Raw genomic sequence first — 143,528 nt, 5'->3', positions numbered from 1 at the left:
GTAGGGCCCACAGCTCGGGGTATGGGTGGCAAACTGTGCCCTCGGCCTGAGACAACAGGTCCTTCCTCAGCGGAATCGGCCACGGAGCTGTGCTCCCCAGTTCCATCAACTCTGGGAACCAAACTTGATTCTCCCAGAGCGGGGCTACCAGGATTATCGAGCATTTGCACTCCCTGACTCGCTTGATTACCTGTGGTAACAATGCAACCGGGGGAAATGCATAGAGAGGGCGTCTGGGCCATTCTAGGGCCAGCGCGTCCCTTTCTTTTGAAAAGAATATTGTAGCGTTTATACGCCCACGTATAAATCTAATTAATTATTATTCATAACGAATTATGATCAATAATTAATAATTGAATTATTTTCAGAATTTACTGTAGCAGAATCAATAGTATGATCAGTCTATCAGTTCATCCAATGAACAGAAAGCATAAACCGTTATTAACTCTAGGAAATATAATATCTTCCTGGCCAAGAAAGAAGAATCCCCCCCAACAGTAAATTAAGAACTAAATCCAGGGTAAGCATAGGTACTTAGATCGAAGTTCAAGACAATAAATTTGTAAGCAGATAACACAAGTAATCTCTTTGTTCAAATACAAACAATACTTTATTGATTATTTACTAACACATAAAACTAATATCTAACACAAACACACACACACATTCATACGAGTTGCAGAAGGAAAAAGAGTAAGGAAAGATTAAGTTTTAAGAGTGAGTTTAAGAGTGAGATGATGAAATCCCAAGTTTCTGCACTTATAAGACATGACCTGGAACGAACCATCAATCATTAATTTAACCCTTCTATCGTTTCTTAGACAGGTTATTCAATTTATATCAATACACCAGTTCAGCTTTTAGTCTGGAGATACTTGCTTGTCTTTGCTTTTGGGGATTCCCTTTTGTTGAGTGAAAGGGGTTTTCCCGGTCCGCTTGCTTGTCTTTGCTTTTGGGGATTCCCTTTTGTTGCGTGAAAGGGGTTTTCCCGGTCCGTTCATTGGCTGGTGTCCTTGTGCCTGGGTCTGCGGCGGCCAGTCACGTGGTGTGCTGGCGGAATGAAAGTCTTTGTTTGAAGCTGGCTTTGCAGAAGAAACATGGCTCGAAATCTTGTCGCAAAACTTAACTTAGAACCGAGACTCACTACGGAAAATAAAGGAAAACTTAGAAAAGAAAAGACAACTTAGACGAGAGTAGTAAGATGGCTTGAATAAAGCTGTTGAACCCGTTCTTCTGATCTTAATTTGGGTTCTTTGTCTCTTCGTGTCTACATGGTTACTTATCTGATTGAGATCTTCATCTTTTTCTGCCCATCTCTCTTGAGAGTGATAGCAGAGCGTTTCTTGAGGGTGAACCCAGAGAGCGAGAGCACAGAGATAGAGAGCAGAGAGAGCTTTGTTTGGGGTCTAAGATTTTAAACTCAAAGTTTGTCCAACCTCCAGGATGAGTTCTGGCCAATTAGACACTGGCTAAATTTAGGAGGTGGCATTCTTTTCAGTTCTGATTGTAAATTATCTTATCTGGGGGGTTGTCTGTTCTCTCGCTCTTAAGCAGAGAGAACAGAGGCCACAGTTTAGACATGATTTCTAATTAAAAGAAGATCAAAACATATTACACAGATTTCATTCCAGCCAACTTACTAGTGGTGTTCGTAAGATAGCATTGATATGAAACAGTACACACTTTCAGTCACACACCTATAATAATTATAACAATTACATGAATTATATGGGATCAAGGCATATTAAATGGACACATATATCGTAGAAACACATAGAATGATGTATGATGTTTATAAATCCATTGAAAATTGTTACTGAATGAGTTTTATGTATACTGTAGGAAGAATCTCAGTTTTCTGATTTAGAGAGAAAAGAATTCTGGTTTGTTCATTCAGAGGTCCTTAAGGAGGAGGGGGTCTGGAATGCTGTGGGGGTTCAGCAACATCTGCTGGTATCGATCCGTCTTGCAAACTATCAAAGTTGACCAATAAAAGTCGTTGGTCCGCAGACTTTCTGGAGACTGTGAATGATTCATGGCTCTGGGTTGGGTAATTTGAATCTGGAATGTGAGGATTCTTGTGTGAGACCTTGGTCTCTGTCTTTCTCTTAACCAATCAGTATTTGGCAACAAAGCTAGCATTGACCAACTATTTCGTTAGTGCTGGGGGCTCTTCTAAATAGTCAGACCGGTGATGCCGGATCCGATGGCAAGATTGATGATGATCATGAGATGTTCTGAACAAATCTTCCCCCTTCATTCGCGAGAAGCAGAGAGTTTGAATTAATCTTCTGGAAGAAGATTAGTCTGGGTTTGGTTCATACTCGCAGTCGTTACAATATTAGGCAATGAGCGTTGGCTTGTGACGCGAACAGGTCTACCTCCGCTCTGCCGAAGATATCCCAGATGTTTTGCACCACCAGGGGATGCAAGGACCATTCCCCTGGGGGAAGCTTGGCCCTGGACAACATGTCTGGGCCCACGTTCAGGACGCCCGGCACATGCGCTGCTCTCAGCGAGCACAGATTGTGCTGGGCCCATATAAGGAGGCGTTTTGCTCTTGCAAGAAGGCTCCGGGACCTGAGGCCGCCCTGGCGGTTTATGTAAGACGCCACTGACATGTTGTCTGTTCTGACTAGAACGTGGTGGTTCCTCAGCACAGGGAGGAAAAACTGTAGGGCATTCTCGACCGCTTTCATCTCTAGACAGTTTATGTGTAGACGCTTCTCTGCGTCTGACCACAGGCCCATTGATGGCCTCCCTTCGTAAAGGGCGCCCCAACCCGTGTTGGAGGCATCTGTCGAGACTACTTTGACTTTTGAGGCTATGCCCAGGTTCAGGCCGGACTGGTACCAGTCGGCCCTCGTCCATGGTTTCAGCACTGCTGTGCATGTCTAATTCACCGTGAGACGAAGCAACCCTGATGTCCATGCTCGCGTGGTCCAATCGAGGTCCAGTCCGGGGCGGATCCCCACCATTCCTCGCTCCCGGACGCGAGGAGAGAACAGCCCTCGTCCTCCACGACACCCCCGTCCATGAAGGAGATGGGGGACTCCGAAAGAGAGGCTCGCGGGGAAGCCGCCGGCGAGGGCTCTCTTACTGAAGTTTCCGTTGGCCTCTGTGAGCCGCGCTTTTTACGGCGCGGCCCAACAGGAAGCATCGGAGAGGCGGACTTGGTAGTAAACAAAGCATGTCGACGTCAGAGAGCGCGTGGTCCGCGTGGTCCCGGCCCAGGCAGGAAGCGCACAGCACGTGGCGGTCCCCGTCGCTGAGCGTGGCTCGACACAAGCCGCAGGACATGTTGGGCATTAGAAATGCCGGCTCTTTTAGAGGAAAAACGTGTGTCGCAGCGGCGAACACACACGGAAGTGATTAGAAGGATATGGGCGCCGGATAGCGCAGCAGGCACGGCGAGTGAAGACGGCGATAATCCAGCCAGCGTCCTCTTAGCTCAAGCTCGTCCCGCTGAGTGCTGTTCGACGGCGCAGCTTCTCTTCTCAGAAGATCCAGCGAAGTGAGTCACTCGCTGAAAGGAGACGAAATCATAGTGCAACCTGGGCGATGGGTATTTATAGGCCTAGGCCACACCCATATTGGCGGGCCATGACGTAGCGCGGGGAAAGCTTCCCATTGGTGCTGAAGTCATGGCAGACGCACTGATAGGTTGCAGCAGTTTCCGCAGAGCAGCCTCGCCTAGGTCTGCTTGCTGCAGCAAATGCGTTTTAAATTATAAAAAATTAAGGATCATTTTTTGCTTCAATATTCTCGAGAAAAGGAGTTTTCCCATAGCGTAAGCTAAACTTACGCAACACAAGAGTACTCTTTGTAAGAGAACAGTTTTTTACTTCAGAACAATGGTAGGCCTTTTTATATTTCTATATCCATTGTGATATGAAGGCCATTTAAATTGAGCAAGTACAATGTTTACCCTATAATATAAAACTACATCACTATAACATTTTATGCATGTATTCAAGACTCAAGTATAAATGTTTTTTTGTTTGAGGCAGTTGTTGTTTAATTCCAGCTAACAGCACTTTGAAAATTCCCTAAGCAAATGCAGAAAAGAGGCTATTCGTGTTAGTTTATGCTATTAATGTACATGCTATTAGTTCATGCTTTACATATACTATTTACATATTAAATAGTAATGTTTACATGTGTTAAATTATGTATGTGTGTATATATATATATATATATATATATATACATACATACACACACCTCCTAATGATGTTGCATATGAGGCTAGATGCCTCTCAAGAGACAGGGGTAAGCATGTACAAAACAAAAGTTGGCAAAAAATCTGTCATCATTTACTCTCCCTCATGTCATTTCAAACCTGTATGCAGTTCTTTCTTCTGTGGAACCCCAAAATATTTTGAAGAATGATGGAAACCAAATAGTATTGATGCCCAACTGCCCATTAACTTCCATTACATAGACAAAAAATTGATATATATAAATGTTCAAAATATCTTCTTTTATTTTCTAGTATTTCATTTTTTGGGGGTAAACCGTCTGCACGTTATCCGTGATTAATGCAGTCAGAAGAAAGATTTTATCAAACGAAATTTTATTCGTGGGAACTGTACGCTTTGTGATTTAAGTGTGATCGACTCGTTGCTTAACAATATATAGAGGATAAGCCAAGATGATTTGGAGAAATACAATGATCTCCTTGACAGTCTAAGGGTATTACAAACAGCCATCGCATCGAGGCATCAGCAAGTCCTTTCCACCACTGCCCCGCTCATACAAACAGGTATGTCTACATCGGTCTACATACACAAACAATATATATATATATATATATATATATATATATATATATATATATATGTATATGTAAGGGATAATGTAGTGCGAGGCAGTTGTTATAGCGAAAACAACCCCGACAGGCTGATCAGGATCCCGATGCGAAGCGGAGGGGTCTTGAATCAGCCTGAAGGGGTTGTATTGGCTATATAACAACCGCCTCGCTCTACATTATCCTGCTTATTACATGGCTACCTACCAAATAAATCAATTATTTGACACAAAATATTGATTTAAAAAGGAGTTTATTGATTTAAAAACGCTAAAGAAAACAGTCCGTTCCGTCTCTACGGTTAGAATCCTGCATCCATAGCAATGCTCTGTTTTTCATGGCAACGGTGTTATACTTAGCAGCGGTCTGTTATGATCATTTAAATTGTGACAGAGCTCACAAAATCGCTAGCCCGACATCCCAGGGCTATTGTAGCTTTCAGTCGGGCTACCAAATGTATCAACACCCAGCCCAACGGGCTATTTTAAATAGTGAAATAAGATGCCTTCCATGATTTGCGTCATTCAGTCTCTTTACTCGTTATCTAAAGGAAAAATAAGATCACAGATGTTTTAGAAACTGGGTAGAAACCAGCCCATACCAGCCCATACCAGCTTGAGATATAAGATGTCTTTAAGGAAATTTACAGAAACTGGGAAAGGAGGAGTCAAGAATGTCAGAAACCTGTATAAAATGTCTATGTTCATTGAGTCCACTAGGTTATTTCTGTTTCACATCTGGGTGGCTGCGGTTGTGAAAAGAATCCTCAAAGAATAAACCTTTTCTCTTTAAAACAGCTTTGCCTCTTGAAAGTTTCTTACACCTTTGATGCTGTTTTTATTAATCTCTGAAAATTGCTTTTACACTAATGTACTTGGTGTGCGTGTGTGTTTGTGATGAGCGGAATGAGGTAATATCCGCGGGTCAGGCAGACCAAATAATAAAATATAATATGGTGGATGAGAGATCAATCATTTGTCTTGATTTTATTAGACACACTGAACTCTAATTTCACAGATACAATTTAGCAAACATGTGTAATTACGTTTTCAAAAACCACGTTTATCTCTTCTGGGAAAACAAAATCAAAGATAACATATGCCTAGAGCACCTCCTAGCAGACAGTATATAAAACACAAATAAATAAATAAAAACCCTACATGAGATATTGCTTAACTTAAAAGTAATAGTTTCATCCCTAGTGCTGAGGCCCCTAACAGTACTTGCATAAAAGTCAGCATACTTGATGTTAGAGGGTATTCACTTACTGTGCCAATGAAGCACGAGTACGTCCATCGGTGTAGAAACCCAAGGCCGACTGGACCAAGAGATCTCTTTCTTGCAACGATCTGACATTTCGAAGTACTCCCATTATGCTCAGGCTGTCCTCTGCCTCACTTATGGCATTGTTTGCCACTTCTACGGTCTCTGCCTCCTTTATCTAAAACAAGCAGTTACTAAAACAGCTGACTTTTTGGATGTTTTAAAATAGATGTTGTCTGTGAGATTATGGTCTTCAAAGATTACCTTGAGTAGTTTTTCTTTGAAGGAGTGGTCTCCAACTTCATCAAAGACACCAGGTTCTGTTTTTTCCCCACAAAGCTGCAGGAACAGTCGTTTAGAAAAAAAAGGGTGTGCCAACACCACCATGAATGACACACACTGAAATCATCATGCCAATTAATGCATAGAGCCTGGTGTCAAGAGCTGAAAACAAAACACAGACGAGCATATTTTTAGATAAAAAGTTAATCAATTAAAAGCTCCCTTTCTGTCAGTAATGTTTCACGTCATGTTGATACTGACATATTGGGGTCTCACTTGGAAGCCCAATCACCTCTGAGTAGTAAAGAAATGACCAATAGAATTTGCATGGCAAGCTACTTCCCCAGACATATGGGGGTATACAAGATGGCGGCCTGCATCCACTCAGATCTTTACTGCGGAGCAGAGTGGTTGCACACAAGGGGGTAATCCAGCACCCGGAAAGCGTACCTTCCCTGGGGGCCGCCATTGGCTAACAAGCCATCACCTGCTGTTAGCAATCCATTGACTCCCATTCATTTTTGTGTCACTTAAGACAGCGAATAACTTTACATCTGAGGCGTTTAAAGATTCCATTTGTCCATTGTTTATTTCTAAAGAAACACAACAATGTATAAAAGGCTCCATTACCTTGTATCTTACGTTATGGACCCGTAGAAGCAGTTTTTGTAAAAATAGGCTAACGACTGCGTCATAACCACGCGACTCTCTGTCGCACAGTAGAGATGTAAGTGGGCTCCTCTATGGGCGGGTTGAAAACATGTGGGACAGTAAAGAAATTACTCCTCCTACTGGCTGTAGTCTTTCGCCTCTGGCCAAAAAATCCTCAGATGACCCAAAATGACGATTTTTGCGTTATCAGAGGATTTTTTTCAGACAAAAAATACATAAATCTCTCGTCTCAGGGGGATATGAGGGTGGAAAGCACGGTAATTCGAAAATACTACAGGTTTTCTACTAATACAAAGCTTAATGCTAAATCCTGAAGTATCCCTTTAAAGGGTAACTCAACCCCTGGTCAGAGCCCGTGCTCCTGAGACTCGTTTCAATAGCTCGCGCTCTCTGTAGGCGCAGATGAGTTGCCATATGAGAACGACTGACATAGCGCTGATCGTTTTCTGTCTGATATTGCCTGTGAATAGAAGCAACGCTGGCGAGAGTGTGCACAGCTATTAGTCATCCACACCGTTAAACTTTATTGGTACGGTGCATATAGCTCTAATTCATCTAGGCTGGTTTCAAAAACGTAAGTTCATTTAACCCTTTTTTAAATTATTTTTTTATCTTTCAATCAGAGATCTAATATTGATTTAGACTGTCACGATGCTATCAAACATAGTTGTAGGTGCAAAGTCCTATGTTAACTTCACTGGAACAGGAAAAAACGTTCTTACTCGTCACAGAAGTCAGTCAAAAAAAGTGCGAGTTTAATCAAAACACAAAATTACAAAAATATACAAAATCCTGATGGCTCCTGTAGCCTTTCCTATGGTTTCACTTGTTAAACCTTTAACTGCTGTTACCTTGAGCGTTTAAACACGAGTTATTTATGATGACAGACGAAACGGTAAGAAAACTGTTTCTCCCTTTTTTCCTATACACGAACTACTTCAAGTTCAATCTTCCGCCCCCAAGTGGGCGTAACCATTAAAGAAACAGAACAGAAATTAGCCTATACATCAGAAACATAGGAAATAGTACTGATATATATAGATATATATAAAATAAACACAGGAAATATCAGAATTACCTCTGAAAGAAAGATACAAATATGACATCTTCAGTTTGTGCTTGAAATCAACACTCCAAGCAAACAATACTATATACAAATTATTGACATATTAAATTGGCTCTTACACACCAGCCCCTAATTGTCTTTGTGTTCAACGAAACAATTAACAACCTATTTATACTAAAGAGCCAAACAAATTACATAAATGAAAGATACCAAATAGTCTCAACTGAATCTCAGAATTTTTTTCAATAGGATGTTAACCTGAATTTAGGTGATAAACCCATAACAGATAAGAGACTATAAGTCTGCCTCTAAAAGTAAACAAAGCTTAGTAACAGGACGTAAAAGAATGTTTGTGTTGGTTTTCACTTGGGCCTGCCGCACAAGACCTTTGTTGTCTGTGAATGTTTGTAGCACACGTCCCATTACCCAAGAGTTTCGTGGTGCGGAATCATCAGCAACCAATACAACGTCCCCAGGCTTGAGATTTTTTATTAGGCTTTGCCACTTTTGTCTTTCTTGCAGGTCTGGTAAGTACTCTTTGATCCAGCGCTTCCAAAATATGTCAGCCATATACTGAACTTGGCGCCACCTACGTCTGGAATACAGGTCTGCTTTGTCAAAAACCCCAGGAGACATGGACGGCTTTATTTTCAACAGCAGCAAATGATTTGGAGTGAGGGCCTCCAAGTCGTTTGGGTCATCGGACACCTTAGTGATGGGACGACTATTGATTATTGCTTCCACCTCACATAAGAGCGTTTGAAGACTTTCTTCATCAAGAGACTGCTGTTTTACAATGGAGTTGAGAATTTTTCTGACAGTCCGTATTTGACGTTCCCAAACTCCTCCATGGTGGGATGCAGTTGGGGGATTGAAAATCCACTGTACACCTTTTGCAAGCATTGTGGTTTGAATCCTGTCATTATTTAAACTTTGTAAGGCCTTCCGCAACTCCCTTTCTGCCCCAATGAAATTTGTCCCATTGTCAGACCTGATTGTTTTAACCTGACCCCTTCTAGAAACAAATCTCCTTAGTGCATGAATGCACGAGTCAGTATCCAAAGAGCTAGCAACCTCAATGTGAACAGCTCTTAACGTCAGGCAAGTAAATATTACCCCATATCTTTTAATCAATGTCCTTCCTCTTTTGATTTCAAATGGGCCAAAATAATCAATGCCTACATTTGTGAATGGGGGTTCATCTGGCAAAAGCCTGTCACGGGGAAGGTCAGCCATGAATTGTTTGCCTGTAGTGCCGCACTGGCGTTTACAAACTGTGCATTGAGATAGGATTTTTCTGATGGCCGTTTGTGCTTTTGGAATCCAGTATTTTTCTCGTAACTTTGACAACATGTGATTACGGCCGCTATGACCTACATCTGCATGAATTGATCTTAAGATCAGATGTGAAACAGGATGGTCCTTTGCTAAAATAGCAGGATGCTTGGACTCCTCAGGCATAGATGACCTGCTTAGTCTGCCACCTACTCTTAGAATTTTGTCTTGCAAAACTGGTGACAACTTGTAGAGAGCGCTGCTGTGTTTTACAGTTTTACCTTGCTGGAGGGCTTTGATTTCCTCTGGAAACATGATTGTTTGGCTGTAGCGAATGATCTCTTCCTCAGCTTTTTCAATGTCACTTACAGTCAATGTAACCCCTGACAGTGAAGATTTGAAGTTTTGAAGTTCAGAATTCACTGCTAGATTGTCTCTTAGACTGTGGCACAGCTCATTTCTTTTTTCCATTAGTGCCTTCAGAGTGCTTTTGAACTTGAGGAACCATGCAATGGCTCTTTTCAAACGGTACCAATCTGAGTAGTGTGAAAAGAACTGAGAAGTATAGTCAGAATTATCTGCACACACTGCATTTACGCAGACTTCCTTAACTTCCAAATCATTGACAGATAACTTAAGAGTGTGACTTGGCATTTTTGCCCACTCTGATTCTGGCTTTGTCAGAAAGGATGGACCTGTGAGCCATGAATTTGCTTTAAGGAAAGCATCTACAGTAAGTCCTCTTGAGGCAATGTCGGCTGGGTTGGAAGAAGAATTCACATACCTCCATTGCGACACCTTTGAGAGCTCTCTGATCGCAGCTACCCTGTTGGCCACAAATGTACGGAACCGTGTGCTTTCATTGTTTAGATATTTCAGGACTGAAGTACTGTCTGTCCAAAATACAGACTCCTGAAGAATCAAGTCCAATTCAGATTTCAGCATATTGTCCATTCTAGCAGCCATTGTAGCTGCAGTGAGCTCAAGACGTGGCACGGTAACTGATTTTACTGGAGCAACCCTTGCTTTACCCATAACAAATGCACAATGTTGGTTACCTCTGTGGTTCTCCATGAGCAAGTATGACACTGTGCCAAAACCCAGCTCACTGGCATCTGCAAAATGATGCAGCTGCGCTGAGGTGATTTCACCAAAGTTAAGTGGCTTCATGCATCTTTCAACCTGAAAGTCATTTAAGTTCTGAAGACTAGTCAGCCACAGATTCCACTGATGTCTGAGAGTTTCTGGAATCTTGTCATCCCAGTCATGTTTTGTTCTACAAAGCTCCTGCAGTATTTGCTTTGCAGGAAGAATAACTGGAGAAAGTATTCCAAGGGGATCATAAATGGAGCTGACCATGGACAAGATACCTCTCCTTGTAAGAGGCTTTTCCTGTAGGGTTACTTTGAACTGCAAAGTGTCTGTCTCAACACACCACTGAACCCCTAGAGCTCTTTCCAATGGTAACTTGTCCTTCTCCAGGTCCAAGTCCTTCACTGTCTTAGCTTTGCTCTCCTCACTTATGGATGCAAGTACAGTGCGACTGTTGGACATCCACTTGGTCAAATTAAATCCTCCTGATGCACACATCTCCCTTAAGTCATGCATTAGAGCAATACCCTGCTGTTCAGTAGCCACAGACGTCAAACAGTCATCCACATAGAAATTCCTAAGGACTGTCTGAATTACCTCTGATCTATGCTGTGCACTGTTGTCCTTTGCACACCTTTGCAAAGCGTAGATTGCACAACTTGGGGAGGATGTAGCACCAAATAAGTGGACACTCATTCTGTATTCCTCCACTTCCTGTGCAGTGTCCCCTTTAGGCCACCAAAGGAATCTTAACAGATCTTTAACAGGAACTCTGACCTGATGAAACATCCCTTCTACATCTGCTGCAAGGGCAATCGGCTTATGTCTGAATCTCGTCAGAACACCAATAAGAGAATTATTCAAGTTGGGTCCTTGCAACAGTTGTGAGTTGAGTGATTTTCCTTGGTAGGTAGCTGCGCAGTCAAACACCACTCGAAGTTTGTGTTTTTGTGGGTGATACACCCCGTGGTGTGGGATGTACCATATTCTGCCAAGGTTTCCTTCAATTTCACTTGCAGGGATTTTCTCAGCATGACCTTTGAGTAACATGTCCTCCATGAAACTACAATAGTCCATGTAGAAAGCTGAATTTCTTTTGAATTTTCTTTTCAGAAATTGAGAACGTAGAGAAGCGACAACATAATTGTTGGGAAACATTACATCCTTTTTTTTCAAAGGAAGGTCAATGCAGTAATGCCCATCAACAAGCTCTATGGACTGTGATACAGACTTCATAAACTGTCTATCCTCAATGGACATTTCCAAATTTTCAGCTTGTTCACATTCAGGAAAATCATACCTCATTTGCTGTTGGATTAGGTTCTCCAAATTTACCACTGAAATCCTGTTTGCCATCACCTGTGTCCATCCTGTTTTTCTGTTAGTTTGGATGTTCTCTCTCTCCAAAGGTCCATTTACAATCCAGCCCAGGATGGTCTTGACAGCATAAGGCCCATCTCCTCTACTGTTGATGACCTTCCATGGCTCAAGAATCTTAGGTACATTTGTTCCGATTAGTAAGCCAATACCCGCATCGATGCACCTCTTCAAGATATTTCCATTTCTTAACATCCTTCTGTTGCGGAATGTTTTCTCCTTTAACTGGAATCTCTTTTTGAGAGAACACCTGAGGGAGATCCACAAAATTATTCTCATTCAGTCCGCTTATTTCCAGTTCGGGGAAAACATGTGTACTAACAGACCTTTCCTGTCCCATAGTACGCAGCAGGATGTTTGTTTTCCTGCCAGTTAGTTTTAATTCCTTCATTAGCTGTTCTGTACAAAATGTCGCAGAACTTCCTGGGTCCAAGAAGGCGTAAGTCAAAACTTCCTGATTGCTTTTTTTGGACTTAACTCTAACTGGTACTATGGCTAAAGAGCACACCAAATGACCAGCCCCAGTGCAGCCACAAGTTTCGCTGGTGACAGTGTCGGTGACAGTTGAGGAGCTGTCTCCATCTTGAGATTCTGGAAGCACTGGCTTCTTTTCTGGGAGATGAAGAATGGTTGGATGCTTTAATGAGCATTTTTGACAAGTTAGTCTTTGCACACAACCTTTACTCATGTGACCTGGTAATAAGCAACCATAGCACAAGCCTTTAGATTTCAGAAAGTCAAGTTTTTCTTTGTGTGGCTTATGCTTCAGAATGCTGCAAACGTCCAATCCATGGTCTTTATTACAGCATAAGCAGAGGGTTCCATGGCTTGCTTTTGCTACATCTTTTTCCTTTGTTTTTTGGGTTCTGGAACAGGTGTCACACTTGTTGCAAATGTGGTTTTCCTTTCTTTCACTTGTAAGTTACTTGATCTATTTGTTTTGAATTTGAGATTGTCTTTTGCCATCTTGTTATCCTGAATATTGCCAAACAGTGGATGCGAAACAATCTTTGCCTGCTTGTCTACAAAACTAACCAAGTCACAGAATCTTGCTCTCAAGCCAGTCCTTTCTTGAAGCTCACAGGCAACTGCTCTCCATTTTTCTCTCAGTTTGAAAGGAAGCTTTGATACAATTGCACGCATGTTGCTTGGACTGTCCATTTCCTCAACATATTCCACACTGTCAATAGTGTTGCAACAACCAGTAAGGAAAAGAGCAAACTCATTTAAGGCTTTATTATCCTCAGGCTTTAAAGCTGGCCAGTTCAGTGCCTTTTCTGTATAGGCAGTGGCGATTGTGTACTCATTGCCAAAATGTTGGTAGAGTAGTCTTTTAGCCTCTTTGTAGCCCCTTTCAGAAGGCATGTGTTGACAGCTGCGTACCAGAACCTTTGGTTGCCCCTTGGTAAACTGCTCTAAGAAGTACAATCTGTCTTTGTTATTTGTTGTCTTATTCTCTACTCCATGTTCAAAGGCTCGAATAAAGAATGTGAAATCAAGCGGGTCTCCACTAAAGACTGGAATATCCATAGGCGGAAGAGTAGATAAAGACTGCTGTTTTATGAAAATCTCAGCAATGTCATTTTGACGTTGCATTATGTTGAACAAGCTTCCTGTATCAATATGTGAAGGAATCCTCACATCTGACCTTGTTGGTTGTGATTTAGCAAAATCATGTTGCACATCACTGACTCTTGGAACTGCATCAGTATCAGGTGCTAGCTCACGAGAAAATGTTTTTGGCCGTACTACTTGATTAGGTGTAGCTTTAAGGGTTTCTGCAACAGTGGCAGCCCTAGCTGCATTACCAGATGCATCAGAAACACTACGAGCTGGTTCATACATGGACAAAACCTGAAGTTTGGCTTCAGCCGCAGCAATAGCAGTTTGGAGCTCTAAATTTTCCCTCTTTGCTTTGAGCTCAGTTTCCTCTCTCTCAAGCTCTTGTTTCTGTTTCAACGCATTAGCTCGTGCCAACAGCTCTGCCCTTTCAGTTTCAATTTTCAGTCTAGAAGAAGCTGTAGATGAAACACCTGAAGCAACCTGACTACCAGATTTTTTCGGAAAGAGGGGCAGTTGTGAAGAAGAGATAACCATTGAGGCACTGTCATTACATTCAACCTCTGCATCACATTGCTCTGCCTCTTGGATTGGAGTTTTACTCTTTCAATCCAGTCTTTAACCTTGTCTACAAAGTGCTTAACTGCTTGAGACTTCGGTTCGAACCAATGTAACTGATCTAAATATGCCTCATCATCTGACATAAGTTCTCTGGTTACATTATTAATGTCTTGGAATGCAGCAAAGGACTGTGCAAACTCACCATTTATGCAATCATACACAGTGTCAACATTACCAGAGTCCTCAAGCAAAGTTTCAATTTCTCTCATTTGCCTTGTTAAATGTCCCAGCTTGGCTCTTCTAGTTCCCAACAACTGATGAAGCCGTTCCTCTTGTGCTTTAACAGTCATCTTCGGCACTCTTTTAGATGCCGCGTTCAACTCCTCTGTTTCCATAGTAATCAATGTTCGTGTTCAAAGCGCGCATTGCGTTCATCACGAAAGCAGATGAGATCGCCCTCTTGCGATGCTGTGTGGAGACGCAAACATGGCGGGACCATGACGCAGCAAAGTTCAATAATATCCAAAGTCCAATAATATCCCCAAAACGACCGAAAAAGTTGTGAAAGCTCTCTAAAGTCCGATCAATCCGTAGTGTATATCCAAATACCATCGGAGAATCTCAGCCGCGAATCCCGCGATAGTCCGTTAAAATCCAAGTAACGTTATGGTCTTTGATGTTGCGTGAATCACTCGATAATCTTCTCGTTAAAAAACAAAAATATTGCTCGCTTCAGACGAAAAAGAGAAGTTTTCTTACTTTACTGTAGGTGCAAAGTCCTATGTTAACTTCACTGGAACAGGAAAAAACGTTCTTACTCGTCACAGAAGTCAGTCAAAAAAAGTGCGAGTTTAATCAAAACACAAAATTACAAAAATATACAAAATCCTGATGGCTCCTGTAGCCTTTCCTATGGTTTCACTTGTTAAACCTTTAACTGCTGTTACCTTGAGCGTTTAAACACGAGTTATTTATGATGACAGACGAAACGGTAAGAAAACTGTTTCTCCCTTTTTTCCTATACACGAACTACTTCAAGTTCAATCTTCCGCCCCCAAGTGGGCGTAACCATTAAAGAAACAGAACAGAAATTAGCCTATACATCAGAAACATAGGAAATAGTACTGATATATATAGATATATATAAAATAAACACAGGAAATATCAGAATTACCTCTGAAAGAAAGATACAAATATGATATCTTCAGTTTGTGCTTGAAATCAACACTCCAAGCAAACAATATGTTGCATGTCGAAATGAATGGATTCCAAGACGTGCATAATTTGATGGGTTCGTTTAATCTTGTTCACTGCTTACATTCACTCAGCATTTATTCACAGTCCACCGAAACTCTGCGCGCGTTCACAACACTACTAAAAACTCTCTTCCTCTGTTTCTAGTTCACGCCCGCACCTCTCTTCCGTGGGCGCCCCCTCTCCTGTAGGATCGCCATAACATGCCTGCTTGAGCATCACTCAATATAAACCAAGCAGAGATTATGCGTCTGCACAAACATTGACTTAAACATATTTCCAGTATTAACCCCATCAAGAATTTAGAATACATATGAACTAAGTGAACAATAAAAATTAAATAAAGACATATAGGGGGGTACTCTCTCTCTCTAAACATTAACAGTAGCATTACAGGGAATGTTATTATGAGCCCCACACTCTCCCCTCCAAAAATGAATGCTGTCTCAGCATTCCATAGTTCCCAGAGTCTCTGTTTTCAACACAAGAGCAAAGAAGTACATAAGGGAGTCAGTCTCTATACTTGATGCTAAGTAGTCTTGAAACTGTCTTTGCGTGACATCTATCTCCCATTTCATGTCATCTGCTGACATAGACACCACTGGCCACATGATATCTGAAACATTGCTCCGTCATACGACGGGCCACGCATCAAGTGCTGAAAGGTCGCAACCATTAACATATTCCATGCTCTATACACAGACCCACATATGCTATTTTGACTGTATCATCATATTTTAGCAAACTATGTGCCAATGTCTGTTTACTGGTACTTTATGTGTATTAACTAAAACATAATCCCATTAACTTCTTCTTAATTATGAACTTATGAACTGTGTTTTTACTAACTTGTATAGTAACTATGAAATCAAATTACTCTGTGTGTAATAGAAGGCGTGCCTAATGTATCATATGTCAGTGTTTTTGGTGGATGTATTTGTCTGAAAGGATACTTTCTTTGTGGCAGGTGAGTTGCAGCTGGGCTGACGTCATCTGCCTCATCGGATGATGTCTCCTGTCGCCCTTCTACCATCTCATTTTCATCTTCCAATTCATCTGCAGACTTCTCTGAGTTTCTGTCCTCTTCCTCACACATTTCCATGGGCAGTACATGCTCGCATTCTGGCTCTTGGTCCACTTCTCCTTCTGTTGCCCTTAATTGGAACTCATCCTCCTCAATTCTTGGTCGGCGTTTCCTCTCTGCATGTTGTTTTGTCGGCACTGCCGTCAAGCCTCTCCAATCATCCTCGTCCTCAGAATCCTCTTCCGTCTCAGCGTCCATGTGATGTGTGTCCTTTTTCCCCTTTGCCACTGTCACTTTCCCCCTTGATTGCGTTATATTCCTGTTCTGCTGGACATAGTCAACAGGTAGGAAGTCGCAAGGCAGCAAAAAGTTTCGGTGTAGGACCCTCGCTTCCCCTGGGCCACGTTCTGGCTTAACCACGTAGACTGGGCCGTCTGCATACTTCCTTTCCGTCACAACATGCACTCGATCCTCCCAGTACGACCGGAGTTTCCCCGGACCACCTCTTTCTCCCCGATTTCTCACCAAAACTCTGTTTCCTGGCTGGAGATCTGCTCCATATATCTTCTTGTCGTAGCCTTGTTTTGCTCTCCTCTGTTCTTTCTGAACTGTCCTTGATGCCAATTCATATGCCTCTTTCATGCGATTTCTCCACTTGGCAGCATAATCACTATGCGACACTCCACTCTCCCTTGGCTTCAGGCCAAACATTACATCGATGGGCAGCCTCGGGTGTCTGCCATACAGAAGGTAGTATGGGGCATAACCTGTCACTTCACTTCGCGTACAGTTATACGCATGGACAACCTTGTTTAGAGAGCTCTTCCAATCGGCCTTGGCTTGACTCGGCAGAGATCTTAGCATTGACAGCAACGTTCTGTTAAATCTTTCCACCTGTCCGTTTCCAGCCGGGTGGTATGGAGTCGTGCGGGAGTGTTGGATATCACAGATTTCCTCCATGTGCTCAAACAACTTGTTTTCAAATTCCCTCCCTTGATCGTGGTGGAGTTTAGTAGGGAATCCATATCTGAGAACAAAGTCGCCATAGATCTTTTCTGCTGCTGTCTTTGCAGACTTATTTTTACAAGCATACGCTTGGGCGAAGCGTGTAAAATGGTCCATTATCACCAGGATGTATTCGTAGCCACCCTTGCAGCCCTCCAGATGCAGGAAATCGACTGATACCAGTTCGAAAGGGTACGTTGTCACTATATTGACCAATGGTGCTCTTGTCACTTTGTTTGGACGCTTGCGTTTCAGACAGCTACACACCTTGGTGACATAATGTTCCACATCGGCCTGCATGTGAGGCCAATAGAACCTGTCCCGGATGAGGCTGAGTGTGCGCTCAACTCCCTGGTGACCCATATCCTCATGAAGCTCCTTAAACACCAACTGGCGGTATTTTCTGGGCAGTACTGTCTGGGTGCGTCCCGCTGATTGTCGACACAGTACTCCTTCCTCATCCACAACTAACCTGTTTCTCTGCCTATACAGGACAGTCAACTCATCACGACGGTCTCGTCCCACCAACTTTGGCCAACGTTCTGCCAGCAAGTACTCCCGCACCTTTCCAAGCACTGTATCTTTTTCTTGGGCTCCTCTTAGTTCCTCAGGGGTCACTTTGTTCTCTTGTGTTGCTCCTTGATCCTGCTCTGCCTCAGAGCAAATTGTAGCTAAGGTGATTGGACACATCCAGGGCTCCTCTTCCTCCAGCTTTAGGAGAAGTGAATCTGTGACAGCAGCTATGACTCTTGGACTGGCCTCCTGCGAACAGGTCTGCATGTATCTCTCCATGTCCAAAGGCATCCTCGACAGTCCATCAGCATCCCGGTGTACGCGGCCTGGTCTATACTTGATGGTAAAATTGTAGTCGGCCAACTCTGCTATCCATCGGTGGGTGGTGGCATTAAGCTTGGCCGTGGACAGAACATACGTCAGCGGGTTGTTGTCCGTGTAGACCACAAAGGAGGTTGCGTGATATAGGTATTCACGGAATCGTTCACAAATGGCCCATTTCATCGCCAAGAATTCCAGTTTCCCAGAGTGCAGATGGTAATTCTTCTCTGGAGCTGTTAGAGTCCGTGACCCAAAGCCAATGACCACCAGTTTACCTTTTTGCCTCTGATATAGTATGGCCCCCAGTCCATCTTGTGATGCATCACAATGTAAGATGAAGGGCTGTTCAAAATCAGGGTAGCCTATGATTGGAGGATGAAGCAAGAACTCCAGTAGTTGGTTGAGGACATTCTGATGTTGTTCTGTCCAAGCTATAGGCCGACTGGAATGAAGTTGAGCTGGTTTTCCCCCTTTACCACGACCCTTCTTACCGTTGTCATCTTTACTGCTTGTCCCCTTTCCTGAAGGCGTCCCTGTTGACAATATCTCATAGAGGGGTCTGGCAATTTGGGAAAAACTGGGAATGTACGTGCGATAGTATGATAGGAACCCCAGCAGTTGTCTCAGGTCTCCGACCGTCTTAGGCTTACGGTCTCTTAGTGCTTGCACGGGTGCAATTTCCTTGGGGTCCATAGTGTATCCCCCTTTAGAGACTATTTTCCCCAGGAACTTTACCTCAGCCCTGAACAATTCGCACTTCTTGGCTGTAAGCTTCACTCCATGAGCTTGATAGCGGCGTAACACTTCCTTAACATCACGGAGATGCTCCTCAAATGTCTTACTATGTATGAGGTTATCATCTAAGTATGGAAGGCAGGTGTCATCCCTGAGTCCCACTAAACACTCCTCCATACTACGCTGGAACTCGGCAGGGGCAGAGGACAGCCCAAAGGGGATTCTGACCCATTCATAAAGGCCCCACGGTGTTATGAAAGCAGTGTATGGTCGACTTCCCTCCTCCACAAACCCCTGATGATATGCCTTCCCCTGGTCCAGGACTGAGAACCATGTACTTCCACATAAACTGTTTAGCATGTCCTGTACCCGTGGGATAGGGTGACGGTCTGGGATGGATTTGCGGTTGAGCTCCCGGTAATCTATACAAAGACGTAGACTACCATCTTTCTTTCGGACACAGACGATCGGAGATGCATAGGAGGAGCGAGACTTCTGAATCCATCCTTTATTCAAAAGGTCTTCCACATATTCTTTCACCTCCTTGTGTAGTGGTTTTGGTACGGAGACATACGTACGCTTTACTGGTGTCGTGTCACTCAATCTGATTCTCATTTGGAGTGACGGGATGCACCCCACATCGTTCTCATCCTTTGAAAATGCTGTACACTCCTCCCTCAGCAGCTGTTTAACTTTTCTCTGTTGCTCCGGGGTGAGATGGTCAATTGACACTGGTGGGTCCCACAGTTTTCCATTAGTATCCTGTCCTGTGTTGTCAATCTCATTCAGATCTTTCACCTCACGGATTATCATGTCCTTACTTTCAGCGACCATTACTCCCGCCGCCACCACATCCTCCCCAATGTCATTCCAGTCTGCCTTCACCGTAGCGGGTTTGGTGTCTGCTGGATAGATGGACCTGACTTGCTGAACTCGTCCTAGTACAGTGCGGGGAGCAAGCATGATGTCCACATTGCTGATGTTGGTAACTGGGATGTGAACTTTTGTCAAGTTTCCCCTCTGAAGACTGATTACCATCTTAGTTACATCAAGTCCCTCAGGCCACTGTGGAATAACTTCTGGTTCAAACAAGACTTCCTGCTTTGAAACCAGAGGACCAGCCCTCACTCTACATTTCACCGTTTTTGTCTGTCCGGCAGCAACAACTGTATTAATCCGTCCAACTTTCACTATTCCTTCTTTTCCAACTTGGTCCCCATTCTGCATCATTCTAATCAATATCACAGCTTTTTTGCAGTCACAAGAGAAAGCTTCCTTTACCACTTCTGGAATGATATCAGGGTACTGCTCCATTCCCTTTGTCACCAGCTGCTGAATAACATTATAGCCAATAATTGGAGGCTGCCCCACGCCTTGCTCACTGGAGAGAAGCACGGGTACCAGGAGTTCTGCCTGGGCCACTCTTTTCGGCCCAAGTTGAAATTTCAACTCCACCCATCCTGAGAAAGGCATATCAGTTTGGTTTGCTGCTCGTCCAATGAGTGTTTCACCTTCGTCCAGCAGCTCACTTAGGCTGCGTGTCGCAATGTGGGGAAAGCAAGTATTCTTCCATTCCTCATTGATGATGGTCACCTGCGACCCTGTGTCCCAGAGCGCCTGCACAGGCACGCATTCAAAGAAACAGTCAACCATACATCTAGGACCAATGAGGTTCTCCAATCTTGGGTGTCGTTGGAAAGGTATGTGGTTGGTATAGGTGGTAGCTCTAACATGCTCTGTTTTTCCTCTTTGTTCTAACTCCGCCTCCAGCTGTTTAATTCTTTGTCGCAGTAGCTCTTGAGTTTTCTCTTGTGGGTCACAATAACTCAGAATGGAGGTCGAGCTGTCTGGTCTCATGGAATGAACAGATATTTTTACATCGCTTCTGCCCTCTGCTGGATTCTTTGGTGCTCTACATCCCCGGGCGGCATGACCCACAACTCCACATCTGAAGCAGTGCTCGCATCGATCCTCTTCACCTTTCTCCTGACAAGCTCTGCATCCTTTTCTGTAGCTGGATCTTCCCTTGACTATACGCTCAGGAGGGTTGTTTTGTCCTTTTCGGAGTTCCGCAACTTCCTCTCTCAGGAGTTTCACCATCGCATATAACTCGGATTCTCTCCGCCCCTCCGCTGCTGGTGTTTCTCTGGATTTCCGCCTGACAACATCACTTGACTGTTCCTGAACCAACACTTTGGCGGTCATTTCATCCTGTCTGCATGGATGAGCCTGCATTTCTGGACACAATTGGTGTACTTTTGCCACTTTGCTTCCTGTGTTCTTCTTTTGTTTATTCAGTCTCTCGGTTTCATCACCGGCTGCCTCGTTCATTTTGTTGATCAACAGTTCATCTGAAATTTTTGAATCGTCCAGGTATGGCCTCATCTGAAATTTAATATGATCACTGATCAGACCGGTGCCAACCGAGCGTAGAAACTTCTTTTGTATGTGCTCTGTACTGAAATACTCGCCACCTTCTTCACACGTGCGTAACAGCTTTTCTTTTAACTCAATGGCTCTGAAAAGGAAGGCTTGTGGTGATTCATTGGCACTTTGAGTGATGTTCAACAATTTGTAGTACAGGTCGGTAGAACTGTCCTCCTTGAAATGTCCCTTTAATATTGTTTTCAGCTGTGACAGAGTGAGATCTCTTTTGATTTCCAGCATATTGCGTAAACTCAATCCTGGGCTGATGGCTTTTATTACTGCTTCAATAATTTCTGCTTCACTGTGGCCTCTTCTCAGCCCTTTGTCAACCTGATGCATCAAATTAGTGAATGACAGTTTATCCTTTTGCCCACTCTCCCCAATCTGACCGCAGACTTTGAAATCCCTCCTCACCGTGACTTCAGGGGCCATGCCAATGAATGCTGGCTGTTCTAGAGGCTGTTTTTTTTCTTTTTCACTCTCTTTTCCCTTTTTTCCCATTTGATCTCTCATATTCGTATTTCCAATCTGCAGTTCAGAGTGATTTTGCTGTGAATCCGCCTCGTTCACTACATCATGCTCAATCTGCGAGATTTCCGTCTCAATTTTATTTCTGCCGCCATTTTCGTCAATTTCGTTCTCTCCCTGCGCCTCCATGAGCGAAAACATTGAATACAAATAGTGCTTCGCTACTTCTTCTTCTTCCGTATCAATCGCGGCATCAATCGACTCTGTAATCTTCCTGATAAGTGCACGCTTAGTAGAGACATTTGCGGTAGGGATTTTGTTACAATCACATACCTCCTTCACTTGGTCGAGCCGCAACAGCCACAGTCTCTCCGTTACACGTTCGGCTAGTGCTTCCAGATCCATCTCGCGCTGACATGCACTCGCTTACTCGGCCGAGAATCTCCGCTCTCCCGCGTGCTCGCGGTGTTCCCTCCGGCTCGCACTTCGTCTCCCACTTCGGCTCGCACTTATTAGAAATCCCAGCGGTGCCTCCAAGTTTGTTGCATGTCGAAATGAATGGATTCCAAGACGTGCATAATTTGATGGGTTCGTTTAATCTTGTTCACTGCTTACATTCACTCAGCATTTATTCACAGTCCACCGAAACTCTGCGCGCGTTCACAACACTACTAAAAACTCTCTTCCTCTGTTTCTAGTTCACGCCCGCACCTCTCTTCCGTGGGCGCCCCCTCTCCTGTAGGATCGCCATAACATGCCTGCTTGAGCATCACTCAATATAAACCAAGCAGAGATTATGCGTCTGCACAAACATTGACTTAAACATATTTCCAGTATTAACCCCATCAAGAATTTAGAATACATATGAACTAAGTGAACAATAAAAATTAAATAAAGACATATAGGGGGGTACTCTCTCTCTCTAAACATTAACAGTAGCATTACAGGGAATGTTATTATGAGCCCCACAAATACTATATACAAATTATTGACATATTAAATTGGCTCTTACAATAGTATCATAAACCATTTATGCTTGTTTACCTTCGTCTGTCCAACTAGCCACTGTTTTTCCTGGGTTTAATCATTCTGTTTTATTTTATTTTTATTTCTTTGGATGTATGTATGTGTGTGCCTCGGAAATCTGCTACCACTGTTCTGTGCGGACCTGGAACTGGTTGGGCCTAGGGTGGAGGCCTGCCAGTGATAGCCTGCTCACTTAAATGTTTTGTCTGTTTGTTTGGCAATAGTCATATCACCTTATTCGGCCTATGGGCATTGTGCAATATCTCGTGTGAGGACAGTGCTTATTTTGAAGTGTTCACTAGTGTGAAGTGTGAAACGCCGTGTGTGTGAGGCCTATTTGGTGTGAAGTGTCTCTTGCAGCGTTGGAGTGTGCGTATGTGAACAGTATTTATTTATTCAACTTTATTCACTGCAGCCTGTGTATTATCAGACTGTATATACTGTAACTCATTTATTATGAGACTTTATTCACTGTGACTATTTTTTATTGTAGATTTTGTTTACTGTTACCTACGGGGAATATTTGCTTGCTCTGATTGCCAACTAATATATTATTGTGTCTAGTGTTTAATAAAGTTACATGTTTGATTACATCAGTCCCATTTCTGTTCCTTCATTGGACATAACCTGCCTAGAAAGTTTGAAGGGGAGCGCTGTTTGGGTTTTCTAGCTTAGGTAGTGCCCCCCTAGGGGTCACATTTATATGTGTTTCTCTTTTTTACAGAACACAGGCAGAGTCTGCCAGAATGAACTCCATTTTGAGTGTATAAAAACTAAACTGTATCTGACAGTTTTTTTATATAGGCTATTTAAAGTCCCCCTGTCAATAATTGGATCCCTTTAAACTCATCTTTGATCACCAAAATGATATAATTAAACGTTTTTTCCTTGAATTTTGTATGCCTTAATAGCTTGAATGTAACTCTACACCCTTGCCTTATTTAGTATACGCCGTTCTAGCTTTTATGAATATGCAAATTAGCCCCGCCCCCACTCACTCCAGCTCAGAGATCCACTCGTTGATGATCACACATTGACGTGATTGGTTACAAGGCAATTTGAGGTCAGACACACCAGCGATTTCAAACCGCGTTTTTGAGACTGTCTTTGGTTCACTGCAGTTTTAAGGAGAAAATACTCAACAAAGGTGTTGACTTATGAATTTGTAAATGGTTTGTCTTAAAGCGTATTAAAAACAACACAGACAGTATAAACAACATTAAAAACTTGATTTTGACCACATGGGGATTGTGAATTGATATCACACATAGAATTCTATCTAATGAAAACTCAACTTATTTAAAACTTGACTAAAGGTGATGATTTTGAAGTATTCAAGTTTTCCTTGAGTTATCTATTTATAATACATTTGATATAAACCACTTTTATTTTCCATCACAAGCATATCAACTATAGTTAGTTAGATATAAGGTTAGTGAATTTAAAGTAATCTTTTCCTTTAATGTATATTTACAAAATTATATATCAGACAAACAATAAATAAATAAAATCAACTGATAATTTTGATTGCAAAAGTTCTTTATTATCATTTTAAGGAAGAATTGTTTTTATTTTTATTTTTTAAAGTTTTTATGTTGATGCAGAGAAAATCATTTAATTCAGAAAGTTTTATGGGATGATACTCAGATAAAACTGCTCCATCTACTCCTGGTCTACTTTCAGCTTGTCATGTTGTTTGAAGGCGCAGATGTAGTTTTTCTTGACTCCACAAGAGTCGTCGTTCCACCTGCCAACCTCTGAAAATGTGAGGGAGAGGTGAAATGTACCTTCATCAATATCACTATAATAAATCCTTTAGCCAAACATGAAGTTTAAATTTAATGAGATTATCCTATAACCCATTATAGAATTCCTCTGTCTTTCCATACTTACCTTTCCAGTTCATCTCAACGCATTCCTCCGTGTTGGTGTACATGTGGTTGGGTTCACCTTGTGTCCAAATTTGATAATTCCAGTAGGACCCATCAATCCAAAAAAATTGACCAGACTGAGAAAGTGAGAAAGAAGTTGAAAAAAAAAGAAAAAAAAAAGAAAGAAAGTAAGTCAGAAGGTGTTTGTTTGGTAGTAAGAAACTAGTGGATGCATGTCAATAAAAAACAGAAAATAACAACTCAATCATTTCTCTTTGCTTTCCCCATTTGTGAACCTTTTACCTTGAAGAATTCAAAGCCTCCGAGCCAGATGCGCAGATTTTTTGGGTTAGATTTTTTCACAAGGCAGAGCAAGTAATCATTTTCCTTTTCTTTGTGCACTGATACCAGATGTGCACCAGGGGCTTTGGACCTACACTCGAACTGAGTATGAAACAAGAGCATTTAATGACTATACACAACATTTTTTCAACACAACGTTTTTTTTTTTTTTTTTTTTTTTTTTTTTATGGTGGAGGTAATAATGTGAAGGATAATAGAAACTAAATATCTTTAGTGTAACAATGCAACAATCTATTTAAAAAAAAAAGTGCTATAACCTACCTCGGCTTGAGTGAAGTTAGCATGGCTGTTGAAGTATTTGACACAGTGGTGGCCCACTTTGAACCAATCAGTGAAGCCATGCACATCACAGGCTTTAGGCATTCTGCACCATGGAGTGACATTAGTATGGTCAACATCAAAACCTAAATGACAGAGTCACACACATGACTATTTTAAGCTATATGGCACTTTAAAAATATAGGTGGATAGTTTTCTTTGTCTGTTTGAAGTGTAATAAGTCTGTTAATATCTGTTAATCTACTAATGCCGTCAATGTTTACTCAAAACAGGTAATATCTATATAAACAATATACACAATATATATTGTGGTCACGTGTTTTGTGTTAACAATATCTGCCTTGTAGTTTATTGTTATTGGGGTACATTAAGGAATGGGGCTAATTACACTCTTAGAAAAAAGGTTCAGTGGGGTTGATTTCTATATAAACACTTAAAGTATAAAATTTGGACATTTCAACATAAATATATTGTTGAATTAAACATTACCTTTCTCCATTGTTAAGAAGCTGCCACTCTCGAAGAGAAGAGTCATCAACAGAACAAATCTTATAGATCCTGATTTCCACTGTGAAAAAAAGCCCATATAAATAATATATAAAAATTTATACAAAGAGTGTTCATTCAAGAAAATGACTTACCATTGCAGTTCTTGCACTTTTGCCCTCTATCTGTGCTCACAGTGACTGTTTCACCTTATTTTATTCCATTCCACTCATTTTCACAACTCCTCCCATTCTCTCAATCTTAACATCTTTTTTTTTTTATTCTTCATCACACAGGAAAGTGTTTTTACACATCTATAGTGCCTGAATTACTAATCAATTTACAGTTGCATTGCTACTAAAGTAACATTAATACTATCTTAATGTTAATCTTGAACAATAATGGTACAGTGAGGAAAATAAGTATTTGAACACCCTGCTATTTTGCAAGTTCATGTCCACTGTGAGAGACATAATCAAAAAAATAAAAAATCCAGAAATCACAATGTATGATTTTTTAACTATTTATTTGTATGATACAGCTGCAAATAAGTATTTGAACACCTGAGAAAATCAATGTTAATATTTGGTACAGTAGCCTTTGTTTGCAATTACAGAGGTCAAACGTTTCCTGTAGTTTTTCACCAGGTTTGCACACACTGCAGGAGGGATTTTGGCCCACTCCTCCACACAGATCTTCTCTAGATCAGTCAGGTTTCTGGGCTGTCGCTGAGAAACACGGAGTTTGAGCTCCCTCCAAAGATTCTCTATTGGGTTTAGGTCTGGAGACTGGCTAGGCCACGCCAGAACCTTGATATGCTTCTTACAGAGCCACTCCTTGGTTATCCTGGCTGTGTGCTTCGGGTCATTGTCATGTTGGAAGACCCAGCCTCGACCCATCTTCAATGCTCTAACTGAGGGAAGGAGGTTGTTCCCCAAAATCTCGCAATACATGGCCCCCGTCATCCTCTCCTTAATACAGTGCAGTCGCCCTGTCCCATGTGCAGAAACACACCCCCAAAGCATGATGCTACTACCCCCATGCTTCACAGTAGGGATGGTGTTCTTGGGATGGTACTCCTCATTCTTCTTCCTCCAAACACGTTTAGTGGAATTATGACCAAAAAGTTCTATTTTGGTCTCATCTGACCACATGACTTTCTCCCATGACTCCTCTGGATCATCCAAATGGTCATTGGCAAACTTAAGACGGGCCTTGACATGTGCTGGTTTAAGCAGGGGAACCTTCCGTGCCATGCATGATTTCAAACCATGACGTCTTAGTGTATTACCAACAGTAACCTTGGAAACGGTGGTCCCAGCTCTTTTCAGGTCATTGACCAGCTCCTCCCGTGTAGTTCTGGGCTGATTTCTCACCTTTCTTAGGATCATTGAGACCCCACGAGGTGAGATCTTGCATGGAGCCCCAGTCCGAGGGAGATTGACAGTCATGTTTAACTTCTTCCATTTTCTAATGATTGCTCCAACAGTGGACCTTTTTTCACCAAGCTGCTTGGCAATTTCCCCGTAGCCCTTTCCAGCCTTGTGGAGGTGTACAATTTTGTCTCTAGTGTCTTTGGACAGCTCTTTGGTCTTGGCCATGTTAGTAGTTGGATTCTTACTGATTGTATGGGGTGGACAGGTGTCTTTATGCAGCTAACGACCTCAAACAGGTGCATATAATTTAGGATAATAAATGGAGTGGAGGTGGACATTTTAAAGGTAGACTAACAGGTCTTTGAGGGTCAGAATTCTAGCTGATAGACAGGTGTTCAAATACTTATTTGCAGCTGTATCATACAAATAAATAGTTAAAAAATCATATATTGTGATTTCTGGATTATTTTTTTTTTTTGATGTCTCTCACAGTGGACATGCACTTACGATGACAATTTCAGACCCCTCCATGATTTCTAAGTGGGAGAACTTGCAAAATAGCAGGGTGTTCAAATACTTATTTTCCTCACTGTACCATTATTGTTCAAGATTAACATTAAGATAGTATTAATGTTACTTTAGTAGCAATGCAACTGTAAATTGATTAGTAATTCAGGCACTATAGATGTGTAAAAACACTTTCCTGTGTGATGAAGAATAAAAAAAAAAAGATGTTAAGATTGAGAGATTGAGATGTTAGATTATGTCTCTCACAGTGGACATGCACCTACGATGACAATTTCAGACCCCTCCATGATTTCCAAGTGGGAGAATTTGCAAAATAGCAGGGTGTTCAAATACTTATTTTCCTCACTGTATGTAGGCTAAAATATAATCATTAATTTAAAACTAGCACAATCAAGAGATACAGAAGTCTGTAAAATAGAGCTCAATACTGTGTTAATGAGGGGATTTTCCATAATTTTCACAGGGTTTTTTGTACCTGTATTTTGAATTACGCATTGTGTTGTGTTTTAGGATTAAAATAAATGTCCGTAATGGATAATTACCAGTACCTGTTACATTTTTCTACAATTTTTTTTTTCTTACAGTGTGCAGAGATCAACAAATAAATTCTAATTTCAGTGGATAACCATAATACAATGAATGAGAAGATAGTTGGGAGGATTGTCCCAATGGACTAAACACGATTACGTGTATTATTATAAGACTTAATAAAGTCTTGCTAAATCATTCCCTCTGCACTCTTTTTATTGTATTCTGGGTCATAATGCACTTTTGACTAATGTTTTTTGCACTAATGGTAAAAAAAGAAAAGATTTCTGTTCATTTCCATGACCCTTCTCCTATTTCGGCATTGTGCTTGCTCGCCAAGTGAAAACTGTTTTTGTAGACAGTTCATTTGTCAGAGAGACGCATCTGATAAACAAGCATCTGAAAGGCTAGTGGTTTACCACACTAGACAATAAAAACGTGAGATCTTGTGGTTACTGACAGAGTCTCCACTTGACACTGCCACCCTAAGTTGCTGCAACACATTCAGAACGGCTTTGTCACTTAATCTGATCATAAAAATGTAATTCATCAAGTTGCATGATAAACTTGCAAGATCTCCTGTAGAAACATTCATTATTTGTAATTACTTAAACTTTAATGTAAACATTTGGGTGTTGCCATCAAATTCACTGCATTAGACATACTCTGACTCAAGACTCTTTTTTTTTTTTTTTACTGTCAAATTTTTTTTCTCAACTTCACCTTTAGCATTTACATTTGTCACTTTGTATTGCTTTTATTTTCACAACCCCTCATGATAAAGTGTTGCTTGATTCTGCAAGAAGCAATAGTTCTTCTCATTTCATTAATCAGGCCAAAAAAAATAATTTTGATTGCAAAAAATATCATGTTTGAATTTGAAGAATTGTTTCTATATTTGAAAATGTGAGGGACAGTGAAATTAATGGATTTTTGTAACTTCTGCATGTTATAAACATAAATAAAATAAAATGAAATGCATGTTAACTGAAGAAAGTTTTGGCACATCCAACTGTTGATTTCATCAATGCATTGGCACAGGGAGTCAATGGTGCTGTAATCGTTAGGCGATAGGGATAAGTAGAGCTGTGTGTCGTCTGCATAGCTGTGGTAAGCAATTTGGTTCTTTCTCATTATTTGGCTCATTGGGAGCATATACAGGTTGAACAGGGGTGGCGCAAGAATCGAGCCTTGAGGGACTCCGCATGTCATGGATGTCCACTCAGACTTATGGTCTCCTATACTCACATAATAACCTCTCCCATCTAAGTATGACCTGAACCATTTTAGGACTATCCCAGAAAGCCCCACCCAGTTTTCCAGCCTGTCAAGAAGTATGTTATGATCGACAGTGTCAAATGCAGCACTGAGGTCAAGTAGTACCAGCACTGATAATTTGCCTGAATCAGTATTTAAGCAAATATCGTTTATTATCTTTATGAGCGCTGTCTCTGTGGTGCGGTCGGAAACCAGATTGAAAATTATCAAAGTATCCATTCGAGCTTAAGAATTTGTTCAGCTGATTGAAGACAACTTTTTCAATGATCTTGCCTATGAAAGGAAGATTTGAGATCGTCTATAGTTGCTTAATATGGTCTCATCCAGATTGCTCTTTTTCAGGAGGGGCTTGACAACTGCAGTTTTCAGGGAGTTTGGAAAACTCCCATAGAGAAGTGAGGCATTTACCACTTCTAGAAGATCTGCTTCTAAACTGTTTAACACACTTTTGAAAAAAGATGTGGGAAGTGTGTCAAGGGCGCATGTTGATGTTTTAAGCTGTACGGTTTCAATTTTGCCATCAATTTCTTTGAAATCAGACATAGTAACTACTTTCTCAGGTGGTCTGATCTGTCTGACCCCAGCGCAACTCAAGAATGTGCTGATCACCTTTCTGATATTATTGATTTTCTCAGAGAAGAAAGAAGCAAACTCACTGCACTTGCTGTCTGAGAGCATTTCACTGGGAATCTGGCTTGGGGGGTTTGTCAGTCTCTACAGTAGCAAAAAGAGTGTGTGTGGTGTTTAAATTGCAGTTTATAATATTTGAGAAGAAAGTCTGTCTAGCTTTGCCTAGTTCCATATTGAAAGCATGAAGGCTGTCTTTGTAGATGTTATAATGGACAACAAGTTTTGTCTTCCGCCACATTAGAAATAAGTGTGAACATTTTTGAGTCGTTGTCTGGAAACGATAACAACTGTGTTGCAGTTGTGATTAACTTTTGCCACTTGTGTTTAGCATTTTGAAACCTAAGTGCATCACAGTGCAAAATGTGTTTTAGTGAGTGAGAATGCGTTAAGAGTTTTGCAAAAAGAGTGCATGAGATTTGCAAATTGCGTCTTGAACTTGTTTAATGTTTTACAGAAAGAGTGATTTATTCGACAAATTGGTTTAGGCTATTAAGAATTTGGTTCAGAGAATGGGCATTAGTGTTTCAGCAATTCGGAAAAACTGGATGCATTGTGAACATTTGTAGCCCAAACAACCTGCGCTTCTGGCTCTGAGGCTGACTTATAAGGTAAAACAGACAGAAGTATGAAGAGGTTCCTTCTGATTATCAAATTTGGGCAACTGGTGAACCCAACCACATCTTCAATAAGGAGGAATTTGTGGAGATGAACTGGAAATGTAAGGACAGAGGGAACTTGTGAAAAAAAACCCAGAATGGTTTAGGATTACACTGAGTTTTAACTGAATGTTTAGCTAAAGCTGTGAGCTAGTAAACAAGCTCTCGGCTCTTCCTGGAAGTCAAGGGAGTATCTAAGGACAATACTTTCAAGTATGAGGATATGAGTGTCACGGCTCGACCAGATCTCTACAGACTCCACACACTCGTTCACTCTCCCCTGATTACTAATCACCACACCTGTACCTCATCACCTGTTCACTATATACATTCACTTGCACCACTCTTCATTGTCTGATCTCGTCTTTCCATGGACACACAGACTCTACCTAGAGCCTACCTATTCCACTTATCTGCCATCATCATCATCATCATCATCATCATCATCATCATCATCATCATCATCTGATCCTGTTCCACGAACCTGCTATCATCGTCAGTGACTCTCATCCACGTCTGCCATCAGCCTCGTTCCATTCTCTACCTGTGAAGCATAATACTGTTATTCATCAGCTAAGTTCCATTCAACTATCTTCATTGTGTTCAACTCACCATTTACATCTGCTGGTTTCCGTGCTTCTGTTTATAATAAACTTCAGTTACATTATACTCACCTGTCTGCTTCATCACTCTCCGTGACAATGAGATGGTTAATTCAGACAGAATCTCCTCAGAAAAAAGGACAAATTTAAGTGTTAACAATCATTTAAACAAAGACAAAACTGAAGTCCTTGCGTTTGGAAACAAAGATGAAGTTCACAAGGTGAACGCATACCTTCACTCTAGGGGTCAAACAACTAAACATCAAGTCAGGAATCTTGGTGTGACACTAGAGTCAGACCTTAGTTTCAGTAGTCATGTCAAAGCAATAACTAAATTAGCATACTTTCATCTGAAAAATATTGCAAGAATTAGATGCTTTGTTTCCAGACAAGACTTAGAGAAACTTGTGCATGCTTTCATCACCAGCAGGGTGGATTATTGTAATGGACTCCTCACTGGCCTTCCCAAAAAGACCATAAGACAGTTGCAGCTCATACAGAACGCTGCCGCTAGGATTCTGAGCAGAACCAGGAAATATGAACATATCACACCAGTCCTCAGGTCTTTACACTGGCTCCCAGTTACATTTAGGATTGATTTTAAAGTATTATTACTGGTATAAAAATCAGGGTCATAAAAGGTCAGATGTGCTCCTACAGTGGTCACATTCAAATCCAGACTCAAAACACTTCTGTTTAGCTGTGCATTTACTGAATGAGCACTGTGCCGCTGTTCGTCCAACTGTTTGTACTGTACTGTATTTTTTTTTTAACTGTTTTAATTATTCTTATTTCTTTTTATTATTTTAATTTCTTCTATGTAAAGCACTTTGAATTGCCATTGTGTATGAAATGTGCTATATAAATAAACTTGCCTTGCCTTGCCTAATGATGTGACCAAACCAACTGTACCAATTCAGGGTCAGCCGTCAACATGCGTCAGTTCAGGGTGCCAAAATGTTGCACTGACTGGATGTTGATACCAACAATGGATGGAAACAAGAGGGAGAGGAGGAAGAGTATGTGTAAGAAAGGGTGTACAAGGAGGAAGAGAGCAATGTGTGGAGAGTGTTGTCAAGGCTGGATCTGGCCCTCTGGGTTTTTCCCTTTGCCTTACCTCTATATATAAGATATATTGGATACATACATTGGGTTACCTATTAGGGACACCATTATGCTGCAAGAAGATTTAGCACATCTAATTTCTCATTCAATATTACCTGCTAGAAATAGTGTTCACTATCAACTCTGTCTTGTGTATGCCCATTTTTAGATGCCTAATGTATGATAATGTATTCATGCAAAGCTAAATATAAAACAGAAAGTAACATTCTTGGTTCATGTTGTATACTTGGACACACAGGATGGTAAAAAAATAAAAATAAATCAGAAATGTCTTAGTTGGCCATTGAAAAGCCTGCTATGAAGTAAGAGTACTTTGGCCTATGTGGGCATTACGGGTGCGTCATACTGTGATGACAGTGCACTCAAAAATCCACCCTTACTCAAAAAGGACATAAACTCAAACAAAAACCTGATGACGCCCAAAAACCACCAGTTGATGCTTTCACACTTTCATTTACGGACCTTCGTCGAGGTTGATTACTTTTTTTATGTAAATGAAAATAAAAGGTGTGAGTTTATTTGACATAAAAAGTAGTAAGACAACATTGTAACAACTTCTTTTTCAAGGATAACACAATAAAGTTGCATTAACTTATTTCCATTGTGGTCCTTGATTTTCTTTTAACAAGACATTTTCATGACAAACCATACACACAGACACACACACACAGACACACACAAAATATCACAACAAATACACACACACACATATATATATATCTCCATATCTATTAAGCCATCCCATCTAAAACTAATCTCTTATACTAAAACCAACATTGTCCAATGGCAACTTATTCCTGTATATTATACCTAGATTCACATCAACACTTTGTCTAGAATAATGTCCATGTCTTACATTAACCTGAGAGAAATATGAGTTAAAATACACTGGTGCCCAATTATTAATTATTTTATGAACCATTTTTAGTTTAGACCGTCTTTCAATAGGTAACCATCCAAGCTGCTGAAAGTGTCCATTATCCACATGAGTAAAAGAATGATATCCTAAAACTAATCTCAATAATTTTGGTTTTTGACTTTATGTTATGTTAACAATGGCTTCATACTGTTGTACCTTGGTGAATAATGATAGAAATGCAATAATGTACATTGAAATTGTTTCATGGATTATTTGGATTTTTCCAGGCTAGTAATCTATACACAAGCCAATAGAGACAGAGCGCAACGCGTCATAATCTGAAGACCACGCCCACCAAGGGGGAAAACAAAGCAACTGTCTCCATTGACTTTGCATTGCGAGAGGCTGCCTCCTTGTCATTTCTTGCTTCTAAGAAAAGACAGAATAATGCCTAAAAGCTGCTATGTGACAAGGTGTACAGCAAACAAGCTAAGAAACCCAGAAATAAGTTTTCATAAGCTGTCGACCCCAAAAAACGAGCGTTTGAGGACATAAAAGTGGATACAGGCTGGAACGAATGGGTCAAAATAATAATAATAATAATAATAATGGGTCAATTGTGGGATCTGACACTCAGTATGCACTAAAAATACACCACGTGTGCAGTAAGTTAAACATTTGGTCACTGGTGAGCCAAATATCCAAATGTCAGTTTTATATATTATATTTCTGTAAGATAAACTATCCTGTGTTGCCGATTACGGTCTCCTCCAGCGGACGTACGTTAGTTCTCAGAGTAATGAGACACGTGACGCTCTGTCTCAACTGCCTGTATCCACTTTTAATTTATGTCCTAAACACTCGTTTTTTGGGGTCGAGAGCTAATAAAAACTTATTTCTGGTTTTTTTAGCTTCTTTGCTGTACACCTTGTCACACAGCAGTTTTTAGGCATTTTTCTGTCTTTTGTTAGAAGCAAGAAATGACAAGGAGGCAGCCTCTCGCAATGCAAAGTCAATGGAGACAGTTGCTTTGTTTTCCCCCTGGGTGTGGGCGTGGCCTAAATACGCTCTGTCTCTAAAAATACTATTTTATAATATTATAAATATCATATATTTTACATTATACATTATAATATCAAATATGATATATTACTTTACTAAATTGTATTGAACTTGTAAAATATAAGGATTGTTACATTATTGCGTTGGTTGACATTTTTCCAAATCTATTCATTTCAAACATTTCCGTTGTGCATCCCAGTAGGCTATCTCATGCAGAAACATAAATAAACATTAAGCGATTGTTTATTTGTTATCAGATCATCATCTAAACGTCCTTATTTCCATCATTATTTAGCTTCTCATTGGGTTTTAGAGGTAAAATGTTGCGTGCATGTGCTCTTGGCTTGTGCGCTGTTACTGTAGCAGTTCTAATTCATTGGCTGAATCACATGGCAATGACTAGAGCTGGAGTAATGAGCGGCCACGAGCTCAAAGATCCGCTGTTTAGCCTACATCGCAGAGCCTCACAATACAACCGACCATGAGATCGAATTGTGGATAATTAATTTTCCCAACATCGATCGCCTTGGATTTATCGATCCTTGTCTCTCATACGGTAAGATATCGGCCGTTTTAATGCGCATTTGAATTGAACTAATGTGTAAAACAGAGCTCCTCATTGAAACCATGAAGTGTAAATACCGCCTATTATTTAAACATATTCAAAGGAAAATGAATCGCGTTTGTTTAGTTCACTGTGATGATGTCCCATTTCTGTCGTCGGGTTTTGTTTATGTTGTTACGCCATATGCTGCAGTAACGGGACACTGCCACCAGACTGCAATACGCCTGCTTTTCGACAGACTCGAATAATTCCAATAATTCTCACAAAACCACACCATATTTGGATTAAATGTGTAAAATGGTCACTACAAATACTTATACCACTGCTTACACTGTCCTAGAAAACAATTAAGGGGTCTCTTTTTACAGCTTTACTTGTCTGGTAAAAGCGAGGAAATGCCTGTAATACCGTTGTGTAACGTTACTTGTTTATAAAGCGCGTGTAACTGTTTAAATAAATGATCATTCAATGCTAACCAAATCTTTATGAGCATTCATATTTCCATAGCATTTAGTATAGTTTTATATTTTAATTGCTGAAACAATCAAAAGACTATCAATACGATCCATTTAATTCTGCTATTTCTCTTATAATGTGTAATAAAGCACAAGTTACTGATCACAGGGGCCTCATCTCAGATGAGTTTCAGATGACTCTAATTGAGGTTCTGTTTCTCTTTCATGAGGGTAATCATCACATGGGTACGGGTGAATCCCCTATGAAATCTCAATTAGATTACCATCTAACCACTGTCACATGCAAAGCTTCAGTGTACAATCCTTTTTTTGGATCAAAATTATGAAAAGCACAAGCTACCCTATTAAATAAGTAGCTACTATGCCCAATAATGGCCTTTATTTTCATTGTCACACTGTATATAAGCACACTCATCATTTGTTCTTAAATGTGCAAGATATGGAAATGCTTATCTCTCAGTTACTTACATTTTTGTACTGTTAACATTGTATTGTTTATTGTTGAGATTTGTATGCATTATTTCAGGCTACCATGGGAAGCCTCTTCCGAAGTGAAGAGATGTGTCTGGTCCAGCTTTTCCTCCAGGCTGGTTCGGCTTACAACTGCGTCAGTGAGCTTGGGGAGTTGGGCTTAGTCGAATTCAGAGATGTGAGTTTAATGGATACATTATAGCATTCAAAAGTTTGAGGTCAGTAAGATATCTTTTTAATTAATACTTGTAATCAGCTAGGATGCGTTAAATTGATCAAAAGTAAATTTACATTGTTACAAAAGATTTCTATTTGAAATAAATGCTGTTCTTTTTAACTTTATTTTCATCAAAGAATCCTGAAAAAAAGTTCAAGTTTTCCACAAAAATATTAAGCAGTACAAATGTTTTCAACTTTGTGATATAATTTCACAATATTACAATAAACTCTTTATCCCTCTTGTTCTGTCTCTCTTTAACCCAATTTTCTCAGTTGAACCCAAATATGAATGCCTTCCAGAGGAAGTTTGTTTCCGAAGTGAGAAGATGCGAGGAGCTGGAGAAAACTTTCAGTACGTAACCAGTAAATATTTACCTTTCAGTGACCAGCTACCCTTACAGCAAGTATTATATAGTTATTTCAGTCACTTTTTTTTTTTAAGGCACTCTCATTATCTATCAAAGAGTTGTAGCATAATCTTTGTAGCCTGATTGTGCTCATTCTCAACACGTTTCCCCTACCCTTATTCCTTAGAATATCTGGAGCAAGAGATCAGTCGTTCTCTCTATCCTCCTCTGAAAGGGCTTCTACCCACGGTCACGCCAATCCCATCAGCCCCACAGCCAAGAGAGCTGCTCTCCATTGAGGAGGAGAGCGAGAGACTTGCCAGAGAACTCAAAGAGGTGAGAGAAGGAAAGAGAAATAGGCTTAGAACTCATGAATATCTTGTGTTCCATGATAAACATTTAGTGCAAGTGGTGATCTTGACCCAGTTTGCATTTAGGTGTCAAGGAACAGGGATAGTCTACATAACCAGCTGATCCAGCTCAGCCAGTACAGAGGGGTCCTGAAGCAGAGCATATTACTACCAACCTCACTGGTATAAAAAAATCCAGCTTTTAGCATGCTTACCTCCAAGAGATCTCTCTCAGATATTCACCAAACCCTCTCATCATAATGTCTTTAAAGGTTCCACCTCAAACTCTTGAGACCACAGCGCTATTGGACAGCAGACAAGATATGCGCTTGAGGTGAGGACAATATCCATCTAAAGGTGCAGTCACATTTACTGTTGCTCTGTATCATTTCTTGAGCGAAATCCAGTCATTTCAATAGGAATCCGCATGTTTAGGAATTTCACGCAAGGGTGATTAATTTCCCCATGCAGATTTCACTCACGTTTAAGTTGGTCTCGTGAACTCAAAGCTGTTTGGTTTAAAAGTGAGCTGTGCTTTATACATCTCTACACTATTGACTGAAGACACTGGACCATTTTTTGGGAATATCACTAATGTGACCACATCTTAACATATAGAGGGCAGCTATCATTATTATAGTGATGCCTGCCTTAGCAATCTAGTCAGAGATGAAAATGTAAAATGTTAAGGCAGTGTTTCCCAATATTCTTGGAGGCACACTAACATTTTGGATGTCTCCCTAATCTGACTAATATATTTCTGGTCTTGGAGTCTGTACCAATGAGCTGATGAGTTGAATCAGGTGTGTTTGATTAGGAAGAGTTCGAAAATGTGGAGTGTTGGTGTGCCTCCAGGAACAAGGTTGGGAAACACTGTGTTAAGGCGCGGTCTTATTAGCAAAATTTTGCACACAAAAAAGGTCCACTGTCTATTGTAAATATCCTAGAGATTTATGAAGCACTGCTCGTACAGAAGTCACTTTCAAACAAGTAGCTTTCTGTTGGTCAGCACGGCAAAGTTGGGTGACCAACTTAAACATGAGTGAAATCTGTGTGGGGACCTTTTTCGTCCTCACAAGAAACACCCAAATACATGGATTGCTACTAGAATTACTGCATTTATCCCAGTGGAATTTTATCAAATGACAGTAGATGTGACTGGAGTAAAGTGACATGGCATTAGTGAAATTATGTGGGCAAAAAAGGTCCATTGTCCATTGTCAGTAACGTATGAAGCACAGCTCACACAGAAGTTGCTTTCAAAACAAGTAGCTTTCTGCTGGTCAGTGCGGCAAATTTGCGTGAACATGAACGAAATCTGCACAGGGAAATCTAGTGTATTCAAATTAAAATGACTAGAATTTGCCTGCAAAACTTCACAGACCAACGTTAATGTGAGCGCATCTTTTGGGAATAAGTTGTAATATTCCACATTTCAAATGTGAACACATATGTAACAAGACATTAAAGTAATAAAGTTATTCACATTTTTCCTACAAAGCTTTGTCGCTGGTGTGGTTCATCCATGGAAGGTTCCGTCGTTTGAGAGACTGCTATGGCGGGCCTGTCGTGGTTATATCATTGTAGACTTCTGGGAGATGGAGGAGAGGCTGGAAGTGCCAGATACTGTAAGAGAGTGTTACATTAAAATAAAACAGATAACTCATTTTGATGAAAATGTCAATTGGCCATAAACATGATATGTTTTTCCTGCTCACAGGGAGAGATGGTTCAGTGGACTGTCTTTGTGATCTCTTTTTGGGGAGAGCAGATTGGACAGAAAGTAAAGAAGATCTGTGATTGGTACATTCATAGCTTATATCAATTTAATTATAGCTTACTATAGCACACTTTCATGATATCACATTATTCTTATTTCAGTAACCCCCATCCCCATCTTTTCCATTTATACATGAGTAATAAATATTCTGGATCTCTCTATTCATAGTTTCCACACTCACACCTTTGTGTATCCAGAGGACTTGGAGGAGAGAGAAGGAATACTTCAGGGGCTGGAAAGCAGGATAGTAGATATCAAAACGGTGACTGAAATGTTCCTTTTATCCTTTTATTTTGTATAATTACATTCTTTTTGAAATAAGAGAATACAGTGTAAAGTATTTAGAATGTTCATACTTAAAATGTATGAACTTCATTACATTAAATAACAAAATATCAAGTGGTACTAATTTGAAAGAAAATGGTACAAGCATTAGGGTTAGGGTTAGGGTTAGGGCTATTTTTCTTGATAGAAAAAATTATTATACACTACCATTTAAATGTTTGGGGTGAGTAAGATTTTAAAAAAGGAAAGAAAGTAATACTTTTATTTTTCATAGATGCATTTAATTTATCCATTATTACAAAAAAAGTATATATTTCAAATAAATGCTGTTCTTTTGTACTTTCGATTAAGAATTCTGAAAAAATGTATCATGGTTTCCATAAAAATATTAAGCAGCACAGCTGTGTGTCCAACATTGCTAATGATAAGAAATGTTTCTTGAGCAGCAAATCAGCATATATGAATGATTTCTGAAAGATCATGTGACACTAAAGAGTTGAATAATGGCTGCTGAAAATTAAGCTTTGCATCACAGGAATAAATAGTATTTAAAAATGTATTAAAATAGAAAACAGTTTTCAATTATTGTAATATTATTTCACAATATTACTGTATTTTTTATCAAATAAATACAGCCTTATAAGAGACTTACACAAACATTAAAAAAACTGACGAATCGAGCACCGTACGTTCTTAAAAAAAGTAAAGAAATAATGGTTACACTTTAGTTTAGGGTCCAATTCTAACTATTAACTAGTTGCTTATTAGCATCCATATTACTAGGATATTGGCTCTTTATTAAGTGTTATAAAGCACATATTAATGCCTTATTCTGCATGACCATATTCTACATCGCTTGATCCTACCAAATATCTAAACTTAACAACTACCTTACTAACTATTAATAAGCATTATATAGGAGTTTATTGAGGCAAAAGTTGAGAAAATAGTGAGAAATGGACCCTAATCTAAAGTGTGACCGAAATAATAATAAAATGTTATTAAAATAGTTTCAGGTCCACTCTCTAACTTCACCTTTGTCTGTCTGCAGGTGCTGTCTCAGACGGAGCAGTATATGCAGCAGCTGCTGTCTCGCTGCGTGTGTCAGATGCCACAGTGGAAGATACGAGTGCAGAAGTGTAAAGCTGTGCAGACGGTCCTTAACCTCTGCAGCCCTTCAGTCACGGACAAGTGTCTCATCGCAGAAGCCTGGTGCCCTGTGGCCAAACTGCTTCTGCTCCAGAGCGCTCTGATAGAAGGAACGGTGAGAAATGTAGTAAATTGTTTCACATGAAATACATTACACAGATGTCAAATGTTGATTTTTAGGTATTAAAGAAGTATTGTGGTGCACACAGTTGTCATACTTTTTTAGATGGCTAAGTAATATAATAGTGGACCGAAGGTCGCTCATTCAAAGCAGTGAATCTCACAATAGCGTATTGTCTTTTTTATTTCTTAGAGAAAAAGCGGTAGCAGTGTAGACTCCTTCTACAATCGTTTACCTGCACCCACATCTCCTCCAACACTCTTTAACACCAACGCATTCACGTCCAGCTTCCAGAACATTGTGGATGCTTATGGTGTGGCCAGTTACAGAGAGGTTAATCCAGGTAACACACGCACACCGTCACATGGACATTGTTACCTAAAGTTACCTAAAGTATTATTGTTGTTGGTAGAAAGGTCCATCTGAGAGAGGTTGTTGCTTGAGATAAACAACCTGTAAAAATACATAAACTTCTCACGGTTAATGTCGTGTGTGTGTGTGTGTTCCCTTCTCAGCTGTGTACACCATCATTACTTTTCCCTTCCTGTTTGCGGTGATGTTTGGAGATGTTGGTCATGGTTTACTCATGACAATGGCTGCCCTGTGGATGGTTCTGGAGGAGAGAGACCCTAAGATGAGGAATAGCACTAATGAGGTTTCTTTCATTTTACAGTACATATCATAATCTTTACAGCTGCCATCGAGACTGAAAAGGGCATTTAAATACTATATGAATCTCTTTATTTCAAAGAACTTTCTAGGTTCAATACAAATATCAACACAAGTTACTTTTCTTCAGCTTTGAGATTTTACACTACTGTTCAAAAGTTAGTAATCTTGTGCTCAAACTACAGTAAAAACAGTAATATTCTGAAATATTATTACAATTTAAGATAATGTTCACAAATCATTCTAATACGTAGATTTGGTGCTTATGAAACTTCTCTTGTTATCATTATTACAGTTGTGCTTTTTGTTGTTGTTGATGAATAGAAATTTCAAAAGAAGAGCATTAAATTAAACATAAAAAAAATGTTTTGTAACATTATAAATGTCTTTACTGTCACTTTTAATCATTTTAATGCATCTTTGCTGTACAAAAGTCTTAAATTTAAACAAAATAATTCTTAAATTTAAACAGTAGTGTATCTGTATGCCTTATTTTTCTTCTTCATTTTCTGTAATGTACTTTAGGTTTGTACAGAACTAGTTTGTTATTTTTTTCTGTGCGTCTCTTTTAGATTTGGCGTATGATGTTTGGTGGGAGGTATCTGATCCTTCTGATGGGGTTGTTCTCCATCTATACTGGTGCTGTTTATAATGAGTGCTTCAGTAAGGGACTCAGTCCTCTTTCCTCTGGCTGGCACCTCAAACCCATGATTCAGCACTATAACTGGAGGTACACACACACTATTACATCCTAGGCAAAGGTTAAATATAAGGTAGATTTTAACTAAAAGATTTAACTGTCCCTTTAAATGCAAATGAGCTGCTGCTCCCCGGCTCTGTTCAGAAGAGGGCCGATCCTTTACACGAGCTTCGGATACAATAACAAAACACGCGAATCTCACTCATCCAAATCTCAGAAATAATCAGTATTCAGTATCAGCGAACTCATTGGCTACTGATACAGCAGGAACCAATCAGCTGTGCCCTATAGAGAGTGATGTGATTGCAAGCAGATTGAGTTAAGGACCTATCAGCCTGCGCCATCTAGAGTTTCATGACAGAACTTGGTATGGATTTTAAATTTCACAGGAGGGTGAAAGATTACCCCACACAGATTTCGCAAACAGTTCAAGTTAGACACAGATTCGCCACGTTAACAAACAGAAAGCTGATTGGTTTGAAAAACTTCTGTGTGAGCTGTGCTGTACAGCTCTACACATTTGACAGTAGACTATGAACCTTTTTGTCCGTGAACTTTGCACTTTGACTCTGTGAACCTGATCAATTATCCATCATTTCAGCTTGCGTATGTGCTCTCATTTTACACTCACTTTTGTCTTCTTTCTTCTGGGCTGGTTCAGTGATGAAACTCTGAGGAGCAACCAGTACCTCACTTTGGATCCAAACGTAACTGGAGTATTCCAGGGACCATATCCGTTCGGCATTGACCCGGTAATCAGGCCTTTAATCAAATCCCGCTTGTGTCTAGCTTACTGTGAGGTTTGGGTTTGACTGGATCTCGTTTCCTGGTTCTTAGATCTGGAGCCTTGCCAGTAACCACCTCACCTTCCTCAACTCCTATAAGATGAAGATGTCCGTCATCATCGGGGTCATCCATATGACTTTTGGAATCTGCTTATCCTTCTTCAACTACATGTGAGTCATAAAGTATGATTAATTTTGGTCTACCATTACTTGCTTTATACTTCTGATCTATTCTGGTTTTATGTGGATTCCTTTATGTTTTCTTATCCTTTTAATGTGACACTTTCTCCTCAGGTACACAGGGGATGTGAGCAGCATGTTTCTGGTGTTGATTCCAGAGCTAGTGTTCATGCTGTGTCTTTTTGGGTACCTTGTCTTCATGGTGGTGTTTAAATGGATTGCGTTTGGACCTCAGGATTCAGACCGCGCTCCCAGCATCCTGATCCACTTCATTGACATGTTCGTGTTTGGTGAGAACCCAGACAACCCACCACTTTATCCAGGACAGGTGAGAGATTCATTCAGTATACATTGATTCTTGTAACATACTACTATCGTACTACAGTTTTACTGCTGTGACAAATACATACACATCCTGTCCCTCTCTTTAGGTGACAGTGCAGAGAGTATTATTGTGTTTGGCGCTGCTAGCAGTTCCGGTGCTGTTACTTGGAAAACCGCTTTACCTGTACTTCAAGCACAGGAATAACAGGAGAACGGTAAGCAGAGGTGGAATTAGGCTGTTCTGGCATCTATGATGTAAGAAAATTTTTATTTGAAAGAATTTAATACTTTGGCTTTACATAGTAACTTATTTGACAGGTAACTTTGTTGACAACTTCACCATTTTGACTCTTTATTTTAATGCCAGGCTTTGTCTGACCAACCACGCTCTTTTCTTGATCAGGTTAACCTCAAATTTGAATATATATTTGAATTGAAATTAAAAAAAATATAGCAAACTATAATAACATACCACACAATGTAACAGAATTGACGGTCCATTAATATACTCTTTGGCAAATGGTTATTGTAGATATAATACTGAAAAAATGTAAAGGGGTTTTACAATGTTGTGTTCAAAATGTCCACCTAAAAATGTCCACCTGGTGTTGTGGTAAACCATTTTTAGTGGCAGGGGGTTACAGACACTGCAAAAACTATAATCAAGGCAAATTCAAACAAACTGAAACATAGGGTGCAAACATTTTGTGTGAGATTATGCTTTCCTTTAATGGATAAAATATGATTTTTGTAAAGAAAATTGTTATTATCAGTGGATGTGAAATGTACCCTAAACTGTATCATATTAGAATGTCTGAAGAATCATGTGACTCTGAAGGATCATGTGGGAATTAGTAGCTGCTGAAAATTCATGAATAAATTACCTTTTAAAATATATTTATAGATAACATTTATCATAAATTGTAATAATATTTTAATGTATTTTTGGAAAAAAAATTGATCAAATGCAGCCTGAGTGAGCATAAGAGACTTCTTAAAAAAAAAAAAAATCTTACCAATTCCGAACTTTTAACGGTAGTGTAAAAAAGAAAAGAAAAAATCAGGTTGGTCTAGCCTCTAGCTGATGCATGAGCATATTCTGGAGCAAAAAAGACCAGGTGATGTACTTACTAATGAGGCATGTGGCTCTTTCAGCTGAAGTGTGAGTGTTCTTGCAGTTTCTCCCATACCGTGTCTGATGAAAGGTCTTGACCCTGTTTTTCAGTTACAGGAGGAGCAGCACCCCCTAGTCACAGACACCAGCTCTATAAACGCTCAACTGGGAGACCTAGAGGGAGGAGGGGGAACAGAGGAACAGGTCAGAAAAAGAAACTATCATAACACCATTCCTCAAATGAAGCTAAACATTAGAAGTGTCAAAGAACTGATAAGAATGTAAATGTGTGCCTTGAAATGCAACGCAAGTCGCTTTGGATAAAAGCGTCTGCCAAATAAATATATGTAAATGTAAAGAGAGAGGTGAAAGAGTAACATTCCGGTAGATTCAGAGTTGAAAGCATTCATTTTCCATTCCTCCATAGCAGAACTACTGAAATACTGTATGCTTTTTTAACTTTACAGGAGTTTGATTGGACAGAGGTTTTTATGCACCAGGCCATCCACACCATAGAGTACTGCCTGGGCTGCATCTCCAACACTGCATCGTACCTTCGACTTTGGGCCCTCAGCCTCGCGCATGCACGTATGCAAATTCTCACAAGCATCATTACGTATTACATGTTCACTTATAGGTGAAATTGTTGTGCTTAGTTAGTTCTGTATTTGTGTGTGTTAGAGCTGTCGGAGGTTCTCTGGGTGATGGTGATGAGAATTTCACTCTCGTGGCAAGGCTATGTGGGATCAGTGGTGCTGTCAATCATCTTCTCCATCTTCGCCATGCTCACTGTCTCCATCTTGCTCGTCATGGAGGGGCTGTCAGCCTTCCTGCACGCCCTGCGTCTGCACTGGTGAGAAAATCACTCACAAATAAACGTAATATTGTAGTGGTTCTCAACCAGGGGGTCGGGACCCACTAGGGTCTTAAAATTATTTGAATTTAGTTCAAATAGTAAAAAAAAAAAAAAAAAAAAAAAACAGCATCAAACTGACATTATATTTTGAGTTCATTTATTTGAATTACAACAGAAGGACCAGAGGTACATAACATATCAGCTTAGATGGGATGGCCTTTGAAAATTGTCTTGGAGAGACAATATTCTCTTGTCACTCTTGTCAATATTCACTCTGTGTAAATGTCCTGAAGAGAAGAGAGTTTGGTTGATGCGATGATGCGTTGGGCCGATCTCACTACTCTCTGCAGGGCTTTATGATTGAGGGCAGTGCAGTTCTCAAATCAGACTGTGGTGCAAGATAAACACTTAGTGCAGATAAACACTTAATTTCCCAGAAAGCCGTTGGTTGAGTTTCAGTGAAGAATAGTATTTAATGGAATAGATACTAATATCTAAAAAATAAGTACTAGTAGCATGAAAATAGATACTAATACGTATTAAGAATTAAATTTTAAGACGGCTTGCCATAGGTGTAGTGTTGTGTGTGGTAGAGGATGTGACACAGTGATTGACAAGAAGGGCACAGGGTCTGGGGTCTCTCTAATTAAATGAACGTTACTGGTTAATAGCAACCCACCCCGACCTCCATTTAATAGTTGTTAATCAAGTCAAGTCACCTTCATTTATGAAGCGCTTTTAACAGTAGGCTATGGATTGTTTCAAAGCAGCTTAACAGTGATAATTGAAATTACAGTAACAGATTGTTCATGCTTTACTACAGCTCTAGGATAAAGTTATTGTCCAGCTAAAGTTAGTTTTGATTGATTGATTGATTCACTTTCATTGAGAAGATCAATAGTTATTAACTTAGGGACCGCGCTAACACCACACCGTTCTAACAGAAAACCCTAAACGCGCTACGGCCGCCCATCCGCACAAAACTGTGCCTGGTGTCTCGAGAACGCACTCCCTGAAATAGTTTCGAAGGTCCAAACGATTATCCGTTATCTCTGCGCAAACCTCAAAAACAAACCCGCGAAAAAGCAGACGGCGCGCACATGCGCATCACGTGTTCAGTCCATAGGTATGCGCGTGCAACCCGGTATCACGACAAGACGTGAAATAATCACGTTGGTCCACTTTGGAAAACGTGTAGATGTCACAGTTTAACACCTTCAGACGTGAATCTTACACGTTTGCGTTTGAGCCACTAATCCTACCCCTAAACCTAACCATAGGGTTTCTGCGGGTCAAATTTAAGACCTTTTTAAGACATTTTAAGAGCATAAAGATTGAAATTTAAGACCTACACGACACATCCAAGTTAGATAGATAGTTACCTCGGGATCATTAGAGTATCTATCTATCTATCTTTCTATCTATCTAGGATTATCTGATGTGTGTGTGTGTGTGTGTGAGAGAGGGAGCGGTAGATAATTTTTTAATAGAAAATTGTACTTTTGCATATTATACTGTAAAAACACAATTATTGTTGATTTTAGTTGATCATAGTTGATCATAACTAGAGAGGAAATGATGAGATGATTAAAGTGACCAAAATTATCACGGTTATCACAGAATCCTGTTCAAAAAGTACTAATACTACAGAATGAAGTCAATTCAACAAGTTTTATGTCGAAAAACAGCAAATAAAAAATGTATTAGCATCAATATGCACTTTTTGTTTACGTAAACATTAAAATACCATTAAAAATAATGGCCAGATTTTAAAAGAGTGTCTTACAACATGTTATCTACTAACATGTACAAGTTCAAATAAAGTTTTGACAAAAAAAGGTTTTATACAAAGATAAACCTCATATTTCAGCCTTTAAATATTTTTTTATAAAAAGAATGAGTCAAAATATATACATTACTGACATTTACACATTAGCTTATATTTATTAGTAGTGGTTGGGTGCTTCATGTTGACTGAGCTTTCAATGTTGTTATGGAAAGGGGTGATTGGTTGGTTCCTGTCATATGACCTGCGGTGCGTTTGCGGCATTCTGAAAAGTTTTTCTCATCTCGTTGCGCGGCTTGCGCCTGGCAAAAAAATTAGCGCGTCGCTTCAATTATGAGCGCGCTTGCCGCGCGCCTATATTTAAACAAACTTGAGCGCGCAAAAGACGCGATATGTGAACGGCCTCTGGCGAGCTAGCTCATATCAAGCCACGAGCTATTGGTAGCACGCGAGCTACCCCTGCTAGAGACCCCTGCTCTAGGGCGCCGCTTTGTAGGCTACAACTCGATACTTTTTTGCTACTTTGTAATAACTTTCTGCGGCCATGAACGAGGAAAAACACTTTTTTAGACCTGACTAAATTAAATTTAAGACCTAGGATGAAAATCTGGCCGTTTTTAAGGCCTTAAATTTAAAGTTCAGAATTTTAGACTTTTTAAGCCCCCGCGGAAACCCTGTAAAACTACGTAGGCTACAATTATAAAGAAAAACAACAGACAGACAAGTATACAAGTAAAATGTCAAAACCGGTACCAAAAGTCCTCTCTGGCAGCAGAATTTAAGTTATTAATTCAAATCCATGAAAATGTTAATCCGTTTTCGGTTCGCTCTGTTCTTTTGCGCGCTTCTTCATTTCAAATGTTGCACCGACTATGACTGTGACGAAGCAGGCGAGGCGAGAGCCAATGAGCGTTTGATATGCCGTAACGATAGTAACCTGTCGTAACGCTTCTTGAGGGCGCAATTTTTTAATTTGATTCATAACGAGCGTGGGGTTCGACGTTTACGGTCAAGATGAAGATCACTGGATAAAGGGCTGAGTTTGGATCTTTTTCTTGTAAATAATAAATGGATTCTGAAGGTTTGGATTACATTAAGCTAATAAAATTGATGTATTTTGTGAATCGATGTTGTGTATTATGGTTCTTATACTTGTCTGTCTGTTGTTGTTTTTTATAATTGTAACGTTAGCCTACGTAGTTTTAAGAAATGGTTAGGTTTAGGGGTAGGATTAGTGGCTCAAACTATCTTTTAATGCTATATACGCTGATTTCACGCAGCCGCCATTTTGAAATCGAAAGTGAGGCTCCGGTGGGAAGAACCCCGGAAGTAAAGATAAACAACAATGCCTTGGATTACCAACCTGAAGCTGCTGCCGCGATTTACACTGTTGGATGTTAATATTCAATATAGGATATGTATGTAGTTCATTCCTGCTTCTTTTTTTACATTCTGAATTATATATTAAACAAATATTTTATTTATAAATGAATTTCACTGTATATAGTCTAAAGTATGAAAGAAATGTATGTACATTTTTAGAATTGACACAACATCATTAAACACAACAATACGCCATCGCATTCACGACTCTCCTGTGATTAAAGGCGACACTTCCGGTTTTCTTCCCACCGGAGCCTCGCTTTCGATTTCAAAATAACGGCTGCGTGAAATCAGCGTATTGTTCATAAAACTGCCATTCCCCTAACTTACACATATCTGTCCATTACGTTTTATCATTTTAATATTGTCTATAAAATGGGTATGTTTCGGTGTGGGAGTAGGGTTAAGGGATCTTACATTTATAATCTATAAATTCAAAAAGGTCGGTCCGGGAGATTTTCGGGAGGGGCTTTGAAATTCGGGAGTCTCCCGGAAAAATCGGGAGGGTTGGCATGTATTGTTAACACCTGCTATAAACCTTAATGATGCCAAATAAGTAACGTTAACGTTACATCTTCTAAGTGATAAAAATAAACATACAATGTTACTTCTTAGTTACTGTTGCTACGTCCGACAAACAAATGGTCAAACACGACCAGCGCGACAGATTGCCATGTATACCCGTGCGTGTCAGGGGTATACCATTATTTAGGGACAAATCATTGTTTGATTTACCGCTCCGAGCGGGATCGACTTTCAATGTCAGCATTTTGATTTCGGTAAATCAGTTTAGCCGAATGCAAACAACGTGATTATTGATTCCAACATCCACCCACGCTCAAAAAACATCCACTGACGCGCACCTCCTCAAAAATGTAACTACGCGTCGCGGCGACGCGGACCGCAAGATCTGTGATTGGTCGGCTGGATAGCATCGCGTTTCCACCTACGCATTTCCGGAATGATCTTCTGCACTCTGTACCGCCCGCCCGCCATTTTTAAATTCCGAAGATCAGTGAAGAGCCATGGAAATAGACCAAGTGACCGAGAGATTGCTTGAAGAAGTGCGGAAATACAGCCATCTGTATGACTCCTTCAGTCGCCATTGCTCGTAGAAACCTAAACTCAAAACAGCCGCGAGGAATGTAAACACAGTGGAACATTAAAACCCACCCGCGCCAACTAGCGTTTCGGCGGTGTAACTGCAGAGCAACACAGACATTCGCAGAAGTATAAATGCTCACGACGGCGTCGCCTACGTGCGTAGCCTACGACGTACACTACGGCGTACACTCGACGCAGAAGTATAAATTGGCCTTTACGCCCGTTTCACACATACTCCGTTTGCAGTGCGTATTTTTTTCCGTACCCATGTTAACAGGTAACGCCCGTTTCACACATACTCCGTGTGCAGTGCGTATACAGTGCAGGAGAGCAGCACGCGCAATAGTGCTTTTCACATATGCTGCGTTTGCAGTGCGTAACTGAGAATGAGGAGATGTCGTCACGACCCAGCGCCCCGCCCTCAGAGACAGCGTCATCCTCCACTTTCCGCCATTTTGGGAGGATACCCGCCAGCCCCGTTCATTGTTTGTATTGATAGTAGAGGAGGTTGTCGCACTATTTTAGAATGCCTGGAAAACACTGCTGTGTAAAAAACTGCTCCAGTGTCTCACACGATTGTCATGGAAACCGTAGGAGCCACGTATTACAGTTTTTTCGTATTTTAAAATTGAAAAGTTAAAAAAAAAAACATTTTTGTTTGCCATTGGTAGTAAGTTTCTCCCTGTAAGGACCCTTTTCTTTTGCCGCATTCTTCTCCATTTATTCTTCATTTTCTCGTAATTTCTATTATAATTCCTCGAGCCGTCTTTCCTGCTCCGTCTCTGTATTGCTCTTGCACTGTTGCCCCTGGCAACCCATAGCGTATCCTCCCAAAATGGTGGACGGGCTCAATTCGTCACGTGACAGCAAGCTACCTATGAGTATGTCCTCACTCTCAATACCACAAATACATACTCACTATTTGTATTTCAAATCCAGAAGTTATCAGCAACTTTTATTAAAAAATAGTTTTTTGTCAGCATTGCGATTCTCTGTACACATATACACTCTTTAATAGACGTATTCACGTTTAAACACAATTTAAACAACATAGTATTAAATGCATTAATTACTTCTATATAATTATATATTAAGTTGCTCAAGCAAGTGGTAAAATATTTTACCATGTACTTAATACTTATATTAAAATCGCATAGCCTACATTTTAAATTAAAACTTTAAATTGACCAAAAAAAAGCAGACTTACCCTTTCTTTTGCATAATTTAAATCTTTATACAATAAATCTTGCATGTCACAAAGAACTTGTTTTTCCACCTCCACGAATGAGACAAGTGTTGTTCATTATGTCGCCTTGTTGAGGTAAATTGTAGCTTTCCTTGCTTTACCCCGATCATAAAGTGAAAAAAAGTAGACTAGTATTTAATTAAATACATTTATGGTGAGATTACTACATTTTATTTAATTAATCGCATTTATGGTGAAATGACTACATTTTCAGGTCAATCTGTGTTCATTTTGACCACGAAACATGCGCTGTCACTTTAATTCAGCGCGTTCAGCACTTTTAGCAAAAATAGACTCGGTGCGGAAACGATCGCTGCACTGCTGTACGTTATACGCACCGCTCCTGGAACGGATCGACGGACCGCATCCGCGTGCAGTGTGAAAGCTCTAACCTGTTAACATGGGTACAGGAAAAAAATACGCACCGCTGTGAAACGGGCGTTGCGTGCGATCGTGCGCTTGAGTGCGGCTATATTACGTAAACGCTCATTATCCTGTATTTAAGTAATTCAATTAATATAAAGGGGCGATTTGTCCACTAATGGCTTAAATGAATAACTATAGTCGACTAGAAAATGTTTTTTTGTCGGAGGCAGCCCTTATTCCACATATTTACAAACGCCGTGGGCGCACCGCTTCACCATCTTGCTTGGAGAATGTTTGTCGGACCTGTTCACATAGTAACGGTTGCTATGATGTGTGATTGGACAATGGCCGTTTTGGGGGAGGGGCCGGCGAGACATTTTCTCACGCAGTGAAAAACCACATGAAACTGCACGGACAGACAAGACAGAACAGATTATTTTGATGTGAAACAAAGTCTCAGCTTTCAAATTCTGTTAGTTACGAAATTCAAACAATATACCGTTTTGGTGCTCTTAAGTGTGATGTGACAGATCGATGTAGCGCCTCAGTTCAAGCTCCATGTGAACTGATCTTTACTAACATTACTAGTGAATATAGTAAATAAACACGAATGAACGTCAGTTGGTATGTTGAAAGATACAGTAATCAATCGCTCAATCAGTGTTTCAACTGCAGTAAGCGGTCAATAATACAGCTTGTAAACAGCGCCACCTAATGAAAGCCCCAGCATGTTAATTAGCTAGAAAAACTAACTATGGGATTATTTTGCTAAATATATGCACTATATTACATATTTATATTTTTACTCACATCATATTCGAACGAGGCAATTAAATCCGATCTGAACCTGCATGATCCTTGTGTTGTCATGATTTAAACATTTCAAATGATAAACTCTGGTTTCTGCCATGCGAATATGAAAAGTAGCCTATATTTAAAATGAAGCTAATATCACTATTTAAAAAAAAAAACTCTAGTGGTGTGAACTTTTGGAGGTGTGTGTGCGGTTGACAGAGTGAGAGAAAGAAATTGAATTAATTAAGAGTAATATTTTTAATTTAATCTCCCATTTGATGCAGGGTGGAGTTTCAGAACAAATTCTACAGCGGATCTGGATACAAGTTCAACCCTTTCTCCTTTGCCACAATTCAGCATCTAGAAGAAATGTAAATATTCCCTGTAAAAATGGTTTTATACTTCATTTTGGAACTGAATGTATTATCGCACAAGTAAATAAAGGTGATTTTAACTCACTAAAATGAAAATTGTCATCTACTCACCCTCATGTTCTTCCAAATCTGTATGCCTTTGTTTTGTGGAAAACAAAATTATAAGTTTGGAAGAATGTACACTGGACTCTTTTTAATTCAATGACAGTATGGCAGGGGCAGACATGCTCCAAAATGTTCATTCTTGGGTGAAATCCTTTTGTCTCAAGGTTTGTTTTAACCCTCATAAGGTCTTCGTTTCCTTTTACAAATCTGGTCTTTGGGGTCTATATGACCCCAACAATTGATAGAGAAATTGTACAAAAAATATACATTTTTAATTATACAAATAATATATGTTTTTTTTTGTTTACTTCTCATCTATTCATTAATGCTGTGTTTTGGGGGATATGAAGTACTTTTTTACCTATTTACTGCAAAATTCCTCAACTACACCCTTAGCATACATATGAAATATAATTTTTTTATGAAAAAAACACATTAATGATGATCAAATTTAACAATGAGTTGTTTCTGGATATTGATCTAGGTGTTAGATGCATAATTCTGCCATCTGCTGGTTAGATGTTTTTTTGTAGCTAATATAGTTTTAGCCACAAAGTGTAATTACCATATACTTCCAGCAGAGGCCCCATAGAGATCCATTCATTTTTCTGGATGTGACTTAATGTTCTTATAATAGCTTTTTAATGAATTACATACTTAAACATTTTAAAATACATTAAATCAGTATTTTGTCAAAGTTTAGAAATGTTTTTTGTTGTTGTTTGAGGTCTTTTGAAGTGTCTTGTTATTGCAATAATGCTATATAAATTTGCAATAATATCTTTATTGTTTGTTTGTGTTTGTCTCTCTGTGTGTATTTGATCTGTGTGTAGTCATGTTCTTTCCACGTTGCATTTGTGCTCTCATACCATACCTTCAATTATGTGTGAAATTTTTTAGATTTATGCAGAAATTATTGATTTTATTTCACAATTTCAGTAAAAATGCTCTCTATTGCAGTCACACCCTTTCTCTGTCTATGTGTGTATTTGTGTCTGTGTGTGTGTGGGTGCATATGTGTCTGTGATAATGTTCATTCCACATTACATTAGTGCTCTAGTACCAGGCCTTCATTTATGTGTGAGAATTTTCAGATTTATGCTGGAATTATTGATTTTATTTGTCAATTTCTATAAAAATGCTTTCTATTGGAGTCAGACCTGTGTGTGTGTTTGTGTGCGCGAACATGTGTGTGTGCAAGTGGTCATGTTTGTTCCACATTGCATTTGTGCTCTAGTACCAGGACTTCATTGTGGTATTGAAATTTTCAGATTTATTCTGGATTTATAGATTTTTTTTGACAAATGAAAAATAAAAAACATTTTTTCTTCGATTTTCCCATTCATTTCAATGTGGGGTCATATTGACCCCAAGGGACAGATTTGTAAAAAAATTTTTTACATACCTTTAGAACGACCGAATCAAGCCCAGTTTTTTTCTGTGTGTATAGATAGGTAATGTAGAAAAAGTGACAAAATTTAATTCCACTGAGATGAAGGGAACCATTTTTTTTTATTAAAGAAAAGTCGCTTGGGGTCATATAGACCCCAAGGCCCAATTGAGGGTTAAGCATTGCAGAGGTCTTAATGATGAGCACATGTATGAATGACAAAATGCACAATACTAATAAAGGTTTTTGTAACTAAGAAATTACAATATTCACATTTCTCAAGATCGTGGTTATTCACAACCCCTTCACGTCAAGTTTTACCTTTTTTCTTTGTCTAAATGCAAAAGAAAACTCCAGAATAAAGTAAAACAAATGCACTCTTGCCTGTGAAGGTGCTGTGCAGAGTTAACATTAAGACATTAGGAGGATCCTTTTGAGGAAAAAGTTGAAGCGAATATTTAAAATCTGTACATGCTCACTGAGAAAAGAAAGATTAAATACCCAAGAGCTAAAAATGTAATATATTAGCCATATATCAACTGATATTGTGAGATAAATGTTTATACACTGAATACAATTTATTGGATAAAATGCATACATGTAAATGTACCATTTTGTGCACATCGTATTTGTACAGAAGAATCCAAAAGTCTAAGACGACCAGTGAAAATGATTTAATTTTCTTTCCTTGATACAAAATTGTGAATGCTTCAAATGGAGGCAAGGACATCTGACCTTTTGTACAAAGGAGGTCTTGCAGTCAATGTGACAAATTTACTTATTTGATTTGAGACCTAGAAATGACACTATGCATTTTATATAATAAATAAACACTTTACATTTTTCAAAACTCTATATTACCAGGAATAAAATACACGATTTTCAACATGGTTTCAGACTTTTGGACCCCATTGAAGATCAGCAACCCTGTTCTCTGACCATCCAAATCAGCTGACCAATACTCCATTTTCAAAGAAATATCATATTTGAATTATTGTGACTTCTATCTTGAAAAGCTTTTATGCTGCATGATAAACTTTACGCATCAGTGAAAATTAGGTCTAAGCTTGATACATTAATGATGTAACAATTATGCATTCTGATGAAAGGCAGTATAAACAAAAATCAAACACCTTGTTTGCTTTCCACTTTTTATTTTTCCATCTTTTTCATGAAAAAACCTGAACTAAACGAACATCAATTTAAAAAAAAAGAAAAAGAAAAAAGTCCTCTCGAAAATAATTGCATTGTGTTGCTACAAGTTGCACTTAAATTATAGCTTTCCAAGGGTAAATGAACATTTTAGCCTAAACTGTGAGCAACCCTTCCCAGGACAGGAGAATGCAGGTGAATTGGCCATTTGAGATGACAGCAAGCAGAAGAACAAACCATCAGATGAAAGAAAACAAATAAAGAGTGATTTTAGTTTGGTACAACTGAGTAAAAACTTAGTGTGGTGGGTTAAGTGTCAACAAACATCCAGGCAGCAAAACCTTCAGAGAGGTTGAACTACCAAAAATTGCGTTCAGACATAGTCACTAAGAAAGCATGAGTGAACGATCTGGATCAATATGCTGAAGTCTTTATGATTCAAGATTCATCCTGTGCTGCCACTACATTCTTTGATCAACAAGTTGTGGCGGATGAGAACTATCAGGATGTGCCATGCCTGTCATTTTCTTCCTCCTCGCAACTTATCATTGACACCAACTCATCCGTGCCACCAGATTTGTCAAAACATCAGTGGTCACACACCAGGAAAGAATTCTCTGATCAAACCTTCAATTCCTCGTTCACCAAATCCCACTTAGACTGGATTTATGAAGTTCAGTTTCAAGCATATCAGTAACATCTTCTGAAGAAGTCGCTTTGGATAAGGCTGAATGCCCAGAGAAGAGTGAGCCACACACTGGATGTGCCTGGATTGGTCTCATGATTTGTGGGAATAAAATCCTCACTGAAAATGACCTCTTCCCAGTCAGCCTGTTTTTACCCTTCTTGTAAAACAGCAGCCATATCCTTCCACCAGTCTCTTGTCTTCAGCCTCATCCTCTTGTTCAGGCTAGATCGGCCTGTATTGAGTGGGATGGAGCACTCGTGAGCTCACTAAGCAGAGCTGTGCGGAGACTGTGTGTGTATGTATGTATGTGTGTGTGTGTGTTGTGTGTATTTGTGTGCACGTTACGATATTCTCTGAATGAGTTTGTCCTCTGTCAGACAGAATAAGGTGCAGTAGGACAGGTCAGAGATGAAGTTTTCACAGCCGTGCCGAGTCACATTCCTACAGCCTCGCAGATCCAACAGAGCCAGAGCCGATAATCGCTTCATATAGGACAGACACGCATCTGTCAACTTATTACAACCTAAAGAGACAGAGAAAAGTAAAACCACCAATCAGTGAGTACCAGACTGATCAAGACTTATGTAAAATATGAGCATAAGTAATTTGTGTAATTACTGTTTGCAGGGTATCTTTAAAAAAAATTAAGACATTACATTTATATTGTATCCATATGGAACAAACCCCCCCAAAAAATCTCTCAAAATAAATCATTTAAATGCAAAACAGGGTAGCTGCAATAAAAAAAAATAAAAAAATAAGGAGTGTTATTCAATATATCCATTTGTATTGAAATTGGTTTATGTGCAAATAACGCAAACCATACAAATTAGAGGTAAATCGATATTGGATTTTTGCTGATACCATAATTTGTAGAATGGCAATAAAGGGAATATTGTGCCGATACTATTAAAATCTATATACTGAATGTATGAATTGTTTTTTGTCTTTCCTTCCTGTGACTGGGCAGCACACATAGAAGCTAAAAAAAAAAAAAAGTTTACATTGTTCAAATCCCAGATACAGTTTATGAAGAAACCAAAAATATGCAGGAAAAAAAGTAATATGTATAATGTAAAGGTACAGTACGTAACATTTTTTGTTCAGAATGTACAAAATTTATATGAGCTCCAGCTACAATGTTCTTCTGCAAGATGCATGCAGTTTTGTTTATTAACCTCTAGAGTCTAGAGCACTAAAAGTTACAGTGTACCTTTCATAGTACTTATGATTCTTATTTTGAAAAATCTATGCTAAACTACTTCTAGCTGCTCATTCAAAAAGATGAGGTAGATAAAATATGAATGCTTACAACCATAATATATTACAACATAGTAAACATTGTCACAATTCATCAACAGCAGATCATAAGCAACCGCTTGGCATAATGCACGTATTCATTGATTGCAACTTGCAACAGTGCAGTGCTTTATGTTGAAATGTGTAGCGCTGACATTTATTTGATTACATTTAAATATTTACAACTTTTTTCCCTTAATTTGATCTGAAACTGAATTCAAGACATTATAAGACTTTGTTTTGCACCACCAGTTACAAGTAATCAGTTGTGTTGTATTGGCACCACAAGGAAAACCTAAACAAAAATGTGGAATCAAATATCAGAAGATCAGGGGTACCTGAAAGATTGAGCTGTCTGAGTGTGTTGCGAGTGTTGCAGCCAGTAGCGGTGAGCAGGTTGATGGACTGGTCTGTGAGCCCCTGGCAGTGGGACAAATCTAACCGGCGCAGTGAAGGCATATGTCTGACGATCATCTTAAGGGTAGAGTCACTCATATCCAGACCAGACAAGCGCAGAGTGAGCAAACCTCTCAGTCGACTGCGACTTTCACTGCCTGTGTGACAGGAGAAAGTAAAGGTGAAAGAGTGAATGATTCACTTCAACTCCCGCTGTACACAGTCCCAGTAATAATAATTATGAGTGCCTCACCTGGCAGCACAATAAGGTCTTTTATTTGTGAATCTTTGACGCCCACGGCCCAACACAAGTCAAGTGTTCGCAAACCCGGACAGCTCTGCGAACTTAATGCTGACACGCATAATGAAGAACAACCTGACATTATTAAATCTTTTAAACCTGTGAGAAACAGAGAGAGAGAGAAAAAGAGTATTTTAGTCTTTATCGTGGTGCACTTTTTATTTTTAAGCAGTTTCCTGCACATATTAAAGCATCAGGCAATTTCAGAGTTGAGACTGTAAAAGTAAACTGTACTTGGAAGGTGATGAATGAGCCAGGCAATCTGTTTCTTTGATACAGGTGTCCAGGAGAGGTCAAGTGTCACAGGTTGTCGTTTAATGACAGCTGACAGAGCCTGGGGGGTAAGTGCCCGACAGCGACTCAGATCTATTCGTGTCCATAAGCGCTTATCACAACACCTGCAGCAGGAGAGGAGGATCAACAACAACTGATCAGAGCAAAACCAACCCAGTGATCAAGAGAAACATAGATTACTTTTATTTCAAGAAATATGAGCATGCACTTTCTAATAATCAACCCTGTTTTTGTTCGGAATGGACAGCTATATAAACTATATATAATCATAATAAAATGGACAGCTAAAATACATTAAAATGAATTCATTTAGTTTGATGTAGCACAAAGCAATTTATATTTTAGCTCATTTAGCCATAAAGAGAACAGGCCTTTTATCTGGAAAAACAAAACAAACAAACACTAAATTAAAAAGAAAACGGTGTACTACTACACTTACCACTTGTACCAAGCCTTGCAGACTCTCATACACACAGCCAAGTCTGTCCGACCCAAGTAGCGGAACACTGATACCCAAATGTCTTTTTCACAGCCACGCTCATTTCCAACATCACGGAATGAGGGATGAGAGAGGAGAGAAGGAGGAGAAGATGTGGTGACGGCTGGAGGAGGAGGTGGTGGAGAAACAGAGGAACGAGAAGACATAGAGGAAGGTGACGGTGTGTCTCTGTCTCGACCATCTTGGTTTGAGTTCCGCCTCGTGTGGCGGCCGGAAGTGTGGGCGCTTTTGGACTGAGAGAGGCCATTCCCGGCAGGGGTCGAGGTACTGTTCCTGAGTCGGGTCCTGGGTAGCGTTTTGCGCTGGATGAAGCCAGGACCGCTAGGTGTGCGGGGAGACATAGCCGCCTCTAATTTGGGTACAATGGAGCCCGGGTCACGTTTGGCCTTTGGAGGACGCTGGAGGGTCACAGTCAGGTAGGAATCGTTCAGCAGATCATCATTCAAGTCTGCGACGAGTAAGACGGGTGGATCAGGATCAGAGTCTGATTGGTTCTCTCCATCCTCATCATCTTCCTCTCCATCATCTAAGTCTTCCATCTCATCATCCTCTCCATCAAAGTCTTGTTCATCACTGTCTTCCTCATCATCATCCTCGTCATCATCATCATCGTAGTCATCACCTCTTTGTCTCCGTCTCCTTGAACGATTCTCCTTATCTGACCGGCCAAGATGCCTCTCTTCATCACTGTCATCATCATCATCATCACCCTCATCATCATCATCATCATCGTCGTCGTCATCATCATCTTCATCCTCCGTTTCATAGCGTCGTCGCCTCATCTGGGATCCTCCTCGTAACCTAACCCGTCCACCTCTCTCCCCTCTTGCCCCAAGTCCTCGCCTCATTTTTAGCGAACTTGTTGCCAAGCTGCCTCCCCCTCGACTCCCTCGATGTGAGGAGCCTCTCCAAACACCTCGCCTTCCAGCTCCATAACCTCGGCGGGATGAAGAGACCCCTCCCCGGACTGATGACATCTTGCCACTATCTCCATCGTCATCGCTGCCCGAATCATCATCATGTTCCATTCCATGTCGCCGGTAGATCTTAGCCACGCGAGGATCCAGAGATGAAGACTTCCGTTTCTGAAAGACAGAAAAGAATACGTAAGAAACAAAATAAATTAATAGAAACCCCCACCCAAAATAAATCCACCTTTTCACAATCTCCAATAAACGACAGACAGTAAGTCATTCAAATGCAATGGAGAGAGTGCAGGAGCTGCTTGGAGTCCCAATCATATGCATAATGTGGAATTTTTTATTTCAATGATCATCAAATGTAATGAATTCTAATCAAAACTAATGTCACGGTCACACTAGAATTTCGGAGGACAATGCAGTGGTTGTAATATATCACACTCAGCGTCTTTTCTAAAAATATAATTCAGTATATAACTGAATATATATTTACTGCAAATGTGCAGCTTTAAAGTTCACATTCTTTTAATTCCGAGATGTCATGCTGTGAATGATCAATTGTCTATTGATCACGTTTTCAAAAATGTGCAGGTCTGACTTCACCAAACTGGAACACAATGAAATTTGCATGAGCTTGCATTTCCTGTCTCACGTAAGAATGGAAGTCAATGTAACAAAAAGTGTGAGAATTACCTATATTTATGCAGTAAAATGTTATTCTTTGAAAACGGTTTGTCACATAGGCAGTTATAAATAATTATGCACAAAATAATTATTTACGGTGGTTCGCCCTAGAAAACCTACTGTTTTTTCTTTCAGATGTGGTGAATAAGTGGAGGGTGAAAGCTGCTTCACAACCAATATGAAAGTTGTGCCCGATGGGGGAAAGTGACAATCATACGATAATGAGGGTGGGAAGGGTAGCTTATGGGACCATTTCATATAAAAATGTATGATCAAATATTTTTCCATTGCTAGGCACCTACTGCACCACAATCCAGAAATTGGGCCTAAAAACTAGCCAATCCTTTTTTAAATTATATTTATCACAACAAAAGTCTGCTAACTTGTCATATAAGCAACATGTCAGTATACAATTATTTAAATGTTACTAAATTTCACCAAGTTTAACATTTTGTGTTTTTAATGTTTCTATTATTTGAAGTAAAAAAAAAAAAAAAATCATTCAATCACCGATAAACACAATCTTCCAAAAAACAAATATAACTTACATGTGTTTTACCACCCTCCAATTTTAGCTGCAAAACAGAATGATAATAACATACTGTGGTAAATATGAATTTGAAAAGAAAGAACAGTGATGAACGCATCAGGATCACTGAATGGAATCACACAAGCTGCAAACACAAAGCTGATTCTGAAACCCTAAGCAAGTCAAAGCAGTGATTGGGCACGATGATGATGAACAGGGCTGGGTGGGCCAAAAAGAGAGCGAGAGAAGACACAAAAAAGGTGGAACAAATTAGAGGGAACTGGCTGCAAGAGGTAGAGAGAGAGCAGAGAAGAGAAGAGAATACAGATTTGAGCGGCTGTGCATGTGGCAGCAGTGGCGTGAGTAAGGCGGAGCCTCTCACCCTCTTCCTGAGCCGCTGCTCAGGGGCTGCTGCCCGTTTCTGGAGCGACCCGTGAGAGAGAGAAGAGGGGGGCCGCCCGACCCCGTGCCATGCCCCGCCCTCGCCCCCACGCCCCCCTGACCCATCCTGTGCCGTGATGTCATCACCGCTGCCTGACGACTGGCACACAGGAAAACAGCCGTTACTGTTACACACGCACATCGGAGTGTGTACAACACAGTAAGCTCTCGCATGCATTTTTCTACATGGTGTGATTGATTGTGCATGTATGCAAGCCTGCATAAGCTAGTAGCATTAGAACAAACACTCAATGTGTTCCCTCATTTAAAAAAACAATACATCCGGGTGTGAGAAAATCTTACCTCAGAATCGGTTTCTTTGCCGAAAACACATTTGGGACACTCCCAGCAGCTCGGTAGGTCTTTGTTCACCACTCCCTCACCAGATGTCTACAGAGACAAGAAAACTGATTTTTCAACAGTAAAACTAATTACAATACAGAGGGAAAAATTATAGATAGACATTGTACTTATATCAACAAGAGCTGAACCATCCCACAAAGCCTCCAGTCACTATGCTCACCATATAAATTAATCTGAATAAAGAATTTTGAGAAGTGTATTGAATTGCTGTGGTAATAATGTTTGTACCTTCAAACAGCTAGGATGAGCTATCTGAGCACAGTTGGAGCACTCCATGAGCTCTTCACTAGTCTCCTGGTTGCCTTCCTCACAGATCTCACATACAGCAGAGAGCGGCAGACCAGGCTATTGAGAGAACATACATAGACAGAAAGTGATATTAATAAATATAAGCAAACAAAAGAAGACTACATTAACCATGCTCAATGTGTAGACACTCACAGCGAGACACTGGCGCAGTACACAGGTCTGTTTGAGTTTGCCAGGGCCACCAAATTTCTTCATGTCTCTGCAGAAGTTGCAGTCTCCACATTCTGTGCGTAGACAGGCCTCACAGCGTTTACAGCGCACGCGGCGCCGTCGCAGGACCGACATATTGGAGGCTGGTTTCACTGGCCGTGAAATAACGGGTGTGGTTGAGAGCTTGGGACGAATGACAGGTGGAGGGGGAGGAGGGGGCTGATACCAGGGGGGCTTGGGAGAGACAAAAGAAATGAGAGGTAAGCACTACAGTGTGGTGTCAGGTTTAGAATAGAGTATGCAAACAGAATAAAAAAAGTGAAACTGCAGATTTTAAGGTTTTGTTTTAAATATCATTATGCATAAAAAATGACAGCAGTTAAATCAAGCTTGATTTGTTTAAATTAACCTATTTACTATTTAGGAAGTCACAATTGTCCAAGCAACAAAGAAAATGTTCTAGTCATATTAGATGCGCATCAAAATCAAAAAAGGGAAAAATAACACTGTGTTGAGTAGGCTTGGGTATCGAGTATTGAGTATCGATTGGAACCGGGACTAGCTTTGCGATTTTCCCGGAATCGTTCAAAAGTTTAAATTTCGATTCCTAGTTTCGATTCACAGTCCGCCGACCGGAAGAAGAAACCGCTGTCTAAGTCATTTCTAGCCCTATTCTGAACTGAAGTAACAACATAATCGATTTCAAACTGCCAAATGTTAACTCGCTGACACTTTAGTTAAACATTTGTAACGTACACACGGCATGGTAAATGCGTGTACTAGCACAGGAGTAAGCGTATATTGATTGTTATGCTAAACTGCGAACCGACACATTTTATGAGACGCTGTGTGAGTTGCCTTATTAACTCACACAGCGTCTCATAAAATTTATTCAGAGCAAACAACCCTGACGTTAAACCTTAAAAACGTACATATGATGTTTTCTTATTCTTCGGTATCTTGCAAGTTGCAACTATATTCTCTCGTCCTCTGCTCGTCCGTTTGAAAACTGCGCGCGATGCCGGCAAACGTAAAAAAAATATATATTCATGAAAACACATTTACGAGCTGCCAACTTTCACGCATTTACCGTGAGACACACGCAATTGACACTTCTCACACGTTCTCACACCACACATCCATTTTCTCACGCACAATAAAAATCGTGAAGCAAAGAGGACACGGAGACCGACAGACTAGACAGAGCAGTTACTTTATGATATACAAAAAAATCTCAGCTCTCAGATTCTGTCAATTTTATTACGAAATTCAAACAATAAATACCGTTTTGGCGCTTGTAAATGTGACGTGACAGATCCCTAGCGCACGTGAACCGATCATCTCGACTAGCAGCTAATAGTACAAAAAACACGAACACTGTTGAACTTACCTAACTGTATATTCCTCATATATAATATCGATCAATCAGTGTTTTTTATCAGCGTGAAGAGGTCAATAACACAGCTGGAGAACAATTATGTCATATTTACCTCAGGAAAGCCATTTAATGAACATATAGGCTATAGCACATAGTTGGCAAGAAAAAAAGAGCTATAGAGAGTATTTTGCTAAATATGTGTACTATATTACATATTTATTATATTTGTACTTATATCATTAAATAAAGTTGTTATTATAATAAATAAAAAAAACGCATTATATTTAATTTGAGTTATTTTTAACCTTAAATAATACTGCCAGCTGATAGGGCTCTCTGTATGTTTACAGCATTAGGTGAGTTGTTTTTTTCTTGAGAAAAATTAACGCCTATCTTGAGTACCTAATATTTATCCAAATGAGTCAATATTAAATCAAATCACAATAACTGAATTGAAATGAAATAATAAAAAAGCGTAGCTTACCAGAAATTGTACCATGTAAACATTGTAACATGTTGTCACTAAACCTAATAAAATTCAGTTTAGTTACTAAAATGTTAGTGACAATCACATACAATACAATACACTTATTGTGATGCAATTTTTTTTATATTTCAATTGATGGAGAAGGTCAGACTATTTCCTTCAGAAAGACCGTTGGTTAGCTAGCTCATTTAAAATGTCATAAAAAAGTTGTTTAAAATAGATTTGATATTTATATTGTAGTTGAAAACAGCCCTGTGAGAAATTCATAGTAAATTTCATAAAAAGTAAAAAGTTCATAGAATTAAAATTGATCTAAACTTTTTTGACCCTGCCTCTTAAAAGAATCGGAATCGAGAATCGTTAGGAACCGGAATCGAAACAAGGAATCGGAATCGTTCAAATTCAAACGATACCCAACCCTAGTGTTGAGCAATTAATTTCATATGGAAATGAAAAATCACTGTCAGGACAATGATTTAGTTCCAGCATATATTAAGTTAAAATCAAGACAAAATAAATGATTAAAACAGATAATACAATAAGAAATTCCTACATTTAATCGAATTCATTATTCCACTTCATGAAATAAAATAAACCAAATAACAAAAACTGGACGAAAAGAAAAACTCTTTAAGTTGCATGATTCACTTAATGGGTTTTCTGTAAAGTCATTTAAAAATACTTAAAGAAACTAATTCTGTGATCTTACCCTCTTCGGCCATCTGACAATGGGTTTTCCCGTGTAAGAGAGTTTAGGGATGTCATTGGCATGTTCTTTCAATAACGCCTGAAAGTGAGAGAAAAAACATTTTTCTTCACTAACCATTATATTTCAAAATATTTCAACCATCATATTTCAAAATGACTCCTTAAGCGGAGTTCACACTGCCAGCGACAAAGCAACATTCATTTCATTTTTAAAAATGATTCCATTCATTTTTAATGGAGAGCTGGTAATTTCCGGCGACACGAGTGGCAGTGACCGTTGGCGACCGGATGTAGCGTGACAAAGGCTGAGAAAAGGCTTTATGCAAATAAACAGCGATTTTCAGGAGCGACAATGGACAGGAGTGAAGTCAGTGGAGCGCACATGATCCGTCACTACGTCTTGTAGTTGAGTGTCAGCGGTAGACATGTGCCGGTATTCGGTAATATGATAATGATAAGATTCCACATGGTGGAACGAGTGAAAGATGTGCTGAATGAAAACGCACATTCATTCTCTGACAGCAGATGGCGCTGATGGAACAGCAGAAATGCAGCAGTTACCCCGGTAACCCCGTAAACAAAGCAGCTTGGCTACTGAACAGTATTTAAATGTTTCATAAAGCAATTCAGATTTTTGTATTCGCTATGGTGTTCATCACAGCACCAAATACTTAAAGACTTACAATATTTTCAAACTTAAACATTTTTATATTTTAATCTGGACTACAACATGCCCTAGATATTGTTTGAATATGTTCTGATTCTTTATTGTTCAGTCACACTTTACATTAAGGTTCCATTATTTAACATTAGTTATGGAAAGTTAATTTAGCGGTCAGCGACTTTCCTATAATTTATACGTCTCTGTGTACATATGTTGATTTGAATGGCTTGGCTTCGTGAACTCACGTAGACTGGCGCTTGTGATTTCCCCAAAAATAAATAGCCACTCATTTATATTTAGTCCTTTGCCTCCAAAATGTTGTAGAAAAGGAATCAGTTTTCTTGCAGCTAAAACATCCATGACTGTCATTCCTACATTTTACTAGGCAACCAGTAGTGGGAATGCCCACTGGAGACCTAACTGCCAGCCACTGGCGACATGCAGTGAACAAAGTGGCAGTGTGAATAAAACAAAACCTAAAATTAACGAATTCCAATAACATCCTGTATCTCAAGTCACATTTATCAAATATCTTGTAATACAGCTTCACAAATAACACTGGCAGCAAGTGCATTAGAATAACCATTTCCAAAAAACAAAAGCATAATAAACTATGAGCGTGAGTTCTGACCCGTATGTCGTGTAGCAGGGCAGCAGCATTGTGTATTCCTGAAGGCACACACTTCTTATGTGAGGGCAGTGACTCCAACTTCCCTATCAGGTTCCACAACCCCTCCAGCTCAAAGGGAGTCAAGTGAAGCTTCATCCCTGGCCCACTAGGTGGAGAGGGAGCATTGTCGTCATCTCTTTCCTCTTTAGTGTGGCCATTTAGTACCTCAGAGCCCGAGCTTTCCTGCTTCAAACCTGTGTATTAGTATCGGAGAGAAAGAGTGTTTAACTTACCTGTGCTCATTACAAGCAAATCTATGTGGATGTGAATATGTTGTTAATGTACTGACCGATTCCCAAAGAGTATTTCTGGAACTCAGGGATGAGGTGTGATGTGTTGGTCATGCTGTACAGATAACGCTCCAACACGTACCAGCCCATCTCATAATAGAATGGATACCGGAACTTAGCAGGCACCTGAGGACAACCAGAGACCATTACAATTTTCAGTTACATTATTTTCATAAAATTTTTACATATGTTCCTACCAAATTTCCAATAATTATGAGAAAAACATCACATTCTCATTACCGTAAAGGAGTAAGGAAAATCATCCTGTCCGGACACAAAGGTTTTGTTTTTATTAAAATCAGAAAAAAATAAAAATAATTCAGTACAAGAAATACTGCCATGATTATTTGTAGTATTGAAATATATCAATTAATTTGATTGAAGTAACAAAATTATGCATTTTCCCTTCTTATAATGATAATTGAGGAAATGAGTGATTACTGGTATCAAGATAATATAACAAAGCAAAATAATGCAAAAATGCAGCTTCATTTTTCTAATGCATCATGTATTTTCTTATTAACCTTTTAAATTTAGGATAAAATATGACCCAGACGTGTTCTTTTTGAGATTATAAAAGAACTGAAAAATGGCAACCACTGCAGTGAAATGTTGGGCTCACCCTTGTCCTGTCCTCAATGCTGGAGATGTGTAGTTGCATGGGGATGTTAAAACTATGCAGAAAATTCCCACCAAATACAAGCGCGTCCACTGGTGTGTACACCGCATGAATCCAACCTGATACAAAACAAAAGTAATTTAAGAAAACTTAAACTAGGGCCGTCATGATTTCTTGATTAAATTCAAGTAGTCTAATTTAAAAAAAAATTCCACGGATGAGAATCCTTGAACCGCATTATTAGACCGTTTTCTAAAGCTGCTCAATATATTACACCATAGTGCTATTGTGAAATCACTACGGCTGTTTACGTGCGTGCAGGTTACACGTTTCGTCCAGTGGATCAGAGCGGCTCTGTTCACAGTAAAAGCTGCTTTACATGAACTCAGGCTCTGAATGTACAGTTTGTTTGGGTTTCCATACAATTACAAATTAATAATAATAATAATAATAAATAAAAATAATATCACTAAAATTATATAGGCCTAATAACAGTCTTTAGGTCCAAGATTCTCCTTTATAAATCAAAATAATTAAATAAGCAAATTAATGGGTAAAGAAATAAGCAAATACATAAGCAAGTTAATGATCAAATAAGTTGATGTTTTGATGTCCACATGTTCTTGTTTAAAGTGCTCCATTATGCTATTTTAAAGTTTCCTAAAGTTGTTTTGGAGTCTCCTACAACAGGTTTACATGCATCAAAGGTCAAAAAACATTTCATTTTCTCATAATATACATTTGCACATCACCAGATTTTCAATGATTTTCAAACGACTCGTCAGATGAATCAATCTCTCTTAATCCCTCCTTTCCGTGAGCTACTCTGCTCTGATTGGCCAGACGGCTCAGTCTGTTGTGATTGGTCTACCGTGTACAGTGCGTGTCGAAAACAAAAATGCCCACTGCCATAACAACGTCAGCTCTGCTTGTCCTGAGGCTTCCTACACTGTAAACTAAACACAGTAACGAACAATGACGTTGATTTTACCATATCAATCCGAGTGCAAGTCCAATGATTAAACACTGGAAGAACTAGTTATTCAACCCGAACCTCCATTGCAAAGACGTTTCTAGCAGGACGTTTCTCAGTGATACACTACTCAGTTTGAGGTACATTATTTAGATGTTGCAACTGTAATTCCTCACCATCAGCATTAACAAGTGCATGTCCATCAACAAACCGATTATTTTACTTGTACTTATTTATTTACAGAGTATTTTTCTAATTTATTGTGGTGAGCATGTGGAAACTGTATCGATAACAGTGCATTCATTAGCCGAGCTCTAGCGTGAATGACTGATGTAACAAACATTGGTAAAACAAATCTTGCTCCATGCTTAAGAGATGGTCCTCACTGCAGAACATGAAATCCACGGGGAGGAGTCGGATCTAGATCCAACTCCTCCCACCTTACATACACCTAAACCTACCCATCTCCACCCCTTAATCCCTAAACCCACCCCTAAACCTACCAATCTCCACCCCTTTATCTGGATCCAACTCCGCCCCCCCGGATCTCGTGTTCTGCATTGAGGTGCTACTGATGCTTAATCTTTCCTCAAAGTAGTGAGAAAAACAGACAATCTGCATTAATAGTAGTGGTCGGCCGATATATCGGCTGATATTTGGCACTTTTAAAATATCGGCATTGGCCGATGTATTGGAAGCGGGACTTTTATTTTGACAGCGCTCTGGACTTATTTTGACGGGCGGCGCTGAGAACACCAGACCACACAGAGCTCACTCACATTCTCCCGTCTTCATTAGTTTATGATCTCTGTCAGTCATATCTAATACTTTGTTATACAGAACTGGTAAACAAAGAAAGTAAATGGTAAGCGAAAAAGTAAAGTGTTGCTTTTTTATTATTTGTTACAGAAAAGGCAAACAATTAGGCTAAAATACTTTCTCATTTACTGTCAACATTCAGCAAATGCGCATCTACATAATTTAAACAAATCTCTGAATATCTAATAAACATTTAATTACACAAACCTTGCAGATTTAATGGAATCCAGCTGTGATATCTTGTGAAGTGTGCATTTGTAGCCTGCATAAACGTGTTACTGCGAGTGACGGTCGGTCTGTGCGAAGTGAGTGAATGCAAACAGAAGATCAGCTTCACAGGAGAGGCGATCGAAAAACTTCAAATCCTTCATTTTAAAATATGCTGTGCTATATCCAGTTGCCCACTGTGTCATTTTCATATCGTTTTCACTGTGTTCTGTATGTAATATTAGCGTTACCTTGTCTTTATTTGAAAAAATATGATTACCAGTGCGCACAATATTACCAGATTACTGAGTGCCCTGTTACAGTGTTTACTTCCTTTTTATTCACATATTCATATATTTTTAAACAATTACTTTATTTGTGAAAAATACTGTAATAGGATTGCAGATTCAAGAAGTTGCCATCTAAAGTATAAGCATGTTTATTTTAAAGATTTGTTTTCTAATTTATTTAAAATGTATAAAATATTGATTAAAATAAATATAAAGTATATAATAAAAATATCGGCTTTAAATCGGCCATCCTGCTCTCTAAGATATCGGCCATCTAAAAACCAATATCGGTCGACCACTAATTAATAGACACAGTTTTAGGTAATAGTGGCCCACAGCTGATTAGCAGAAGTATTTCAGTAAGACAGTAATAATGTGAGTTAGCAGGAGACCTACACAATATAAAACTCAAAACGAAGTATTTTGAAAACCAGCTTTCAAGAGCAAGCGTTTTGCGAATCCTATATTGAACTCCGAGATTTGAGAAGCAGTCGTCAGTAAAATGAAGGGAACACAGCAAAAGTTTAGGATTATAGTGCTGTGATATCGTGGTAAAGATGAATTTTAACCACTGATTCTTCACATGCTCGTCCTTGGGCAGTGAAAAAAAAACTGCCTTTACATTGTAGAGCACAGCACCGTCTTCTCAACATGATGCCATCCAGTATCCACAGGAATCAGCTGTTGGTTTGAGGGGGTTCAAGTTTTCCCTGGTGTCTGTGCGCTCAATAAGTGGGCGGGCAATATGCTAATGTTTCATCTTGACGTCACAACGAAACGGATTATGACTCGTTTGAAAAACGATTAATTTCATTGACTCAGAGTCGACTCTTACTTTTGAAAGACAATAACTTTATATATGGTGAACTTTCAGATTTAAAACTTTGCAGGATGTTTTCATTCACTTAGAGCTATGTTACACACTACATGAAAGGTCATTTTCAAAAAACCATAATAGGGGCACTTTAAGAAAATACAGTGGATGTAGCATTTCTTTGTAAAGTTGCCAAATATTTAAAGGAGTCATAACCTAGTATTACCTTGGATACCCACGCTCTATTATAGTCTTTCAGGCCCTTCTAAAAAAGAAAAGTGGAAAAAAAATAAACACAGAGCTCCTCTGACCCTTATTTCTGAAGGCATTATTGTCTCGCGAGATCTGATGCGATATTTTGGCTGTCGTGGACGGTCATTTTAATAATGCAAATGAGGGGCGCGTTGATTGGTGGCAGGAAGGAGGGGGGTTGACACCGCAGGTAACTTCAGCATATCATTCCAAAATGAAATCATGGCGCAAGTTGTGAATGAACCCGACCTGGCCGCGACCTACGGAATTCAACCGTATATGCACGAGCCAGACTCTGAACCTGAGCTGGAAAGGGAAGATGTAGAGTCGATGGAAGGACGTCTACATCAAGATGTCTCTGAATGGTAAAGACAATCATTTTGACTGAGACATACATTATACCTTTTATTTAATATAGATTACATTAACGGAGATGTAGTCTACTTTTTTTATCAGCTTACAGTGGTTATTGAGATCAACGTTTGCTATCATGTGGTGTTTTTGCCTTGTTTCACGTTGTGGTTTTTTAGACATTCAAATTTGTGAACGATTCCGGCGTAAAATGATTAGCACAGACACCTAACGTTAAGCCAGTGGGAAGGGTTGTAGGAACCGCGTCATTAAAAATGAATTTAATCCACTGGTCCCTGACAGCTTGGTCCGTTCTTGGTAGAGAAAACACATTTACATGTTGTTTCTGGCAGTCAACCACAGAGCAACTCACGTGTGCACTTTGTTTCTGCATCTTTCTCGAATGAATATGAGGGGGAGGGCAGGCTTCCTGCAGCATAGGTCTGCGGTGTCCATATATGGTATATCCTGCCCCGTCATGACGTCAAGTCGGGGCAGAAATTAAAATCTCGTATTTGAGTGCGCGTGAGCTATTTTAAAAACCCTGGGGTAAACAAACGCTTCACTTTTAAATATCGGCTTCCCGGCCAGTGTATAATCGTTAGGCAATCATAACATACATTGATTCTCGTGGAAAAGTGAAAATTGCAGGTTATGACTCCTTTAAGATTAACAAGACATTTGATAATATGTTGTTTGGCCAGTATTAAACAAGGCTGTAAAGTGTAATAACAACAATCACGAGGCCAATGCCACCCTCTGCAGGCATTGTTATAATACAAAATGCACATACGTGGATTGTTTATATCAGTGGTTCTCAACTCCAGTCCTCGGGACCCGCTGCTCTGCACATTTTGGATGTCTCCCTTATTTAACACACCTGTACCAGATCATCAGCTCGTCAGGAGAGACTCCATGAACTGATTTGAGTGTGTCAGATAAGAGAGACATACAAAATGTGCAGAGCAGCGGGTCCCGAGGACTGGAGTTGAGAACCACTGGTTTATATTATGTATATTACATTAGGTATTTTAAGTGTTGTTCATTAAAGCCATTGGATTACTCACTTTTGATACTTTATTTGAACCAATTATTATTGCCTCATTATTATTGTGTGTATTTTAAGTAATTTCAAAGGCTATTGCTCACTTAGATCTGTTTTTGATACCACAAATAAATTATACGATAACTTGATTACCAAATAATCATTAGTGACAGCCCTAACTTAACCTGTTAACCCTCACCAGTGCGTCGGCGCACTGAAGCGTTTTTTTATTTATTTAGTTCAAAGTTACTATCAGATTAAATGTTTTACCTTGACAAACTATACATCATTAAAAAGATATAAGACTCAAGTTTCAGTATTTGACAACTATTGTATTCTGAGAAACTTATAGTGACAGTTATGTCTTATTTTGTGTCAGGAGTTATGAAATGGAAAAATGCGTTGATACCTTTAATATGAATTATGAGCGTCAGCTGGTCCATTCAGAAAAAAAAACTCCGTGCTGTTGTCATGACAGCGATTCACAAAACAACGTCCCTCAGGGCTTTTAGCTCAAAAATGTGCAGACTTGGAGAAATATTGATATATTCTCATAGATTCACATCATATTTCTATAGACAGGAATAATATTTATTGAATTTATACCCAAATGCGTCGATGTAATCATTATGAGCGCTTCTTACTGAGATGTGCTGTGTTTTCAATTCATACCTATAGCCTGAGGGCGCTATATGCACAATAATACTCCATATATGGAACATGAAGAAGAGACATAATCATGTGACCTTCAAGGACGTCACTGATAGCAGCTACACACAAAGCTAACACAGAGATCGCTGTAATATGCAGATATAGTCGTTTTGAAGACAATAAACATGATTGCAAATGATATTTGATATTTGAGTGTTCTTCAAGCAATGCCAGGTATTTTTATAATAATAGATTATATTTATAATGTAATGCTAATCGATATAGACTTTATCATCGTGCATACTATAAATAATATATTTTCTTTCTGATTTGTTTTTATCTGAAGCCAAATTAGATCACAGAAGATTATTTAAAACAATCGACTTGCGTTATAAAATAAGTTTGAAGCACAAACATAGTTTTAATCTCATAAATGGCCGTGTATTGATGGTGTGCTAAGCTAACATGCTAGCTAGCTCAGGTGCACCTGTCACCTAGAAGTTATTCTTTTATGGGGTTTTTTTTCTAAATAGTAATGCTTTTCTGAAATGTTTTAGTGCATTTGATACAGTTTCAAATATAAGTGAGAACTTTGATAAAATAAATTAGGGATTGAAACCCTATGAATAGCCTGTGAATAGCCAGTCGTTAGTAACTATAATGCAGACAAAAGATATGCATATTTAGATCCATAACCAGGCTGGAGAGGTGTGTGAATGTGTACTGGGGAGACTGAGACTGAATGGGGCTCGTTTGCACCACAAAACAATAGAGACAATAGACTGAATAGATGACTTAGATGATGACTAAACATCAGTAGCATTTTTAGAGTCTAATCAAAATAAAGTAATTTGACATGATCTTGAAAAACATTTAACTAAATACAGAGTTTTAGACTTATCATTTTCAGATTTTAAATATAACATGGTCACACATATGTCTTTAGCTGCAGTGCATTTCTAGATTGCTCCAGGGCCCACTTCAATTTTATTTTCATGAATATGTTTAATAAAAATAAATTTCTAATAACTTTACAAAACTTTGAAGCTATTTAAAAAATGTTTTTTTCATTATGACAATAATTAATTCTACATTTACAATAAACTACCAGGTGTCAGCTTTCAAATGAGATCATACTTGTGCTTTTAGTGCAAAGGGTTCATGAACTGTATCTGTTTCAGTTTGGGTATGTCATTTCTGGGGATTTTTCAAAAGTGGCGTTGCAGCTTAACAGGTTAAAGGACAAATCCAGTGAAAAATGAATCTAGGGGTAATTAACACATGGTTACCGAGTCGATCGTTCCCTGAGATGCGTTTTCATGATGATCGAATATAAAGTGTTTTATCTTTAAAAACAGATTAGCTCATTACAATAGTATATGGGGCACAAAGTAAAAGTAAATCGCTATTTAATACCACTAACAAGGCTCAAAATAGCCTCACACTAACACGGTATCATAATGAGGGTCCATACATGCAAACCGAAGCATTGAGAACTTTGTAAGTGTACAGACAGTTTAATAAGAAGATACTTTATAAAGACAGTACATTACGCGTTTACATGTAGGATCCATCTTGGAAAACAGTCTCGACTAGTCGAGCAACGAACGCTAAGTGAGCTGGTCGATAGGAATTACGCATAGTGAAATCTAACGTAGCACGGCGTTCGTGGCTCGATTAGTCGAGACTGTTTTCCAAAATGGATCCTGCATGTAAACGCGTAATGTACTGTCTTTATAAAGTATCTTCTTATTAAACTGTCTGTACACTTACAAAGTTCTCAATGCTTCGGTTTGCATGTATGGACCCTCATTATGATACCGTGTTAGTGTGAGGCTATTTTGAGCCTTGTTAGTGGTATTAAATAGCGATTTACTTTTACTTACTCTGTGCCCCATATACTATTGTTATGAGCTAATCTGTTTTTAAAGATAAAACACTTTATATTCGATCATCATGAAAACGCATCTCAGGGAACGATCGACTCGGTAACCATGTGTTAATTACCCCTAGGTTCATTTTTCACTGGATTTGTCCTTTAAACTAATCATTCAAAACTAAAACCACACAGGAAATAATCTAGTTTTCTCTTCACGTAAATGAACGTGTATGTGCGTGCATGCTTACCCGATGGAATAATGAACGTGTAGCCCTGCTTGAGCTCAATCCTCTGACAATCAGTGGCCTTGTCACCAAGGAAGATGTCGCCTTGTTTCCCTGACAACACCCAGTTCTCATAAAGCTCCAGGTTTTGTGGCGTTGGGGGGATTAGCCAAAACACCTGTAGCAAACACATGCAATCAGGCTCATCAAGGCCAAAAACATTTTGGGCATTTTGACAGCAAACTGATTATCAGATATAAAGCGCAAGAGTTCATTTGGCATTATCAATGAGCTGAAGTGTCTACGCTAAACTCGTATCCCAATGATTTCCACATGTACACTACCATTGGGGTCAGTGAGAAACTAAATAAAAATTAGTTCATTAACTTAGTTCCTATAAGTTAACGTTAGTTAATGCATTAACAATGACCAATAATTTGAAACAGTTATTTATTTATCTTTGTTAATGTTAATTAATCAAATACAACTGTTTATTGTTAGTTCGTGTTACATTTAATCATTTAGCAGACGCTTTTATCCAAAGCGACTTACAAATGAAGAGAGCAATAGAAGCAGTCAAATCAACAATAGGGCAACAATATGCAAATGTCTTGACCAGTCCCAGCTAGACCAGCGCAGCACACGTACCAAGGATTTTTTTTATTTAATAGATATAGATAAATATAAATATATAGACACTTTTAATAGAAAGTGTTAGTATTATTGAGTCAAATGTTGGCGAAAGATTCTTGAAGATGGCGGCTCGGGTTGAGATAGGCAGGTCATTCCACCAGCTTGGAACAGTCAAGTTAAAGGTCTGTGAAAGTGATTTTGTTTCTAGTTTCAAGTTTTTTAGTTCAGGACCAATTAATTTTACTTCATATAAATTTCAATAATTTATAATCATATAAAACAGATACAACTTTTGATTTGAATAAATAGTCAAAGTTGAAATTAACATTAAGGTGAAAGTGTTTATCAATGTTAGTTCATGTTAACAAATGTAGTAAACTAATGTTAACAAACAGAACCTTATTGTAAGATTTTACCATTCATTATTGTATTCAGCAAGGATGCCTACATTTGAGCAAAAGTGACAAAAGACTTTCACACTGTTACAAAATGTTCTACTTCAAATAAATGCAGTTGAACTTTCTATTCATCAAAGAATCCTGAAAAAATTTTTTCACTGTTTCCACATATATTAAGCAACACAACTGTTTTCAATGATAATAATAGGAAATGTTTCTTGAGCAGCAAATCAGCTTATTAGAATGATTTCTGAAGGATTATGTGACTGAAGACTGGAGTAAATAAATGACATTTTATAATAGCAAACAGCTATTTTATTGAAATCAAATAAATGCAGCCTTAATGAGTATGAGACACTTCTTTCAAAAATATGTTAAAAATCTTACTGACCCCAAACTTTTAAACAGTAGTGTATGTGCACAGTTTTCTGACCTTGCAGCCCCGCAATATGTGGTACCACACAGATGTGCCTCCAAAGTCTATGTGGAAATCTGTGTAACAGCCCTGCACACTCATTAGGCAGTACCTGCACACAGAACAGGCAAATTTGAAATAGGGGAAGAGGACTGTTTTGTTAAAATATAATAATGAACAAAGAGAGCTGTGTGAGAAATGGGACGTGAAGATAATTAGGATAGAAAATGGAACAACACAGAGGACTTATTTCCAGGTGAATATAGAATTACCTTTGTGTCTTTTTTATGCAATAAAACAAAATGGTTTTGAAAGAAAAAATTACTATATTGCGATTAAAAAACAGATTACAAATAAAAAGGCTTCTTAAGTTTTTGCGGTGCTAGTAAATCTTTATTTTTCTTTGTGCAGTTTATTATCACACGCACAAATTTGCTATCTGTTCTGCTGTCATTCATTGCGAGTCTAATGGGTTTTCAATTTTCAATCATTCCAGTGGGCAGTATCTAAGCATCAGTCTCTCTCACTTGGTGCAATATTTTGGCCACACCCACTAACGGGTCCCACTGTGAGTCTGACATAGTGGGGTTGTGTCATGGAGAACAACAATTCATTGTCTAATACCATAAACCATGTAAGAACAGTCTGAAGTGCATGTAGCTAGACAGCCAGTTAACTTTAAAAGATCTCTAGCTGCCAGGATCGTTGTTGTTTACATTCACTGCAGGCTATTACTATGACAGTCTTTTTTATTCTTGACCTGTTTACTTTAGATTCCATATTGACCTCGATTTATGAAAGAAAGAAAGAAAAAGTTACAGTTACAGTAATTTTATTCTGTCTGGAGTGCACATCAAACATGCAAAACCAAAGGAAATAACAAGAACTACATATTCAATTGCATCTGCTCCATTTTATTTTATTATTTAGTCCAAAGGTGTGCACATTTTGGGGGGGGGGGGAATAGATGCATTCCTATGTTTTCTTAATATTTATTTAAAAAGAAATATCAGATCTAGTAATTTAGTGGAAAATTAATAGAAATTTCGAGCGCTCACTCGCTCTGAATCTGTTCCGGGTCAAATGACTCCCAGACAGAGGATTCACTACTGATCTTCCACTCATATTACATGGTCATAGCGTAACCCTTTTATGACAAAAATCCTGTAAACCTCTAAACTCTGTCTCTATACATAAATACCAGATAGAAACGTTTGTACAGATGAATGCATTGTTTGTATATTTTTTTCCCATATGACGGGGTATTTTTATAAGAATAAATAATGCTTATATGAGAATTGCTGAAGGTCCAGTGTTATGGTCTTTGGTTTAATAGCCAGTACAAAAAGCTGTCACATATTTCGGCTCATTTCATTCATTCATTTTCATCGGACGTTATTGCAAAGCTCTAAAAACCTCTTATGCTGCGTTCACACCGGACGCGAATAGCGCGTCAAATTCGCGCCTGCCGCGTCTAGTTTGACGCTTGACCACTTTGTGTTAATTCGCGTGTCTAACGCGCGTAAAAACAAAAGTTTGAAGCGAAATTTACGCGCGTCAGAGGTGAAAGTTTTGGCGGCCATCTTTTTTAGATGTTTATCGAGCATTAGCGTTAGCATTAATCGAGAGAGTCATCGCTCGTATATGCTCTGGAGAGCAGAAACAGCTGCGTAGGGGACATCGTCGCTGTACTCGGGTCCACCAGACCCTCCAGAGGGTTTCAGGAGTTTCACAATTTGCTCCAGGAGCTAGGTTTGGTGGACCTAACGGTGAGGACACTGACGAGGACAGCGTAGGCCGTGAGGCCTCGGCCTCGAGTGGTCGCTGCCTGACGAGCCCGCGCTCTACAGCCCGGCGCGAGGTTCACCCTCGCCCGCACCCACCTAATCTGTCATTTATTTTTGTTTTGATAATAAATGGAGTCAGCCTCCAAAAGTGAAACCTGTCCTGTGATTTTTGTTTTTATACACTAAATTGTGTTTGTTGTCTTTACATTAGAATAATAATGTTTCATATAATCTAGAATAGATATGGAATAAATAGCATTCAATACAAAATGAGTATCTCTCATATATTGAAATCGAGTTTTTATGTGAAAGATTTGCTTTGTTGTGCATTTTAGTCATATTACAAAATAATTTATTGAGGCCAAACATAAAATAACATTATAAACTGTCACTTCACCACGTGACAGCAGCAAGCAGGCTCCTGATTGGTTAACGCGGCGCGAATTGACGCAGAAGTTCAGATTTTTCAACTCGGGCGGCAGACGCGAATTCGCGTCAAACACGAGAATGCACAAATAGCACTACATAAAACATTCGCGCGTAACGCGCTTAACGCGCCAGACGCTCAATTCGCACCATTCGCGCGAACTTGACACGCGAATGAGGCGTATTCGCGTCTACCGCGCCGCGCTCTACGCCTCATTCGCGCCGCAGGAATTTTTTACGCGCGTAACGCGTCTTTGCATTGACTTAACATTGAAATCACTCGCGCCTGACGCGCTATTCGCGTCCGGTGTGAACGCACCATTAGATGTTTTAAAGTGAGTTTTGTTGGGCCGACTGCTGCTAATTTTAACAATGCACCAGAAGCTTTGTTTTGTAGAAATACATTTAATAACGTGGGCAAATGTATATTAGGATCAAATGGACATGGCTGAGAAAGTCTGCGCCTACTGGGCAGAAAGTGCAATAGAGAAGCTGATTATACCGTCACCTGTGTAGAGTTCAAGAGCTCATAAAAACAGCTTGGTACAGTCACATATAATAAAACTTTGGATTTTGTTAGGCCATTAGTGTCATCAGCCACTGCCATATTTAACGCTCCCTTGAACATGGCTGAGAAAGATTGCTCCGAAATGACTTGGCTCATTCAGCTGCATTATGTTAAGTTACATAAAAGGTCCATTAAATTGTTACTGTAAATGATCAAAATGTATTTTTCATTAGAGCATTACAATGTATAGTAAGACCCTGAGTTCTATCTAATGCACTCTGTAATGCCAGATGGCTGACATAATCCTGCTCTCACTCTCAGAGACAGACTCACAGCGGGACCGGATAGTGGGTGTGGCTGAATTATAGCGCTAAACGAGAGAGACCAATAGAAACAGGTCTTTCATTCTGGTGCTTAGATACCACCCACTGGAATTCAGCTTCACTTGAATTCAAAACTTTTCAACTCGCAAGCAAAGTTTGTAGATGCGAAACCAATGACAGCAGAACCGGGAGCAAATTTGTGCATGCGTGATGAAAACTGCACAAAGAAAAACAAAGATTTACTTGCACTAAAGAGTTTTTTTTTTATTACATCTATGGAAGCCCGTTTCCACCACGGTTGAGTAAAAAAAAAAAAAAAGATTATTTAAGTCACAATAATGACTAAACATCTCATAATAATGAGAAACTCTCTCGTAATTATGACCTAACATCTCGTAATAATGAGAAACTTTCTCATAATAATGACTTCACATCTCATAATAATGACTTCACATCTCATAATAATGACTTCACATCTTCACATCTCATAATAATGACTTCACATCTCATAATAATGAGAAACTCTCTCGTAATTATGACCTAACATCTCGTAATAATGAGAAACTTTCTCATAATAATGACTTCACATCTCATAATAATGAGAAACTTTCTCATAATAAGGACTTATTTTCGTGCACTTCTACGCATGCGCAAAGTCTGCAGTGAATAACATTAATGACAAATTATCTGTACATGAGACGGGCTTCCATACTAGATAGTCTTTTATTCATTTGTAATGTTCTTTGCATTTTTGTGTATGAACAAGCAGCAACACAGAAGGGTGATCCATGGATTTCAAATAGATGCAGGAATGAGAAGACAGCACACTTTTCCAAATCTGTTAAAGAACGCTTCATCTGGAAATCTGTGTACAAACATTTTCAAGCAGCTTTGTTTTTGCATAAGGGTCCGTTCATACAGAACGCGCCTTTTTATTCCACTGCGCTGCTTTTCATTTCTTTTCTAGGCAAACGCGCACTAGACGGATGTTGCGCTCGCGTCTTTTGCAGCGTCACGCGCATGACACGGCGTTCTAAAAACGCGGCGCCCAATTGAAAAGTTGTTCAGCTTTTAAAAACACGTCTCAAGACCTTGCGTTTTCCCCCATTCCACTGCCCACTTATGTGTAAATGTTCCCAAAGGCATAAACATCTTAAAGGTGATTTCTGTATTGATATCTTCCAGATGAACCTGCACATCAAATATCCCAGACGCACCCGCAAAATACGTGTTATATTAACACATATACCCATATTTTATGAAGTTGTTACACTTAAACTTAATGTAATATTCCAACTTGAATCTGATCGTTTTTTTAATTCATGTAACACAATTTACATCGGTATGCTAGAGCAGAAAGTTTCTCATTATTTTGAGATGTTAAGTCATTATTTCGAGAAAGTTTCTCATTATTATGAGAAAGTTTCTCATTATTACGAGATGTTAAGTAATTATGACGAGAAAATTTCTCATAAATACGAGATGTTAAAGGTCCCATGACATGAAATTTCCACTTTCTGAGGTTTTTTAACATTAATATGAGTTCCCCTAGCCTGTATATGGTCCCCAAGTTTCTAAAAATTTTAATCGGTGTAAATCGAGCTTTTGCGAAAATGGAAGCTCAACCGGGCTGATCTTGAATCTCCTCCTTATTACATCATAAGGAGAAATGTTACCTCCCCTTTCTCTGCTTTGCCCGCCCAGAGAATATTTCTCGCCCATGAGAAAATGAGCTAGGAAGTAGAACGCACGCGCGATTTTAGTTTGTCCATGAGAGATATCATGGCTTTTGAGCGAGCGAAGCATAATAATTGCTCAATAATTGGATGTACAAATGAACATCGAATGGTCAATACAGAGCTGGGCTTGCTGAACGTCGGACAAGTAAGTTAAGTCAACAAATTATATATAAGTGTGTTGCTTTACTGTTTATGGTTACCTAGCTTCTTACACGTAGAATGTGGCTGTCACATTAGCTATGCAGTTACTTGTGCTAATGTAAAGGTAGACAGCATCAAGTTACACATACTGTAACGCGAGTGTTGTACATTTCTTTGTTATTTGGATAACCGTTTTCCTGTTGGTTATATGGCGCACACGATATCCACATTTCAAGATCACAGAGCTTGATGTAATTGTAATAAGATAAATGACAGACGTGACAGATCTCTCATGAAAAGGCAACAGTAGGTTCGCGTTAGCTACATGATGATAACTGTAAACCATCCGAATAAAGTACCGTATCCAGACATAATATTTTAAACTAACCATTCGGAAACGTCCTGCTGGAGCCGCTGAGTTGCAACTTCTTCATTCATTGCTTCTCCATCTGGATCAGATTCTGGGTCAAACTGAAATGCTTGAACGACGGCAATATATCCAACATAAACAAACATGCATGGTACCGTTGCGCAAGATGGTCAAGGCCACACCCACCCTCCACCTTGCGCTGCCTTTCTCCTCCTCATTAGTATTTAAAGCTACAGACACCGAAACGGCCCGTCTGAAGGAAGCTCATTCTGGGACTGGCTTGTAGTGGCTATAATTCTGCACCGAGGCTGAATTTTTGGAAAGAGATTTCAGATACAGTACTAAGGACCACTAAGGACTATATTAAAGCCTACAAAAAGTAGCATGTCATGGGACCTTTAAGTAATTATGACGAGAAAGTTTCTCATTATTACGAGATATTAAGTCATTATTACGAGAAAGTTTCTGATTATTTTGAGATGTTGAGTCATAATTATGAGAAAGTTTCTCATTGACTTAGGGTGTACTCACACTAGCCAGTTTGAACCGTGCCCGAGTGCGTTTGACCACCAAAGCGCGGTTCGTTTGACTAGTGTGAGTGCTCCGAACCGTGCCCGGGCGCGGCTCGATTAGCCGGCCCTGGCCCGCTTGGAAGAGGTGGGCCAGAGCACGGTTCAGTTGGACTCGGGCGCGGTTCGCATGCAGTGTGAGCGCTAACCGTGCTGGACTCCATTGTGTTCAGTGAGAGCGCCGCTCTTCCTGTTTATCCCGAAACCGTCGCACCATAATGAAGTAAGCGTGCTCCGGCACGAATGCTGAAACCCTATGTGAGTGCAGGCCAGAGGGGGAGTGGGGAGGGGGGACAATCGTACTCGGGCCCGGTTCATGGCAACCGTGCCTAGTGTGAGTACACCCTTAGGCTATGTTCACACTTAGCGTCTTTTTTCAAACTGCCAGCGTCTGTTCTACATTATAACCCTATGGAGTAAACCGTTTTTTCAAAAAAGTCCTGAGCGCTTTTTTAGACGCCACCGCCGGCGTCTTTTTCTGCAGCTCAGAGCGTCTTTTTAAGTTGAAAAAAGTTCAACTTTTCTGAAAAGAACGCCCTACGTCAAGCGCCTTTTTGACAGCTGACCAATGACAAGCGAGTAGCGAGACCTGTCGTTTCCATAACAACAAGAACAACTGTCTGCCGTGCACCCACAAACGTCTTTGTGAACCGACATTCTCCTCCCCGGTAACTTCAAAAGCCAACGCAAGAGCCAACTTTCTCTTTCTCGACATTTTTTGCATCACACAGCACTAGGCTACTGTTGCAGCTCTTGTTATAGCAGCCCGGTCTCACCCCAAAACGTCATATACTGACGCGTCTTGACCATGCGTCAACATACGACGAAAAGGGTACCCCTTTAACGTCAATATGAGACGCAGACAGAAGCGCACCAGCAGCGCCTCCTAGCGGTACCCTAACGCATACCTAAACCTACCCATAACCCGAATCGTCACATATGGACGTTATGGGGGTACCCTTTTCGTCGTATGTTAACGCATGGTCAAGACGCGTCAGTATATGCGCCAGCCACAAAAGACGCGCTCGGCTGCTATTTGTAACCGAACGCTGTCAACTTTCTTGTCAAAAAAGACGCTAAGTGTGAACATAGCCTTAAAGAATCTTTTTCTTCTTTTTTTTTACTCAACCGTGACGGAAACGGGCTTCCATACATTTACTTATTTTTGCTCTCAAACATTATGTTTGATTGCATAAAAAAAAAGACACAAAGGTAACTCCATAGGTGAACAGACCCTTTTTGTTTTAAATCCCTCACAAGATGAAATGAGATCAAGCATGAATAAATATGGAAAATAAATAGATAAATATCTAATATAAATAGATATTGAAAGATCAAAGAAATGCTCACTTCTGCACTTTGGGGTATTGCATCTCCATGATCGAGTTTGTGGCATCTCTTTGCCTTTCTTTTAAGTGCCTTGGCCACATGTTGTCCACCCAGTCAATCATGTCCACCTGTGACAACATGGGAAAAAAATTGCCTATCAAAGACTGGTCTAAATATTTGTGTTTTTAGCACATCTAAACGTTTTGGCACGGTACCTACCGTGGCAGGTCTTTTGACGAGGCTCTCTAGTTTAGTGTGGCTAAATTCAAGGCTGATAACATTATAAAGCTTCTCTCTCTGAGAGGGAGGAGTCTCATAGTAGCGCCTCCACTGGGCCATTGACATCTCTGTGCCCTTTTGAGTAGACACATCCATCACGTCAATCATCCGCCGACTTCCTGTTAACAAAGATGAGCAGGGAGGAGAGGCTGAAGCATCCCAAAGCAGAACCACTGATTCATTCACCTTATCACCAAATTCAGCATTTCCACCACAAAAACACTTACCTACAAACAACTTCACATCATTCACACTGAAGTCTGAATCCGGCATTCTGAAAAGGAAACATTGTAGATTAGATTCAAATAAAGATCCTGAAATATGAGAAGAAAAATTACAAAAAACAGCAAGAGTAAAAACAAACAGTCATAGGCCTATGTGACACTCAAAAGGGAGGTTTTTCAATAAGAGAGTAAAGCAAATTACATGAAAAATTAGATTAAAAAAGGACAATCTCTTACTTAATGCCAAGTCCATCAGGTCTCTCAAAAATGATGGGGTCCCGGAGGCCATATCTCTGCACGTACTCATATGAGAGGTCTAAAAAATAAAAACAGGCAAAGTTAAATTACACACTCCATAAAGATGTATATCTTTGATGAGTTCTGTAAGAACTGCGACTCTTTATATCACCTTTGCCCTCCATGCGTTTGACTCGGTCAGAGCTGAAGCGGCTGCTGTGCAGCTTCTCCTCCAGATCGAAAGTCCTCTTTCCATCGATCTCGTCGTCGGAAATGCCATCGTCTTGGTAACGTCGCCGCGTGCCAGACCGCTGTAAAACAAGAGAATCAAACAATGAAAAACCGTTGCCAGAACAACACTATTTCTCTGCATACATTAATCACTTCCCTCCAACAGTTGAAATATTGTATAATCACCACAGCATCGAATTGTTGGGCTATTTGAGCACACACCTACACTGGGCTGAGAGATGCACTTGCCCACAATCTCACACATACATATACTACACTAAATAACTCACTTCCATCATGAGCACTAGCCCACACACAGCAACTATTAATACAATTTCATAAATCATGCTGATGCACAAGGATTCACTGTTGAGAGTCTTGGAGCAGAACTGCTGGTGTGGTTTCAGTGTATTTTTCCAACAAAGGGAGTGCCGCGTTTTTTAAACGCCACGAGCGTAACGAGGCGATGAGCGTTTTTTTCACGCTGAAGCGCTGAGCGTTGAAGAATGTTCAACTTTGGGTAAAACGCAGCACTCATCACTGTCACTTTTTACCCAACCGTCCAATCACAGTGGAGGAGGGGCGGGACTAATACCACACCGACCAACCGCCACATTCTGCTTGTTCAATGTCAACAGATGACAACAACAAGCATAATAACGGAACAAAATAAATTTAAAACAAGAGCCAGAGAAAAAAAGTTACATTGTAACGACATTTTAATATAGAATCTAGGGCTGAAACGATTCCTCGAGTTACTCGATTACAAAAATTCCTCGAGGCAAAGTTTTAAGACTCGTTAAATTCCTATGACGCGCACTATACGCGCAGGGATCTGATTGTTTCATACGGACCGTTGTTCACTGTTCAGGAAGCACACCATAGCGCGTGATACATTTTGAATTTAGTTGGCGCGATGGCGGAGAGTAAAGATAAACGCAAATTTTAAATACATAATTAAATTTTTAAAAACAAAATTATAGGCTTAAGGGCAGGGTCCGAAAGTTGGTCGTTTTGTCGCTATGGTTACACACACAAACACACACGGTGGCGGTGCGCTCAAAGTCATCTGTCAGTTGTGCAGTTACCCAAAATCTCCCGGATGAAGTTAAAACCCATCATGTCACTGAAATGTGTTTTTTAAATCAAGTGATAAAAGTGCTCGTTGCCGCTGTGATCAGTGGCGCCGATACAGTGTTTTCTCGTGTGGCTCGCGCACACACCGCTCTATCTTTCACTTGGATGCGCGCTTCAATCCGTTGCGGCAATGCTTAAACTTTTATGTAGCCACGCAAAAATAATTTCAGCATGCATTCACTGTATACACCGGGACTTGATGGCGGAACAAATATTGTACTGCAGTCTTTGCGAGACCTTGTTTGTATGTCACGTCTGCCAAATAGTTACAGACAACAACAAAAAATGAAAATCCCCAGCCTGCTTCTCCAAATCCACTCGTACTTTTGGGGAAGACATTATAATCGGCTACCAAAGTAATTGAGCATAGAACATTTTCAATTAACAAAAAATATAATACTACAAAACGTGCTAATAACTTAGCCTTAGTGAAAAACAAAATGCTGTTCTTTTTCTATTTAACAAAATGCATATTTGCAATAAAACATTCCCCTTTTCAAAGCTACACTATGTGTAGGTGTCTCCAATGCATGCAATTTGAAGTTAAATTGCAGTTAAATGCAATCCTTTTTTTAATGTTGTATTAAGAAGACAAAACTAAGCCCAAATGGCCTTTACTATTTAAGTTTGTATTCATAGTTTTACATGTTATACATGTTTTACAGTAAGTTGACTTGTATTGACAACTTGACAACTGTTTTGTTATATAATTGTTGGCACTGGCACTTATAAACACTAAATGGGTAAAAATTGCAATAAATAGGCTTAGTTTTGGAGCCAAATGTTGGAGTTGGAATAAATACCTCTGTTTTTTTTGTTTTTTTTAAATAAAAGCCAAATGCTTGATCATTTTACAGCCACATCATTTTCGTTCTGCATTATTTGTTTTGGTTGTTTAAAAACACAAAAACATTTTTTATCCGATTACTCGATTACTCGATCGATTAAGTGCTAGATTAATCGATTACAAAAAGAATCGATAGCTGCAGCCCTAATAGAATCAACACAAAATATGTGTGAAATGAGATACTAGTAACTCTTTCACGGATATTCCGTATCATAACAAGCAAAGCGTCTCAACTGAAAAAAATGTTGCGCTAGCAAAATGCTCAAGCGCCCATAGCTAGGCGTTTTCAGCAGAGCACCTAGCGTTTTCAACTGGCTAAAAACGCTTTAGTGGACACACGGCCTAAGGCCGATTATGAATGTAATTTTATATTTACGACTGATCATGCCAGTTGCGTTCAGTTGGCGTTTAAATTCTGCGCCAGTCAGTAAGTGTGTTCAGTACAGTCTTAGAACGTTTCAGCTATTCGTTAAGTGTGTCTTCGGCTTTAGAGTACAGGTGAGTTGCAGTACAATTCAGTACACTTCAACAAGCTCTGTTCAAAAATGTATCCTTCACAGAGAAAGAAGTTGCATTTAGGATTGCATTTAAAACAAGAAGTGATGTTTTCAAAAATGTCACTGCAGCACAAATAAATGTAAGGGATGATTTCGGCAACATATAGTCAAGTCAAGTCAAGTCAAGTTTATTTGTATAGCGCTTTTCACAATACCAGCGTTCAAAAGTTTTGGGTTGGTGCAGTTTTGTTTTTGATGTTAATGCTCTCCAAGACTGCATTTACTTGATCCAAAAATATAGTAAAATAGTGAATCAGTGTCACACGATCCTTCAGAAATCATTCTAATATGCTGATTTGGTTTTTCTGGGGCATCAACAGAATTGTGCAAGTGTGTTTGTTTGTTCCCAGCATTTTGGTGACTAATGTTTTCGGCCCAGTTCGACACTGGATTTGCAGATCAATTGAAACTGAAAGATGGAGCGGTTTCAGCGATAAAAGTAAATAAGGCTGCAGCAAATGTCTGAGTTTTGTTGGCAATTGCCGTGCAAGTGCATATAATTTAAACACGAACGTGTAGTGAATCAAAAGTTATCCAGTAATAATGCAATGATGTATTGTGTGTGTTTAAATACATTTGTTTAGCTGACCACCATAAGTGTCAATTTGTTTATTCTAAAACCACTCAGCGCTTGTGACTCTTTAGCTCCGCCCACTCCGACTGTTTTCGGAAAGAACAGCTGTGTCTTTCTTTTATAAATCTGAAAACCAAAACTATAGAATTAAAGACTCTTCGGAGATATAAAAGATGCAATACTACTCTATAGGTACTAAAGATTAACATGAGATTGGCAAAAACTGTGTGTGTTATGTACCTTTTAAAGTATTTTTTCATTTTTAAAATCATTTCATATATCAACATTTTATTTTTAAAACATAAAAACATTATTTATGCATTTGTCACATCTGAGCTGCATTAAACAGTCAGTGTAAATACATCTAAATGCCACTTCAGATGCAGCTTCTGTTTCCTCTGCATTGCAAAGACGGATTTCATTTGATTGGTAACAGCCCTATAGTAGCTTATTGTTCTAACTGAATTCATTGATTGATTGTAATAATTTGACATAATAAATGATGCATAGGTTACATTTAATTAAGAAAAAATGCCCTTATAAATGGTAAAAAATGCAAAAAGAATGAAAAAAATCCATTTAAACTTATTTGAAAATGTAATTTCTGTCACTGATGCGAACCAACCACCGCACAAAATATGAAGAGTAACAAAAACTTTAGGAGTCAGCTGTCCACGGCAGTCCTAAACCTGCCAAAGTAGCAGCACAATAAACACACGCAGCAAAATATCATCTGATTATCCTTACTGACAAAATCCCAGAAAATAGAGATATTATTGTTGTCAATTTTGCACACCTCTAACATAAATCTTTATTTCTATTCTAAATAGAATCCTTTGCATTCACTTTGGATACATTTAATGCATCCTTACTATAATAATGCATCCTTACTATAATATTATTATATTTATAATATATAATATTTCTTTTTTTTTTAAATCTTACTAACCCTAAACTTTTGAACAGTAGTTTGCCGTTTTAATGATGCTGTGATCACCAAGAGCAGGTGACTAACACATACAGGAGGCACACAATGAACAAAACAATAAGACCCTCCTCTGCTCGCCCTTGCCTCTGTCCTCAATGTCTCTATGGTGATGTGGAACCACTAGCCAATCACATGCTTCCTAAAGCCCTGTCATCACACCCTCTCAACGACAACAAGAGAGAAAAAAAGAGGGGGGTAGAAAAGAAATCAATTAAATGAATTTTAGCATGACTGTGCAACATCTTAGGAAATTTTCTCCGAACCATTCACATATCCTGATTGAACCATGTGCACCTCTATGAACATGCAATCAAAACCCTTTATATTAGCACACAAAGGTCCAATCACACCAGCCAATTATTGGTCTCATAAGTCTACTTTAAGGCACTGTATCAAGTTAAAAACAGTTCAACTTTTAAAACCGTGCCTCAGGACCCATGTTCTGTTCCAATACATCAAGTATGTCCTGTCTAGTTGCTTTTGAAAATTGCTGTCACAAACAATGTCGCCATGTACACAATGTTCCTATTCTAACCAACCAGATGGTGTGGTACTGCTATTGTAAATGGTGTGGTACTGCTAAAATGCAATTGTAAACGATCACAATATTAAGAACAGACATTTTTAAAGATGCAATTGTTATCAAGATCAATCAGTGCTGTCATTTCCGAGTACGTAGGCACTTGTGCCCATCCCTAGTCAATGATGCTGCAGTCTTCCCAATTTTCTGGGCCTGAGGGCAAACCCTGCCAATCTGTCACTCTCTTATGCTGTATCATTGCATCTTTCAATCTCTTCCATTCACAACCAAGATCTAGAAATATGAATTCACTGTGAAACAGTACAACCTGTACAGCAGCAACGTGCCCCCACACTGGAGGGAGATGAAATCAATCAAGATGAAGTGGAGTATGAAAGGAGAAAAAAAAAAAAAAAAATGCAACTGATGGCAGGACTAAAACCTTTTCTGTGCCCTTCCACATGCAGCTTTCGATCGCCCTCTCTCCAAGCGAGGCCCTAGACCGCAGTGCGCTAGGAGGAAGCCCTTGTGGAGGGCAATGAGACACTACACACCTCGCACCTTCAGTGTCACATCTTCCTGCTGGCTTTTCCTCTTCCTGCCTCTCCGTCTCATCAACAACATCCCCCCGTCAACAAGCGTAAGGATCTCCTGTCCGTTCTCCATCCCTGCATTTCTTCCCTTCTTTCAAAATGAGAAAATCTGCTGTCTGTTCTCCTCTGTCATCCTTTCGCCTCTGCAGTGCCCCCGCCCACTCCTCCCCCCGTTTCCGCATGTCTGATCACATGGTCTGCTAAACCAATCTAATCATTCATCCTCCACTTCACCAGTCTCTACAAAAACAGTGTGCACACAACAATCTCTCAAATCCTGCTCACTTCTCCATCCTGCTCTTCAGAATCATGGGCAAATGTTACAACCAAACCACCAATATGGTTTCAGAACATTTTAATCTTATAGAGATAAATTCTAACGCATTGATCGAGATCTTTTAATTTATGTGCGACAAATTCTAGGGCTGGGCAAAAAAATCGATTTTTCGATTAATCGTTTTTTAAAATGTGGTCGATTCAAAATCGATTCTCAAACGCCAAGAATCGATTTTTTTCCATCTTTATGTATTAGTTTTCCTCCACTGTTCATAGGCTTGCAAACTCAATTTTATAGCTAATGCTGTGAGATTTTATGGTAGTTTTATCTAAATCATAAAATAACCTCAATTAGTGCTGCACGTTTAATCATATCGCAATCGCTATGACAAGCCTATACGCAATTAGGCTATATGACCAAAATGCTGCCAAAATGCTGTCGTGACTGTGACAGAAAAACTTGCGATGATATCGTGCGTGCGCACAAGACAGCACAGAATAGAATTATCTTTCGCGCTTGAACGAAGAACACACACAATTATGCCAAAATGTATTTTTGTCGAGTATCTTTATAACATAAGAGCAGTCTTATGACGAACGTGAAGAGTTGTGCCTCGTGAGAGAATGAGTCCGCGTGTGAGTTCCGCGTCTCTGTCAACAGCGGCTGGTCTTAAAGGGACAGTACACTGTAGCCACTAATTATCTCTGTCATTTAAGTTAATCAAAGAACAAAGAGAACAGAGAAAAACACTCACTGCTCTTGAATAAAGAACTTTTGTAACTTTGATTAGTCAATATATAATTTATAATTAATGCAACACAGACTGTTTGATAATTTTATTCAATTTCTGTATGGCCTAGCTGTTAGACAGGAAGGGCACATATTATATTATATGCAACGTTTTTATATGTGGGTTTATGTGAGGATTGTTAACCTGTTTGATCAAGACATGCGACTGTTCTGACTTGTCCAATTTTCAGCATCAATTTTTCATCTTGCATCAAAATCCTGTCTATTCATTGTATGCATTTGAAATATAGAGTTGGGTTCTGTTTTAATGTACCCAAGTGTACCTAAAATAAAAAGAGTTTAATATACAGGTTTGTAGCTCTTAATTTCTTTTTATTAATTAAACACTTGAAAACTTGTTCACTTTTTTTTCTTTTCTTTTTCTTTTTTTAATAAATATAGGATTTGTATTTAATATTCATTGAGTGAGTCGAATCGAAATTAATTTAGAATCGAAATTGGAAAAATCGAATCGAGAATCGAAATCGAAAATCGAATCGAGAATCGAAATCGAATCGAATTAGAGCTTGCGAATCGAAATCGAATCGAATTGTAACATCTGAATCGATACCCAGCCCTAACAAATTCTCTAAAACCTAACCTTAAACAATAGCACCAACTGCACATTAATAATTTTCTGCATGCACAAGTGTCAGGCTGCATCCGAAATCGCATCCTTCCCTATTAAATATATTAGGCAAAAAACAGTATGTGATAAAATAAGTATGTCCGAATTCACAGTACTCATAAAAGAGTAGGCGAAAAATACCTGGATGGCCTACTTCTTTCTAGAATCTGAAGTGTGCATGCATTCGATGAACACTTTACTATCCCATGAGGCCACGGGAGAGGATTTGTGAATGGCAGTGAAGCGTTGGTAAGTCACATGAGAATGACAACATGGCGAATGTAGTACGTCCGGATTACACTCATACTGTAAAGAACGCACTTTTTAGCAGTAAAATAAGTACCTACTCAAGAGAGAATGCGATTTTGGACGTAGCCATTGTGTCAACAACTAACATTCAGAATCTTTACGACTGAGGTGTTGCTGGGGTAATACAAAACAAATTAATATTAAAAGTGTATGGAGCTAAAGCGACATGTCAGTTTGGATCAAGAGAATTAAACCATTTAATCGAAAATAAGATGGGGGGGGGGGGGGACTATATATAAGAACATAGAATTAATAAATTATTTATTGAATTCTGTGGTGTAGATTAAGAAGATGGGGGAAAAAAATCACAAGTTTTACACAATCGTGAGGATGCGCTGCAAGCTGCTGGCATTCATAACTGGCAGGTTTCATCACAAGTAAACTCCATAAGGACTTCAATGCATAAGAATATAGTCTAGAGCAGCGGTTTTCAATAGGTGAGGCGCGCCTCCCCTGGGGGGCGCCAAAGAGCAACAGGGGAGGCGCGACAGGCAGAGAAAAAATAACTGTATGCAGCTCTATTGATATCGGTAATTGTGTGTGCGAGTATTAGCTTTAAAATGCGTCGTTTCCTTGTCCCAAGTCAACAGAAGTCAGCATTAAGGGAGGATACGGAGCCTGGGAAGTCACCTGTGTGAGTAAAAAAACGATCCGTGGCGACGGTTTTGCAATCCGTCCGCTCAGTTTATAAACAGTACTCACGAATTCTCAAACTGTTCCCTCGGTTTAACAAATCGTGCCCACGAGTTTCTAATCCGCGCTCTCAGAATTGTTAACCGAAAATTAATTTTCGCAATCCGTTCCCACGTAGTATTGCGTGACGAGTTTATAATGCGGTGAATTCCCGCTCCCATTTACTTCACAATCTCATTATAGAGAGACGCGCGTCACGATCTGTTCTGTGCTCTGCTGCGTCTCGCGCTCGCCATGCAGCCAGCTTCAGTATCAGTGCACCTTATGAACCATGCACTGTAATTCCATGCTATTAAATATGTTACAATTTAAACGCAAATGCACATTGTTCTATAAGGGTGGCATCATCCCTTACATTTTACACGGCTACATTTACTCACATTGTAATGCTGATAATATAATTTGTAAGGAAAATTGTGCATTAAATAGGGAAGTTATATCCGGGAAACTTTTACAAAAGAAACAAACAAACACACACACACACACACACACACACATGCATGTCTCTTTGTAGTCTCGGCGAAGCTGTATTATCAGCTGCATCCACACACAAAAAAACAAAAACAGTTGAACATAAATGTTTTTGCGCAAGTGCACTTGCCAAATGAAGACGGAATGTATGAAATGGATAAAAAAAAAAAACGAGCTGTAGTTTATTAACGAGCTGTAGTCACGCACTGACAGAAATGCAGTTCCAGTTAAATTAGTGTTAGCTCACTATCGTAGCCTTTTTCAGTGCATTAGGTGAGGTAATCTGATAATATTAGTGATTCTCATTTATCAAAACACTAAAACTGGTACCGTTTTGGAGAGAAATTGGGTATTTTTTAATCTCTCTATTTAACCCATCTCATGGTGTGTGATGCTGAACTATCATATGAGTTTCTAAAGGTTTTTGAATTCTTTGCTCAGTTATGAATATTGATATTTTATGTGCAACAATAGCATGTTCAGGCTCAGTGGCCTTTCGCCTAATTTTAAATGCTTTTAAAAAAATAAAAATACTGTAATATGATTTTAATGGTGATGAGTGTACTGATTTTAAGCATTTTAAAAAGATGGATGATAGATATTCTTCAATCTTTCTGACAAAGAACAAAATATAATGTGAATTACAGTATGTGCAATTTTTTTAAATTTATAAATTGTAGTGCACAGTGTTTATTATAAGGGGGTAGAATCCGCAGCTCAGTACTCACGACTCATGAGTACATTTAAATAAGCTACTTTTTTACTCTTACTCAAGTCGTTTTTTGGACAGGTACTTTTTACTCTACTCACACTACATTTTTTGGAATGTAATGGTACTTTTACTTTAGTATGTTTTTCAGTTCGAAATGATGTGCATCTCCTTCAAATGTGCGCTTAAAGCCCAGACACACCGTGCCAATTTCAGCCATCAGGTGTCGTCGGTGGTAGCGTTGGCGCCGATTGCACGTTAAGCATGTTTTGTTGACTTGTGGTTTGGTCTACTGATGTTCAGGGATTTTAAAAGTAGCCTCAATTAGGCCTGCATGAAGTTGGAAATTATTTGCTGTTGCAAAGAATCGTTTATGAATGCACTTTTAAGAAAGTTGTGGAAATAAAATAATATTTACATTTTATCAGTTGTTATTGAAACTCATCATTACCTGGAACACACAAAAGATGGCATTTACTGCAGAGGCGTGTGTGGGTTAGGGCAGGCGGACGGGATTTTGGGGAAGGGGGGGCTCGGCTGTCCTTACCTACTCTAAGGGGAGGCTCACATTCACCCAATTTGAAAACCCCTGGTCTAGAGAATAAATGTAACTGTTATTTAACTTCTTGATGAGGCAAAGGAAATTTAGATATCTGCAAGATCTGCAATGAAATAGCCGTGTCAACTAGTAAATCTCTAGGTGTTTTTAATCACCATAATTTATTGCAAGTACGCTTTGTGAATTTACTCAGAGAGATTACTCTGATAATTTTACAGATTTTGTTATGTGAAAATGGAAATGTTTTCAGATCATGCACCTGTGATGGTCAGTGGTTGCTTGCACATTTGCTGGTCACGTGGACCTTCTGTCAGAAGCCAGCCATGAATTCAACATCTACTGTATTTATCCTTTCCATGAAAGTTTAAAGCTTTCAAGAAATCTTTAAATGACGTTATGACATCTGCTATGTCCAATTTTTTAAACATCTGGACGCATAAAACCGATACGGAGAACATCAAATGAAAATAAGTCTTCTTCAGTCACACCTTGAAGGTTCTTTTAGCCACTCAACTGACAGCACTAGTGAACATTGCTGCAAACATTTCAACAGCAATGGAATTTTATAAGCGAACTGCTCTCAATTAAGAAACTCCATTGTAGACTGCCGTCCAGAGCAGAACATTTTATTTTCCAAGTATTTACTGTGCTGTACTTACCAGTCGCTTGCTGTAACGCGGTTTGGGATCGTCCATTGTCAGAATAAAGACTCACGCGCAGCCCGCCAGTGAACGGGCAAGTCGCGAGCCAGCGATCGCGCTTCTGTCAGTTTATCCCGTTAGAATTAACCGCCACAAGTTCAACTGTTCTCGATGGACATTGGACACTTTATTAGTGTCTGTCTAATCGAAATAACGTCACTTTACATGGATACTGCCTAGATAAAAGAATCGCTGTTTTCAAATAGTTGAAAACTCGCCCGCAGCTTTTTTCACACAAAAACGGACCATCACGCTACAAAATTATTGTATTATATATTTCACACCAAAAAGAATGAAACAGCAGGTCATAATAAAATCATGAAAGCTAGGTTGTCAAGCTAAGCGCTGCTGAGGGGAGTGTGAACGAGCATCAGCACCAGCTAACCAGCCTACAAACATTACGCGGGTGGTAAAAAAAAAAATTAAAATACAAAGAGATATGGGGTTTTGCTTATACATACGGCTTATATGTACAACGTATAATATTGCAGTCACCCATGAAGAGTGAGGCGAGAAATGAAGAGCGTATATTTATCGAGTAACATACGCTAATCTCGGTTCAAGTTTAAAATAAAAACATTTCCACAAGACTGAAACTCAGGCTCACAGTGGGGAAATCCAGCGGTCAAAATAGTCCTCGTGTACTGTTTACTAATAAAATGTGCACTCCGACTAGACTCGTCTAGTAACTTTTATATTCTAACGTTAAGTGAAAGTAAGCCTTATTCAGACAGCTCCACTGTGTGAATTCACGACAAAGTTAATATAGTAGAATAGATCATTCGCCGCCATTTTCACATCGTCACAAAAACACCACGAAGTAAACCCCGCCCGCTACAGACTTGGCATCCAATCACAGACACATGCGACGCCATCGATTTGACTCCCATTGGTTAATGCTGCTGTCACTTCACAGGGAGGCGGTACTAAGAGACAAATAATAGTACAAGAAACTAGACGAGCCATGCTCTCATTGGCTGGAGTTGCACGTCGATCAAAACAGCTACACAAAGATTGGCTTACATGTGCTGTAAGCTTCGCGTTGCCAACCAATCAAATAGAAAATATCAACACACTCATTCAGTTTTGGCAAAATGACTGCAACCAAATTATTTTTTTACAATTTAATTCATATGCGTAATGTGATAAGTTAAACATAGCTTTTAGGTACCTTAGATCTTACGTGGCTTGGCGTCCCATCGCCGGCGGACGTCCAGTCCATGACTGCATATAAAGCTCTGGCTTGTGGCGTCTGGTGAAATAAATCTACATTTTCTTTCGAATTAGCCCAGTGTAACTTCACATAAGGTCATCGTGAAGTCCTCGACATTTCTTTGAGTCCAATAAACCGTTTTGAAATACTCTGAATAATAGTACAAATTGAATTTTCCTCCGTAATCGACCCCAGGTAACTCCGCATGGTAAAACTTTTCGTTTAACCCAATCGATCAGGAAGTAGTTGCTGATTGGTCAGCAGTCTCTAACGCGCAGCAACCCATTGGACTAAACATCTGTCGATTACCACAACGTCACAATCAACTCCAGAAAAGTTTACCACATAAAAAAACATTACAAATCATTTATTGTTTTTAAGCCTTGATGAAAGAACGGATAACACAGATTTTTAGACACCTCGGTCTTTTAATCACGACTACTCAGACAATAACTCAAGTCAGACTACTGTATAATTAAACACAGGTGTCTCCAAAATATACAATACTACTATTACCACTTACATAAGAGAAAAATACTACCGGTAACTAAACTGAAGAAATAAACTAAGTGCTACTCATCTGCATTAAATAAATAAATGGTCAGTAACAACGGAACCACTCTCATTGAAAATCTCACAAATATTTTGACAAATACTAAATTAAAAACATGATTTAAACATGATCTAAAGGTTTTTTGTTTTTGTTTTTTCTAGTAAGGACTAAGTGGGCACAAAATATTTGACATTGGTAGTGTAAAATGTTTCACCTGTCAGTAAAAAAAAAATTAGGCTTCAAAAACAAAAAGTAACCTCCTATTTATCTTTTATCATCATACATAGGCTTTATCATAAATTCCCATAAAACAATTAAATAAATTAAAGGGTTGGTTTGCCCAAAAATGAAAAATGTGTAATTTACTCACCCTTGTGTTGTTCCAAACCTGTATGAATTTCTTTGAACACAAAAGAAGATGTTTTGAAGAATGTTGGTAACAAGACAGTTGACTTCCATAGTAAGAAAAATACTATGCAAGTCATTGGCTACCATCAACTGTCTTGTTACCAACATTCTTCAAAATATCTTCTTCTTTTGTGTTCAACAACAGAAAGAAATTCATACAGGTTTGGAACAACATGCGGGTGAGTAAATGATTACATTTTGGGGTGCACTGTCCCTTTAAAGCTATTTTTCATACCACAGCCCTAAAATTGACAGCTAGCTTTTACATCACATTATACAATGATGCCTCTAACAATGCAAGGCCAATTGATAAGACAGGAAGAATGTAAAAGACCAAATAAGATAAGCCAGCATGGGAAAACATGTTATGTGTCAGTAGGGATGCTTATGGTTCACTGGCACTAAGATGCTTCTCTTGATTCTTGATAGAGACTCTGGACTTGGTAGATTAGACAATGTCTTCACCTGAAAAAGACAGGATGTTACTCACAAACATTCAACATAGAGTTTATGAATTCAGCTTTATGAATGCTTCCCTTGAAGTTTATGAATGCTTACCTTGAAGTTTATGAATGCTTACCTTGAAGTTTATGTCAGCCAGCTATACACCACAGAACCACCGATGACCGCAAGAATTGTGCAACACAGCATGATCATCATCTTTTTCTACAAAGGTGGAAGTGAGTGGACAGTGACAGCATGATAATGATATAATAATAGCAGAGGAAAGCAGGGGAAAGGATGATTGGGAAGGAGAGAGTAGGAAGAGTAAGGAAAGTTTAGAAGGTGTAGCGAACAGACATATAGAGATGGGGATGAGGGAGAAACCCGAAATATATAGAGAAGGAAAACAGAAGAAACTCAAAGGATGATGAAAAATAAAACCTGTTAAACATAAAAAAAAATTGCTGCAAGAAACATAAAACACTATTTGAGAATCCTACAAATGGTAGTCTGCATTTTATAAATTATAATAAACAATAAAGTGAAAGTGTTGTTTATTATATGACAGAATTGTTTTACTCCTCATAATTTCCAAGCTCACCCTGCGTGCTTCCTGTTGGAACTTGGCAGCCTTTTTAGTGTCAGCCACAGCTCTTTCCACAAAACCCACGGACTGGTCCATGTTGCTCTCAATTCTGTCAATCATAGTTCCCTGTTGACAGATTAGAATAAAATGCTGAGGATATATAATAGACCGGTGTTCAACCTGAATCAAACAGCAGCTGTAATCATAAGGCCTCCGAAAGGCTTTATCTCTGCTTTATTCTCCAGAAAAGACAAACACATGTACCTGATTCTCCACCAGCATTGCAATGTCCACGAACATGTCATGCAACTCTTTTATGCTGCTCTCCAGTCGCATAATATCTTTGTGTCGTGCCTCAATCTCACTTAGTGCCTGTTTTGATATTCCAGAGTCCATAATCTATAGAAAAGGAGAAAGTTGTTTAAATAATAAACACACACTAGTGTTCAAAAGTTTAGGATCGGTACGCTTTTTTAATGTTTTATTTTTTTATTTTGTCTCTTATGCTCATCAAGGCAGCATTTATTTGAACAGAATAGAGTAAAACATTTTATATTGTGAAATATTATTACTATTTAAATGACTGTTTTCTATTTTTAAAATGTAATTTATTCCTGCGATGGCAAAATTGAATTTTCAGCATCATTACTCCAGACTTCAGTGTCACATGATCCTTCAGAAATCATTCTAATATGCTGATTTGGTGCTCAAGAAACATTTATTATTATTTTAAATTTTGAAAACAGTTGTGCTGCTTAATGTTTTTTTGGAAACCGTAATATAGTTTTTCAGGATTCTTTTATGAATGGAAAGTTCAAAAGAACACTTTTTTTTTTTAAATAGATATTTCTTGTAACAATGTAAAAGTCTTAACTGCCACTTTTGACCAATTTAAAGGGGTGGTTGATTATGATTTCACTTTTCTAACTTTAGTTAGTGTGTAATGTTGCTGTTTGAGCAAAACCAACATCTGCAAAGTTACAATGCTCAAAGTTAAAATCTAAGGGAGATATTTTCTTTTACAGAAATCACTTTTTTTAAGGACTACAACAAATGGCTGGTAGGGACTACAACGAGCTTCCTCCCGGGTAAAACCCTAAAATTTACATAAACCCCACCCCCGGGAACACGATTTATAGATTATCAAGACAGAATATGCTAATCAGTGACTAGAAGATAACTACTCAAAGCTACATAAATTCATCAACTAACCATTCGGAAATGTTGTCTACATGTTGTCACTTCTTCTTAAGGCTCTCCATCTTTGTCTGACTCCGGTTTGAACATAAAAGGCTAAAGGTTTTTGACATTTTCAGTGCATGTCTGTGTGAGGTAAAAGGACACAAGCTATTGTAGCTCCACCCTCTGTGCCGGGACCAGCAGCTCATTTGCATTTAAAGGGACAGACACAAAAACGGTGCGTTTTTGCTCACCCTCAAAAAGTGACAATTTTAACATGCTAAATAAAATATCTGTGGGGTATTTTGAGCTAAAACTTTACATACACACTTTGGGGACATCAGAGATTTATTTTACATCTTGTGAAAAGGACATTATACCACCCCTTTAATGTGTACTAGCTGAATATATATATATATATATATATATATATATATATATATATACAGTATATATAAATTTACTGACCCCAACCTTTTAAACGGCAGTGTAAGACAAGTATCCTTTAGCTCAAAAACATACAGACAAGTTATGTTCTTTCAACAAAACATCACACATAGAAGTATATAGAATAGTACTCACTCCTGCTGTGAATACTGCAGCGTTACCTCCTTCCAGCATTTCCTCCAGTTCCTCATCAGTAGTGACTTTGCCAGCTGTAAGACAGAAGCCAACATTAGCCTTAAACATGCATATAACATTGCGAACACTAATCTTTTTTTTTTTTTTAATCAAACCCTAAAGAAGATTTGTGTATCTGCTTGTCACTCACTGATCTCCAGCTGTCTTTGGATGCGCCCTTTGCTCTTCTCTTTAAACTCCATTTGGGCTTCATTGTATTTGGTCATCACCTCTACAAACTTCTTAGCAAGAATGGCATGCTAAAATGTAGGAGATACACACTGCATGAATAAAAAAACAAACTAGTTGAAATCCTTTTGGGCTTGTGGTAGAGCTAGTGGTTACCTGAGATTTCTTTATCCGTACATCTGCTGAAACCCTCTCCTCGGTGTTAGATGCCAAGTTCTGCTCAATGCCTGTCAAAAAAATCAGAATTTATAGACAAGAGTGCTGTAGCATATTGTCCAATTATTTATATATTTTCATGAACAAGCAATGCAAGAGCTGAAAACTGACTTTTGAGTTTGTTGCGAGCATTGTTGGCCAGTTTCTTTATCTCATTAGTAACTGCCTCCAATTCGTCCTGCGTCTCTAGTTGAGAAATAAGATGAGAGATATTTAAAACCTGAACATGGTGGGGAGACGACAGAGAAAAATGATAAATATCTTAAAAATAAAGGTAAAAAAAAAAAGATTAGACTAACTCTGGTCTGATGTAGGTGCAGAGAGGATGACAGAATACAGTCGCTTTATCTCGCCTATATTTTCATCAATCTTGTCTATACTGCTGCGGATTTCCTCAATCTGTAGAACACATACAGAAATGACCCAATTGTGGCCTTCAAATGTCCGCTTTCATTTTAATTCAGTTAATTCACATATACCTGAGTGAAGAACTCATCCATAAATTCTTTATTTTCCATTGGAATTTCCACATCATCAGGAGCTTGGTCCGACTTCTATTTTGACATACAGGAACAAAGCAGAAAGTTTATTAACCTGGCAGAAACAGTGTTTTCTCTGTGTAAAAACATATTAAACCAGTTTAAGATGGTCTTAACTGGTTTAAGCTGGTCTTCCAGGCTGGTCAAGTCAGATGGGAGACCGACTAAGATTAGCAAACTACATTAGTCTGGTTTAAGTTTCTTTTTTTTTAGCAACCATTACTTGCTTTTGTTAGTAAACTTATAGATAGAATACATTGCAGTTTATCTTCAAAATTTCAACAGAAATGGAACATTACAAAATATGACATATCAACAGATATTTTAAACAGATTTGGCACCAATGACAAGTCAGGATGATGTGTGGATGCTAACGAATCTCAACTATCAATGTCAGACGCGTTTTAAATTAATCGTGATGGCAGTTAATACCCTTTTAAACTATTTGTATCATCATGAGTGTAATTACTGGCAGCTAACGTTAGATAATCTACGCGTAATTAACCATAACTCCCTTACTGGGTCTTTGTAGGGACTCCCTAAAGACCCAGTTAGTCAATATTGAGCTCAGGACCAGGTAACGGTCAAACAGTAGCAATTCAGTCCCCAGACCGCCGTTTGAAACCATAAATCATAAGAAAAATCCTCTTACCGCTTTTAGTTGTTCCAGTCGATCCTTCATCTTCGGTTCAATGTAATATGAGACTTCAAATAGCTGTAATGGTCAATATAAAAGCTAAAGGATTCCAGCGACGCTGTATTCAGACTGGACAACTAGTAACGTTAAACATGTTAACTACAGCATGAATACTCCTAACTTAGTTAAGAGTTCCAATAGTCGATAAGGATTATTGATTTAGAGAAAAAATATCCTATTTTAACTCAAAAATATTCTTTTTTTTATTGCAAAAAAACAAACAATATGGCAGTATAGCTTCTGTCTTGTAGTTGTCCTAAGTCTATCCTCTCAAAGCGGATTAGAGCAACAGTTGTATGCCGGGTAGCTAATCTTCCTCTGCTGAGGTGCTTCAGTTTCTCCATTACACAGAACGATGCAAACAGCGCTTGATCGCACGCAGACTGGAGGACTAGGAGTGACACTTAAAAATAAAATTAAGGAGTTATCAATTCAAACATAAAAATGGAAATAAATTAATACTTTTTAAAACAAATTATTATACATAAACTGTTTAATTCGTGTTTTAAAATGTAGTTAAATAAATAAACAAACAAACAAACAAATAAATATTGAACAAAAACTTAATAAAACTATTTAATTCCATCCAACAGTCGAGGTGGGTTGGGGCAAGTTGAGGGAGTTTTGAAGTAGGCCTACTGAATGTCTGTATGGAGACATTTGGTAAATAAAGAAAGTGTGGGTAAAATGTGGGTAGAAAGTCTCTGCATGGACCCACCACTCTGACATTCATTTGTGGCGCTGATTGATCATATCCACACATAGACACAAACTCACTCACACATTGGCAGTGTTTTTTGTTAGACCTACATGTTCTTTATACGGGTACACTAAAGTTGAGTGTTCATTAAGCATAAATACCAGTGTCATTCAGGTTGAAGTCCCCACCGGGATAGAAAAACAAGCGCACACGTGTTACAACAACAGTTGTAACAAAGGCACACCATGTATCTGACATCAAATCATGAGGGCTGTGATATTCGTGCAGGGGTTTGAATTGGTGCCTTTTATGGTGAACAAATGTGGGTACTTTTTATGAAAGTTTGAGCACTCAAGCTCAAAAATCCAGTGAGTTACAGATGCTGAAACAAAAAGTGTTACTTCTCACATTTAGCCTAGTCTAGAACTACTGTACAATAACCACCATGTTTACACACAACGCCTCTTATTCACGATTTCTCTCAACATGGGCACAGAAGAGCTGTCAGTCAATAAATGGAAAATCAAAGTAACTTGTGTTACTTACTTGAAAAAGTAACTGATATTTAGTTGTAAATGTAAAAGTAATGCGTTACTTTCTAGTTACTTATGTTATTCACATTACCTTTAATGCGTTACCCCCAACACTGTGTCTGTGTGAATGTATTTTAAAAAAGTAACAAAGTATTTTAAAGAAGTAAAACACAAACTAGAAACATAATGTAATGAAGACCAAGTTCCATGCAGTGAAATATCTTCACAGTCCTCTGTGTCTTGTCATTTGAGTGGCAGTTTCTCTCTAAAGATGAGGTTATGGGATGTGTCGGCATCTGGGAAGAAATATACAATTGAGTTTAGAGTTGCAGTGTGTGCCTTTCATTTGTTTATGTAAAAATAATTATGTTCATGAAGGACAAAAGTAGCAAAAATGGACAGTAAATGGACAAAAAAATTACAGTTTTTGTGACTGGGTATGTTTATGCATAAACCCAAGTAATAAAGAAAATCTAACAATATGGATGATAAACTCAATATCTATGTTACTTAATGACACTTCTCTCCACTAACTAAGAGCTGGCCACATGTTCTGTTAAACTAAAAAGAGAAAAAGTCATTATTGGAAACAAGTTACAATTTGAAAGTTAAAATCTATAGACATTTCATTTACCTGTTGAGAGTGTGTTGACAATATGTGTAGTTGGATCGTTGAGCTCCAGAAAACCAGTAATGAGGAGGTGGCTTTGACAGTTTTGAAAGATTTACAGATTAAAGATCCCTAAACTCTAAATAATAAAACGGTTCTTCAAGATGACATGGCTCTAAATAGAATGTAAATAACCATTTTTGTATGGTTTTATAAGACAACAAAGATTTCACATCCCTTTAAAAAGACATTCAAAGAAGCAAAATAAAGTTATATGAAAACTTAATCTTAAATATACATAATTTTTATGAAGCTATCCAAAATATTTCAATTTAAAAAGAAGAGGCAGGAGATTGTGAAAGATTTGGACAGAGCATTAATTTATTATATACGGTACACAAGTATTTAGTCTTTGTACAGTTCTCACAAGGACAAATAAAATGTTTTACCTGTAAGGATACAATGTGAGAAACTCAACACTTGCTGAAGTGCTTTTGTTTGTTACAACTCTTTCTTCATTTAAACCCACTGGATGGTCAAAATATAAAAGGAAGAAGGAAGAAAATGGGGAGGATGGATTGACTGCTGCAAAATGAGAATATAACACTGGCCTCAAAGTAGTGCGTCATCCTTTGTGGTTTTCAAGAACAACTTGGTTCTCCTGCCATTAGACACTTTTTATCACACAGCTGACCTCAGTTTCTGTGTGAGGTTGTGCTGAATGTTCAAAGTCAAAATGACAGCTGTAGATGTGCAGAGAAATGTTTTAATGAGAGGCACCACTTCAAGGCTGTTGTATTTTTTATTATTATTTGAATTTGTGAACTTAATATCAGAACTGAGCATCTATATGTATGCCCAAGTTGAAAAAAATCGAAAAAGTATGTGCATCTTCAGAAAAGAATTCAGTCCCTGGGCATTGAAAAGGTGCACTCAGCACAACTGTAACTGTCTAAAACCAATTCTTCCTTATGCAATTGAAACTGTGATTATTGGTAAGAGAGCATGTTGAAGACTATATTGTCACTGTGTTGAGAGGAGACAGTCCATGAAGCATGTTTATCTGTAGAGATAGTCAGCTTGAATGTTGGCAGCGATCTCAGCCTCCCACTTATCTCCATTGTTGAGGAGCTTCTCCTTATTATAAAGCAGTTCCTCGTGAGTCTCTGTGGAGAACTCAAAGTTGGGGCCCTGAAAAGACAGAGGAGTAGAGATAAACATTAAAGGTATAGCGGAGGATGTTTTACTTCCTGGTGGGTAGTCTAAACTATTGGTCCTCCTAATTGTCAATCATTCTGGTGAATCAATCAAACTTTTCAAAAAGTGGAGAGGGCGGGTCTTATCTAAAATTTGGAAAGATCCTCCGCTATACCTTTAACTTCAGGGAATCTGGTCATGTACAATGTAATATGGCAAATTAATTCATGCTTCATCCTAAGCATGTACACTGCTTATTTTCTGCAATATTTGCACATGTACCCGCTCATGCTGTACAATATCACAATACTCCTCCAAATAATTTAAGGCACATTGTATAATATATACACTAATGTTCAAAATTTTGGGGTAAGATTGTTTACAACAAATTAACTCTTATTAAAGCTGCAGTCCATAACTTTTGGTGCTCTAGCGGTTAATAAACAGAACTGCATGCGTCTTGCGGAAGAACCGGAGCTACTTCTCTGTTTATGTCTATGACGAGTCACACAGGTAGTGGGCTACTCCGCAATCTAAAATAGTCAGAATATAAACGCTTATTATAGGTGTTCCGTAGTGATTCAGGATAAGACAAAAAACACAGTTTGTAAAATGGATTCATGATGTACTCGCTTATAAATTTTGAACACACAAAAAGTTACGGACTGCAGCTTTAAACAAGGATGCATTAAATTGATCAGTAAAGATACAGAAAATTACAAAAGATTTCGATTTCTATTCATCAATGAATCCAAAAAAAAAAAAAAAGTAGCACTGTCTGTTTCCACAAAAATATTAAGCAGCACAACTGTTTTCATCTTTGATAATAATAATAATTAGAAGAAATTTTTCTTGAGAAGCAAATCAGCATATTAGGATGATTTCTGAAGGATCATGTGACACTGAAGATGAGAAGAGTAATGATGCTGAAAATTCAGCTTTAACATCACAGGAATAAATTACATTTTAAAATATATTCAAATAGTTATTTAATAATAGTTTAGTAATCAAATAGTTTAGTAAGTTATTTAAAATTGTAATAGTATTTCACAATACTGTTTTCACTGTATTATTGATCAAATAAACGCCGTTGGTGAACATAAGAGATCACATTACAAAAATCTTACTGACCCTAAAATTTTGCATGGTAATGTATATCCCATTAGTTTTTTCTAACTTATATTGTGCCTGGCTGTAGTATCTCTCTGACAGCTCTAAAAATACATTTTGTAAACTTTTTTCCACAGATCCCCTAGAAACCAGTTCGAACACCTCTGCTTTAAGGCATGTTGTCTTAAAACCCATTATACAACCTACTAAGTGATGGGATGAGTAGTTGAAATGTGTGCTGCTAGATGCTCACCTCTACAATAGCATCCACAGGACAGGCCTCCTGGCAAAAGCCACAGTAGATGCATTTGGTCATGTCTATGTCATAGCGCGTTGTTCTCCTGCTGCCGTCAGCACGAGGTTCTGCCTCAATTGTAATAGCCTGAGTGAGAGAATAAGGGTGTCCCTTTGCATACATTACTTTTATTTTCTTGTAATTACTCGTCCTATTATTCACATGTGCAAATAAATAAACATACATGCAATTGCTGCTTGTCATTACAGTGTCATGATATATCAGGATGAACAAGGGCAGTTAGAAAAAGAGTGTACCTGGGCTGGGCAAATGGCCTCACAAAGTTTACATGCAATGCATCGCTCCTCTCCAGAGGGGTACCTGCGCAGAGCATGCTCGCCACGGAAACGGGGAGACAGAGGGCCCTTCTCAAATGGGTAGTTGATTGTGGCAGGTTCACGGAAAAGATAGCTCATGGTCATTCCCAAACCTGCATCAACACAAATATCAGGTGGTTCCTACTTTTTCTGAGTTATCGGGATTATTTGTATGAAGACTTTATGGAAGATAAAAGGCTTAGGTTGTTACTGACCTCTGAACAGCTCTGTCCACAGAAGAGTCTGTGCTGCACGGTCAGTGATGGACTTCATATCTGTGGCATCTTCCTGATTATTGACATACTCTGCATATAGAAATTTAAATTATGAGATATAAACTCGCAACTCTGAGAAGAAAATTGTGAAATAAAAAGTCACTATTATCTTTTTTATTTTATGCGGAAAAGTGGTTCCATTAAACCGTGATGTGATAGGAAAAGGTTTTATTATTAAGAACATATATTAGAGTGGATCCTGTTTTTGTACTATGAAATACTTACTTATCCCTGCTCTGTGTGCAGATAGGCTGAGAGGCCGTGCAAGACATTGACTGGCCAGAAATGACCCTAAGGAATAAATACATAACATCACACATCTGTGAGCCAAGACTTTATTTTGATCACCACATATTAATATATACATAAATGCCACTGTATTCGTATGCTTCTATTTCATAACCCCACCTGGCCTTGATACGGTGTAGACCACACGTAACGCAGCAGACATCTCAGTGAGGGGCACTGTAGGTAATAGGGACAATAATAAGGTAGAATGGGGTTTTTCATGTGTATTTGCTCAAGTTACAACACTGAACATTCTAATGGACATCTACGGACAATTTTTAAACATCGAATTAAAAAATAAAATAACAATTTGGCAGTTACCAGCAGTTACACAAAATAGTGTGCCATGAATTACTTCCCCTTACATAACGTAAACAAAAACCCCAAACCATTAGTTCCGCTCATATCGCGAGGTAGCAGATAAGATACATAAATGTGGTTAATTTGAGAACCACAAATCAATTATCACTAATTAATCTTTAGACAGAATGTAATACGTCCATAATAATGCATTATAAGCACTGTTTGGACTGTAGGACTGCAGCAAGTGGCTTAGGACACGAACTCAAGCATGTCAAGCAGACTAGCTTTCGACACATTTACTAGACAGTTTCATTAAGACATCAATGTGTATTTACATATTTAATCTTTGCATAATTATCTGTAACTCAGTGTTATTTATTCGAAGGCAAATGTTGCCCGTGCAGTGTTTGTAGTAGCTTAACCACAGGCAGATTTCTCAAGGACTTTCAATGACTATACTGCTATTATTCGTATAACCTTTAAACCAATATTTGACTTCTTGATATTGAATTAATTATATCGATTGCACAAAATGCGTTGCGTGTTCACAAAACAAAACCAAAAAAGACAGTTGAGTTTAATAATCAGTTCGTACTCACCGGACAGTCGCTATTTGGCCTTCTCAACCAGAACAGCGGACGATTGAGGAAATGCACACTGAGAACGCCGGAAGTGAGATTTTCTTACAAAATATAAGACAGAACAGAATTACAAATAAGGATACAAAATTAAAATATTATATTAAATTAAAAATAATACATTTAATAAAACGGCCTTTATAAATACATTTGGATTGTTCCACTATCATAAAAGTATTCAATAATGTAGTTCAGGATTTGTCATATTATTTGAGAAATTGTATAATATGACATTTTATTAAAATTAACAGATCCTTCACTCAAACATTGAGTGATTTTTTTTATTTTATTTTTTTTCAACATTGTTTCATCATTGCACAATGATAATGACTTAACATAGTTTTGAAAATATGTTCAGACTCAGAGTTCAGACAGAAACGAGTTATACACTACATTTTTGGTTCTGCAGGTGTTTAAAGTCCTAAAATGAAGATTTCTGTGTAAGGGTTAAACGATTTCTCTTATAATGCTCTGTTGCACACAACCATTAGTGCCGTCACTGTGAAAACGGCTGAATAAGTGTTCAATGGTTAAAGCTTAATGAAGCAGGTTAAGTTTAATTAAAGAAAGCTGTGACGTCTGTCCTCGTGTAATCAAGGTGTTCAGTGCTCTCGTATCACATATCCAGAAAACAGCCGAGTGTGAAGCTTTCCTTTTTCTATGCTAATCGTTGGGTTTATCTGTAGGTCTCTGCTTCGGTGACAAAGTAAGTTAACCACCTTTAAACAAAATTCTCTGTACCCTAATATTCTGTGAAGGATAAATACAAATTAAATGTGATATGTTTTATACACTTAGAATTTAATTAAAAAAAAAAAATTTTTTTTTAGCATTGATGTTGCCTAACCTTCCACCTATTGCACAAAATGTTATCGTGGATAACCTTCTTTTTAAAGAGGTTTTTAAGTTTCTTTGGCAAACTCAAAATCTCTGTGAAAGTCTCCTTTTGAAATGTTTATTTAGCCTACTCGGGTTGATGTAGACTATAAGCAGGGCTTGACTTTAACAACAACGCCTGCAAAATGAGGGTGGATTTCAGCAGTAACACAGTTGTCATGATTATTCTAAGTTTCACCCTCATGGACTTTTAGTTTGTATCCTTCAATCACATTATGTCTCATTTGTTCTCAGTTTCCGGCCACTTGTTTGTCTCCTTGGTTACTTATTGCATTCTAGTTTATTTATATGGTTATTCATCAGTTCCCTCATTTGAATCACCTGTGTTAATCAATCATCTTTGTTTTAACTTAGCATATTCATGGATTTCATCCGGTCCCTTTCCACAGGTGTATTAATCAAGCACAATGCAGTCTGCATTCATAATCTAGGTGCTTGATTTTATACACCTGTGGAAAGGGACCTGATGAAACCCATGAATATATGCCTGTGTTTTAGTTCTCATTTGTTGGTTCTCGTTAATTCTTATATTCAGTTTGGTGTAGTTCTCTTATGTTTAATAAAGTCTGTTCACTTTTATCTTCATCTTTGCATAATAACTACAACACACTCAGCTAAAGTGGGACAGCAGTCACTCCTACTAGCCACTTTGGCAGGTTGAATTTGATATATAATATACATTTTTCAGTTGTAGTCTTAAAAAGGCATCTGAAATAATAAACTAAGTGCAATGTATAGTGCTGTCAAAAATATTAGATGCATAAATATAAATATCTATACATATCCATACTGAAATATCTGAAACACTTCCAATACTAGTTTTCCGCAGAATAGATCTCTCTCATCTCTCCGACAACGAGTTGACACACAAACCCCGTGTCCCTTTACTCACTCGTTTAATTTGCTCCGGATGAATATTGCTGGTGTTACATGGCGTGAATTTCTGCGTTGGGTTGCGCATAATTTTAATAATTCAAGCAGATTTTGTGTGTGCACATAAAGGCGCCTTCTGAGTAATTAATTGCGCTTAATTGCGCAATACCCACAAAAGAACGACAAAATTCCAGTCTTGGTGAGTATTCACGTGGAGTCAGTTGTGTTTTAACTTTCAAGTGAATGTAAACCGTTGCGTTGAGAAAGAAAACGCATGTGTAACAGTACAATGGGTATCAGGTCTTAAAGTGACAGCAGCCTAATATACCTGCTGCCAAATTATGAGCTAATATCAAAAATATCTATATGGCAGTTTCCCCACATTGTTTCGATGTCAAAATTGTGGCCAGTGAAAATGCAGAGTGGCTAATAACTTTGGAAAACAACTACAGCCACAGTCGCTGGTGAGCAAAAGAGTTAATGTCAAGCCCTGGCTGTAAGTATGTAAATTGCATTGCTAAATTGATTACTGATTCCTAGAATCTGTGAAATTATGTATCTTATTCCTTTCAGTGAACACTTCAAATAATATAACGGAATCAGAGGAGAATTATTGGTCCAGAATTGAGAAGTCTGTTCTCGCTCCCATTCTCACAACTGAGATGGTACTGGGTGTTTTGGGAAATGGACTGGTTTTGATCGTTAAAATAGTGGTAAGAATAATGTATATTCTCTTTTCCCCTTAGAGAATGTTATAAAATACAATGAACTACCTCATGCCTTGATTTATTTTATTTTCTGCTTTCTCACAGTGTAAAGACCATTATCAGTGTCTTTACTGGCTGCCACTTTTCAGTCTCACGCTCTCAGATTTCTTCTGCTCCTTCCTCGTAATCTGTGGCTCCCTCTTAGCTGTGCTGGGTGATGGTCAGATTTCACCTTGGTGTGAGGTGGTGAGCCTGCTAAAGTTCACCTTCATCACCTCTTCCATTGGAAGTATAGGTATGGCTGACATTGAACAATTTCTAGAGTTAATTATAGCTCTATGGGATATCTTTACATACTGCTTTCATTGTCATTAGTAATAAAGGACAATATATAAACAGTCCTTTGTACTAAATGGGTGCAGACAGGTGCGTTGGACACAGGATATATTACGAGGAAAGAAGAAAATAATCTTGCACACAACCATAGCTTTCATGAAACCGTGTATTTATCTAACAAAAGTAATGTGACCATCTTCAGATATTCAGAAAAGTTGCTGTTTTAATTAATACTTAATTACAAGCAACACCAGTGTTTGAGATTTTTCTTCTTTCATTATAATTAATAATCAAATGTTTATTATTATTATTATTTGGTTATTTAAAAAGGGTACTTTAGTTTCAAAGATTGATTTTTATTTTTATTTTTTATTTTTTTTATTAAACCAAACTAAAGAGAACTAAACTCCTGTTTGAGCCTTATTTTCTTTCATCTATAAATGTTTATATCTATAAAATCTATTTAAGTTTTCTATACGTTTTCTATAAAAATAGTTATGGTGGGGGTTAAAAGGGTAAAATTCTTAGAAGAAAGTAGAAAACTAAATTTCTGAGAACTAAACTCCTTGTTTGAGACTTTAAAAAAAATCGAAATTATCTATATATAAAACAGTTATGGCACATTTATACAATTCTTTTCCTCTGTCCGGCTTGGGATTTTTTTTTTCTTTCATTATTATTTATTTGGTTATTTAATTTTTATTTGGTTATTTAAAAAGGGTCAAATTCTTAAATGATTAAGGCAAGTCTTTGAACTTTATTTTCAAGTATTTTTTAAATTAAATTGAATTAGAAAGCGACGTTATTCTAAGAACTAAACTCATCATTTTAGCCTTAAAAAAATTCTAAATTTTCTATAAAAAAAAGTCACAATTACAACAGTTCTTTGTCCTTAGCTTGGGATTTTTCTTCTTTCGTTATAATTAATAATAATAAAAAAAATTCAATTATTATTATTTAAATATTTAGTTATTTAAAAGGGGTACAATTCTTAATATGATTAAAGCAAGTATTTTAACTTTAAATTTCAAAGTTTAGCAAAAAAAAAACTAAAAATGTAAAAAAAATTAAGGTGAATATTCTGAGAACTAAACTCCTCCAAGTTATCTATAAAAAAGTGTTATGTCACAATTATAGCATTCTTTTCTTCTTTGTCCTCAGCTATTCTCTGTGTTCAGAGATTTATGGGCATTCCTTCCAAAGGTAAAATACTGTCTATTGTCATGGCAGTTGCATGTGTGGCATCATGGTGCATTGGAGCTATATTTGGTGCAGTGCCAGTAGTCTATGACTGGATAAGGTGGGTAAAGATGCTCAGAGATACTCCAAATACTGTATATGAATCTACATAACTTCTCACTGTACTCTGCGTCCCATGTTCAGGTATGATCCAGCTGAAATGCTGTGTGCAGTGTTCTGGGAGAGCAGTTACTCTGACATGCTGGTTTACATCCTCTGTGCCTTCTCCATCTCCATCTTCATCCCATTCCTCCTCATACTCTGCTGCTCCATCCTGACTTGTGTAGGCTTTGGGAAAGAGTGTTCCAGGTTTGTAGAGTTGGAAGTGGTGAACACAGAGGTTTTCATAAGGATTTTAAGGTCATTTCCTGTAATATCAGTTTGCACGTTTTATCTGTTTGTATAGCAAGGATGACCTGTCCTCTATCACGCCTCTACTGGTGATCTTGTATCTGTTCTGCTATGCTCCATTTGCTGCATCTGAGGTGAGAAAAGAATGGAAAAATCTTTTTTTCAGTGGCCTCTCTGGTCCATGATAAAAATTCTGCTTTTTCTTGTTGTCCTAGTTGGTTCTCCTTGGAAGGCTTGATTTGTCCCCTTCTCCTGAATGGCTGAGATCACTATCATCAGTAATGGCGTATCTGGACTGTTGTTTAAACCCATTCATCTACTGCACAAATAAAGATTTCCGAGAAGCAGTATTCATGCTGTTCTGGAAAAAAAGGAGATCGACTTTTTCAGAGCCAGTGCTGACTGGGATTACAAAGCTTGAAATATGAAGATTATTTACAAGCAAAAATAAGAACTTTTTTTTTTTCTTTTTTCTGTGCAACACTTTGTAATGCATCATATTATGATTTTTAACTGTAACAAATGATACACTTTTCTATGTGCTGAGATACCAATATTGCAGTGTGTTTTTGCTTGTTGTTTTAATGAGTCAAGTTAAGGCAAGAATAATACTAGGCTGTTCATTTGTATATTGTGCATTTACATTCATTTTTAGTCTTCAACTTAAAAACTGGAAAATGAGACTATTAGGAACTTGCATAAACTTCTAGCAGTAAGATGTACTGTTTATATATATATATATATATATATATATAAAGAGAGAGTAAGTTAGGTAGTTAAGTAACAAACATATAATGAACAGCTCTATTTGTATTAACTGACGTTAACAAATAAAGTAACAAATGTATTGCTCAGATAGTTAAACCTTATAGTAAAGTGTTACCAAAATATATAGCATGCATATATATATATATATATATATATATATATATATATATAGAGAGAGAGAGAGAGAGATATTTGGTAATAAAATACTGTATTATAGGAATTCAGTCAAAATAGCCAGTACATAAATGGCTCATGTTTTTATATGTTAGGAAAAATATGCCCCCTTAAAAAAGAAAAGAAAAAAGGATTGCTACAATGAATTAGGAAGACGAAGAAGATCATCAGATCAGTATGTATTTACAAACTCGTTGATCGCATTAAAATCATTAGACATTTGCACAAACTGTAGGCTGTCAGTGTGACATGATGTTACTGACAAATAATACAAAATATAGCATTATGTTCATTGCCTTATTATTCGGTTGTATTGTGTTCACAGTACGTAGGCTACTTATTAAATGACATGTATGAGCATTTATGAAGAGCGTTTTTGTGCATTTTCACTAAGGCGAGTGAGAAAACAAAAACTGTAATGAAACTGCAGAATGTCGCAAACTTTGGACCAGAAATGTCCCGTGAGATTTTGAAACACCCAGTACTCTGCAAGAGAATGATCCAGAAGCTTCAGAACCACGAACCCAGCGCAGGACAGCACCGCCAACCACAGGTACCGCATGGACTGCGTATCTCCGTGGCTCATCTGGGCTTTGACGCCTTTGAACACGGCGCAGGAGACGTGAAAACCCAGAGCTACCTCAAACCCTCGGTCGTGGATGAGCGCCAGGCCATAGCTGAGGATAGAGCACGATTCGACCATTAAAGCGTAACGAGATGACCAGCCTTGGTCAATGACATTACACCACACCAGCACCCACGCAAAAATAGGTAAAGTGAACCACTGGTCCAAAACAGCGGGCGCGCGCCCCAAGGTGGCCAAGCGGACCCACTGCACCGGTCCATATGCGACTGCCATGAGCGCAAACACGTCTTTGGTGTAAGCGGCTCCACTGCTGTTTTTACTGTCTGACATCCGTTGCAAGATCCAATAGATTCCCAATAATATGTATCCTGAATTTATCACACAGTTAAACGGCATTGCCAAGAAGGCAGGGAGATCGTCTACTTTCTTCTCCGCATAGTGATCATAAGTGACATCCACCAAAACTTTGTCAAAAATGTGAGTGTTTGCAAGCGCTATGCAAAGCAGGAAGGGCACGAGAACGTGGGCGACCGCTGACATCGTCATTTTTTAAAAGAAATACAATTCCGTTTAAAGCGACGGCAAGAAAACATATGTGAGATATTGTGTACAAAGTACAAAACAGTGGTTGTGTTCCGCAATCTAGATCACGTGACGACCACTGTAGGCTTTCATTGGTTGCCACAGTGACCTTGGAACTCTGAATTAGCATACAACCATTCTACTATTTTATACCATAGCATAGACGCATAATAAATAAATGTATTTATTATGTCTATGGGCTATACTGTGTACACTGTACAGTATGCACATTTTCTATATGGAATAGCCTTTACCCTGATGAATCTGACTTTCTGCATTTGCCAAAATATGCAGCCAAGAACACTGTATATTCCAGGTATACTTTCACCACTTCCAAAAAGATGATTAGACATTTACAGAAATTTGGATTGAAAATAGAAATGAGCGTCTATCATCTTTATTTTTGAGATTATAACTATGCGACTCTAAATACGGTCGACGTGATTTTGGCAAGTAAGATGCTATCCCTAGCCCTAAACCTAACATTTATACCTCAAATCAGAGAAAAAATATATGTGTAGTTGTAAGCCTACACTTGACAACATTAACTGTAAACCTGGCCCTCAAATCTGATTGGTTGATTGGAATGTTGTTCCAGTATCCTCTGAATGGATCCTCCAGAACGTTGTACTTGGTGAAATCATGTTTATCTCTGAAATTACACTTGGCAGTTGATGTGGTCAAGACACAATTGCATAGAACAGTTCGTCATTCATTCATTCATTCATTCATTCATTCATTCATTCATTCATTCAGTATGCCAGTGGTTCTCCCCCAGGGGGTCTCAAGATGACTTATAATAATAATAATAACTTAGACAATACAACTAAAAAAATATGTATTTCTTATTTGAATTAAAACTGTAAAAACTACAAAAACGCTCTTGACCAAGGAAGCCTGTTTTAAAATTGTGATGAATATACATTTTTATAATATTGACAAACTCATAAATATCTTGTACAATGTACAAAAATACAAAATATTTTTTAAATCCTTAAAAATCACAACAAAAGTCAATATTGTTGTGGACAATGGAGGACCTTGGTGTCAAAAAGGTTGAGAACCACTGCAGTGTTGTGTATGCCAGTAAGCATGTGTTTTCACTGGTGTGGGTGTGTGTATGAGCACATATCTATGTGTGGAAGTCATGAATTAGGGACATCATTTACAATCAAGGATGCAGTTCAAAGATCAAGTGGAAAGTCCCGGAAGGAATTTCTCAGATCACTAGACTTTCCTGTTTGTCAAGTTTGTCAGACCAATGTGCTTCCTTCTAGCTGGCAAGATCCAAATACAGAAAGATTCTTTAACATTTCCAGTCAGGATTGTTTTCTTGAAAAAATCTTTAAATGTTTCCTGCTTACATGCAATACTAGAGATATGTTTGATTATGAAAAATTACCATAACATCAAGACACATTCTGTAAGTTAATTCTTAATATTTTACAGTTTCCTTCCTCCATGTTTTACATTTCCACATTTTGAAATGATTTTAGAGGAGATGATGGATTGTGAGATAAGATTTAGAAAACAGGTTTTGGCAGTACAGAAATGCTAGACTATAAGAGGAAGTTCAAGACAGAGAGAAGGCAGTGACTAAGAGGGAAGCACAGAAACAAGGTGCTCCACACTGGTTGCACAACTGTTTTGCAAGAGCTATAGACTATGGATTAAAGAAAAGAGAGATTAAGTTTTAGCACTCTTCAAAATGATTAAGCAATGCAGGATATGTAAAGGATAACCGAAAATGAGAGACTATGGAGGAACAAACAAAGGTATGAAAAGATTGTTAAAGACAAGATACGATTTGCAAGAACGCATTTAAGTTCTTAAAGAGCTCACAAAGATCAAATATGATATGGTTTGTATAATATATTAGAGTAAATATGCTGTGTCGCTATTGTACAATCTTATAAAGTATACTAACTAAGTTTGAAGAAATAAAAGGTAAATAGTTACATAAAAGCATTCATTTTCTTTTTTCATGCAGAGTGATGTGAGGGATGGTCATCAGAATGACATCTCATTGCTGCAGTCTATGCTGCTGAAACTTAACACGAGTCCAAGAAAACGTGTTGACCGTCCAAATAGAAGTACTTTCAAATCAGATGCACTTCCAGATACAACCTCCCAAAGTCTGTTTCACCGATCTCTGGAGTCTGAAGAACATATAACAAATGAAGACAGAAACGATTTGGATACCACAGTCAGATCCGATGGTGATGAGAAACAACCAACAAGGAGTTCTAAAACAGAAGATGGAAATGAAGGGGTTGAAGAGTTCAGAGGGCCTCCAGGTGAGTTTCATGAATGTGAGAGAAAGAGTTTTCCTCCTATCTCTTTATCCATACAAACACAGGCAGCAGAATCAAGTCAGGGACCAAAAGAAGGTGAGCTGTTGGAGGACAAAAACAACAAAGAGCCAAGCGTGGAGGAGCACATGGCTGGAGCTGCATCACTGCTTAAAGGAACACTCCACCGTTTTTTGAAATAGGGCTTATTCACATTCTTTCCTACATTTAGATAGGTGTGCAAATGCATTTTTGTCTCAGTGCATGCATTGTTTTAGTTTGACAGGGTCGGCGTTAGCTTAGCTTAGCACAATGAATGGAATCCTTTGTTGCCAGTTAGCATGGCCTGAGTAAAAGTGATAAAAAAAAAAAAAAAACCCACGTAATTACTTCTTGTGGCCTGCGTATTCACAACGAGTACAAGAAGCGATCCAGATTAACACTAGGCGATTTCCTAGGCAGATATTGACTTGGGACTATATTAGGGGGAAGCACAGGCGAAGCACTGCTGCTTAGGCGAAGCACTGCTAGTTCGGCGCTGAGATCTCACGCAACACATGAAATCCCACGACTTCCGTCAACATACCGGCGTGCAACGCGTCAAAAAAACAGATGAAGAAGAACATACCAGCGTGACCTGCACCGAGTGTCTTCGCTTTTGGATTCTTTATTTTGTGAAGTTACAGCAAACATGGTAATTACCTGCGTAGCAAAAGGTTGTGAGAATAAGCAAAGGACATACACGAATGTAATGTTTCACAGAATTCCTTCAAATCTGGAACTGAGAAATAAATGGCTAGCAGCTCTGGAGATATGTACTTCAACGCCTCTCAACAAAATAAATCAGTATCGTGTTTGCGAAGAACATTTTGCACCAGAGGACTACTTAGAAAAAATGGAATATGGGTCCAGAAAGACGGTAGCAGTACTACGTCTGAAAGATACGGCCGTCCCATCTATTTTCAAAGCACAGGCAGAACAAAGTGCACATGTAAGTTGTCTTTTATTTGTCTTCCTTATGTTAATCTGTCTTTATTCGGTTGTAAAATAGATGCTGCACTAGACTACGGATAGACTAGAATACTATCTAGACTAGACTACGAATCTCATGTTGAATTCAACCTGTTTAGCATGAACAAACAAACTAAAATAAAAATCGCTGTTATCGTGACCTGTAAAATGAAATGACTGAGGGCTAAGTTTTCTATATTTTTCTCTCAACGAGTTAGACTCAGGAGTTTTAGTATAACTACTAGAGAGGAGAAGGCTACTAGCATTTTGACCAAAGGATGTAGCAGAACAGTATTCATTGTTTATGTAACACACACACATACACACATACGATCGCAACCTCCTCCTCCTGGCGTTCTATTTCCAAAGCACGCAGCTCGTCTTCTGTAAACTCTGGTTCAAATAGGTATGGTTCAGGCTCTTGACTGTCTGAGAAGTCACCCTCTTCGTCTTTCACAAAATCAGCCATGTTCATCGCCATTCGTATACTGTAAGCTAAATAGTCAGGCAGCAACTATTCACGCCGGTATGTTGACGGAAGTCGTGGGATTTCATGTGTTGCGTGAGATCTCAGCGCCGAACTAGCAGTGCTTCGCCTAAGCAGCAGTGCTTCGCCTGTGCTTCCCCCTAATATAGTCCCAAGTCAATATCTGCCTAGGAAATCGCCTAGTGTTAATCTGGATCGCTTCTTGTACTCGTTGTGAATACGCAGGCCACAAGAAGTAATTACGTGGGTTTTTTTTTTTTTTTGATCACTTTTACTCAGGCCATGCTAACTGGCAACAAAGGATTCCATTCATTGTGCTAAGCTAAGCTAACGCCGACCCTGTCAAACTAAAACAATGCATGCACTGAGACAAAAATGCATTTGCACACCTATCTAAATGTAGGAAAGAATGTGAATAAGCCCTATTTCAAAAAACGGTGGAGTGTTCCTTTAACAATCCGTCTCAACACTCATCTGCATACATGTCTCTCCTCTCGATGTCCTCAGAGAGATGTGACACCGCACAGATGGAGTTTAAGCATGAACAACTAGATGAGGCTTGTGGTGGTCCCTCAAAAGCAGTTGGTATGGACACGGGCAGTGTTCTAACCTATCAAACTGCTGTGAACGTTACAAGCAGGACAGCAAGATCCGCTTCAGATCCATTAGCCCGGGAGCGTAGGGAGGAGAGAACCCTCTCAGCTCCAAGCATGTCAAACCTCCAGGAATATGAAAACACTGCAGATACAATGAAACGGTTCAGCAAAGCTGCTGCGATTTTGGGATGGGAGGATTCAGATATGAGTTTCGGGGTGGTGGAACAGGAGAACTCTCTTGTCAAAATGCAAAAGAAGGGAGTGAAAAACAAGATGAAGAATCTTACTCATAAATTGATGGAAAAGTTGAAAGAAAAACATGATTGTGAGCACGCCGACACCAAGAGCATCCAAGACAGTGGGGAAGAAGAGGCACAATCTGTATGTTTACTTTATCATACTTCTATTCTCATGCTTAATATTCAATACTTAAAGTAGGACAGATCTTTAATTTCAATGAATGTTGGAACTGATAATTAACTTTTTTGTTAGCTGCGTTTTAACTATTTAACTTTTCCCCGTGCTCTTTTTTTCAAACTAAATCGCAATGAATCACCATGCAGATACATTCCATGGAGATGGAGGTTGAAGTTCCACCACCACTTCCACCAAAAAAGGGGAAATATGTTTTCTTAAACAGGTGGGATATGCTAAACATATTTACCAGTGTTATTTTTATATTGTTTATATACTATTGTTGTATTTATTCATATTTTGTGAATTCACTTTTATTGATATTGAATTTTTAATTTTTATCTTAATTATTTTTTTTATCTTAAAGGGATAGTTTACCCAAAAATGGAAATTCTGTTATTAATTACTCTTGTCGTTCCAAACCCGTAAGACTTTCGTTCATCTTCGGAACACAAATGAAGATCTTTTTGATTAAATCTGAGAGATTTCTGTACTCTCTGTTGACAGCCTTACCAACAACCACTTTGACGAGACTCAATCGCTTTATATGATGAACAGATTTAATTTAACGTGCTGCTTGGTTCTTGCAGAACCTCAAACGTGTTGCGTAACGTGAAAATGAACCTCATTGGTTCTTGCAGAAGCTCAAACGTGCTGCGTAACACGTGAATGAACCTCATTGGTTCTTGCAGAAGCTCAAATGTGCTGCGTAACACATGAATGAACCTCATTGGTTCTTGCAGAAGCTCAAACGTGCTGCGTAACACATGAATGAGCCTCATTGGTTCTTGCAGAAGCTCGAACGTGCTGCGTAACACTAGAAGGAACATGCTTGAGCTTCCGTTATCAGATCTGATGTGTGAGTTGATTAATGTTTATATGCGAATAAAACCCTAAATTCAATCTGTTCATCATAAAGTAAAAGTTTTTTTTTGAAAATTTGGACTAAACCCTTCAATTCATATGGATTAGTTTTACGATCTCTTTATGAACTTTTTGAAGCGTTAAAGTGTCTGTTGTGTAGCTGTCAACGGAGGGACAGAAATCTCTCAGATTTCATCAAAAAGATCTTCATTTGTTTTCCAAAGATGAACGAAAGTCTTACGGGTTTGGAACGACATAAGGGTAATTAATGTCAGAATTTTCATTTTTGGGTGAACCCTTTAAATAATTCATGTGGGACCGATGTACATGATTAAATCGTGTAAATCCAACACACCTTTTTTCAGTGCAAGGGTCTCAACCTCGGGCCACTGTCCTGCAGAGTTGAGCTCTAACCCTAATTAAACACACCTGAACCAGGTAATCAAGGACTAAAGGATTACTAGAAACGTCCAGGTATTTTGGAGCTAAACTCTGCATGACAGTGATCCTCGAGTTTGACACATGTGATATAGACCAGGGGTTCTCAACTCTGGCCCTCGAGGTCCACCTTCCTGCAGAGTTTAGCTCCAACCTTCATCAAATTCACCTGCCGTATCTTTCTAGTAATCCTGAAAACATTGATTAGCTTGTTCAGGTATTTTTGATTACAGTTTAACTAAAGGTGCGTTCACGCCATGTCGTAATTACTTAAATTAGATGATTTCAACTTGTAAAAAGCGTTCATGTCCTCGTAGAGCTCATCATTACTTCTTGTAAGATGGGAATTTTTCGAGAGCTCCTACTTATACCACGTGACCCCTGCATATTAATTTAGGCATTGATAGTGGTGCCATAGAAATGCATAAATCCCAGTCCAGAATATAACGTTGCATGCTGTCATCTTGAGACTACTGTAATTACAACATGGAGTGAATGCCGCATAAACTCTGCAGGAAAGTGGACCTCAAGGGCCAGAGTGGAGAACCCCACTTGTTTAAATGTTATATGCACATTACTTTTTTTCCAATCGAAACTTCTTTTTTTTTCTTTTTTTTCAAGCACTTCCTTATTGTATTATGAAGTCCACGGTCCACCTATTTATAACTCATTTCTAGTTCTGTGACATTCCTTTTATGTGAAGTGATGGAACAAATCAAACACAAACATGTATGTTGTAATAGAGATCTGCTACGGCTGGCCCTTAAAAACTGGAAAAAATATGTTAAAGGATAAATGGTGGAAATGCATAGCCTCTGGTAATATCTCAAGTTGCACACAAAGTCCACTGTTAAAATCCCTGTATCATATTTTGAGGGAACAACAAATGGTAACACTTTATTTCGATAATCCACTTTAGACCAGTGTTTCCCAACCCTGTTCCTGGAGGCACACCGAGGGTACATCTCAATCAGCTCCCTAGTTCAGTAGTCAGGGTACTGTTCAGGGAGTCTGCCATTTGAAGTGCTGTCTGTCTCAATCACAAATTTCTTCCAGTGCACCGAAATGTTCGCTCCCTTAAAAGTCCCAAAATGCACCGTGAAAACCAGGGAGCATCGATGCTCACTATGTTCCCTTAACGGAAGTTCTGAAGCACAAAACATAAATCACACGGGTGAGCCAACTCACTAGACACGCAATAGATGTTTTTTAAGTTTTATGTTTATGCCGTAAATTATATTTCAGCATAAACATTCATCACTAGACAGTAATGAACATAATAGCTAACATTTATAAATTATTTATGTCTGAAATGCACTTGCACTTATTATAATATATATATATATATATATATATAATATAAATATATATAATATATATTATAATTTATTATATATAACTTATAATAAAAAATTATTTCATAAAGATATCAGTTCTGCAGTTGTTCATAAATACCAGTAGTGATGTTGTACAATGAGGACGTTCTCATGTCACCGGAAATAGACTCATCAGTGGCATGTGTCGTGAGTGCAGGGTCCTTACTGTCCTTACCAGTGCCCGAATGAGATTCCCGAAATACGAGGCTGGGGAGCCGATTGAGACGCATCCCCAACACTACACATTTTTAAACTCTTCCTAAACAAACATGCCTGATTCAACTCATCAGTTTATTAGAAGAGTGGGTGGTGGTGGCGCAATGGATAAGATGCCTTTGGTGTGAGAGACCCGGGTTCGAATCCACTGTGAGACACCAATGTGTCCCTGAGCAAGACACTTAACCCCTAGTTGCTCCAGAGGCGTGCAACCTCTGACATATATAGCAATTGTAAGTCGCTTTGGATAAAAGCGTCAGCTAAATGAATAAATGTAAATGTAAATGTAGAAGAGACTCCAAGACCTGAAATAAATGGGTCAGATAAGGGAGACCTAAGGGACATTCAAAATGTGTACTGTTGGCATTCCTCCAGGAACAGGGTTGGGAAACACTGCAACTATGGCAATAGAGGTCATTAGAGTAAACTGTATTATGCTTAATATCTGCTGACTGTACTTTGTATCTGACTATATTTGCAAGTACATGTCAACTTATTCTACTAACCTTAAACCTAACTCTTATGTAAAAGTCTACTAAAACTAATGAGAGTTGACATGGAGTTGCAAATGAATGAGAGTTAGTTGACATGTAGTTGAAAAGTTACTTAGTTAACAGAATGTCTAAAGTGGACCATCAAAATAAAGTGTAACCCAACAAAGGTTTGAATATGGTAACACTTTACAATGCGATCTCCTTTGTTAATGTTATAGTTAATGCATAAACTAACATGCAATGAACAATATATTTGTTGCATTAATCTTTGTTAACTTTAGTTAATACAAATACAATCTAATATATCTTGTCTTTCTGAGCAGAACATTTACCTTAAAGGACTTCAAACTCAATCTTGAACCAATCAACTTAATGGAGGAGATATTCACAGGAGACGAATGGCTCAATTACCTGCCCAGCAAAACCAGTCCAGCAGAGAAAGACACCAGTGATCAGCCAGTGACATATGATGTTCTCCAAACAGAAAAAGATACTCAGCTCAATATCCCACTGTTGACACCACAGCAGGACCAATCAGAGGACATAAAGAACAGTCAAGGTGATGTTAGTGATGCTCAACAGGACAATGTAGAAAAAGTAAACAGTGACTTGCATTTAAGACAGGATGCAAATACTTTTGCTATTCCTAAGGCACTGCTAACAACTAATGCACTAAAACAAATGGCATCTGGGATAGACTGTAAGTCAAAGAAATCAGATGACATCTATGACTGTTTGGACTTGTATATTATACCCAAAAATGATTTTCCATTAATTAAAAGAAAGTCATCGGATGCTCCGCCGATGGACTTTTCAGCAGTCAAGGTGGGGAATACTTCTGTATTTTTGTCGTTAAAGTAACTAGGTTATGTTAATATGTGAGAGACTTAATTATTTTAGCTTGATTTTAACTGTAACTTGATATAAAGTGGAATAAATGACAAATTCGATTTTTTCTCTCTCAGTCAATTGAATTGCTGGACAACTCTGCTCTCAAAAGTCGAATTCGTCTCAGCAAAAAGAGACCCCACAAACCACCCAAAAAAGGTGAGAAAAACGCTCTGGAGGGTTTGGTGGAGTGAATGTACTAAATGAGAGAAATGAACATGTGTGAACCTTTTTTCTCTCAGTAAAAGAAGAAAAGTCAAACGCCAAATTCTACGAGATTCCCGAAAACATCCTGAATGAATCCCCTGTCCGTGCATCTCTACCATTTAACAGCATCCCCTTTTCCAAGTCTCCTCCTCATCATTCACCGCTGTTTCTAGATCACACCGTCACTCCATGACTGCTCTATCATCTGCAGTTGTCAGGTCAATAAAATCACATACAGTAGACAATAGTCTATAAAAAAACACAGCAAAGCACAAATAGAGAAAGACCATTTTGTACTAAAACAATTCCATTATTTAATCAAGTAATGTGATCATTGTATTAATGTTATATGTTAATGTTAATGTTTTTTTGTTTTGTTTTTTGTGCAGATTAAAGGACACCTTGACTGTAAAGACTGGAAAATTCAAAACTGAAGTTAAAGGACATTTATTTGTGGAAAAAGTTTTACTGAAAAACTACTGAAATGACAGTGAGTTTGGATTGCACTGATTTAAGATGTTACAGTGGATAAAGGTGATCATGTCCTATTTTCCTATTTGCTAGGAAATAACTCACCTTTTTTATTCACCCTAACAATTCTTTTTATAACAAATGTCATAAATGTGATGATTTATCATGTTAATGTAGGCAAAATGGAATTTTGTGTTATTGAAGTTAATCTGATGCATTGCTGATGAACTGTAAAGCACAGTAAATCATAATCTTTTTCCATATTATAATGTGATTTATTATGTGAAATAATTTTAGATTTTGTGTGTGTGTCCTTTGCTTGCTTTTCGATTTCGCTCATGAACTGTAAATCAACAAGTTATTAATACTTTTTTTCCCCTTTCCATCCCTTTCCCTTTTATACTTCTTCCTGAATTCCGTTTTGTGCTTAATGTGAGAATTCTGTGAGAAACCTATGAAATTCTACAGTATTTAAAACCTGGCTAAAGGTGATGACTTTGAAGTATTCAAGTATTCTTAATTAGTGGTTCTTAATCAGACAAACACTAAATAAATAAAATCAAGTGCTTGTTTTGATTGCAAAAGTTCTTTATTATCGTTTATTGTTGATGCATAGAAAATCATTTAATTCAGAAAGTTTTATGGGATGATACTCAGATAAAACTGATAAGACTGATCAATGACATCACAGAGTTTCCACCGCAGGAACTTTCCCCAGGAACTAGGAACTTTGGGCTGGGTTTACACCGCAGGAACCAGGGTCTAAATGAAGTTCCGGGTAAATATTTCCCCCTCCGATAGTCCCTGCTCATGAGGTAGTACTTTTTCAAAGTTCAGGAACTTTAAGGGGTGGGACTTGTGCGCTGCACAAGCTGATTGGTTGTGTTCACGCCGCATTTTGGTTGGATGATTCCACGCAGCATTTATTTATTTAACCTTTTAAAAAAAATCTATTGCGGTTCGTGTCGTGGCTTCATGCAGTAAGAGTTGTCTGTCTGCAAATATGGAGTTTAATAAAAAAAAACTGGTGGACTGGCGACGAGTTTCAGGCTTTATTAAGGGTATTTGTGGAAGAGGAAACTTTCTGCGCGTTCGTCTCAGCCATCTCACGGTCAATGTCCGCAATAGCTGATAAAATACAAATGTTATATCTAACGTTAGCATTACGAGCTTACTGAACACGCTTTATCAGTGCTCGTCTCTTTTCTGCCACAGCTTTTATTATTAAGTCATTATGTTTACACATTGTCATCTATTGCAAGGTTAGGTTAGTAACAAACAACTATTTACAAGACTGTCACTATTTATGATTGATAGACGGGGTTCAGGCTTTTTTTAAGTGTATTTGCGAAAGAGGAAATTTTTTTGCGCGTTCGTCCCAGGCATCTCACAATAACTGATAACATACGTTGTCTAATTTTATACGCATATGAGCTTTCTGAACACGCTTTAGTATCAGTGCTCGTCTATTTTGTTTTGTTAATTACCTCGTTAGTAAACCAATACATAACTGCAGCACAGCTTGAAACTCCTCCATACTTATACATGTGGCGCAACTGATTATGTCCGTCGCAGACTGGGAGGAGCAGTTGCGCGCAGTTTACCTTCCCGGTACTTTAGACCGCGGTGTAAACGCAGAAAGCAACCGGTCTGGGGCAAAAAAAGTTCCTGGGAAAAAAGTTCCTGGTACAAATTGTTCCGGGTAATTTCGGTGGAAACGCGGCTTATGCTACCCGAGTCACAGTGCGGGTTTAGAAGGAACAGAAGTACAGTCGGCATGGTCTTCACAACCCGGCAACTCCAGGAAAAGTGCAGGGAGCAACATAAAGATCTGTTTATGGCTTTTGTCGACCTCTCCACAGCCTTCAAAACTGTGCAGAGAGATCTCTTGTGGGAAGTCCTCCTTCGGTTCGGATGCCCCATAAAGTTTGTCAACATCCTCCGTCAGTTTCACAATGGAATGACTGCTAGGGTGATAATAGGAGGTCAACAGTCAAGCCCTTTCCCTGTGCGAACAGGGGTAAGGCAGGGGTGTGTACTGGCACCAGTGCTTTTTAACATCTTCCTCATATGTGTCACCCAGCTTCTCCACAAGGGAGATTGAAGACAACAGTGGGGTGACAGTAGCGTACAGGCTGGACGGCAACCTATTTAATATCAGGAGACTGCAGGCAACCACCAAACTGCACAGAGTGAGGATACTTGAGCTGCAGTATGCGATGACTGCGTTCTTGTATCTCACTCTTCACAAGAAATCTAGTCTGTCTTAGATGGGTGAGAATGCGTTAAGAGTTTTGCAAAAAGAGTGCATGAGATTTGCAAATTGCATCTTGAACTTGTTTAAAGCAACACTAGGCCTATGTAAATTTTCAACCTTCATAATATATTTCCAAGATCCTTGTGATGGTACATCGACTTACAATAGGTTGAATGACACGTCTGCCATAGCCTGACAGGGTCTGTATCGCTTTTACTGGCACTATGTAACTTCAGTGTTCGGGTAGTAACCAGAGCACAAAAAGAACTACAAAATTCGACTGCTTTACGGCATACGTCACTTCCCCCACCACTTCGTCAAATTTGGACGTGAGAGGCCAACCAGCGTTTGTTTTCGGCTTTCGTGCGTATGTTTTTGTCATGGGGGTTGTTTACACCTGGCCACTTCATGCATTTTCTCAGATCGGATAGCTATCCGATCGTGAAAAGTCCAGGTTTAAATGCCCTCCGAAACGCATTTGATACGGATTTGAATCCGATCCCTCAAACCACTTCAGGAGGAGATCTGAGACGCATTCCAGACGAAACTGGACAAGTGTAAATGCATATGGTTTTTGAAACCACATAGGCCTATGTAAATTGTACTCCTCCCAAAAATGCTAAAAAAAATAAATAAATAAAAACGTGTGAGAGCGTTGTATAGACTATAATATGTTATATCCAGATATGACGACGCGCTGGAACACACATCACCGCAGATGAGCAACTGCATCAAGCCAACGTGCAAACTATAGCAAATCAAAGTGAAAGTAAGTCGCAGACGCTTAACACACAATCTTTATCATTAAAAGTAAAGAAACGAAATGATCTTACCAGGGCTGTTACTGCTCTCTCTTATTGCGGTCTTTGATTTTGAAATTTTAGCTGATGATCTATAAAATGCAGCTCATATCTGTTGCTTTCGGTGACGTGCACTCCATTAAATCAGAATATAGCGCGAGAATTGAAGATCGAATTTAAATCCGTTTCGCAAAAATACATTTATGTGACCAGGTGTAAATGGAATCGTTTTGAAACTTTTGATAAATCATAGCTATGCCCTCACGAATTAGTTTGCCAGCTGAACTCAGGTGTTGTGAAGTGTATTTATCACGTAGTCCTGAGGGATATCAGACGACGCTGTTGACGTTGATTCCTGCGATTATCATGAGAACAGCTTTCAATATCTCACATAATTATCATAAATAAGCCTAACGTAGAGGTTGTAAATAGTGTAAACGAGCACAATTTGCTAACTATTATGACTTATTATGAACTATTTAACTTAATTGATGTTATCTGGCATTTTGTAATGTTTACATTCCAATAAAAACAACACAAATTAAAGTATACAGTAGGCCTAGACTATAGACTATTTACTTGTGATTCTGCAATCATGTAAAAACGTTATAATATAATATATTTACGACAGTGCAAGTATTCCACAGCGACTCTAGGGGTCGCTGTTTGACAAAAACACAATTTCTACTTAGTGTGGCTTTAATGTTTTACAGAAAGAGTGATTTATTCGACAAATTGGCAGTGGCGGAGCCAGGATTTTTTCCTAGGGGTGGCCAGGCAAGGGCAAGCAACCAGTCTGGGGTGGCACAGAAATCTTAATTATTTTATCATAAAAAATAATTTGATAATGTATTGGACAGCTAGTGCCTAATTAGTGCCTACACAACTGAATAAAGTTAATTTGTACTTTTAATTTTTGAATTAGGAGTCATGGAATACTGAGTGAATTTTATATTTTTTTATTATTACCCACCACCTCATATTAAAATTAATTAAATAGTAATAAAAGGACACACACTATAGCTAAAGTTCAACTTGCTCAGTTAGCTTGGTTCTGGTTCTCAAAATATCCAATAGCTTGTTCTACATTGTTGCATCTTCATGGATGAGATAACATGTGGATAAATACTGTATTCCAAAGATTATTCAACATGTGTTTTATATAATCAATGAACTCTTCAACCAATTCTGAGTTTGTCAAAAAAAAGTTTAACTTTATATATTAGTTGTCAAAATAAATAATTGCAACAGTTCTATCATAACTAAATTAAAAAGGAAAACAAAAGTTTTGTTGTTTTCGGCGGAAGTCAACAGCACATCATGTAAAATGTTATGTTTTTCATAGTGTAATGTTGCCAGAATGTAAAATTAGTTATTTTATGTATTTAAAAATTATCCATTTTTGTTTGTCCTTTACAAATTAACGCAAAATGAATGCCTGTCTAGTACAAATGCACAGTGCTCACATTTATTTGGACATTAAAACATTACATATCAGTTTGTGCCTTACATTCCCATACACAAAATAAATATATTTGAAATATATTTTTGTTATATTTCAGAATATATTTAAATGTATTTGGAATATATGCCACATATATTTTGACACTTTTGGGGACCCATACAGAAAAAAAATACATTGAAATATATTCTGAAATATAACAAAAATATATGATGTTAAGTGTGAAATATATTTATTGGGCCAATTTCAAATATTTGCATATATTCCAAAATATATACTGAAAATATATTTCAAATATATTTATTTTGTGTATGGGTTGTGATCTCACATAGCAGAATATTTGAATCCAGACACATGTAACGCATATATAACAACTACATGCATGCAGTTTTGACAGCTTAAATCGCCTTTTTGATTCTTACAAGAGTTAATTGACGACAACTACGGCTACAGCACGCCGCATTTGCGCGTGATTTGCGTACCGCAAGCACAGTACAACGGCTGTCAGCCGTATGACAGAAAAGTTAGTTAGTTTTACTGACATTTGGCCTGACAACATCTCATCTTACCGAAGATAGCCAACTGAATAAGGACAGCGCCCTTTTCTTAGCATCTGACAGAAGTGTCACAGAACACCTTCTAAAATAAAAGTAGCATCAGAAAAAAAGAGAATTATGTTTGTTGTTGACTGCACATTATTCGACTTACTCAAAACGGTCTTGCAACCCACCAGTTGAGAAAGATTGACTCTATATTTACTATGTGCATATCACTGTCTGATGTTCTGCTGAAGCTCATTCGGCACTTGCACATTTCCGCACTCGTTTGACTTTGGCCTGGCGCTGAGGTGAAGTTGGAGTGTGCGTCTGAAAATTCTCACGTTTTTTGTGGTCTTAAGGCGAGACACGGCAGGCAAAAACATCGTTTTTTTTTTACTGGTCAATTTTGAGATTTTTGGATATTTGTCTTCAATAACATGTCTTCTTTCAGACTTGTGGTGAAAAAAAGTCCGAAATACACATTTAGGTCTTTATTTTACTACACTTTGTCTGTTCGCGTCTGTAGATTTCTCATAAATTCAACAAAAGTTGGCGTTCTTAATCCTCCCGCTGCTTCGCGATCTCTGTCTTCTTCCTGTCATCACACGCACGGCTGGATAGCTCTCTCTCTCCTGTACAATGCTGTCGGATCCAAATATGGTCATTTCCTTTTTATCAGCAACCAATCGTGAAAGTAAAAGGGCTGAATCCGCAATCTCATTGGCTGATGATAAATCTTTAAAGCCCGTTTTCTCAAAATGACCTTTCTCTCATACTCCAAGTACGAAATCTCCACTTCAGTAGCACCTATATACACCAAACTTTCCAGTCTTGTACCTAGTTATATTATGAAGACATTTACAGAGGGATTTGTAAATATATTATTCCTAGCCTGATTTATATAACATTTTATTCCAAAAAACATGGCGAAAACCTTTTTTTTAAGGCTATTGACAGTATATTCTGATTTACAGGATAACAAAAGTAGGCTAGATATCCATAAATCCCTCTGTAATTTTTTTCCCACCTAATATGTGAACACAATGAACAAATCATTTTTAACCTGGCTTTATCCAATACTCAGATTTCGTTTTTTAAAATATATGCAAAATAGTGCATATTTAATTAGATATTGACTAATTTGCATATTTAAACATTAAATTATAGAAAACTTGTAATACATTTTTTTCTCATCTTAATGTAGGTAATCAACTGGGAAAGTTTCATGGTGATATCTGCTAGTTAAAAAAAAATCCCTATTCACCTGTAGTGTCTCGCCTTAAAAGAGACGGTTCAGCGTTTTAAAAACGCATTTTTTGTCAATAAAAAAAGAGACAGAAACAGCAGTTGTGAGAGGGGTGGCCAAGCTTAGACCAAGGGTGGCCACGGCCACCCCTGGCCACCCCCTAGCTCCGCCAGTGCAAATTGGTTTAGGCTATTAAGAATTTGGTTCAGAGAATGGGCATTAGTGTTTCAGCAATTCAGAAAAAAACTGGATGCATTGTGAAAACTTTTAGCCCAAACAACCTGCGCTTCTGGCTCTGAGGCTGACTTATAAGGTAAAATAGACAGTTTTAACTGAATGTTTAGCTAAAGCTGTGAGCTAGTAAACAAGCTCTCGGCTCTTCCTGGAAGTCAAGGGAGTATCTAAGGTCAGTACTTTCAAGTATGAGGATATGAGTGTCACGGCTCCACCAGATCTCTACAGACTCCACACACTCGTTCACTCTCCCCTGATTACTAATCACCACACCTGTACCTCATCACCTGTTCACTATATACATTCACTTGCACCACTCTTCATTGTCTGATCTCGTCTTTCCATGGACACACAGACTCTACCTAGAGCCTACCTATTCCACTTATCTGCCGCCATCATCATCATCATCATCATCATCATCATCATCATCATCATCATCATCATCATCATCATCATCATCATCATCATCATCATCGTCTGATCCTGTTCCACGAACCTGCTATCATCGTCAGTGACTCTCATCCACGTCTGCCATCAGCCTCGTTCCATTCTCTACCTGTGAAGCATAATACTGTTATTCATCAGCTAAGTTCCATTCAACTATCTTCATTGTGTTCAACTCACCATTTACATCTGCTGGTTTCCGTGCTTCTGTTTATTATAAACTTCAGTTACATTATACTCACCTGTCTGCTTCATCACTCTCTGTGACAATGAGATGGTTAATTCAGACAGAATCTCCTCAGAAAAAAGGACAAATTTAAGTGTTAACAATCATTTAACATGCATTTCATTTTATTTTATTTATGTTTATAACATGCAGAAGTTACACAAATCCATTAATTTCACTGTCCCTCACATTTTCAAATATAGAAACAATTCTTCAAATTCAAACATGGTATTTTTTGCAATCAAAATTAGAATTTTTTTTTGGCCTGATTAATGAAATGAGAAGAACTAATGCTTCTTGCAGAATCAAGCAACACTTTATCATGAGGGGTTGTGAAAAAATAAAAGCGATACAAAGTGACAAATGTAAATGCTAAAGGTGAAGTTGAGAAATTTGACAGTTGAAAAAAAAAAAAGAGTCTTGAGTCAGAGTATGTCTAATGCAGTGAATTTGATGGCAACACCCAAATGTTTACATTAAAGTTTAAGTAATTACAAATAATGAATGTTTCTACAGGAGATCTTGCAAGTTTATCATGCAACTTGATGAATTACATTTTTATGATCAGATTAAGTGACAAAGCCGTTCTGAATGTGAGTTGCAGCAACTTAGGGTGGCAGTGTCAAGTGGAGACTCTGTCAGTAACCACAAGATCTCACGTTTTTATTGTCTAGTGTGGTAAACCACTAGCCTTTCAGATGCTTGTCGTTTATCAGATGCGTCTCTCTCTGACAAATGAACCGTCTACAAAAATAGTTTTCACTTGGCGAGCAAGCACAATGCCGAAATAGGAGAAGGGTCATGGAAATGAACAGAATAAGTTTTTTTTTTTTTTTTTACCATTAGTGCAAAAAACATTAGTCAAAAGTGCATTATGACGCAGAATGCAATAATAAGAGTGCAGAGGGAATGATTTAGCAAGACTTTATTAAGTCTTATAATAATACACGTAATCGTGTTTAGTCCATTGGGACAATCCTCCCAACTATCTTCTCATTCATTGCATTATGGTTATCCATCCACTGAAATTAGTATTTATTTGTTGATCTCTGCACACTGTAAGAAAAAAAAAAATAGTAGAAAAATGTAACAGGCACTGGTAATTATCCATTACGGACATTTATTTTAATCCTAAAACACAACACAATGCGTAATTCAAAATACAGGTACAAAAAACCCTGTAAAAATGATGGAAAATCCCCTCATTAACACAGTATTGAGCTCTATTTTACAGACTTCTGTATCTCTTGATTGTGCTAGTTTTAAATTAATGATTATATTTTAGCCTACATACCATTTATTGTTCAAGATTAACATTAAGATAGTATTGATGTTACTTTAGTAGCAATGCAACTGTAAATTGATTAGTAATTCAGGCACTATAGATGTGTAAAAACACTTTCCTGTGTGATGAAGAATAAAAAAAAAAAGATGTTAAGATTGAGAGAATGGGAGGAGTTGTGAAAATGAGTGGAATGGAATAAAATAAGGTGAAACAGTCACTGTGAGCACAGATAGAGGGCAAAAGTGCAAGAACTGCAATGGTAAGTCATTTTCTTGAATGAACACTCTTTGTATCAATTTTTATATATTATTTATATGGGCTTTTTTTTCACAGTGGAAATCAGGATCTATAAGATTTGTTCTGTTGATGACTCTTCTCTTCGAGAGTGGCAGCTTCTTAACAATGGAGAAAGGTAATGTTTAATTCAACAATATATTTATGCTGAAATTTCCAAATTTTATACTTTAAGTGTTTATATAGAAATCAACCCCACTGAACCTTTTTTCTAAGAGTGTAATTAGCCCCATTCCTTAATGTACCCCAATAACAATAAACTACAAGGCAGATATTGTTAACACAAAACACGTGACCACAATATATATTGTGTATATTGTTTATAAAGATATTACCTGTTTTGAGTAAACATTGACGGCATTAGTAGATTAACAGATATTAACAGACTTATATATTACACTTCAAACAGACAAAGAAAACTATCCACCTATATTTTTAAAGTGTCATATAGCTTAAAATAGTCATGTGTGTGACTCTGTCATTTAGGTTTTGATGTTGACCATACTAATGTCACTTCATGGTGCAGAATGCCTGAAGCCTGTGATGTGCATGGCTTCACTGATTGGTTCAAAGTGGGCCGCCACTGTGTCAAATACTTCTACAGCCGTGCTAACTTCACTCAAGCCGAGGTAGGTTATAGCACTTTTTTTTTTAAAATAGATTGTTGCATTGTTACACTAAAGATATAGTTTCTATTATCCTTCACATTATTACCTCCACCATTAAAAAAATAAATAAACGTTGTGTTGAAAAATTTTTGTGTATAGTCATTAAATGCTCGTTTCATACTCAGTTCAAGTGTAGGTCCAAAGCCCCTGGTGCACATCTGGTATCAGTGCACAAAAAAAAGGAAAATGATTACTTGCTCTGCCTTGTGAAAAAATCGAACCCAAAAAACCTGCGCATCTGGCTCGGAGGCTTTGAATTCATCAAGGTAAAAAGACAGTCTGAAGAGGTTCACAAATGGGGAAAGCAAAGAGAAATGATTGAGTTGTTGTTATTTTCTGTTTTTTATTGACATGCATTCACTAGTTTCTTACTACCCAAACAAACACCTTCTGACATACTTTTTTTTTTTTTTTTTTACTTTCTCAGTCTGGTAAATTTTTTTGGATTGATGGTTCCCACTGGAATTATCAAATTTGGACACGAGGTGAACCCAACCACATGTACACCAACACGGAGGAATGCGTTGAGATGAACTGGAAAGGTAAGTATGGAAAGACAGAGGAATTCTATAATGGGTTATAGGATAATCACATTAAATTTAAACTTGATGTTTGGCTAAATGATTTATTATAGTGATATTGATGAAGGTACATTTCACCTCTCCCTCACATTTTCAGAGGTTGGCAGGTGGAACGACGACTCTTGTGGAGTCAAGAAAAACTACATCTGCGCCTTCAAACAACATGACATGCTGAAAGTAGACCAGGAGTAGATGGAGCAGTTTTATCTGAGTTTCATCCCATAAAACTTTCTGAATTAAATGATTTTCTCTGCATCAACATAAAAACTTTTAAAAAAAAAACAATGCTTCCTTAAAATGATAATAAAGAACTTTTGCAATCAAAATTATCAGTTGATTTTATTTATTTATTGTTTGTCTGATATATAATTTTGTAAATATACATTAAAGGAAAAGATTACTTTAAATTCACTAACCTTAATCTAACTAACTATAGTTGATATGCTTGTGATGGAAAATAAAAGTGGTTTATATCAAATGTATTATAAATAGATAACTCAAGGAAAACTTGAATACTTCAAAGTCATCACCTTTAGTCAAGTTTTAAATAAGTTGAGTTTTCATTAGATAGAATTCTATGTGTGATATGAATTCACAATCCCCGTGTGGTGAAAATCAAGTTTTTAATGTTGTTTATATGTCTATGTAGTGTTTTTAATACGGTTTAAGACAAACCATTTACACATTCATGTCAACACCTTTGTTGAGTATTTCTCCTAAAAACTGCAGTGAACCAAAGACAGTCTCAAAAACGCGGTTTGAAATCGCTGGTGTGTCTGACCTCAAATTGCCTTGTAACCAATCACGTCAATGTGTGATCATCAACGAGTGGATCTCTGCGCTGGAGTGAGTGGGGGCGGGGCTAATTTGCATATTCATAAAAGCTAGAACGGCGTATAGCCTACTAAATAAGGCAAGGGTGTAGAGTTACATTCAAGCTATTAAGGCATACAAAATTCAAGGAAAAAACTTTAATTATATCATTTTGGTGATCAAAGATGAGTTTAAAGGGATCCAATTATTGACAGGGGGACTTTAAATAGCCTATATAAAAAACTGTCAGATACAGTTTAGTTTTCATTCACTCAAAATGGAGTTCATTCTGGCAGACTCTGCCTGTGTTTTGTAAAAAAGAGAAACACATATAAATGTGACCCCTAGGGGGGCACTACCTAAGCTAGAAAACCCAAACAGCGCTCCCCTTCAAACTTTCTAGGCAGGTTATGTCCAATGAAGGAACAGAAATGGAACTGATGTAATCAAACATGTAACTTTATTAAACACTAGACACAATAATATATTAGTTGGCAATCAGAGCAAGCAAATATTCCCCGTAGGAAACAGTAAACAAAATCTACAATAAAAAATTGTCACAGTGAATAAAGTCTCATAATAAATGAGTTACAGTATATACAGTCTGATAAAACACAGGCTGCAGTGAATAAAGTTGAATAAATAAATACTGTTCACATACGCACACTCCAACGCTGCAAGAAACACTTCACACCAAATAGGCCTCACACACACGGCGTTTCACACTTCGAACAGGCTATCACTGGCAGGCCTCCACCCTAGGCCCACCCAGTTCCAGGTCCGCAAAGAACAGTGGTAGCAGATTTCCGAGGCACACACATACATACATCCAAAGAAATAAAAATAAATTAAAACAGAATGATTAAACCCAGTAAAAACAGTGGCTAGTTGGACAGACGAAGGCAATCCTCCTGTAATCACAAGCATAAATGGTTTATGATACTATGTTTGATAGCATCGTGACAGTCTAAATCAATATTAGATCTCTGATTGAAAGATAAAAAATAAAAATAAAAAAAAGGGTTAAATGAACTTACGTTTTTGAAACCAGCCTAGATGAATTAGAGCATGCACCAATAAAGTTTAACGGTGTGGATGACTAATAGCTGTGCACACTCTCGCCAGCGTTGCTTCTATTCACAGGCAATATCAGACAGAAAACGATCAGCGCTATGTCAGTCGTTCTCATATGGCAACTCATCTGCGCCTACAGAGAGCGCGAGCTATTGAAACGAGTCTCAGGAGCACGGGCTCTGACCAGGGGTTGAGTTACCCTTTAAAGGGATACTTCAGGATTTAGCATTAAGCTTTGTATTAATAGAAAACCTGTAGTATTTTCGAATTACCGTGCTTTCCACCCTCATATCCCCCTGAGACGAGAGATTTATGTATTTTTTGTCTGGAAAAAATCCTCTGATGAAATTGTCATTTTGCGTCATCAGAGGATTTTTTGGCCAGAGGCGAAAGACTACAGCCAGTAGTAGGGGCTGTCCCGCATGTTTTAAACCCGCCCATAGAGGAGCCCACTTACATCTCTACTGTGCGACAGAGAGTCGCGTGGTTATGACGCAGTCGTTAGCCTATTTTTACAAAAACTGCTTCTACGGGTCCATAATGTACGATACAAGGTAATGGAGCCTTTTATACATTGTTGTGTTTCTTTAGAAATAAACAATGGACAAATGGAATCTTTACACGCCTCAGATGTAAAGTTATTCGCTGTCTTAAGTGACGCAAAAATGAATGGGAGTCAATGGATTGCTAACAGCAGGTGATGGCTTGTTAGCCAATGGCGGCCCCCAGGGAAGGTACGCTTTCCGGGTGCTGGATTACCCCCTTGTGTGCAACCACTCTTCTCCGCAGCAAAGATCTGAGTGGATGCAGGCCGCCATCTTGTATACCCCCATATGTCTGGGGAAGTAGCTTGCCATGCAAATTCTATTGGTCATTTCTTTACTACTCAGAGTTGATTGGGCTTCCAAGTGAGACCCCAATATGTCAGTAGTATCAACATTACATGAAACATTACTGACAGAAAGGGAGCTTTTAATTGATTAACTTTTTATCAAAAAATATGCACATCTGTGTTTTGTTTTCAGCTCTTGACACCAGGCTCTATGCATTAACTGGCATGATGATTTGTGTGTGTGTCATTCATGGTGGTGTTGGCCCACACTTTGTTTTCCAAACGACTGTTCCTGCAGCTTTGTGGGGAAAAAACAGAACCTACTGTCTTTGATGAAGTTGGAGACCACTCCTTCAAAGAAAAACTACTCAAGGTAATCTTTTAAGACCATAATCTCACAGACAGCATCTATTTTAAAACATCCAAAAAGTCAGCTGTTTTAGTAACTGCTTGTTTTAGATAAAGGAGGCAGAGACCGTAGAACTGGCAAACAATGCCATAAGTGAGGCAGAGGACAGCCTGAGCATAATGGGAGTAATTCGAACTGTCAGATCGTTGCAAGAAAGAGATCTCTTGGTCCAGTCGGCCTTGGGTTTCTACACCGATGGACGTACTCGTGCTGCATTGGCACAGTAAGTGAATACCCTCTAACATCAAGTATGCTGACTTTTATGGAAGTACTGTTAGGGGCCTCAGCACTAGGGATGAAACTATTACTTTTAAGTTAAGCAATATCTCATGTAGGGTTTTAATTTATTTATTTGTGTTTTATATACTGTCTGCTAGGAGGTGCTCTAGGCATATGTTATCTTTGATTTTGTTTTCCCTGAAGAGATAAACGTGGTTCCCTTTCGAAAGGGAACTCGCACTGCGTCGAATGACGCTTTGGGGAACGCCTCAGGCGTGACAGGTGTCTGAAATCACTATCAAATCACGGCAATCATAATGACCGGCGACAGCCCGTGAATCATTAACGTGAATGATTAACGTGCGACCTGCAAGTATAAAAGGGCGCCTTGCAAACATGACAAACATCTTTTCGTCTTCAGGGACTGTCTGTTTGATTATCGCTGGAAAAAAGTCGGCAAAGAAAAGAGTATGAAACGCACGGAGAAGGCTGAAAGCTTCAGGATGTGTGCAGATCCGTGCCCAAGGTATTTGACGCTGGGTGATACACACGAACTGTGCGTTCTCTGTTTGGGCAAGGGAGCCGTCTGTGCAAACTGTGAGCATTTTGCTTTGAAAACGCTCCGCTCTCGTCTAGCCCTCTTCTCGAGTGAGGAGGGCTTACCATCTGTACCTCGTGGCTCAGGTCCCGCTCGCGCTGAGGCAGAGCGGCGACTCGCGTCATGGGGTTCCCAGAGGGATCTCGCCGATCGCCTTGAGAGGGGTGTTAACCTCTCAGATGATTCGGCGAATGACGAGGGTGAGTTGCAGGTGGATGACGAAGAGGATTTTTCTCCGACTATTCCTGCAACAGGTGCTCTTCAGGACGGACAGGTGATGGATGATGAGGAGGTCATTCAGGTGGACCCTGAACCCTCTCAGCCACCCTGCCCCGTGTATGCTGAGCTGCTGGATGCAATGGAACGCGCCACTGACAGGTTGCAACTGCCATGGCGGCGCGTTAGGGGAGAAGTTGCTCGTGGCAGGCTGGACGATCGATTTCTCCCCGGCCATAGACCACCAGCTCAGGCGAGCCTTCCATTTCTTCCCGATCTCCATACAGAGATCGAGAGGGCATGGAAGAACCCATACTCTGCTCGGATCCACCGACATCAGCGGGCTAGTTTCGCTGATGTTGAGGGGATCGGCGAGTATGGGTATGTGTCGATGCCTCCCATTGATGAGACGTTTGCGAACCATCTCGTGTCTGGGCGGGCGTCGACGCTGAGTGCTCCAGCCCTGCCATCCAGACCGCTCAAGACAAGATCAAGCTGGGGGCAGGGCTGTCCCCTGAGGCGGTGGCTGAGCTGCGCCGCACCACAGATCTTGCTCTCCGGGCCACTAAACATACTGCCGCTTCGATCGGTCGTTCGATGGTGGCAATGGTGGCCACGGAGAGGCATCTGTGGTTGAACCTGGCTGGCATCGGGGAGAAAGAGAAGGCCTTTCTCCTTGATGCACCGGTTTCGCCCTCTGAACTTTCTGGCACCTCCGTGGAGGCGGTGGTCGGAAAGTTCAGGGAGGCGAAGGCGCGCTCAGCGGCATTTAGGACCTGTATACCGCTGAGATCCGGGTCCGAGCCCAGACAGGCGGGAGAGCCTGGCCCTTCACGACCTGAGGGCCGTAGACAGGGCCAGAGAGCTAGTGTCGCCTCTCGTGCACCCCCTCCATGTAGGAGCAGGTCACAGAGGAGGCGTGACTCCCGCAGGAAAAAGAAGGATCTGAGGGAGGTGATCCAGTACAAACGAACACAGCGTTAGTGATGGATCATCTCCTGGAGGGCGGTACAATCCCAGCCTCTCCTCTTTTTCCCGACTCCCCAGGCGTTTCTTACACCAGGCCTGGGGCTGGGCCTATGATGAGAACAAAGGTCTGATGGCCCGCCTTGGCTTGGTTGGTGAGAGCGCCTCTTTCAGGCATGTAAGGTGATGGACCCCAGGTTCATAAAGAACTCTCTGGCGAGTCTTCACTCCGCACGCCGCAGGTGAACTGGTTGGTTTTTAAACAAATTTCTGTGTGTATACTAACACTGATTTGTATTTCTCTACAGACCTTGTTCCCTGTATAGATCTAGGGGGTCATTCCTAGAGGAGCAATGAGGTAAGGTATTGGACTTCAGGGCCCTGAAGCCTCCCCCCAGCTTGTGGCTAGAACGATTTAGGGAGAAGCTCAAAAAAGATTTGGCTCCCGTGTTGAGTATGTGATGGCCTTCCTGTCATAACATTTGATATGCGTGGTGGGCCACCACTCATTTCTATTTAGCCTCAGGGCTTTTAGCCACCCAGGGGTAGAGTAGTTGGTCTTCCTAAAAAAAAAAACTTTTTTGCTTTAGGTTTAGACTGACGCTGGCGCTTCAGATTGATCTTATGTCCTACCTATCGGTTTGTGACATTGGTATCCTGAGTACTTCGCTCCCCTGAGCTCTAAGGTTTCAGTAGGTTGAGTGTTTCACAGCCTCTCAATCTAGTAGGCTGTGGCTCCTCCGAGCCCTCAGGTAGATCTATGCTTGTAGGTCGGCCCTCACCCGGGCCGCCTCTGTAGCTGGCCTAGGCTATGCTAGGGGTATTGGAGGCGTTCTGCTAAGTATAGCTGCGGCACTCATCAGGTGTTAGGCTTCCTCCCCTTTATTTCAGCCTCCTCCCTTAAATGGGAGTTGTTGGCCAAGGCCCGCCCCTTTCACTGCATTAAGGGGTGATAGAGTAATGCAGGGTGGTAGTTGAGGTATGATCCTTCAGGCAGGGTTAGGCTGTCTTTCGCTCTGCGATGTGATAGTTTGCCAGACCCTGCCGAACAGAGCTACTTGTTATTAGGCCTCTAGAGCTGGCTCCACTCAGCCTGTTGAGCTGAACCGCTCGAACGATGGGTGAAAGTTGGTTGGCTTGCAAGCAAGCCCCCCGCTCCCCTAGGCTGGGCACAGGACAAATCCCTGTCACCCTTTGGAGCCACTTGCAGGCCCGCTCCCTGTCTAACATTTCAGGGGCATATGGTGTTACTCCCCTGCTAACTCAGGGTAGTTTTGAGTAGTCCATTCTCAGCTCTGTATTATCTACCTCACACCACGATGGCTCCGGTTGAGCAGGGAGTTCTAACTGCATTTCATTCCGGTCTTTTGAACTCCGCTCCCTTGAAGCCAGAGCATTGCCATGAGCTGACGCCCATGCATATAGTAGGTAGGCCCTTAAAGTGGGGCCTCCACTAGGCAGAGTGGCGTATGTGGTACTCCCCTGCTATAAGGGTATTGCTTTTTGCTGAGTACACTGCCTTTGGCAATGTGATTAGGTACCAGGATGCTGTAAGCGCTGTAGTAACAGCTTTCTGCCACGAAAGGCTGCATGGTTAGGTAGTAGGCCCCAGCAGGCCTCCTTGACCGGGTAGCCCCCAAAAAGGGCTCCTAGGCCAGCTCACCTTTGTTGGTTGGCCCTGGTAGTTCTGGCGGAAGGCTCGCTGCCGAGTAGTAGGCCTTAACAGGCCTCCTCGGAGGTGGGTCCCAACATTGTGGAACATACATTAAGGGAAAAAACTATAGATACGTTTTTTAATTCGGTATGCTTCCAGCAGTGTTCGTTAAAGTAGCAGAATAGACTCGCTATCAGCTAGTAGGCCCGACCAGGCCTCCCTGTTAGGCGAGTCCCCAGCAGTAGTCACCATGTAGCCCAGTCTGGCAGGCCTTAGCAGGCCGCCCTGGGACTATAAGCACCCGGATTTAGGGCTCTTAGTATCCAGCTGTTAGACTGTTTTCAGGTAGTAGGCCTCTTCAGGCCTCCCTGAAGGAGGTCTCCCTGAGGGTTAATTCCCACATACTGTGGTTACTAGGTGGCAGGCCCCACAGGCCTCCCTGGAATTGAATTCCCGTTTTTGAACTATGAGCTTTTAGGCCTCACCAGGCCTCCCTGAAGTTGAGCTCCCTCATGTCTTGGCTGTCGTAGAACGAGCTCCCGCACACTGTGAGTTTCCAGGTATGGTGTTATCAGGTTGCAGGCCTCACCAGGCCTCCCTGAAGGTGTGCTTCCACATATTGTGACAATCAGGTAGTAGGCCTTACCAGGCCTCCCTGAAAGTGAGCTCCCTCATGTCATGGTTGTCAGGTAGTAGGCCTCACTAGGCCTCCCTGAAGTTGAGTTCCAACTTACTTTAAGTTTCCACTTAAGGTGGTTATCTGGTAACAGGTAGTAGGCCTCTCTAGGCCTCTCTGTAGGTGAACTCCCACATATGTGGTTATCAGATAGTAGGCTTCACCAGGCCTCTCTGAAGGTGAGCTCCCACATACTGTGGCTGTCAGGTAGTAGGCCTCTCCAGGTCTCCCTGAGAGTAGTTTCACAGTGGTGCTGGGTTTTGTAAGCTAGTGGCCGCTTCCTATCAGTTTAGCAGTCCTTATCAGGCAGCTACCGTAGGTGAGCTTGTGCCCTGGCTCGACCCAAGTTTTTATTCTCTGCTACGGGTTCCCTCCTGGGACCTCTTTATCCTGCTACAGCCTGGTTGCCTATCAGGTAGATTTTATGCTCCCCTCTCTGAGGGTCATTATGAGTATGTGGTCTCCTGAGTCTGGTCAGTCGGTCGTAGGCCTCTCATGAGGCCTCCCAGATAGATCAGTCCTTAGGCCCTCACAGGCCTCCTCAGTGTTTTGAAACACAAACACTGGGTCGATCCAGGGATCGAGTAGAGAAACTCCCCTCGCTGGCAAGGGTTGTTAAGCACTATGCTGAGTCATACTCTCCAGGATATCCCGTCTCTGAGATCCGGGCCGAGTGGTTCACTGCCTGCTTCGCAGTTCCTCGGGTTGGATGCCTTCCTAAAGGCGAGTGTCCAGAGGCTCTGTCTTCAGACAGACAGGAAGTGGCAGACTGTAGTGTCTTATGTTGTGACACCAGGTCAGGCCTGCCTGGTGGCATTTCAGGTGGCACGTTCCCCTGAATAGTGACTGGCTGAGGTTCCCTTGGGTTCCCTAGCCACATTCCCTAGAAAGGACCCCTTCTAAGATTGAAGTTGTGGTCCTAGGCCCTGGAGCAAGCCCAGGTAGACCTTTCACTAAACTATGTTTATGGAGGTTTTCTGTGGTATCATATAGCTTGGGCTATGACCGTAGGGAGTGCTGTCACTGACAGCCCAGTGTGACCTGAGGGTGAGTGGTTCTAGCATTTCATTTGAATTTGCTAGTTCTGACAGTTGTCACTGCCGCCTGGCAGGCACTCCCCTTAGCATGGTGGCGTTGGTATATCGTTCCCCAAAGCGTCATTCGACGCAGTGCGAGTTCCCTTTCGAAAGGGAACGTCTCAGGTTACAACTGTAACCTATGTTCCCTGAGAACAGGGAACGAGACACTGCGTCTCCTTGCCATGCCTCGGGGCCTGCCTACCAAACAGTCCCTTCAGACGATAAGGTGTTTGTCATGTTTGCAAGGCGCCCTTTTATACTTGCAGGTCGCACGTTAATGATTCACGGGCTGTCGCCGGTCATTATGATTGCCGTGATTTGATAGTGATTTCAGACACCTGTCACGCCTGAGGCGTTCCCCAAAGCGTCATTCGACGCAGTGTCTCGTTCCCTGTTCTCAGGGAACATAGGTTACAGTCGTAACCTGAGACGTTTTTGAAAACGTAATTACACATGTTTGCTAAGTTTTATCTGTGAAATTAGAGTTCAGTGTGTCAAATCAACACAAATTATTTATCTCTCATCCACCCGCGATATTATATTTTATTATTTGGTCAGCCTGACCCGCGGATATAACCTCATTCCGCTCATCACAAACACACACGCACACCAAGTACATTAGCATCGGCTGAAGTTCACTTCGGACAAATCAGCATGATCAAAAACATCTGTGATCTTATTTTTCCTTTAGATAACGAGTAAAGAGACTGAATGACGCAAATCAAGGAAGGCATCTTATTTCACTATTTAAAATAGCCTGTTGGGCTGGGTGTTGATACATTTAGCCCGACTGAAAGCTACAATAGTACTGGGATGTCGGGCTAGCGATTTTGTGAGCTCTGTCACAATTTAAATTATCATAACATTGCGTAGATCACAAGATATTCCTCACGGATTACAACGCATAAAACTCCATAGGCGCACATACTGTAGCTTTGTAAAATCAATGTTGAGGAACTTAAAAAATATAGCAAAGACATTTTTGTCTTTTGACTCAGAAAAAAGTTATGACTCAGAAAAAAAATAAGCTTGGTCTACCCCTTGAACCTATTGCATAAAGTAGTAGTACAACAAAACAAACTGAATTATTCCTTCACAAAACAGAATTGAACATGTGGCGAAACACTGTACAGTTAAATATAGATTTAAGGTTTATTTACCAGAACATGTTATGGATGTCATCTAACAATTTAAAAATACTTAATCAAAAGATATAAAATAGCTATATATATATATTTATTACATGGATTGGTTGAATTCTAATGTAGAATGCTGTCTGTTATGTAAGGGATAATGTATAGCGAGGCGGTTGTTATAGCGAATAACAACCCCGACAGGCTTGTCTTGAATCAGCCTGAAGGGGTTGTTATCCGCTATAACAACCGCCTCGCAATACGTTATCCGGCTTATTACATGGCTACCTACAAAATAAATAAATAATTTGACACAAATTATTGATTTAAAAAGGAGTTTATTGATATAAAAACGATTGTATTGCTTCCGCTAAAGAAAATTGTCCGTTCCGCGTTCATAGCAACACTCTGTTTTTCATGGCAACGGTGTTATACTTCGCAGCGGTCTGTTATCAAGAAATAACAGACCGCATTCTACATTGGAATTCAACCAAGCCATGTAATAATTCTTGATAATAGACCGCTGCTAAGTATAACACCGTTGCCATGAAAAACAGAGCATTGCTATGGACGCAGGATTCTAACCGTAGAGACGGAACGGACTGTTTTCTTTAGCGGAAGCAATACAATAGTTTTTAAATCAATAAACTCCTTTTTAAATCAATATTTTGTGTCATATAATTGATTTATTTGGTAGGTAGCCATGTAATAAGCGGGATAATGTAGGGCGAGGCGGTTGTTATAGCCAATACAACCCCTTCAGGCTGATTCAAGACCCCTCCGCTTCGTATCGGGATCCTGATCAGCCTGTCGGGGTTGTATTCGCTATAACAACCGCCTCGCTCTACATTATCCCTTACATTATATATATCTATATTGTTTGTGTATGTAGAACCGATGTAGACATACCTGTTCGTATGAGCGGGGCAGTGGTGGAAAGGACTTGCTGATGCCTCGATGCGATGGCTGTTTGTAATACCCTTAGACTGCCAAGGAGATCATTGTTTTTCTCCAAATCATCTTGG

The 143,528-nt window shown here is 39.0% G+C and overlaps 9 protein-coding genes and 2 long non-coding RNA genes across 18 annotated transcripts; 5 read left to right on the top strand and 6 right to left on the bottom strand.

Annotated features, from left to right (window-relative positions):
- Positions 1-24,252: 24,252 nt before the first annotated feature.
- Positions 24,253-25,969, bottom strand: LOC309495260 (lectin-like). Its single transcript, XM_082164936.1, has 6 exons — positions 25,886-25,969; positions 25,734-25,812; positions 25,227-25,369; positions 24,906-25,046; positions 24,625-24,739; positions 24,253-24,488 (listed from the first exon to the last, which is right to left on the bottom strand). Exons 1-6 carry the CDS (start codon positions 25,886-25,888, stop codon positions 24,394-24,396), a joined length of 576 nt encoding a protein of 191 aa, XP_082021062.1. The 5' UTR covers positions 25,889-25,969; the 3' UTR covers positions 24,253-24,393.
- An 8,657-nt stretch (positions 25,970-34,626) lies between these two features.
- tcirg1a (T cell immune regulator 1, ATPase H+ transporting V0 subunit a3a) lies at positions 34,627-53,582 on the top strand. Of its 2 annotated transcripts, none has more exons than XM_082164844.1 (21): positions 34,627-34,930; positions 35,942-36,064; positions 36,379-36,457; positions 36,640-36,788; positions 36,890-36,985; positions 37,075-37,136; positions 38,304-38,430; positions 38,523-38,605; positions 38,751-38,844; positions 39,919-40,131; positions 40,330-40,480; positions 40,653-40,792; positions 41,379-41,536; positions 42,168-42,258; positions 42,344-42,462; positions 42,586-42,799; positions 42,903-43,010; positions 44,027-44,113; positions 44,377-44,497; positions 44,591-44,762; positions 51,730-53,582. In XM_082164844.1, exons 2-21 carry the CDS (start codon positions 35,948-35,950, stop codon positions 51,818-51,820), a joined length of 2,472 nt encoding a protein of 823 aa, XP_082020970.1. In that variant the 5' UTR covers positions 34,627-34,930; positions 35,942-35,947; the 3' UTR covers positions 51,821-53,582. The 2 variants fall into 2 exon arrangements, with proteins under 2 accessions (XP_082020970.1, XP_082020969.1); XM_082164843.1 differs by having other exon boundaries at positions 34,631-34,930; positions 44,021-44,113.
- Positions 53,583-53,867: 285 nt separating this feature from the next.
- Positions 53,868-95,074, bottom strand: kdm2aa (lysine (K)-specific demethylase 2Aa). Of its 7 annotated transcripts, none has more exons than XM_082164814.1 (23): positions 94,793-95,074; positions 83,211-83,349; positions 83,039-83,117; positions 82,805-82,851; positions 82,518-82,696; positions 82,320-82,426; positions 75,125-75,218; positions 73,685-73,838; positions 66,159-66,274; positions 65,777-65,800; positions 65,536-65,662; positions 65,208-65,440; positions 63,914-63,991; positions 61,322-61,573; positions 61,109-61,225; positions 60,821-60,907; positions 60,459-60,617; positions 60,096-60,122; positions 57,884-59,028; positions 57,385-57,548; positions 57,103-57,249; positions 56,792-57,007; positions 53,868-55,677 (listed from the first exon to the last, which is right to left on the bottom strand). In XM_082164814.1, the coding sequence occupies exons 1-23, from the start codon at positions 94,841-94,843 to the stop codon at positions 55,496-55,498; spliced, it is 3,924 nt and encodes a 1,307-aa protein (XP_082020940.1). In that variant the 5' UTR covers positions 94,844-95,074; the 3' UTR covers positions 53,868-55,495. The 7 variants fall into 7 exon arrangements, with proteins under 7 accessions (XP_082020940.1, XP_082020941.1, XP_082020944.1 ...); XM_082164815.1 differs by lacking the exon at positions 94,793-95,074 and adding an exon at positions 93,580-94,725; XM_082164818.1 differs by lacking the exon at positions 60,459-60,617.
- On the bottom strand, positions 83,759-85,908 carry LOC309495276. Its single transcript, XR_014204597.1, has 2 exons — positions 85,268-85,908; positions 83,759-85,209 (listed from the first exon to the last, which is right to left on the bottom strand). It is a non-coding gene; the product is annotated as an uncharacterized lncRNA (long non-coding RNA).
- LOC309495274 lies at positions 88,559-90,702 on the top strand. Its single transcript, XR_014204595.1, has 2 exons — positions 88,559-88,892; positions 90,127-90,702. It is a non-coding gene; the product is annotated as an uncharacterized lncRNA (long non-coding RNA).
- A 448-nt stretch (positions 95,075-95,522) lies between the features above and the next one.
- On the bottom strand, positions 95,523-100,251 carry stx3a (syntaxin 3a; the record flags this gene model as incomplete). Its single annotated transcript, XM_082164920.1, has 11 exons — positions 95,523-96,260; positions 96,376-96,461; positions 96,841-96,951; positions 97,090-97,224; positions 98,587-98,660; positions 98,777-98,885; positions 98,971-99,041; positions 99,142-99,216; positions 99,330-99,429; positions 99,510-99,584; positions 100,222-100,251. 10 exons carry the CDS (start codon positions 100,249-100,251, stop codon positions 96,384-96,386), a joined length of 858 nt encoding a protein of 285 aa, XP_082021046.1. The 3' UTR covers positions 95,523-96,260; positions 96,376-96,383.
- Positions 100,252-102,468: 2,217 nt separating this feature from the next.
- ndufs8a (NADH:ubiquinone oxidoreductase core subunit S8a) lies at positions 102,469-106,593 on the bottom strand. The gene is made up of 7 exons (XM_082164934.1): positions 106,494-106,593; positions 105,712-105,768; positions 105,529-105,594; positions 105,244-105,333; positions 104,969-105,141; positions 104,670-104,798; positions 102,469-103,300 (listed from the first exon to the last, which is right to left on the bottom strand). The coding sequence occupies exons 2-7, from the start codon at positions 105,752-105,754 to the stop codon at positions 103,169-103,171; spliced, it is 633 nt and encodes a 210-aa protein (XP_082021060.1). The 5' UTR covers positions 105,755-105,768; positions 106,494-106,593; the 3' UTR covers positions 102,469-103,168.
- Positions 106,594-106,691: 98 nt separating this feature from the next.
- LOC309495272 (galanin receptor 2b) lies at positions 106,692-112,030 on the top strand. Its single transcript, XM_082164950.1, has 7 exons — positions 106,692-107,238; positions 108,876-109,015; positions 109,115-109,304; positions 110,507-110,645; positions 110,729-110,893; positions 110,991-111,069; positions 111,151-112,030. Coding segments are annotated over exons 1-7 (927 nt in total). The 5' UTR covers positions 106,692-107,237; the 3' UTR covers positions 111,364-112,030.
- On the bottom strand, positions 112,024-113,114 carry tmem187 (transmembrane protein 187). Its single transcript, XM_082164914.1, has one exon. It carries the CDS (start codon positions 113,007-113,009, stop codon positions 112,239-112,241), a length of 771 nt encoding a protein of 256 aa, XP_082021040.1. The 5' UTR covers positions 113,010-113,114; the 3' UTR covers positions 112,024-112,238.
- A 4,152-nt stretch (positions 113,115-117,266) lies between these two features.
- LOC309495229 (uncharacterized protein) lies at positions 117,267-123,181 on the top strand. Its single transcript, XM_082164899.1, has 6 exons — positions 117,267-117,811; positions 117,994-118,070; positions 121,556-122,057; positions 122,198-122,279; positions 122,363-122,545; positions 122,717-123,181. Exons 1-5 carry the CDS (start codon positions 117,317-117,319, stop codon positions 122,518-122,520), a joined length of 1,314 nt encoding a protein of 437 aa, XP_082021025.1. The 5' UTR covers positions 117,267-117,316; the 3' UTR covers positions 122,521-122,545; positions 122,717-123,181.
- Positions 123,182-131,468: 8,287 nt separating this feature from the next.
- On the top strand, positions 131,469-133,103 carry LOC309495300 (lectin-like). The gene is made up of 6 exons (XM_082164972.1): positions 131,469-131,550; positions 131,625-131,703; positions 132,072-132,214; positions 132,379-132,519; positions 132,681-132,795; positions 132,932-133,103. The coding sequence occupies exons 1-6, from the start codon at positions 131,548-131,550 to the stop codon at positions 133,024-133,026; spliced, it is 576 nt and encodes a 191-aa protein (XP_082021098.1). The 5' UTR covers positions 131,469-131,547; the 3' UTR covers positions 133,027-133,103.
- Positions 133,104-143,528: the final 10,425 nt, after the last annotated feature.

Source organism: Leuciscus leuciscus, assembly GCF_965113295.1.
Source record: "Leuciscus leuciscus genome assembly, chromosome: 3".
Taxonomy (NCBI): domain Eukaryota; kingdom Metazoa; phylum Chordata; class Actinopteri; order Cypriniformes; family Leuciscidae; genus Leuciscus; species Leuciscus leuciscus.
The sequence above is the reverse complement of the archived record's forward strand: the minus strand, read 5'-3'. Positions and strand labels throughout refer to the sequence as shown.

What these genes read in the sequence shown, in the direction of transcription:
- LOC309495300 (XM_082164972.1), top strand. An exon ending in GAGGCTTTGAATTCATCAAG is followed by an intron (nt 132,520 to 132,680) that starts GTAAAAAGACAG and finishes TTACTTTCTCAG; the next exon opens with TCTGGTAAATTTTTTTGGAT. An exon ending in CGTTGAGATGAACTGGAAAG is followed by an intron (nt 132,796 to 132,931) that starts GTAAGTATGGAA and finishes TCACATTTTCAG; the next exon opens with AGGTTGGCAGGTGGAACGAC.
- tcirg1a (XM_082164843.1), top strand. Translation starts at nt 35,948, where the DNA reads ATGGGAAGCCTCTTCCGAAGTGAAGAGATGTGTCTGGTCCAGCTTTTC. An exon ending in GCTTAGTCGAATTCAGAGAT is followed by an intron (nt 36,065 to 36,378) that starts GTGAGTTTAATG and finishes CAATTTTCTCAG; the next exon opens with TTGAACCCAAATATGAATGC. An exon ending in GTAAAGAAGATCTGTGATTG is followed by an intron (nt 38,606 to 38,750) that starts GTACATTCATAG and finishes CTCTATTCATAG; the next exon opens with TTTCCACACTCACACCTTTG.
- kdm2aa (XM_082164814.1), bottom strand. Translation starts at nt 94,843, where the DNA reads ATGGACTGGACGTCCGCCGGCGATGGGACGCCAAGCCACGTAAGATCT. An exon ending in TCGTCAAAAGACCTGCCACG is followed by an intron (nt 82,427 to 82,517) that starts GTAGGTACCGTG and finishes ATGTTGTCACAG; the next exon opens with GTGGACATGATTGACTGGGT. An exon ending in GCATTGAGGACAGGACAAGG is followed by an intron (nt 65,801 to 66,158) that starts GTGAGCCCAACA and finishes GTGTCCGGACAG; the next exon opens with GATGATTTTCCTTACTCCTT.
- LOC309495260 (XM_082164936.1), bottom strand. An exon ending in CTAACTTCACTCAAGCCGAG is followed by an intron (nt 25,047 to 25,226) that starts GTAGGTTATAGC and finishes TTTCATACTCAG; the next exon opens with TTCGAGTGTAGGTCCAAAGC. An exon ending in CGTTGAGATGAACTGGAAAG is followed by an intron (nt 24,489 to 24,624) that starts GTAAGTATGGAA and finishes TCACATTTTCAG; the next exon opens with AGGTTGGCAGGTGGAACGAC.
- tmem187 (XM_082164914.1), bottom strand. Translation starts at nt 113,009, where the DNA reads ATGACGATGTCAGCGGTCGCCCACGTTCTCGTGCCCTTCCTGCTTTGC.
- LOC309495229 (XM_082164899.1), top strand. Translation starts at nt 117,317, where the DNA reads ATGTCTCTCCTCTCGATGTCCTCAGAGAGATGTGACACCGCACAGATG. An exon ending in GGGAAGAAGAGGCACAATCT is followed by an intron (nt 117,812 to 117,993) that starts GTATGTTTACTT and finishes ATCACCATGCAG; the next exon opens with ATACATTCCATGGAGATGGA. An exon ending in AAATATGTTTTCTTAAACAG is followed by an intron (nt 118,071 to 121,555) that starts GTGGGATATGCT and finishes CTTTCTGAGCAG; the next exon opens with AACATTTACCTTAAAGGACT.
- LOC309495272 (XM_082164950.1), top strand. An exon ending in TTTTGATCGTTAAAATAGTG is followed by an intron (nt 109,016 to 109,114) that starts GTAAGAATAATG and finishes GCTTTCTCACAG; the next exon opens with TGTAAAGACCATTATCAGTG. An exon ending in CTCCATTTGCTGCATCTGAG is followed by an intron (nt 111,070 to 111,150) that starts GTGAGAAAAGAA and finishes TTGTTGTCCTAG; the next exon opens with TTGGTTCTCCTTGGAAGGCT.
- ndufs8a (XM_082164934.1), bottom strand. Translation starts at nt 105,754, where the DNA reads ATGTCTGCTGCGTTACGTGTGGTCTACACCGTATCAAGGCCAG. An exon ending in GTGGACAGAGCTGTTCAGAG is followed by an intron (nt 105,142 to 105,243) that starts GTCAGTAACAAC and finishes GTGTTGATGCAG; the next exon opens with GTTTGGGAATGACCATGAGC. An exon ending in CTGTGGATGCTATTGTAGAG is followed by an intron (nt 103,301 to 104,669) that starts GTGAGCATCTAG and finishes CTGTCTTTTCAG; the next exon opens with GGCCCCAACTTTGAGTTCTC.